Source organism: Rhinolophus sinicus, chromosome 17 (genome assembly GCF_057876585.1).
Source record: "Rhinolophus sinicus isolate RSI-liver-muscle chromosome 17, RSI-T2T, whole genome shotgun sequence".
NCBI classification, from domain to species: Eukaryota; Metazoa; Chordata; class Mammalia; order Chiroptera; family Rhinolophidae; genus Rhinolophus; species Rhinolophus sinicus.
Window position 1 is genome coordinate 3,011,035 of NC_142517.1, and position 117,686 is coordinate 3,128,720.

Sequence of the window (117,686 nt, forward strand, 5' to 3'; positions counted from 1 at the left end):
TAGTGCTGACATGGTGGGGAGGGCCAGCGACCTCCCACGTGGTCACCTCTACCTGCAAGTTGAGAAAAGACATTTCAAATGTAAGTTTCAAAAAACAAATTATTGAAGTCTTTCTTGGTGAAGAGAAAGCCAATGAAACCATCTTAGAAGCTGGCACCTTTTTGCTATTTATTTGCAAGTCAAGTTTGTCGTGGCTTGGAATTAATAACCCCTGGTCATTCACAAAAGGTGAAAGCATTCACAGACTCTACAAAGTGGTAGAGTGAGAAAACGTTTTATTAAAGTTAGGAAGAGAGAAAATGCCCATGGCAGTGTGCAGAGAGGATGGCTGCCCCGGCTTGTAAGGAGAGAAACGCTGGGGTGGGCGTCACTGGGGCACAGTCCAGAGTCTAAGAGTGGACATCTGCACCTCGCGTCAGGTTAGCGTTTATAGGAAAGGGGGAGTCAGGCAGGTTTGAGGGCTGACATCCTTCCTGGGGTCTGGTCTGTCTGGAGATGATGTTATCGCCGGACTCTGGACTCAGACTCGGCCATCGAGGCCTGGGGCTTTTTGTCACCCACAAAAACTACAAGGGAGCAGTAAATTGGAGTCCAGTGTCTGCGCACCTGAGGACTAAGCCGTTGTCCTTTTCCAGGTTAGGATGTTGTTAATTAGCCTTGAGAAAGGGAACAAACAGAGTTCCTCGGTTAATCAATGAGTGGACAAACAAAAAGAAGACGTGAATATCAGGGTGGATCAAACTGCAAACAAACTAAGTCTAATTACAGGTAGCTAGATAGCGAGCTATGCGTGAGTAGCACTGCAAACCAGCTAAGTCTAACTGTGTTATTGATTCCCCGATTTTCACCCTTACAAAGTTTAACCTCTGTTTCACCTTGGGTGGATTTCTCTTGCTTTCTTCTGAAAATGGATGCAGCTATGTGAACAAATGGAGTACTTTCGCTGCGAAGATTCCCTCTCAAGTCCTCAGGAAGTCTTATGAACCCCTCGAGAAGCACTGTCCCCACCCCCTATTCTGGGACACCAGGAGGGTTTCTAAGGCGGGAAGCCCACCCTGCACCCACTGGTTTTAACATTCGCTCAGGCTGAGTGTCCTGTGCTGTTTCTGCTGATGGGACTCTAAGGACACAGAGACAATCCTACCACAAGCTCGTTCATGCCGCACAGCCATCAGAAAGCAGTGCTTCCCTCAGAGGGGGTTCTTGGTCGGAGAAGCCCCATCCGTTCCGCTGGCAGAGCCCCAGCTCCCTTCAAACCACAGCCTTTGTTTGGGACTTGCACTTGGGGCCAGGTCCCTGGAGGTATTTCTATCCTTGTCTTGCAGATAAGGAACCTGTCCCATGGCCCCTGCTGAGAGGGACCGAGTTAGGATGTCCAGGTCTGAATCCTGAGCCCTGTGTTTCCCTTCTAATGCCCAGCAGCTACACCTTCCAGGCCTGGGGGCCTTTCCAGGGACATCTCAGACCGAGGAGCACCGACAGGGCATAGCATCCGCACTCAGAACCCTGCTGGGACCCGAGCAGTTCTCAGCTGGATCCTTTTCTCCCCACAGACCACACCCAGACTTTGAGGCCAAACCTGAGCTTTGCAGGAGGGGTTTAGGGGTCACCCCAGGCCCAGGGCATCAGCCTCAGGTCAGGCCCCACAGCTGCTGCTTTGGCACTGCCCATGTGCCCAGCTGATAAAGAGTTCTGCTCTTTCCCTCGCTATCCACCTGTGGCCTCCCCTCTAGGGCGGCACTCTCTGCATCCTGGCTGTGTGGTTTATCTGTGGTGACCCCCACACACACTTCAAAAGAGTCCCTTGCTGATCTCTGCTGATCTCTGCCATCCCTGAACCCTGCCTTTTCAGCTCTGGACACCACCCACCACCACGTCCCCACCCACCCCTGGACTGCCTGGCATCTGTCACGATGCCCGGGGGGACGGGTCCCACTCCAGGACCTGCAGCTGGGGGCTACCACCCTCACCACTGACTGCAGAGCTGGCCCCATCTCCACGGCCGCACCTGTCCCTTCCTTAGCTATGACAATGCTTCTGGCATGTTTTTGATGGTTCACCACTTACTCTTGCTGCCCTGTGTGTGGTGGTTTGGATTTGTCACCATCCAGTGGAAAAGTATGACACTGGGAGATTTGTCACGTGAGGTCTGGTTGGAAGAGCAAGACTCCCTCTGACGTGGCACGTCAGTCCCCATGTGCAAGCCCCCACGCCTGGGCTGGGCCCAGCGTCCGCCCTCATCCATCCTGTCCTTCCTCTCTGACTGTCTTGAGTCATATCTGTTCATATCTGTCATATCATGGTGGCTCCCCTAACCCACCCCAAAGATGTGCAAACTGCCTGGGAATGGCGGTGCCACCTCAGCCCCAGAGGGCCTCAGCTCGTGCTCCCTTGCCCCTGGGTACGGACTTCCGGAAAACTGCTGAGGTTCCCATCCTGTGGCTCAGGAGTCCCTGCCCCGTGGCCAGGCATCCCAAGGGTTAAACAGTGGCTGGGGTTTCATGCTGTGGCTGTGGGGCGCTCAGGGGAGGCTCCCCAGGAAGGACTGGGACACTTGCTTCCCACACTGGTTGCACAGCCCTGAGGCTGGGGAAAGAGCCAAGACCTGGGCCAGTGACAAGGACAACCCCCCACCTTAGTGGCAGAAGGACCCTGACACTGTGCACCCCACCCTTCTCAGATGGAGCCCAATGCCCCCGTGAGCTGCTGTCACCGTCAACCCGTCACTCAGTGGCCACTGCTTTTACGACAGGACCACCGACATGTATAGAGCACATAAAATGTATTCTATATGTTGGATCGAGATTTGCAAAACTAGTTGTTTACTAGTAGGGACAGGATTATGGCCGCACATGTGTGAGACTGAGAAGAATAAAGTGATGGTAAATGTTTATGTTTTTATGTGAAACCGAGCATAACAAAACTGAGTGGTAAACATGTTCACCTAAGAGACAACTTCTGTTATCATCTAAGAAGTAAACAAGTCCAAGGAAAAGAGGAAAAAGGCAGACCTCCAGGGGCTGACGGGTGGCTCAGTTTGGTTAGAGCGCGAGCTCTGGGCAACGGGGCTGCTGGTTCGGTTCCCACGTGGGCCAGCGAGCTGCACCCTCCACAACTAGAATGAAGTCAATGAGCTGCTGCTCAGCTCCCGGGTGGCCAGATGGCTCAGTTGGTTGGACCACGGGCTCTCAACCACAAGGTTGCTGGTTCAACTCCTCAACTCCCACAAGGGATGGTGGGCTGTGCCCCCCACAACTAAGATTGAACACGGCACCTTGAGCTGAGCTGCCGCTGAGCTCCCAGATGGCTCAGTTTCTAGAGCACATCCTCTCAACCACAAGGTTGCTGGTTTGATTCCTGCAAGGGATGGTGGGCTGTGCCCCCTGCAACTAACAACAGCAACTGGACCTGGAGCTGAGCTGCGCCCTCCACAACTAAGACTGAAAGGACAACAACTTGACTTGGAAAAAGTCCCGGAAGTACACACTGTTCCTCAATAAAGTCCTGTTCCCTTCCAAAATCTTAAAAAAAAAAAAAAAAAAAGAAAGAAAAAGAAAAAAGAAAAGAAAGAAAGGAAAGGCAGAACTCTGAAGCAATGGCCTGAGTGGCCCGACTGGGGGCTCCAGCTAAGACCCTCTGCGAGGCTCTGAGCGAGACACTCTGGAACGTTCCTCCGGGATGTTCACGTCTGGGTGATCTGACAGAGTCCTGTGCGAGGGGCAAGCCGTGACACTCAGGGACTCTCTGAAACTCTTCCCTGCAAGACCAGCTGCCTCAGACCCGTCGTGGGCCCAGTCATCTCTCCTGGACCAGGGACCTTCTCCACCTCGAGTGACTCTGGGACTTGTTTCGTTATTAAATTCTATTCTGTTCTGTATAACCTTCTGTGCTGACCAGAGCATTGGCCTCTGGAGGGACATTGGCTCCCAAATAAAGCTGTGTTACTCACTGTGTCTGAACCTGTGCGTCAGGACTTTGTGCCCCACTCGCGTCACGCAGGGACACAGGGCCCTGCTGAGGGGTTAATGTCCCCTTGGCTTTCAGGAAGCGACTGAAATGTGGCGACTGCCTTACAGGCGCTCATGACACGACACCACCCCGGGGGTGGTCCTCCCCCCTCCCAGGTGGTGCTTCTATTCCATGGTCCGCCGTTCAGGACCCCAGTCTTGACAGTGTGCTTCCCTAGGACCCAGGGAGACCACAGGCCAAGTTCAGAGGAGGAAACCACCACCCTCTCAGCACAGGAGGCCCTTCCAGTGATCACCCTGCCCAGGAGAATTGTCCACAGGTGGGGGACTGGAAGGTGGGGGCTTAATTTTCTTGTCCCGGGACTCAAACTTCCCTCTGTTGTTCCTGCAGGGAGGATGGGGGCAGTCAGGCTCGGCTGTCTGCCCCATGTGTCCTCGGGAGCCTGGTCAAGGTGAATGCTAGCCCCTCCCCCAAAGCCAGTGCTTCAGGAAGGTTCAAGCAGTGGACGTGGACATTAGAATCACCTGGGAAGTTATAAAAAGTCTCAGGGGCTCTGTGGGGGGCCCGGCCCCAGTAACGCCCAGACAGGCAGAGAAGCCTGGCCCACCCGCCTGTGAGGACAGGCACCCGGATGTGACGTCAGAGCACAAGCGCTTCAAACTAGAGACGCAAATGCAGACCCAGGGTTCAAGGTTGTTCCTCTCCAGGCGGCATTCAAAACTAAACTAACAAGCAAAACCTGTGGCTCACTTGTGCCCACAGGGTCTCTGGGCCAGACGACCACAGACATCTGGGGACCCCACCAGGCCACTTTTTAAATTACATTAAAATATCATTTACCTTGATTACTGAGTTTGGGGCACCCCCTTCAATTTCGTGCCTCATCCTAGCCCCACGGGAGTCTGTAATAGTCTCATAGTGAGTTCACAGCCCACCGACCATGATGGAGTGACACACGCAAGCCCACGGAGCGGTGCCATGTGACGTGGTCCAAACCACGTGGTGAGCAGCAGCCCCCTCTGCTGGCTGACAGGAGTAACTGCGGCTTCCTGAAATCCCAGCTGTAGCCTGGCTTCGTGCCTCCCCTTCTAAATCCATTTATTAAGATACCCAGCACCCAACTACCTTTACCTCCAAAAGCATCAAATCCTGATAAGCCCTATTTCCCTGAACCTCCCCAAACTCACGTAACACAAGCGCAATCCTATAATAAGTCCTTTCTAACATCTTACTGAGAGCCCCGTGACGTGTGGTGCTCCTGGCTGCCATAGGTCCAACCCAGGCTGACTGCATGTCTGCTCCTGGCGTTTTTGGTGGGAGGGTGTCTGCACGATCCAGGCCAAAGCCTTGGTGAGGCTGGTGGGGGCACAGGGACACGTGGTCTCACCCAGTGGTTCTCAGTGGGCCACAGGGGACAGCTGGAAATCTGCAGGCACATTTCCGAGTGTCCTGTGAATAGGGGAGGGGCATTACTGGCATTGAGTGGGCACAAGGCCAGACATGGCCAGTGTCCTAAGGTCTTTCCAACACCTTTCTGGACGCTCAGGGCAGCCATAACCTGTGTAGGCGTAGGACGATCTCGGGTTAAGACTTAAGCATTTTCACCCTGAAACTTATGATTAACACCTTAGGTTATTGATCACAATCTCAATGGTCTACCAGGCTCCTGCCATCATTGTCCCTGGGTTGCTGACTCCACCAGAGAATCACGTGGCCAGAGGGAAGTCTCCATGCAAACCCCCGGAACCATCACGTAACCTTTGGAGAAATGCCCAGATTTTTCCCTTAAATACCCCCAGCTGGTCTGAGAATGGAACGCAGTTTTTGGAGGCGTTAACCCGCTGCCTTCTCAGACCACCGGTGCTCTGATAATAAACACTTATTCTACGACACAATTCTTGTGTCAGTCTGTTGGCTGAGCGGTGCAGGCTGCATGAGTCCCAGGCTCAGTTGACCTCTGGTTTCATAAGTAGCAATGGCTGCTGTGTATCCCTCCAGGGGGAGCTGTAAGCAGTCCCGCTGAACCCCCAGGTTCCAGAAGGGTCTGGGAGGGCACCCTAAATGTCCTGGAACCCCGCTTAGGTGTGCTAGCCCAGGGGAGCTGGAAGGAATGGATGTGTGGAGCGGATGTCTGGGGGAGGCCCACCCCAACCTCCTGGGGCTCACTGAGAAGTGCCCCAGAGTAGGTCAGGAAGAACCCTGCCCTGCCTGTGGGAGTCAGGATCCCAGGAAGCCCCAGCTCCCTCGGCAGGGGAGCCAGGACAGAATTCACTCCTAAGTGCCTAAGTGGGGGCTTTAAGTTCAGCAGCAGGGAAAAGTCAAGTCAGTGTTTTGCACGATCAATGTTTTCAGTGAGGGTTGTGAACCAAAAAAAGGGCTACATACGAAACCTGACAAGTTCAGGGGAGGCCGGCATGGCGGGCCCTACAAACTGAGACTGAAATCAACCACATAGGATAGCCTGAACATGAAAATTCCCAACTAAAAGCAAGTCACGGATAGTCGTGGAGGCCTGTATCTTCCTTGACAAAGGTCAGTCTTGACCTTAAATGAGCCTGTCTATCATCTTTTTGCATCTAAGATGACAGATCTTTGAAATGGCAGAGTAATGTCTTTTTCCAGACCCCTCAGGACACCCCCCCCCCCAGAGCACAGACCACAGAACCCCTCATTGTTATCTTGTCCAAATACCACCTCTATGTGCTGTAAAGGTGAACTATTAACTGTCCCGCACCCACCATGTAAAGATATGTCTCCCCACTACTTTCTATCCAACCCCAGAGACGCCGCTGCTTTGCTTTCTCTCACTCCCTTAATCTACCACCCATGGATTTCACGTAACCCTCTTTAGGATTCCGCCTTTGATTCTAATGTATAAAATAAGCTGCAAACTGCCATTCTCTGGAGCATTTTCTCAGTCCGTTGAGATTTTGCTTTCCAACAACTGTCATCATTTTGGCTCAAATAAACTCATCAAAATTCTCTACAGGTTTGGACGCTTCTTATGTTGACAGGGTGGATGTGTGTCCACTACATGTCTTGTGTGTCTGCCCAGGTGTGCAGCTGCCTCCCGTTTCTGAGTGAAGCCCATGGGTCACAGTGATACCTGGGAGCAAGGGGGGAGGCAGATGGAGAGGGGTAGGACTCCTGAGTCATTTCTGCCTGGGGCAGGGTGGTTTCTGCCAGCAGGACTGTTGTCCAGTGCCTTTAATCCTGCCCCCTAGTGTAACACTGGCTGAGACCCAGGTGACTGGTAAAAATGAGCAAAGCTAATATTGACCAAGCACTTGGCACGCGTCAAACACCAATCACACCTGAGATCTGTGAACTCATCCAATGCCCTAAGCAATCCCAGGGGGTGGGGGCTTCCCCCCTCCCCCCATGTCCCTATTTTCGGAGGAAGAAGCACACAGGGAGCCACGTAGTAATGTGCTCAGGATTTGCAGCCAGGAAGGAAGCCTGGGTGGATGCACCTACAGCAGGAGGGCTCAGAGGCTTTTGAGAGAACTGTGGCTGAATTACCGTGTTTCCCCGAAAATAAGACCTGGCTGGGCCATCAGCTCTAACGCATCTTTTGGAGCAAAAATTAATATAAAACCCAATATTTCATATTATATTTATTATATTATATTATATTATATTATATTATATTATATTATATTATATTATATTATATTATATTATATTATATTATATTATACTATATTATGTTATATTATATTATACCCAGTGTTATAGTAAAATAAGATCGGGCCTTATATTAATCTTTGCTCCAAAAGACGCGTTAGAGCTGATGGTCCAGCTCAGTCTTATTTTCGGGGAAGCAGGGGACAACACCTCCTACAGGTGACTTGCTGTGAAGTCATTTTATAAGCAGCAGCAAAGATCGGGTAAAGAAATTAGATAGTTAACTAGTTTTCCACCTTGTTTGATGGTCCGTGACAATTTTCTAGGTTTAAAACTGAAACGCTGAAATGCTGACAAACTAAACGTGAATAATTACTCCTAAGTACTCGCTTTCCAGGAGCCAGCACAGAACACTGCTGAGCCCAATTCAGCGCTGGAGTTCTGTGCAGCCCCCTGGGAGTTGCCAAGGGGTGTGTGGTCTTCTTTGGGGATTTTAAACAACACCCGTGGCTCTGAGCAGTCGAAGTTAATTGAGTGCCCAGAGAGTGCTAATCGGTTTTAAAATTTGGGGTTGGGGAGTGCTACCGTGTGGACCAGAAGCTTTTTCTTCCTTTTTATCCAAAGTGCAGTGAGTAATCTTACATGTATGCTTACTTTACAAATGAGGAAACTGAGAAATTTGCTTCAGGACACACAGCCTCCCCAAGGCTCAAGCCTGGGACATGCTGGCCACCTTTGTATAGTCGTCACCGGTGGACGATTTCACTTGCCCATGAAATCTCCCCACTTCATGGTTACTGCACCTCTAGAATTTCTGTTCACTAGTGGCTCAGGGTGAATTCAAATCATGAATTGTGCTCCATAAGATCCAGGGATCATTTTGATACCAAATACCTTCCTCACTGACTGGGAAGTGGTACACATTTCTAGAACGTTCCAGACCCATGGAATGAGAACGTCGAGTTGCCCAGGATAAGCCAGACCCCCTTGCTTCTGGTGGGAAGGGAAACATTAGGTCCCTCCCGCTCCCCACCCACTCCTATCCCCACATACGTGCAGCGGGGGCCACTGAACCTATAATTATTTCCTGTGCTGTTTATATGCCTTTCCCCTCCTCTTGAATTTAAGTGCAGTTGGTCATGAAAAGCACTACTTCAACAGTTCTTACTTGGCAATGGTTCCTTCTGTGTTGGTTGGATAGCTCTGTATTGTTCCAGAATATGTTGGAATTCACTGAAACTCATCGCTCTATTCCAAGAATTCTTAAACTGTCACTGGCACAGAGAGGGGTGGTTTGCTCGGTTCTTAGACACCAATACAATGTCAGAGGAGTAGGGGGGTGGGGGAGGCCTACGAGGGTCAGGCATAACAGGAAGTCCAGACCTCCCTGGGGGCGGGTCTGACACCTATGGACTGAGGGGGCAAGGAAGCACTGCGTGGGCAGTGCCCCAGACTGCAGCCAAGTTCAGACAAGGTCTCCAACAGGCTGCCTGACAGTCCCCAAACTGAAATGCCCCCAGAGGAATTTTGTTTCAGGGAGGAGTGCCCTGGGGAGCAGCAGGGGTTGAGTGGCCTGGTGTGGGGGCTGTGGTTCCCAGGGGCCAATGCCTGTCACTCAGCTGTGTTCCTGCATTAGGTTCTCTGAGAGGGACATCTGGGTGGCAGGTGCCACATCTCCAGGGTTTTCACAGAATCTCCTCCCTTGTACTGTGTTTGCTCTCAGGCCCTCAGGGTGCTGGGCTGCAAAGGCTGGAAAATCTCTCCTTGGACCTCCCGTCTTCCGGGTCCAAGAGGCACTGTTGTGTATTGGAAAGTTAAGAGACTCTGTGCCTCAATGTCCCCATTGGCAAAATGGGGACAATTGCAATAGCTGTATCAGAGGGTGTTCAACGGCTGTGAAAGCAACACGCAGGCTCAGAAAGACCCTGGGAGGTCGGAGCCAGCAGACCTTGGTCCAGCTGCTTTGGGGTGGGGGTTCTCAAACTTTCTTCCTTAGCTTGTATGCTGCTTTTGAAATCTAAACGTGCTTTATGCTGAGTGAAAGAAGCCAGACACCAAGGCCATATGTTCTTTGATTGCACTATATGACGTGTCCAGAACAGGAACAGGAAGTGGATTAATGGTGTCACGCAGGGCAGCCTGCGGGGTCTCAGCTCCCGCTCCCCACATAAGAACACAGGATATGGTGAGGTCAAAAAGGAACACCCACGGAGCCATAGATGGAGGAGTCATACCACTATATTCTCGCCGGCAGCATCTGCCTCTCACAATCCGCAATCCGCGCTTGTTAACTCAGCCACCATCTGCTTACTAGCCCCCATTTTCTGCTAGCGTAGCCACAGCAGTTATACTAGTGGCCAGTGGCTCACTGGTTACAGCTGATGGCCAACTAGCCACAGTTGACGGCCATTTACTTCCTGAGCCAGGACCTTTCCACGTGAGGCCGACAGCCTGGAAACTGCACTCCTGTCTCTGTCCCTACAAATGGTTTCAGGGCTGAGGGAGGGGGTATGGAGAGTGACTGCTGATGGGGACTGAAATGTTCTGGAACTAGAGAGTGGTAAGAGCTGCACAGTTCTGTGAAACACTAAAAAGCAGGAATTGTACTTTAAGAGGGTAAATTTTATGGTATGTGAAATGTGCTTATGTCTTTCTTTGTTGATATACTGACTTTAGACAAAGTCCGACTTTCTGCTGAGAATTGAGTTTGGTTCTGTGGGGACAGAGTCCCAGAGAGCAGTTTCCAGGCTCTCGGCCTCACGTGGAAAGGTGCTGGCTCGGGTAGTAGATGACCATCAGCTGTTACCGTTTAGCCATTAGCCACTGATATAACTGCCGTGGCTAAACTAGCAAGCGCAGAGTACAGATTGCGGATGGCGGAGTGCGGATTGCGGATTGCAGTTAGCAAGTGAGGTTGGTTGGCAGAGAAGCAGACGGTGGCTTGCAGATCGTGTGGCTCCTGCTTCCTGTGTCTCCAACCCAGCCGCCAGCGAGAATATAGTGGTGTGACTCCCCTATCTATGGCTCCGTGGGTGTTCCTTTTTGCCCTCACCATGTCCTGCGTTCTTTTGTGGGAAGTGATACCAGAGACCCCGCATGCCACCCCGCATGACAAGTTCCAAGGGCTTACCAAGGGCCAATGTGTGGACTGGCTCATTTTGTCCTCAATGGCACTAGTCCTGCAGGTGTCCCCCTGTCCTCGGGGCCCTAGGCCGAGGGCTCTCTCCATTTTATCCAGGCCATGCTTGGGGAGCAGGCACTATTGGGCAGCTGCCTTGCACCTATTGGCCTGGACGCTGGGGCCTTTCCCTCTTGGGTTTTGTGGGTCACAGACACCCCGGTTCTTCCCCTATCCCACAAACCTTCCCTCCTCCAGGACAGTGCTCCTCTCCAGCGCCCGCTAGAGGGACCCCTGGGACACCTACCTCTCTCTATTCTTTCTTTGCTGCCACAGGCCCCACCCCCAGCCCTCACCAACCCCTGGCAGGGGAATCGTTTGTTTCTGGATTTGCAGAGGTCCCTTTTCCTTCTGACACCTGCACTCACATATGACAACCCGCTGGGAAATTAGGAGAAATGAATCTTCTTTCAAGGTCACGAGCCAATAGGCGACCAGGCTGCCGTCACTCGTGGCTGTGGCTGCATTACTGTCTTCTGTGTAGCACTGAGTACAGACCCACACAGAGCAAAGAGGGCAAGAGCAAAGAAAGGAAGGAAATACTTGGGGGGAAAGCAGTGGATTCTTCCAGAAGCGAACGTGCCATAGGATTTTACCTCTGTCTCTTATTTCATCACCTTCCTGCAGAATGAGGTTGCTAACCAGAGGCCCTCACTTTGATTGCCAAGACCATGGCAGTGGTGTCAGTGAAGATTAGTACCTGAGGGGGAGCTGGGACCCGCTCGGGCATCTGTTTCCTGGCACCATCACAGGGGGTTCCCGGGCCCCAGGCACCTGCAGTCCCCAAGCATCACCGCCCTCAGGTGTAACCGGAGGACAGAGGGCTGGCGACAGAATGTCCCTGCAAGGGGGGGGGGGGTCCTCCTTAACAGCCCCCATGAGCCCCGTGAGAGTGAGGGGCACACGTGAGGTCTGCAGGTCCCCACCTTCAGTCAGAACACTTCTCTAGGCACCTGTTTTGTGTTTTGGATTTCCTCCCACCTGTGTTTCCAGAAGTTTCTGTGGTTTAAATTGTACGTTGTAAGGATAGCAGTATAAGGATATTTTCCAAAATTTCTGATTTACTGAAGCATGGTTACTATCGTGGAAACAACCGCAGGGCCTAGCAGAAGGGAAATGACATCATGGATTCTGGAACATTCCATGATGTGTGCCACGCAGAGGTGACAGAGCGACAAGGGAGTGCTGTGCCTTCTGGTCTGGATTCCATACAAGGCAGGAAAGCAGGTGTGGAGGGTGTGGTGCGGTGTCCCTCTCTTCCTGGTTGTGATGACAGGATGGGTGAATACACTGTTATCTGGCTGTCAACTCTGGTCACCTCAAGGGGGTGTGCGTGGATGGATTGGGGTGAGATTATTAACTTTTGTATTATTTGTTAACACAAGTGTGTAAAATATTTGTGATTTAAAAATCCAAATAAAGATCACTTTGGAAGAAGTGGGGAAGGAATGGGATTTTGATGGGAAGGTGACAGATGGTTTGAATAGACAGGGACACAGAGACCTGGGTAAGAAGAAGGGACCAGGGTGACTGGTCAGCGGGCTGTGGCCTTTTTCTCTGTTCCATCCCTGTGGGCACGCCTACTAGCCTAGTCTTCCCCATCATGGCCACACACAGGTGATGGTCCCAGCGTGACTCCTGGACCCAGTCCGAACCCCACTGCTGCCCCATACGGGGCCCTCAGAGCATAAAGACCCCCAAAGCTGACTCCTGGGGATGTTTGTCCATCATCTTACGCCTTAGGCACGTGTCTGGGAGAAGCTTCCTCTGGTCACAGGGAACAGATTCCCCCAGGCCACTTCCTGTGACATGATGGACTCTTCTCCCAGCTCTCAGTGTCTTCTTCCCAAGGTGGGGAGTCTGACTAAGGGGTCAGGAGCCCCGGCTCCGCAGCGCCACTGTCACCATCTGAACACTACCTCCATCACTTGCCTCGGGCAGGTTGTCTAGTCTCTCTGAGCCTCAGTTTCCTCTTCAACGCAATGAGGTTTGCAGGTGAAATGAGATAATGTGTGAAAAAGCACTGGACCCTGTGCTGCCACGTAACAACTGGGGTCTGGTGTATCATGAGCATCGCTCTGATTTTTCTTCCCAGCTTCATCCGAATCCATTGTAACACCTACCATGGAAATTGCTCCATTCAGAGCAAAAGGGTGAACATTCTCCTCCACACGTGCTCTCCCACACCCAGGCCCAACTCTCCCAGCAGGTCCGAGAGCTGGAGTTGTTGAAAGCAAGAAGTGAGAGGAACGGAATCTGAAAATAACGGCGTTTTATTTGATTTGTGTCACATTTTCATAAATGGCATCTAATTTCAGAAAACAAAGTTCAAGTCTGCAAAAAATGCACATACAAATCTAAGGCGATAACTGTACAGATATACAAAGCAGGACCATGGTCTGTAAGGAGGCTGGCATCCCAAGGTCTGCTCGGGTCTGTGTTCCCATGGAGAGAAACAGAGAGCAAGTGTCCAGGGGAGCCCATGTTATTTTTAAATATGTATATATGTGCGTATGTATATAAGTCTCATGTATCTACAACAGTGCAAACCTCTGACAGCGTGCAAGCGATTGCATTTTCTAGGTCACATGGCTAAATCAAGGTAAAGTTATCCACCCAGCATTATAAAAACAGGGCTCACATAATTATTAATACATATTAGATATACAGACATACGCACATGTTTGCCCACTGGTTAAAAAATATTACTTGCATTGACTCGTGCTTTGGAAGGAATACAAAGGAAAACCATTAAAATAATGGTCATCAAATAAAAGACAACAATTCACAACGGGTGCGGCTAGAATCGGGCATTGCATGAATATGGCTACAAAGGAAGAACCGACGAGGGGGCAGGGAGCCAGCTACCCAGACTGACCTAAATATATGTGTTCTATGGAGAAAGCCATCTCCGTCCTCTCCCCACCCCAGGCATTATGACTATGAAAATGGAAACCCCTTGCGTGGGGTTGGTGGTGAATTTTAGTAGCCATTTGGATGACAGGATTTTTGCTACCATTTTTAATTGGCCGAGGACTTAAAAATGAGATATTTATGATTCAGCTTGGGCGGGCTGTGTTCCAAAGATCCTGGAAAAGAGACCCCCAGAGGGACATGATGACAGAATTATAAAAAAATGGAAAGGTAGAAAAACAAAGTCACTACCATGGCCACTGAAATACCCTCAGAAGAACCACGTCCCCGTGGTACCGTTCAGGCGGGGTGGCACTGGGACCTCCAGGAACCCCTGGAGGTAGGGCGCTCAGCCTGAAACCCGTGAAGCCCCTGACTTCCTGCTTCCCCTTGAGGCCTGATCCATTTCAACCAGCAGGAGAGGGCACATCAGGGCCCCCAAGGGAGGCAGTTTTGGTAGCTCCCCCCGGAAGTGGATGTGCCCGGTGCTCCAGCAAAGCCCCAGCTGGCAAATGTCATTTTCTTGAAAGTTCGCTCTGGTGGTCCAGGGCTGTGCTAGAAGGAAGGGCTGGGGCAGACCAGGCCTCAGGGCAGGGGAAGCAAAACAACAGTCCATCTCGGGTACATCTGGGGACTTGAGAATAGCCGCCACACAGGCCAGGAAGGGAGGGCCACCCCTCACGGCATGAACGCTTGCCCGACGGGCTTCAGTATCATGTCCCAGCTCACCTGGGACCCTGCTGCATGTGAGGAATGACACCCATCATGAGAGGTAACAGCAGGTGGCTTACAAGGTGCACCAAATCAGATCTCCTAATAACATTAGTGAACTCAGGCGATACCATTTAACTGCACAATATCGGGGCCACACTTAAACTCAGGTGCAAGGTAACAGGCGAAAGCACCCACAGGTGCTCAGCCTGATTCCTTCATGTTCGCTCGGCAAACAGGATGGTACCTGCTCTCTCTGCCGAGAGAACCCTCCCACTGAATGTAATCATTTTGAGTTTTGCTGTTTTTTATTTGTGTGGCTTGGACTCACGTGGTTCCCAAGATCTGGCTAAAACCATGAAACCCAGTGAGAAACTCACACATGTCTGTGGCCTGCGAGGCGGTGGCTGTGGGGTGGGTCTCCCTGGGACGGGGGGAGCAAGCTGCGCCCCCCCAGCTGTGGGAACACACAGAGCTGGCTATGGTCCCAAATGCCCTCCAAAGGCAGAGCCCAGACCCAACGCAGGCCCCATCCGGGCTGGTGACACAACAGCGCACTTTTGTAATCCTGTTCCTTTCTCTTCAGCCTCACATTGGTCACTGCATGGTAGAAAAGCCCCGAAGCTGTGTCCCACCCATGACAATCCCTCGCCCTGGCTGGAACGGGTGTGTGGCTTGTTTTCTCCTGTTTACCACAGGGGTCTCTAAGCCCAGCCTGCACCCAGAGCAACCACCTGTGTGACACAGGGGCGTACAGCAGGCTTCCCGGCAGGCCTCGGGCACACTCAAGGAGGCCGCAGACAGTCTGCTGAAGGAAGATTCCACGTTGGCATGTTCAGAGAGAACGTTAAAAACTGAGCAAAGGCTAAACCCTTCTGTTTTCTCAAAGATGGGAGAAAGAAATGGGCAAGGATATGCAGTACTTCTCAGAAAGTCTAGCTACACCCAGCCCGAGGGTGGGCCCAGTGCACCCTCTTCAGCTGTCTTCCCGCCCAGGAGGTGTGGGTTTAAGGACAGGGTGAAATGAGCTTGCAAGCTGAGAATGAGCATGCGATGGGGGAAGGGGAGCCCCCACTTTTTCCAGCCTCTGGTCCCAGGGAGGCCCTGATGATTGTCCCCAAGGTGTCTCCCTGATGTGAGAGGCCAAGTGTAGTGACCTTAAGTACCACGACGGAGGGAGGGCCTGCAGAGGTAGGGAGGCTCGGTGCATGCCACCCCTCTCTGCCTGTCACTTCGGAGGACTGCAGGGGCCTTCAGTGCTGTGCCTTTGCAGAGACATCTCACTGCTCTGTCCAGGTTGGGAGGGAAGCCCAGTGTGACAGCCCCGCCCTAGGCACCACTGCCCAGGCTGGGCTCAAGCTCAGGGACCTGGGAGCTGATGCAGCTCACGGGTTCAACCCCTTCTGGGTTCTGCTCACCTCAAGTGGGAGCCAAACCTCCCAGAGGTGAAGCGCCCCCCATAGCAGCTGCCTACAGAGGCCTCGGCCAAGAAAGGGGTTTCCCCGGACCTAGTGCAATGAATGAGGGGTGTTCCTGGGCTCTGCGTCACAGAGACCACTGCAGGGCGAGGGGGCTGGACAGGAAGCTCAGCGAGCCGCATGCACTCGGGGCCCCAGCATTTTTCAAGGTCATGGCCAACATTATTAACAAGGCAGCAGGAAGTGGGTGAGGCGTCTGGGAGAATGAAGGAAAACCACAAAACTCGAAGGCAGTTCAACATAAAACACGAACGTTACCGAGAGAGAAAGGTGACTGTTCACAGTTGGTGTTAAGCCAGAACACTAATAACCTGAACTCTTCCTAGATGTACAGCAAATGTGTTCAAAACACAACCTCAGAATCCATTTCACCTCGCAAAAGTCAAGCACATCATTTGGAGTTTGAAGCATTTAACAGTGAACACAAGAAAAAGCTTTATATAAAATATTTTATTAGTGGTCTTCATTTCTTAAAAGTAACTTTATATTCATATGCTCTGTACCTCCCCCCACCCCACTGGGCTGTTTTTCTTTTTTTGGTTTTACTTTTTGTCACATTCAAATTTAGCTGGCGTTGGATGGAAGCCTTAGCAAGTTTTGACTATGCTTTTGCCATCTGCACGGCAGGCCTGAAGTCAGGGCATTTTTCCTTTCCTTCTTGGAGTAAAGCATGAAAAAGGCACCACTCCACCGAGACAGGAGTGAGCTGAGCCCCCAGGCCAGCAGCCCCAGGGCCAGCTCTGGTGCCCTATGCAAGGCGGTTGAGGGGGAGAGGCAAGGGCCACCCTCCCACCTCAGCTGTGTGGTGACAGCAAGTCCAGAATGAATAGCAGCCATTAAGCTAGTATTGCATTTTATATCTAAAAAGTATTTTCATGTCCATTTGTACACTATGAACGGAGGCAATGTGGCAAAGCAAAAAAGTGGACACTTTGGGGTCAGCCTGGGGCTCGAATTCCAACTCTGCTCTTTCCTGGCCCTGGGATGGAGGACCTTCCTGCCCCTCTCCCGGCCTCTGCATCCTGCATCTCCAGAGCGAGCAGCGTGATGCAGTCATGGGTCCCCTCCTGCCTGCTGCACTGGAGGGCTGGCCTGCGGCTGAGTCCCCTCCCCTGAGACCCCAGTGCCTAGGACAGCACCAAGCACGTGGGGTGGTCAATCCACGTTTACTGAGTAAACAGACAGAGGGATTCGTAAGGCAAACAGTCAGTGCCCAGACTCTCAGGAGGAAAGATACGCGACACCTTGAAGCTCAACTTTTCCTCTTCTCAGCACAACAACCAAAGATGACTCTACCTCACGACAGGGCCTGTGCCTAACCTCCTGGCAGTACCTTTCCCAGGTGGGAAAAGGCTCTTTCCGTGGTTCTCCAGGGTGAGGCTTTACCTAAAAGCTTATGTCCCTTTTCCTGGTCCCCTTTTACCTAAAAGCTTAAGTCTCCGCCAGGTGACTTATCAGATTCCAGCATCTTCCATGTAAATCTTTACACCAGTTTTCTTCCCTTCCCGGGGGGAGAGTGTCTCACTTCACCCACAAAGGAACTTGGGGAGAATTGAATTCTCCAGCTGATATTCAGGGAGCGTAAGAGAAAGGGGGGCATGAAATGCCCTGATAGGGACAGAGGTGAGAGTCTCCCAAGCTGGGGCTGATGCTGTCATGGGAGGGGGCAGGGGTTGGAATCCCAGGGTGCCCCCTTCTCTCCGACAAGTTTCATTTGAAAGTGGAATTCTGGGCCATTTTCACCTCTGCCAACAGCTGGAGAGACCAGGCATCTTTTTAGCCAAGCTTTCATCCTTCTAAATCAAGATGCTCCATCCGAGAAGAAAGGACTATTAGAATGATTACATTCTGAAATCACTTACAAGAATTAGAATTGGGAAGCTGGCCTGTTTAAACGCTAATGTATGAGAGACAGCTGTCTACCTCTCAGACACAACTGGCTAGAAAAATAAGTCAACCAGTTGCCTGGATGTGATCTTGGGCCCTGGGAAGAAGGTGTTTTATCAAATTACCCTAAAACAAAAAGCAGAGGGCAAATATCTGGAGATCCAAACAGAGTAGCAGCATTTGAGTAAATGCTGGTAAGGGTCTCGAATGAAAACACACAAGCGGGTGGTGGCGGGGGTGTGTGGACATTTGCTGCGGATGACAGACACACTCATTCCGCATGGCTTTAGGTCCTTGCAGGAGAGTCACCCTGAGGGGCTGACAGTATACTCACTACACTCCAGGTAGCAGCCTGAAAAATAACCCGTGTTACTTTGCTCATGGGTTTTCCTTCTGAAGTCTGGCAGCCCTCACGTCCCCCAAGATCTGCCCTTTGGGGGACCTCAGTCAGCTCCTCATCTATTCAGGGATGAATATAACCTGCTAACAGTGGAAACCCAAAATGCAGGAAACACGAACCCCTACAGAAATGACTCCTTCTGAGGGCTGAGGTGTGCTTGGGAACTATGTTTTCAATCTAGAGGAATCTCACTGTTTCCTTCCGAAACTTCTGAGACCTGACACCGTGGCTCAGTGAATGAGATGAAACTGCCAGTGGAGTGGAGGGCGTGGGCCCTACTCACTGTGGCTCCTGGCGTGCTGTCCTTACTAGGGTCACAGAGCCACAGCCGACAGGAAGGGCTTACTAGGAGGGGCAGAGGTCTTTAAATACTGGCCTCGCCTCATGTAACTCTGAGGCATGATCAAGACGTCCTCGTCTTCCCAACTCTGTATTTCCCCGGGCTGTTCCCATGTGTGACGTCTTACGGGCAAATGTGTCTGGAAATTAAATGAAGACTTTTTATAAAAGCTAAGTTTGACCCTGGTTAAATAACTGAGTCTGGAAGGCAAAGCTATATTTGTGTAGGACAAGCAAACTGAAAAGTGCATTTCAATATATCTTGACTATGTTTCCTAAAAAGGATCTAAGGGTGAAAAGAGGATCGCTCAGCATTTGCACATCAAATCCATGTGTAAGTAAAAATTTAACTCTTTTTGTTCTCTGGAGAGGAAATAAGAGGTTTGGGAGCAGAACCAAGGATCTTGGAGCTGAAAATGGCCTTGAAAAATATCTAGTGCTACCATTTACAGAAGACACTGAGGGTCAGAGAGGTTCATGAATTTGCCTACAAAAATACCATCTTTCATAGGAGACCCTGATTCCAGGACAGTGACGTTCTGGAAGGGGAGAGCAATTCCATTTTCCTTCAGATGACCGTCTTTGGCCAGAACCGCTTCCCACCCTGCAGTCACACTGCCTCTGACAGCTGGCAAACACATGGATGCCCTGTTGGGATGTCAAGGCTGTTTACCCTGCAGATGCACCCCCTGTTCCTGTGCACGTGAGAGTCACTGATGTGATTACATCACTGGCAAGAAGGGGTGTCCAGTCTGCGGAGGCTATACCAACCCAGCACTGAAAAAGGGGTGCAGCTGAGGGCCGCAAGAGCTACACTGAGGGGATGGACTCCCGCGGCTCCAAGGGCACTGTTTGATGGAGCCGTGGATGCCTTGGACACACTAAGTGTCCGCAGTTTCTTGCAAAGGCCTTGGATTCTAATGAGGCCTCAGCGTCTTCCCCTGTCCTGTAGTTAGTCTTCTCCCAGCCATACCTGCAGACCCCTCAGCGTTCATACCTGGAAGGCCCTAAGCCCAGCTTTCTCAGGTTCAGCGGAGGTAGCTGATGTGAGATATGAGGAAAGGGAAATGTTTGTAAAAACTCAACGGGGTTGATCTTCTGGAATTTTCTGAGGCAAAATTAAGGTGCTCAGAGAGTTAGGGAGAAAGAAGCAATATGTATTTGGCTTAAAATAAAAAGCATGGGGAGAAATCAAAGACTTTGAAAGAATTGGCCAATTTCACCTTACAACCTTTTGTACAACTTTCTGAAATGTCTGCACGGCTTAGCACATCACACACAGTTCCAGCGTCTTCTGTCCGCCTGGAACCTGCCTTGGCAGCTTCTCCTAAGTTCTGTCTATAAATGAGGCCAGCTCAGCGATTCCGCAAAACCCCTTATACCTCTAAACAAAGTATGTTATTTACCCTGAATAATTCTCTTTAACAAGTACTAAAAAGATACAGCTTCTTAAAATGAACGAAATTCATCGACTTTTGGCTTGGAAAATGACTGCTCGTTGGAAAAAGAGACAAACCGTAGAAAGACGAAAACTATGAAAAACAACAGTCATAAGATGGAACCACTCCACCCGCTGCCTTTCTCCCCCAGGACGTCTCCTGCACAGCGGCCAGCTGAGGGGCTGCTCGTTTCCCCGTCCGGGACCAGTGCCACCTGGGTCATAAGGAAGAATTTTACCAAGGAGGCCTCTTCTCACCAGCTTTGTTGCAGTTTTAAATTCTGCCCCAGTTGTGGTATTTTTAAATTCTGCATATAAAAAAATTCCTTTCTACATCTTCTTCCTAGTTAAAGCTAGAAAGGATAATGGAGAGAAGACCCGACCCAGCTGGGCAGGGCAGTTGAACACTTGGCACCTGCAAACCAGGCGTGGTGGCTCGGGGTTGGGTCACAGTTGTCCCTTTGTCTGCAGGCACAGGCTTGCCGCCATGATTCTACAAGTTGCCCTTGGCCGCAATGTCTATTTCTCTTCTTTCCTGGGATGCAGGGGCTTTACCTCTCTGCCCGGATTTTGTACCTCAGGACAAAATAGGCGATGAGGCGCAGGGAGATGAAGAAAACACCCAGGACGACGAAGTCCAGGTAGAGCTTGGCGTTCTCCACGTCCAGCTCTCGCAGAATGGCCTCTGACTTCTGGAAGTGGCAGGTCTCGTCAATGTCACAGTGCAGGTCCTCTCGGTCGAGGCCGTAGATGGAGAGGATGACCCCTTCGAACCCATACCTGGGGAGGGAAGCGCCCCATGTGAGGAAGGCTGTGTCCCGGGTGACCAGATGCCTCCCCACGGCCCTTACCCCGCCGCTGTCTGCCGAGGGCAGAATAGCAGTCACCTTCTCCGGCTTCCCAGTTGCCTCCCTTCCTGAACGGGATGAAACACTCCCTAACCTGCCAGCATCTTCCCAACATTAACACATGCAACAGCTTCACTACGTTTTTTCCAGTTGCATTTTCTCCAGAATCTCCACCAGAAAACCATACTGACTGAATTGTAGGCATTTGTTCAGCGATGAAATGAATGGAAAGCCACTTTGGTTACGTGCGATACTACAAACTGTTTTAAAGTTGGAAATAATAAAGGGTCGGACAGGCTTCCACGCCCTGTGCAGCACTTTAATAACGGATTTCTGTGCCGTCTACCATTCAGCTCCAGCCCTACACGGTCAGAACAGAAACGCGAATTCTGAGAAGAAAAATGTGGGTTTCAGATTTCTTGGTATTGGCGCGCACACAGGTTGCTGAAACTCTGTACAGGCGCTTTGTTCCCATTCTGTTTTCCCAAACAATACCCCTGGGTCTGAACTGACATTCTAGAAAAGAAAAGCTTGTTCCCGACTTCAGATCTGTGTGTCACGTGGACCTGCTACAGCTGGGCAGAAAAGCTCTACAGATAAGCATGCCCGAGGACCAAGGGCCAAACAACCTGGGCACAGAGCACACCATCTGATGGCAAGCGCCTGTTGCAGGATACTCTTGTCCAAAGATATTCGGATGCTTACATCATGACTGGTTTTCCCCTGATTTCCTTTTATGACACGCAGAAACACGTATGAGCACTGCTTGTTTCAGAGAGGGTTGATGTGCCTAAAAGGTGGGAACGCTCCCCGCCCCCCAAGCAGTTCTCCAAAGCCCCAGAATACAGGGCCCACCGGGCTTCTTTGGGCCTGAATCACTGGTACTTATCTTCTCCTCGTGTGTGTGGTGGGGAGTGTGGGGCACACAACACCAGGGAAAGATAAAAGGCACCAGGAGTGATGACAGCATTGAGCCGACAGCCAAGACGTGGCTTTGTGAGCATCTGTACAACAGTCCCCTTCCGTCCCTCATCGTGAGGCGCCCCCCACCCCCCGACACCCGTGCTACCTGACATAGGAGATGTAGGACATCCACTGCAGGTAGGTTGGGATGGTGTCAAAACTGACGAAAAATCCTGAGAAGAGGAGGACAGGGATGGCCGTCACAGGACCCACGAAGGTTGCCACCTGGGGGGGGGGGAGCATAAAGAGAGCTTATAGTCCCACCCAGCTTCCTCCTCAGGTGGCCCCCGGACGCCATCTTCCTGGACTGCCATGTGGGCAGCTGGGAAAGGACCAGCTTTCAGGATTGATCTTACAAGGGCCAGGGTGGCACAGAGACGTGTCTGGTTTGAGTAGCAAGCAGCCTGTTTGAGGTTACCTGATTCACCACAGATCTGGCTGTTTTTAAGGAACAGCCTGGCCTGAGTCTCCCCGAAGCCACAGAGGTGCAGAAGCTGCGAAGGCATGTGAGTTTGGCCGCTTGGGGGGCGGGTGGTACCAGGCGTAGAAGGGGCACGTGCAGAGACTTGGAGTGGGGCGGCAGTGAGGGGCTCCAAGGGATGGCCAACTGGATCCCCCCTGGGTCTCCAGAACTCGGCCTCCAAGCCAGCTGCGTGACCCTGATCAAATCATGTTGCCTCTTTGGGCCTCAGTGTCCCCACCGGTAAGATGGGCTTATGCTTGGGACTCAACAAGCTATGAGGTGGAAAGCATGGAGAACAGCACCTGGCATACAGTGGGAGCCAGGTAGGGGCACCGGTGCTGTTGATGTGCCAATCCTGACCAGCCAGGACAACGCAAGTCCTGCCCTGGGGTTTGACCTGGTGAGCTGGTCTAGGAAGTTACGGCAGAAGCAGGAGGGGGCGCTGAGTGTCAGCCTTGGCAGAGAAGGCAGGCCTGCCCCGCAGTGTTTCCTGGGCTGGTACCTGCAGGGACGTAGAGGCAGCTCCGATCAGCAGGCCCAGGGACTGCGCCACCAGTGAGGTCATAGTGCCCAGCGCGGCAAACAGGACGAACCGCACGGCGTCAGACGGCTGCGACGTCATCCAGTACACGATGCTGCAGTAGGCCACCGGGAACATGATCTGGAAACACAGGGGCCGTCACCTCAGCCTGTCCCACCCGGGTCTGCAGGGTACCACGGACAATTCTTGCCCCTCTTCAACTACGCGCCCTTCACTTACGTACCTGGAAGGGGACGTCGGCCATGGTCTTGGCCAGGTAGTAGGCCTTCAGGCTGTACCAGTAATTCAGGTGTTCCCGAAGAAACACGCCCATCTCCAGGGGAACTAGGAGACAGGGAATGGAAGACGGTCAAGCAGACGTGCCCGTGTGCCCGGGCCCTGCGCAGGCTGGTACTGGGCTCTCTGTGCCCCGGCTGGCCTGTGCTGAGGCGTGCGCCTTTCCACACTTATAGTACTCGGGGTGTGGATGGAAAGGGGTGGAATGATTGACCAGCTGGGGCAATGGCCAACCATTTTAATAACATGAAGAGTCATCGAGTGGAGAACATCTATGCAGGGACTGAGCGTTATTTTAGTGACTCACGTGAGCAATTTACTGCCTAACTTATTCTCCTGGAATAACTGAAACAGTGTCATTCCTTCCCGTGGGCAAGACCTTGACAGCTGGTCTTGGAAATTCTGGGCCATTTAAAATGAGAGGCGGCACGGTGTGGACGAAGTGCTTATGCTGGAGTTCTGCTAAAGCCAAAGCTTCTCCACTCTGAGCCCAGAGGGTCCCAGAGTGTTCTACTCCGCAAACAGTCAGGACGGGCATGGAAATCCACCCAGAGTGGCATTATCCACTCACTGCTTGGCTGCACTGGGGCTGTCTCAATCATTGGACGAGGGACGCAGTAGAATTTGAGGTGACCCTGATTAGAAAACCTTTTAGAAATCTGTGTTATCTGCCTTCCACCATGCTTAAAACCCCCATTCCCCCCATCAGTGATTCATTCCTTTGGCTTGAACATGGTATGTATTTTCTTGTCTAACAGAAATTACAATAATGCCTACCTCTGTCAACAAATTGTATTTATAAAAAATAAAAACACGACACTGTGTGTTCAGAAAACCCATCTCTTGGCCAAGCCGTGACATCAGTCACAGGTTGGAGTGACAGACAATGGAGGAGGGTGGGTCTGTGGCTAGTGAGACACTCACACGTGAGCACGGTGGGCATGAGGGCCGCGAACATGAGGAACAGCATGGAGAAGAAGAGGAACCCGGAATTACTCAGGACTTTCTTGGCTTCGTTCCCAATCCCCAGGTAGAGCAGGCCGATGAGCAGGCCGATGCCGATGTGAGACGTGATCCGCAGGTGCGTCAGGACCTGGGGGGACACAGCTCTTACTCACACGCCGGGGAGTGCAGGCTCGGGCAGCGACAGAACCGGGGCCAAGGCCTCCGGAGGCAGAACTGTGCTTCACATGCCCATTCTCCTCCAGAAGGACAAAGCAACACACACACACACACACACACACACACAGCATTTTGTTGCTGTTAAAACAGAACTATTCCAAAATGGCAACCTTCAGAGGAAAGGACAAGAGACAATGGTGGGGAGGGAGACAGAGGAAGGAGAGATCAAAGGCCTACTCTTGAAGAGCTCCAGCCGGGGTTACTACAAGCCCCTCCATCTTTCAAACGCGGTCCCAGAGGCCCACAGAACACCACCCCTCCTAAGCAGGTTGTCAGGTTGTCCACACTAAACGGTGGATATTATCATGGTTCCTAACCATTCGCTACCTCCTCCCTGAAAAGCCTCAGTGCAACTTGCTGTGCCTCTCTGAGGGAGGAACACAACCTCTGGTGTCACGCTTGGCCCCATGACTGACTTTGGCCAGTGGGACGTGAGCACGAGTGACACGTTGCCACCATGAACCAGAAGTTTTAAGGGCTGCCATTTCATTCCTTTCTTGCACTTCCCCTTTGTCACGTTCTAGAAAGGCTCTGTTCCTCCATGCTGGGTCCCAGGGTGAGAAGCTGTGGGGCAGAGCCATAACACTCAGCCACCAACGCATAACAGGAGCGAGACAGGAATCTTTACTGTCATAGCCACCTGGCATTTGGGGAGTGTTTGTTACAGTAGCATCACAGAGTGAAAGCTGACAAGTGCAATGGAGGAACAACTATCTGGAAGTTCAGTCAGGACAAATAAACCAGAAAACGGCTGACAGCTTCCTTTACTACGAGAGACGATTGAGAGTAAGCTTACCGAATCCCTCATGATACTGAGAAAAGTCCGTTTGAAGAGAATGCAGAACTGGGTGAGGCAGCTGGCTGAGAAGCTGTGACAGCCTTCCATGGACGTGGAGTCCTGAGGACATACCCGAGAAGGGAGAGGAGGTCAGACTCCTAGCCTGTGACATGTTTCCGTGCAGCCAGCTGCAATGCAGCACACGGCTGTCCCGGGAGCCGGGGGTGGGCATTACCTTTCTGAGCCCCTTTAATCGTTTTGCCTGCTTTACCTCTTCAGAGGGCCGGTGCCATAGGAAGGGGTTCACCTCAGCATCCCCCCCAGGCTCTCTCCTGTAGTCGGAGTCACACATGCCCTCCCGGACGGCTCTCACCAGGCGGCCATTCTGATCCCCATACTCGCCGGACGCCACCTCCATGACTGCGTGAGACACAGATGTATGTGGTCAGCCAGGCCCCAGGACAGGCGCCCGAGATTACTAATGTGAATTGGGGGTCCCTTTCATTTCTCAACAACACAGTCATGAGTCCAGCAGGAATATTTTTGAGTGATTACAGAGGAGCTGCTGGATGATGATCATACGATCAAATCACTTAGCAGCCAATGTTCCTTCGGTTCTAAAGTGCCCAGCAAGGCCATTGCTCGCGAGCATCCCTACTGCCTTAGGCGCCCCTCCCACCCGGGTTGGATACACGCAATAGGCACTCAAGCCTCTGCATTGGAGCTGGGAGATGAGTGAATGGAGCAGCATAACTGATTGGAGAGCTAGCATTTTGCACATGGGGTCTGGCATGAGTGATGAGAGTGGTGGCAGTGCAGCGGGACCATGGAGAAAGGGGTACCCGGGGCCCCGAGGTGTGCTTGGCACCCTGGGAACATTGAGGTCGGGGACCATCAGCCCCAACTCTGAGATCCCCAGGGAGCGTCTCCTCCACTGGCCCTGGCTTGCTCCCACCGTCGCTCCTCGGCCCTGGGCGTCAGGCCTCCTCAGCACTCCAGACCCATTCCAGTCCCGCTCTGCCCACTTCTCTCCTGGTTCCACACCCCCAGGGTGACCGCGGCTCTTTCCTATCCGCCCACCTGCTCTCTCACAGTCCATCTTCCCTCTCGCTCCCCACATCCTTCCTGGCAAACCCACCGGCCCCTCACCTCAATAGTATCCTAGCTGATGCCCAGAGTCCCAGGCTTTGCTTTCAGGCAGCATGTCCCTCTGGCAAAGGTGGCTCTCTGGTCTCCCCAGGCCTGAACCGAGGGTCCAAGTCTCCCCGATCCGGTCAGAAACCAGGATACGGTGACCCCACCAGGACCTCATCACCACCAATGCCATATGAGCCCAGTCCCACCTGCTCCACTGGTCACTCACACTCGCCCCTCCAAAGGGCCACTCTGTCCTCACCTCACCTTCAGGTGACATTAAGGAAACAGAAGCCACACTCGAACCTTTCTGGGACCTGCCCGAAGTCCGATGCACCCTATTTCTCCTCCTGTCTGCCCTTCCCTCAAAGTCCTCCCCTCTTTACGGGCTTTGGACCTCACCGCCCTCCCCCGCTTGGCAGCACCCGTCCACACTTCTCTCCCCTGAATGAACATGCAACGGGAAACCCGCCACACTCACTGCCTCTCCAAGGTGCTCGAGACTGCCCTTTAAACAGAGCCCTCACCTCCCTCCAGGTCAAAGCCCACTTCTCGTAAGAGAAGCATTTCCCAGGACAGTGGCTCATGGCACACAGTTTGGGAGCTGATGTTGCAGCAAATAAGGAACCCTAGGAGATGTCTGAATGGAAAAAAACTGACCAAGAAGAGCTAATGACCAAGGAGGAGGGTGGGAGTGGGTCCAATGCTGCTTCCTGAAAATTCATGTGCACCTGGAGCCTCAGAATGGGACCCTATTTGGAAAAGGTTCTTTGCGGGTATAATTGGATGAAATTATCCTGGACTTAGGATGGGCCCCTTGAATCCAATGAATGGTGTCCTTATAAGAATACAGAGGTCACAGAGTTTAAAACCATGGGAACACAGAGGCAGAAATGGGAGTGATGGGACCACAACCCAAGGAATACTGCAGCCACCAGAAGCGGGAAGAGGCAGGCAGGACCCGCCCCTGGAGCCCTGGGAGGAAACCTGGCCCTGTCCACACTTGACTTCCTGCCTCCAGAACTGCAAGGGAATGAATTTCTGTTGTTTAGGCCGCTCAGTCTGTGGTGCTTTGTAGCAGCCACCCCAGGAAGGCAGGATGGAACAGCCAGGACGGGACCCCAAGTACAGTGGCCGAAGGGGAGAATGGGACTGGTTGGGGATGAACAACCCGGTGGTCTAGTAAACATGAAGCTTGAGAGAAAGAGAAGGCAAGAGGAACAGAGCAGGATTAGGGCGGAGCAGATCTTTCTTTTAAAAGGTTATTTCTTTTTAGAAATAACTTCCTTTAAACTGGGGCCTGACACAGCAAAATGTTAGGAAATGTTATTCCTAGCAACAGCTCCCCTGTAATAGTTCCCATTTTTATCTGAAGGAAAGACAATCTTTTTTTCTGCTCTTGAAAGTTTCACCACAGGATGTCACTTGAACCATTTGTAGATAATCAAGTAATTCCTGACTTGGGGGTTCAGGTAAAAGTGGAAAAAGCAAGAATGGAAAAAAAACAGCAACAAAAAAGCCCCTTGTTTTTCCTTCTGGCTGGTAAACGCTCTACTTACCAAAATCGGCTGGGTTGTGGTAGGTTGGGCAGTTCAGACCTAAATCCCTCAAATATGGTACAAGATTGGAGACTTTTCCCCGGTACACGCATTGTCCTTGACTAAGGACATAAAGCTGGAAAAAGCAAGGAGAGGGAAAACATCAAGCCTACCTACCTCCCTAAAGCAACAGGTGCTCTCAATCCACCCATCCTTCCACCCATCTTTCATCCATCGATCCACCCTTCCACCCATCCATCCACCCACCTACCCATCTAACCACCATCCATGCATCCATCCCTCCTTCTATCCATCTATCTAACCACCATCCATCCATCCACCCATCCCTCCATCCATCTATCCATCCATCCACTCACCTACCCGTTAATCCACCAACCACCCAATCTCTCTCTCTCTCTCTCTCTCTCTCTCTCTCTCTCTCTCTCTCTCTCTCTCTCTCTCTCTCTCTCTCTTCCCCCATTACCTCCTAAGGACTTTTAAAGTTCAAAGAGAAATCCATGATAAGTCAGGAAAACTAAAGATATCATGTGGCCAGGATTAATTTTGTTATATTGCTTTTTTCCACACTAACCGCCTACTAAGGAAAGATTTTGGAGCCATACATATTTTAACTCTTTGGGCTTTTTTTGTTTTTGCTTATAATATTAAAACCTAAAATTTATAAAACATATTACACAAATAAAATAACCTGTCATTTAATTCAATAAAACAGGTGACCCCCCCCCATTGTAACAGGGGAGGTAATGAAGCCTCAGTGTTGCCAGGGGCTCACAGGAGACCCTGTGGCCAGATGTCAGCCCAGAGAGAGGACCCTGACCAGCTCATCCTACCCCTTCCTGCCCCCACAGACCCAGCCACCTGAGTTGAAATGAAGGCAGCCCCACGAGCCAACGGGAGTCGGTTTCACCCTGGTGGACCCCGCGGGGCCTGTGTACCTGGTCGAACAGCTCAAAGAGCTTGGCGCTGGGCTGGTGGATGGTGCAGATGATGGACCGTCCTCCCTGGGCCAGTCCTTTCATCAGGGAGACCACCTGGAAACAGGAGGCGCTGTCCAGGCCACTGCAAGTCAAGGAGCACCATGAGACACTTGTGGGACCCCCAAACCACGCCCACATTCAAAGCTCACTGGGTAGGTCTATGTGCAGGCCTGAGCCCATGGCTGTCTCCCAGACTCAGACAGGGAGAGGGGCGCAAGTGAGGCTTCTGCTCTGTGACCCCGGCATAGAAGGAGAAAGAGATGGGGGAGGCAGGGCACACAGCTCCCCCTCCTGAGGCTACAGTAGGGGCCCCAGAAAAACTGCTGGCGGAGGGGGCAGGGTTTGTCCCGGCTGCGCCCGAATACCTCGTGGGCTCGTCAAAGAACATGACCGGAGGGTTGTTCACCAGCTCCAGCGCGATGGCCAGGCGCTTCCGCTGGCCGCCCGAGAGGCTTCCGGTCCGCGTGTTGGCACAAGACAGCAAGCCCAGAGCCGTCAGGATCTCCTTGACCTGGGGGGAGAGCAGAGTGGCCGTCAGGGACCTCCCCCCACACCTTGCCACCACCAGGGCCCACGTGGAAACCTGTCACCTCCCCAGCCCGGCTCCCAGACACACAGACGGACGTGCCCGTTCACCCGGAGATGAACGGATAATCAGGTTTCTGACCAGCACAAAGGGATGGCCACTGTGACGGTTAAATGAGAGAATGAATCAAAGTGCATGGCATATGTAAACATTTAATCGACGGAAGCTGCTAATGAGACAATTACTAGTGACACAGCTCCTGTAGACACATAACCACACAGGCCGGGCCTCTCGAAAGAAGGAACGGGGCCCCTTTGGCACTTGTCAATAGGAAAACAAGGTCTTTGAAGGGGCAGCAAAGCGATAAAAGTGCTTGAAGCAGCCGGTCACTCCCGCAGCGGCCCGCCGATGCCTGCCCGGGCTGCAGGCTGGCCACTGAGGTATGAACAGCCCACTGTGCACTGAGCCCTCCCTGTCTGCTTATCGATCCAGTATTGACGCAGGGGACCCAAGGTCAGCAGACTTCAGGGTAGGCTGTGGCGCCAGCTTCAGCTGCAGCGTTAAGGGTCCAGCCCAACGTCTTCTCAGTCTTCAGCCTCCCTGCCTCCAGGCCAGCCTCACCTCCCAACGGTCCTGCCAGAATTCGCCTGGCCATCATCCTGGCCCCAGGTGGCCCCTGGGCCTGTATGGGTGGACCCAGTCCAGCGGCTTCTCTGGGGAGATGAGGTCACCCAAAAGGAGAAAGAACTCACAAGAAAGAAAATTTCCATTTTGGCTCTTGAATTACTAAAGCATGGTCAGGACAAAATGTGGCTTTGGTGACAGGAAGAGCCAGGGACTGCTGCTTCATGGGCCAGGAAGCAGTAGGTCAGACAGGCCTGGGTTTGAATCCCATTCAGCCTCTCCCTTGTTGATCCCGAAACCCCACTGTACTACCTCTTCTAGAATGCGGTGCCGCTGAAGGACACCAAGCCAGGAATAAGGTCAGTGAGGTCACCCAGCAAAGGCCATCAAGGTGGGGCAGGTGGAGAGGGCTCTTCCTGGCACACTTCCTCTCCCATGCTGGTGGTTTATCTGCTGTCTTTCTCAGAATGACGAGGCTGGCAAGGTCTTCTGGAACCACAGGCCAAAGTGACAGGATGAAGAGTCACGCTGGTCATTCCAGGCCTGCTTCGGGGCCATCCACAAACATGGCACATGCCCTTTGCCTGTCTGCCTCTTGTGGCCGAGCGTCCCCTCACCCCACCTGCCCTCAACCCCCACAGACAGGATGCTGGAAGCAGACAGAGGCCAAAGGGCGGTGCCTTCCCTTTTCCTGCCCCGACTAGCTGGAGCGTTTTCTCCCGCATTCTCTCAAGAGTGACGCTCTGCAGGCTGGTTTTGCTTAAAAACTCGTCAGAGAGAACAATGTGTGGTCTGAAGATGTTGCTCCCAAGGAGGCCCCCTCCCTTGGGGTTCTCAGAGCAGAGGCTGCTTTTCTGGGAAACAAGGAAGCACATTCCTCTCTGGCCAGAATAGTCCTTCCTATTGTGTTGCCACGCATGGAGTTGCAGGGAAATGAGTCAGGGCAAGCGATGGGCTGTCTTGCCATTGAAACAATCACACAATCCTGCTGCTGGATTATTGGAGGAGGTGGGACCCTCACAAGGCTGAGGAGCAGGAGGATGGGTAGGCCGGCCCAGGCTGGGCGCTTCCGGTGAGAGATGTGTGCAGGAACCAAGCACACCTGTCAGCCCTGCAGGGGGGCTCACTGCCTTGTTCAATTTGGCAGCAGTTGGATCTGAAGAGCAGTTCAAGGCTCTCATTCCCTTGGACAATTCAGCCACATAGTCCGGGAAGATCCTGACCGAGTGGAGGTAAACCCAGCGGACAATATCACGAGGCTGTCTTCTGGTCTGTGTCTTACAGGCCAGATGTGTGGAGGATCCGCCCTTGCAGGAGACACCTCCGTTCCCTACCAAGAAGGCCATCTCGCAGCTGTCACTTCTGCTCAAGCAGGCAGGGCGGGTTACCGTGGCTCCCATCAAGAACCGACCCAACGGGAAATCACCAAGCAGCTATCCCGCTGGGGCTGGAAGCTGCCTCTGAAGGTCACAATGTGACAGACATAGCGCAGGAGGCAAAAGGGGTTGCTGGCTGCGCTCCAGCTGAGAAGCGCTCACTTGTCCTCCCAGCCCTTCAGCAAAGTTACTGTCCCCAGGCCCCTCTTCCCACATGGAAAGGCTGGTCCGTGTGGGTCATGCTGCCGGGAAGTCCCAAGCAGCCCACTTACTCATGGATCACGCCTGTTCTGTGCAGCTCAGAGATAGTAAAGACATCATCTCACTCAGTGTCATGCTGCTCTGGAGGCCGGTGGGGCCTGGCCTTCCATCCCTTGTTACAGACAGAGGAAGCCCAGAGCGCTGGAGGCAGTGGCCCGTGGTTACCCAGTGTGTCTTGGGAGGCCAGGGCTGAAGGGGGTCCCCTTGTGGGCTTGGTCCCCCTTCACGACAGGCCGTCTCCGTGTGAGCAAGCTCCTCTGACCTAACTCATGTGCTCACCCCACCCCCACTCCTGTGCGGTGTGATTCCTGAATATAAACAGAAACGGGTCCTCTCTCTTCCCGCTCCCGCTGTCCCTGCTTCCCCACTGTGAGTCTGAGGTGCCCGTTCTGAAACGAGCAGTGGTCCTACAGGACTCTCTGCTGTCAGCCTATGATGTAAAGTCACAGCCCAGCCCTCCACCTTCATAAAGGGATAGAAATGTGTGTGCTTCCCACGTTTTCTACTTCTCTGCTTTCGGGCTATTTTATTCCTTTCAGTCTCAGGATAGAAGAGCTCCACGTGAACCGGCAGCAACATGGTTCACTCGTCACAGAAATCGGGCTCTCCCGCCTACACTGTGTCGTTAACCCTCCCTTCCCCCGGTTCACGGGCTGAACCCTAAGAGTTGTGGGGTGTGTGCTGGGGCAAGGGGAGGAGGACCCTGAAGATACCAGCATTTCTTTCCATACCCAGGTGGTTTACATTTACGTCACAGTAACTGATGTGGGACAGGAGAGGGGACAAGCATACGTCAGATTGCTATTCGTATTTCCTTAGCACGTTTAACTGTATCCTGTCAATCATTCCATTTTTCACCAATCCATGAAGGGCCGCGTTGCCCCATTGGTGCTAACCCTGCAGACCCTGCCTTCCCGCGGCTGGACGGTGGCTCTCCAACAGTCTTAGGAAACAAGATAGTATTATGTGAGGGAACATCACCAAATTCTGTGCTCACATGAACATCCCACGAGCACTCGTGGTGGAGAGCAGGGAAGCTGGGTTTCCATCAGACAGTGTGTAACAGGAGCCAGCCCTCCCTGCACTGAGCGGGGTTTTCTGGTGCTCCCCGCTCCCTGGGATCGTAGGGAAATGAAAAAAGTGACGAAAAGGACTAGAAGGAGGTCTCAATCACCCGAGAAACGTGTTTATTTTATCTTTTCAAAGGCTGCTTAATAACACGTGAGAACCAAATTTCTCCTTGCAAGTGTGTGAGGGTGGAGGCTGGTTATTTTAAATGAATGACTAACCCTCTTCACTGTCAGAGTTTTACAGAAAACAATGGCGTGTGAAGCGTATTAAACACTACAAGGGCAGCACTGGGGCTGAACCGAAGCTTCCAGGCCGGTGACGGCAGCGTCCATCTGGACATGAGAGTCGGGCCCAGGCTCTTGCTGCAGAGTGGTCACTCCTGAGCTCTGGATGCCAGGCTGGAGTGCACACTGAGCTGTCACTGTCCCACACACAGAAGGCTAAGGACAAACCAACAAATCCAGCACCCAAAAGTCCATCCCACATGTTTGCCTAATGGTTTCACGGACCTTCTGGACCCCTTGTGGCCCCAAAGCACACACTTACCATCTCTCTTCTGCCTTCGTCCTTCTCCTGGAGCTTCAGGTGTGCAGATACCTGCAGGAGAAGAGGACAACAGTGTGTAGTCAGGACAGATGGCCATCGGCAGGGCAAACCTCACATGCCGTATGGTCAGCCAGGAGCCCCAGTGGCCGGGGCAACACCCTTGGAAGTCTTGGCCTCCCACCTCCCTTGGCCCAATGAAGGTGGGGTCTAGGGGTGCAGTGCGTGTCCGGGACACTTCCTGTTCTCTCAGTCGAATTTGCTGCTGTGCCGTGAGAGCAGTAAGATGTGGGCAACTGAGAGAGAAGGAAACCCAGGCACCAGGGGCTTGAAGACCAGCGGTGTGTATTCAGGAACTTCACAAGCCAACTGTTTAACCGGTGCTGGCTTAAAACTACCCATTGCTCATCACGGTGTGTTTGAGTGTTTACACCACAGGAATTGGCCAGTGCTGCCTCGCAGGACTCTGGTTTTGTTGGAGATGCCGTTTGCCAGCACACCCTCGGGCCCTGACCCTGCGTGGTAAAACCCTGAGCAGCCATCATCATGCCCAGCGTCCGCCTTGGCTCTGCCCTGCCGACTTCTGTGGCTTTGGGAGACGGAGTCTCAGTTTCCTCATGGGCACAGTGGTGAGGTCAGAACCTCCCACCAGGGAGCTGGGGAAGTTGCCGTGAGAATCAATGAGCAACTGAGATGAAGGGAAGAGTGGGGAAGAGGCCACGGTCCAGGCATGGGTTGGCTTAGGCCAGGCCAGCTGCTTGCCCTGTGACACCAAGTGTCACTTCTCGGTTGGCCTGCTGGTTGTAAGGGTCAGAAGCAGCCTGTGAAAATGCACAACCTGCAGCTAGTAGCCTATATCAACACTATGTGTGTGACAAGACCTCGAAGGGCGAAAGGTCTCACCGCCTCAAGGTCAAAGGATTCTTCAAAGGCATTGTGAAATTCTTAAAATCAAAGTCTCATTTAATATACTCTGAAAACAAATGGATTTCACAGGAGAGCCTGGTGACAGGTTAGGGGGAGGGGGCAGGTGACAACAGAAGTCACCAATATTGTCTGCAAAAGAAAGCAGAGATTGAGTCGGAAATCAAAGGGACTTTTCTGAGAGAAGTAACCAAGTGCTTAATTTAGTAACTCACGGAGGAGCTAAGCTCTGCTCACCCTAGATGAGATGAACTAGCATTCAAGGAGTCTGCGAGGGTGTTTACTAAACTGACTGATCTGCTTGTGAGATCTTCCGAAGTCCCCTGTGCCCCCGACAGAAGACCTGTTTGGAGGCTGGGGAAACAATCAGGCCACCAGTGCACGTGCCTCCTCGGGAGGCCAGCCTGGGGGAGAGGTCTCCCCTTACTTACGGGACACTCAGTACCAGGGACGGCGACAGAAACAGCTCCACAGGAGCCTTTCTTTCTGCTTCGCCACAAAGCAGGTTAGGGAGCAGATCACATATCTGACACCTTACCCCACTTCCCTTTGCTCAGATTCCCTGGGAATTGCCCTTGGGACAAAAAGCTGGGCAGTTGCCACTCTCGGACGCCACAGGGAGGAAGCTTTGCCCAGTCCCAGGCAGAAGCACCAGGCAAGACCTCTCCAGGCTGCAAAACCAGGGCAAACACCCGCCCACTGACCAGCACGCACGGCAGACAGGCTGAGAAGGTCCCGTAATGTGCCAGGAGCGTCCCGGAGGCCCTGTGTTTGGCAGTGGATGAGGAGAAAGCACCAAGCAGCCCCACCACAAAGCACACTGCTGAGCAAAAGGGCCGTCAGGGGCCCTCCCTCCTCCTCTCAGTGGGAGGCATTCTCGCAGCTCCCACTGCCAGGACTGGTGGGTGTGGTCCCTGTCAGTGGGCTGGGCCTTTTCAGACACTGGCCCTGGAAGCCCATGTCACAACACTTGGCTGGGTCGCAGTCTGTTCAAAGAGCAGGGTGACCAGGTCACTCTGCTCCCAACTGTACAGGACGCCCTGGGCTCGGCACTTGACTCTGGAGGCTGCCTTTCTTATGTGCTTTCAAGGGTTACATGTTTGATGCCTGTGTTGGGCTATGTGCGTGCAGGGCCTGGGACCCAGTAGGTGGGCAGCAAACACTGCTTTCACTCCCCCTCCTGGCAGGAAGGCCAGTCAGAGGGGCCATGACCTTGTCACCAGGTTGACTGGAACTTGGGCCCAAACAACTGGAGGGCTCACAGCCTCAAGGTCAAAGGATTCTTCAAGCGCATTGTGAAATTCTTAAAATCAAGAATTGGTGGGAAGGACAGAGCCTGGGGTGGTGGCACGAGGATTGTGGTCACCCTGGGAATGGTCACCGATATCAGTCGGGTCAGTAACCTTCTCGGACACTTGACCTTGACTTTGCCATCCCGGGTCGGTGAGAATCCAGGGTCTTGGGGTTTGTTTTCCATGAAGTTGTCCAAACGGCATGACTGGTGTCAGAACGCCCCTGGAATAGGGGTGCTGACTACTGCAGGCAGCTGGGCAGAGCCCCCCACCCCACACTGGGTGCTAGGCACTGGGTGCTGCTCCCTGTGTTGGAGGCGAGGTGGCCGGGGCAGGAGCACAGGTGGGACGGCCGCTCACCATCATGGCCTCCTGCACGGTGAGGTGGGGCAGCAGCATGTCATCCTGCATGATGTAGCAGGACACCTTCCGGAAGCAGCGCAGGTCACGGGGCATGCCGTTGATGAGGACAGAGCCCTTCATGCCAGTCTCCCTGCAAGGCCAGCAGAGGACATGTCAGCCCAGCCCCCGCTCTCCTCCTCTGGGGCCTGGGGAGGGGTGAGAGAGAGACAGCCCCTCCCAGAATCCTCCCTGCAGGACCGTTTGCCATAGAGACAGCGAGGGGCAGGAAGAGGGGACCAGGGGCAGCCCCAGCCCTCGCAGGAAGGAAGTGTGCGGAGAAAATGCCCAGTATGGACGGAGAGGGGTAGGTGAGTGGGGGGGCCTCTCTGGGATGGCACATCTGTAACAAGTGCCCACTAAACACACCAACAAAGACACGCATGGATGGTCCTCCTCGCAGCCAGGATGTCAGATGTACCCCTGGCTTTTGGAGGGGGGCGGGGCTCTAAGATTAGCTTCTGAAGGATCCTGTGTGTAACCGAGGCTACACTGACTCCCCTAAAGGCCAAGATTCTGCAGTCTGAGGTGTGGCCGCTTCATCAGAACCAGTTCCCAAGCGCCTGGCTCGGAGGCTGAAGGGGAGGGAGCACAGCAAGGGCCCTGGGCTCACGTGGCTCAGAGAGGGCGGCCTGGGCCTTGCATCCATTCGGCCAAGCACATGGCCCTTCTCTGTGACCACAGGGAACAGGTGGGGGCATGCCGTGTGCACTGTGGAAACGGAAGGGGCACAGCCCGGCCCGCCACACTCACGCACTGCCTCAGCCCCAGACCCACGAGCCTCCCTACTGCCCTCTGCTCTTCTGGGGGCCTCAGCTCAGCCCCAGGAGGTGGTGGGAGCCATCGCCATTCCACCCCAAGACCTCCCTCCCCTGAGCAGGAGCGACGTTTCCAGTCATGTGGCAGCGAGCAGGGGCTGCCTTTTGACCCTCCAATGTCATTCTCATCAGATTCCAGGGCCTCTTGGTCCTTCACTGGAGCCTTCACAGAACCTTAAGAAGTGATGGGACGGACTGAAGTGGCTACGCTGTTGGTACTGTGGCCACATGCCGCCTATGGCTGATGGCGGGTGAGGACCTCGCTCCTCGCTGGGCGTGCTCACCTGTATCCAGCCAGAATGTTCATGAACGTGGACTTCCCGGCCCCGGAGGGACCCATGATGGCCACCAGCTCCCCACTGTTGAACTTTCCAGAAATCCCTTTCAGAAGGGTCTTGTACCCTGCAAGAAGCAGAGCACAGTCACTCTCCAACCATCACGGGCCTCATGGGTTTTATCCGGGTGCTGCCAGGCACACAGTACATTTGCCCATGGAGCCCAAGGCAAGACTTTTCACACCTTATACAATGCCGATTTCTGGGCAAGAAAATAGACCTCATACCTTTTTTACACCTGTGTGAACATCTTTAGCTGCACGCCATGGGTTATGTGTATGACATTTACCAGTTGGTGTATAACGCTTTATTTAGAGTGTACGCAGCACTTTCACGTGCACATCGAGGGAACCAGGAGCCCACCATTCTCCTTCTGGGATGAGCAGGCTGGTGTCCAGTGGGCCCGGGTGACTTGTCCAGGCCCCCACAAGTGGTGGGGACAGAGCCTACCCTGGGCCACACCACTGGCCACACTGCTTCTGTTCCCACAATGGTGAGCCCATACGTTGTTAATTAAATGTTTAACTTAATATTGCATCTATGAATTTGTATTTATAATTTATAAGAATATAAATTATTCATATAGAATTTATTCATAAATCATTCCTCTATAATCAGCGAGTTGATATACTAACTAATTGATAATTAAACTTTATCACTTTGCAGCCACATCAAATGGCTTTGGAATTTCTGCCAAGTCTCCATCTGAGAGCTTTGTAAAAGGACAAAAAAACTACACATTCCAAACACAGCCATATTAATTTTTTTCAAGTAAACTGTTCAAATGTGCTATAAAGAATAAAATAGAAGCAGCTGGGTTCGCGGATAAAGACTGCTAATTTAGAAACATTTCTCAGGTCCTGAGAAGCGCTCCCAGACGTACCCTTAAACGATCAGAGCCATGCAAATGCAACCTTTCAGCTCCCACACGATGTTCAGGGGCCTGATGAGAAAGGGGCACGTGAGCCCGACCAGATCCATCTCTCTTCCCAGTCACTGGCAGCATGCTCCCTGCACCCCAAACTCCTGTTTGTTGGAGCCCTGGCCAAGTCTGGGGAGTTCCCGTCTCACAAATGAGACACCTGAACACTCACCCTGTCACCAGTGCCACCTTGATTTAGATGGAGAATCCCTGAGGCCTTGTTTAATCAGGCACAGAGGAGCGGAAGCAAAGGCAGGAAACTTGTGTTCTGGCTTATTAGAGAGAGAGAGATGTCGCCTGGGGAGGGCTGAGATAGTCTTCCTGGTGGGACAGGGACAGAGGGACAAAGGAAGGGCAGGGAGACAAAGGGGGGGGCGTCTAGAAGAACGGCTCAGAACTGCAAATGAGCCAGATTCCTACCACTTGGTGACAGGTCAGCAAACATGGCCCATGAGAGTTAAAGGAGACCCGTGTGGGGGAGGTAACCCCAAAGGACTGCGTCTTCCCCTGGGTGGACAGACAGATAGAATAGCTGGGGCCCAGCAGAGACCCCTCCTCTAATAAGTCAAGCTCTCAGCACAGCAGCTCTGAATCAGGATGGCACTTTGGGACCTGGCCCCAGGGAACCTGTGTGACATCACCGAGGGAGATGCCAGACGTCTTCTAATTACCGGCCTCTTGTGGGTTCAGGTCCATAGCACGGTTATTCCCCAGCAAACCCTCCTTCTCAAAGTTCGGGCTGATCCCCAGCTGGTCCCCCGTAAACCAGGAGCTGCCTGAGGGTGCAAACACATTGCCAGGATGACCACTGGCCATTTGGAGGCCAAGTGCAGTCTGCACAGGGGTCATGACAGCCTGAGGGCAGCCTTGCTCCTGGGGTTGTGAGAGGTCCTTCCCTCCACGCAGACCCCATGGGCACTGCTCTCTCTCTGATGTCACTAAGGCTGGCCCCTGGAGTGGGGTCCACAGTGGGGTGCAGATAACAATACTGGCTGCAGTGAAGCCCCTGACCAGGACGCCAGGAACAGGCATTAGTGTGGGAGCTACGGGAGCATCCAGCCCTTTCATGGGGAAACGTGGATGGGGGTACACACCATGGTCTCCTCCTTTACAGCCACCAGACTGTCACTGTGGGTCTGACCGTGAGCCCTGGTGCTAAACCCACACACCATAGAGTCAAGTGAGTTGTGCTGCCTCGCAAGGCTGACAACTCACGCCTCGGGGAGGGGCGCTGGCTCCCAGGGTAACATGTTAGGACAGGGAGTGCGTGTGACATGCTGCAGGGCCGGTTGGGAAGGGTCCTCCCATGTGGGACCCACGTGGGGTTCGGCAGCAGAGATGGTACAAGATCCAACTTGGGGCTCCTCTAACATTAGAAACCTGTTTGTCTTTAAAAATGACAAACATGCATTTGGGATTGAAAACTCTTAAAAGTGACACTGGCAACAGAAGTCAAGGAGGCACTGATCTTTCCTCTTGTGGGCCCAGAGGCTGGGGTGGGGGAGACACAGAGCTGGGCTCCCCGCAGCAGGCGAAGGGACTGTTGTCCAGCACGTGCACGGCCCTGCAGTCATGTAACGAAACCACCCTTTGCTGCACAGCCTGTGCTTGTCCCCGTATAGAAATGTGAACTGCGGATGGACCCCTCCCAGCACCAACCCCACCCGTCCCTGCCCTACGTTCCCGCCTGTGAGCCCTGCTCAGCCCTGTTTTTGGCATAATGGGAAAACCACCCAACAGGCAGGGCCATGGACGCCCATCAGCCCCCACAGGTCCAGGAGTTCCATCCTTAAAACAGCCAGACCAGAAGCCATAGCAGGGCCCAGACCAAAACCAGAGAGGAGAGATGGAGAGACAGAGAGAAACGGAGACAGAGAGGCAGAGAGATGAAGTGCCCCGGGCCCCTCCATCACAGTGAAGGGAGGTCTGCTCAGACACTGGGTCCCAGTGGAGAGCTCGGCCAGGCTCTTCTGACATGGAACGGGCATGTCCTGCAGTGAGAAGACAGCAGGACCACTGGGGCAGAGGGGCTGATGGGCAGGAGAAAGGCCTAGTGGGCGGAGCAGGTGGGGACGCGGGTTCTCAGCCACGGAGCCAGTGCCCGCCCGCGGTCCGTTTGTCTTCCAGACCCTCATGCTTCACATTTTGGGACTCGGAGCAGGGGGTCTTCATGGAAAGAGGACAATTGTGAAACAAATGTGATGCGTAGTTCTGGCTGAAAGACTATTCAAGGCAGGGCAGCTGACGAAGGGATGCTGTCACCACAGGACCCTCACCTTCCATCTCCGAACCTCTGGCCATGACTGCTGCCCAGCCCAGTTTCCACTCAGGAAAGGTTGGTGAACACAGACATACATGAATGGACGTTTACAAACCCCACAGACAAAGGTTTTCATGAGCACTTAGCGTTAAGTGTAGGCTGCGGCTTGGCATGTAGCGGCCACTTACAAAACTGTTTATGGATTTAGTGAGCAGAAGGTGAGCTCTTTGCACAAGTGAATTCAGAGTGACAGCCACCGTCTTGAGCACAACCATTTGGCCTGTGCCTCTTTTCAAGCCACTGCCCCAACAGGACCCGTCTGGGTCAGAGGAAATTCCCAGAAGCCCCTGGAGGTCCAGCTGCCCAGACAGTCCCTGAGGTCAACCCACAGGGTCCACTATTGCTGTGCGATGTGTTTCAGACGGGCCGCTGGTGTCCCTCTGTGGGTGGCACGAAGCTCACCTATAAACCTTTACGTAGTCACAATCAAAATGTGAGATGATATTTATTTCAGAGTAATGACTTTTCATGCAAATTTCACTGAAGTTGAGCCTACACAGAGGAAGTGCACAAACCATCAGTGTGTGCACAGCTTGACACCCCCCACACACTGGACCATGGGGGAACCAGCCCCCAGGCCAGACAGAGACGGGATGTAATGAGCCCTGGGAGGCCCCTGTCATCACTTCAGTGGGTAATTGCTTTTGAGCTTAAGTAGATCCCCAGGGGTGTTGCTTTTTTGACAGAGGAATACATTTTTTTCCGGAAGGGAAAATATTTTCCTCCCTTGGAAATGAAGCCAATTCCCCTTTATGCGTAGAACGCTCCTTCGATGGGAAATTATGCCTCAATAATCTCGTGAGCGCCTGCTGCCACCCTGTGACCCCTGCCCTGGGATGAGCTGATTTGGGCCCAGAATGTACATCAGGAAACTGGAGACATGGAATGACCTACTGTTTACACGTCCTACACGAGTTAGGAAACCTTTAAAGAGAAACGGTGTCTGTCAGCACCTTTAGCACGTTGTGTTCTAGGGACACACAACGTAGGTTCCGTTGGGTAGGGGCACAGATTTTCTCCTTTATAGAAATGTGCCCGTGAAGGACAGCCCTCCAGCAAGCACCAGGTCTGGGGGCACTCACTCGCGACAGGCAAGCAGGGTGCCAGCTTCACTCACATCTGTGCCTTTAAGCCTCACAGAAAACTGAGTACCGGGTTCTTCTCCATATTTTGCAGACGACAAACAAGAGCTCAGAGAGGGTGAATGACGTGCCCAAGGCCACACAGCAGCTCAGCAGAGGAGCCAACATGCCAACGACTTCTGCCCATTTTCAGAAGTGGCCCTTACACACGGCCAGAGCCGCTGCCAGTCCCGGCAGCACAGTTCAGGGATCCAGGCTGTGGCTCCCTCACCTCTGTCCTCTCACTGAATTGAGCGTGCATTTAGTCTGCAGCTGCGTGACCTAGTTAACAGAAGATGGGAAGAAATGACATGCCTTTCCTTCCCCCCATATGAAATCCCCTCAGTCTCCGAAGGCCAAGGCCACCACCAGGGTGCAGGTGGGGCAGTTCCCAGCGTGGGTGTGGCCAGGTGTTCTGAAAGCTGAGGCCCAAATGCCCTGGTGCATCCAAAGAACTCTTAATCCACACGATGGTCCCTCATCTTTCAGTTTCCTTTTCTTCCCATGAAATGGCCTCAAGTCAAAAAAAAAAAAAATCTTGCCAGGATGTGGCCAGGTCCTCTGTCACTTAAGGAGAGCTGAAGCCCCATGCACCTGTGAAGGACCCCTCAGTGCACGTACAAGGAAATGTATGTCCTCTGACCAGAGTGGCCGCTCCCCACAACTCCTTGTCATAAAACACCCCTGGCCCCTGCCGTGGGCAGCCCAACCACAGGGGTTGGAACAGACGTGTTTCAGAGCAGCTTAATGACACACCGGGGCCTTTGGGGACCATTAGGCCCGACCCTGGTGATCTGCACAAAATAATAAGCAGCTTGTCTCTCAAACTCCAGTGAGTTTCATCTAAGGAGCTTCTGTTTGGAAGGGGCAGCGGTTTCTAGCGGGACTGGGTTTTGTTTCTGAGGGGCCCCCAACAGTAGGCTGTGGTCTCACTGTGCAGAGCGGGCCGGGGCAGGTGGAATGGGTGCCCATTGAGAAGCAGGCTCATTCTGTGCTTGTCCAAATGTCAAATGCAGGCTGATAGCTCAGCGCTCTGACCCTTCCTGAGGGAGGTGTGCTGTAAAAATCACTGCCGGTAAATAAATCACCGTGTGGAGCTCTGCAGGCAGAAGCCACAGAGGGGTCACGATCCTGGCTTGTTCTCACCTGACAGCTCGCCCAGGTGGCTGGGGCACACCCTATACCTCTAGGCCTCCTGGCAAAGAAGTGAGTCTCGTCACAGATGACGCACTCCCACTGCGCAGAGAAAGGCCATTTCTGCAATAGGGAGATGGTCAGGGAGCTACCCAGATTCTCTGCCCCCCACCACGTTACCCTCTCATCCTCCCTGAGGGTCCTGGATCCGTCAGCCGGGGGCTGGAGACAGGGTGTCCTCATCAGGACCCCTCCTCTCACACAGGGACACCAAAGCAATGATCATATGACCCCCATCAGTCCCACTCCCATCAACCTGCATCCAGGACACCAGTTTTCCAGCTACTAAGCAGATCACAGTCATCACGCCTACCCACCAGGGACATCCAGAACTCCCCTACGAATGGTGACGCTGAGGCAGCTGCAGCTACAAGAGGCCCATACGCTACTGTGTGGGGCGTCGGGGCCCTACTCCCGCTGAAGGCAGCCGTTAGGCATTCGGTGCTGGAAGGGGAGGGGCAAGAGGACACACAGTGGCCAGGAGCTGGCAGCCCACAGCCAACAGGGAAGGGAGACTTTCTGAGCGTTTTTCCTGTTTCTGGAAGTCTGTTTAATTTTGTTTCTGTAGATGGATATTTTCCTTCATCAGCACCTTGGCTGCCTGGCAGACGCTGGGGTGGGGGTGAGCACAGGAACAAGGAAAGCCACCCTGCTTCCTGCAGCCACCTCTAATGTCACCAGTTGGGGTGGGGTGCTGGTGAGTTCACACCCTCTGGCCACCCTCGGTTTCCAGTTGCCCCAGAATGCCACTCATGCATATCCACGCTCTCCAGTCCTCCTAGCAAATAGCGTGGTTTTAGATCATTGGTGAGCTCTTTTTCAGTCCTTTCAACTGCAAAAGAACCAAAACGAAATCATTCGGAGGGAACAGTGGGAAGGAAGCATACGCGGGTCTCAGCCACCTCCTGGCTTGGCACAGCTCGTGGTTCACAGTGTACAGCCACCATCGAGCTGCGGGACTCGGGCCAGGTCCCAGAAGTGCTCGGTGCCCAGTCTCCCCATCCCACCTGCAGGTGGGATAAACATCTAAACATGTGTGGCCCATGTCGCCGGTTTACCTGCGAGGTGACATAGATTCTCCCACCTTCTTCAGGGACTCGTCTGGGAAAACCCCAGCCCTTTGTCCCTCCCGCCCTGTGAGCCAGTGATGTGACTGTGCTGTTGACAGAACAACATGTCCACGAGACGGTGACACTGTCCTGGGATCAACCACGGGTGGCAGGCAGCACCTGGAGGGCCGACAGACACTCAGGTGTGACCTGCAGCCGAGCTTCCTGCAGCCTCTGTCTCCCGCTCTGTGTCCTTCCCTCCTGCCCTCCTCCGGTCCTCCCCCAAAGGGAGGAGGCACAGATGTAATGAGAAAACACCCCAGCTCCGCTTCTTCTCCAGTCTGTGACCTGTGGCAAGTGACAAATCTGTGAGTCACCTGTTCTCTGTAAACACCCCTCATTGCACCACTATGAGCATTAAATTCACGTGCAGGTGCCTGATGGTTTGCAAATACGTGGTTCTAGCAATCCTGCCAGTTTCATAAAATGAGTGACAGTTAGGAAAGCAAGACAATGGCTAGCCCTCAAGAGCCACACCGCTAGGTTAACCTCGAAAGCCCCAGGGCCAGACGGTGTCCCCAACCAGGGGGGGCCCCAGGAAGTGCCCTTCGAACAGACAGTTCGAGACAAGGCTCGAGTCCTTTTCACTAACCGTTTCAGGCTTTGTGGGGCACACAGTCTAGTGCTCAACCCTGCAATTTGCTGCAAAAGCAGCCTACAGAAGTAACAAGTGGGCAATATGCTAATGCAACTTCATTTGCAAAACAAGAAGCAGACTTTAGCCCAGGGCCAGTGACACCTGGACTCCCAGCAATCCCAGGAACACTTGCAAGGTTGAAAGGACAGGTAAGGCTGAGGTGCATCTGTTCTTGGGGGGACAGGAGAACTGAGGCAGGTCTGACAGGAAGACACCCAGGAATGAGGAGCTCTGACTGGATGGTTCTCCAGCTCCCGGAATTCACTACTCCAATTTACCTAGCACGAGAAATGACAGGATGGCCTTCAGGCTGTGCTGGGGACTCAGGGTGAGGAGGACTGTGGCTGCAGGGTGGTATGGAGAAAAGCAGGGATGGGGGCATGGGGGGGCGGATGGAGGGGCGGATGGAGGGGCGGATGGAGGGGCGGATGGATGAGGGGAGCGAGGAGGCAGGGAGGGAGGATTTATGTTCTACCTCATGGTGTTGAGCGGAATAATAGCCCCCAAAGATGTGCACACCCTAAGGCTTGGACCCTGTGAACATGTTAGCTTATATGGCAAAAGGGATTTGCAGATGGGATTAAATTAAAAACCTTGCAATGGGAGATCACCTGGGATGATTCAGGTGGACCCCTCAAAAGCTCACGGGTCTTATAAGGGAAAGAAGAAGCCATGCGGCTCAGAGGCAGTAGCAGGAGACGTGACGTGGACTCAGGGGTCAGAGAAGGGGACGGTGGGTAGAGACAGATCCAAAGACGCTGAGCTGCTGGCTTTGACGGTGGAGGAAGGAAGGGGCCCCCGGCACAAGGAATGTGCAGCTTCTAGAAGCTGGAAAAGGCAAGGCAAGGATTCTTCCCCAAAGCCTCCAGAAGGAACACTTTGATTTTTGACTTCTGCCCTCCAGAACTGCAAGATGATAAATCTGTGCCTTGTTAAGCCACCAAGTTTGTGATTTGTTACAGCAGCCCCCGGACAAGAACACTGTCACCTTCGCCGGCACACAGCAGCTCAGCCCTGCGAGGTCCTCCTCGGGGGCCCACTTCCCTCTGAAGGCGACTCCCTTCCTCCTGCATGAACATTATGCGGAAGTTGGCCTCCTTAGCCAGCAAACCCTCACAAGCGGCCTGACCGGCAGCCGTGTGCTGAGAAGCAAGCTCCACGCTGCTGTAGGAGCGGTGACAGCTGCCTTTCAGCGGCTTCCTTGTGTGGTCCACATGGGCACAAAGCCTGGTTAGAACAAGTCCCCAGTGCAGAGCTTTCATGAGGTAAAGGAGCAGATTAAGAAGTATGCCATTAAACGCAAAAAGAAAAATGATGGGCCTTGGAGTTTCCCGTGGGGACCTCTGGAGAGGGAAGAACGAGGTGGTAGAAGGCAGCTGGGCCTCACTCCAGGCATGCACATGGCTACCTCCCTGTCCTGGCCTCAGTTTCCCCATGGTAAAAGAAGAGGTCTTCTCCCAAAGCCCCTTACAGCACTAGAATTCTGTAGCCGCATGTGGTTTTCTTTCCCTGGACCACCAAATGGTAGCTGAGGTTCAAGGGCAGGTTCCGATCTAAACGGCCAGGGGGCCCCAACATAAGGGCCACTGATAGGGAACCCCAGCTGCATCCGCCATGCTCACGGCAAGCATTGCTACTGAGGCTGGAGCCACCTTTACCGTAGCACAGAGCCTGACCCAGAATCTTCCGCCCAATTACAGCCATCAAGTCTGTCTGATGCGGTTAGCACGGAGACGTCCCGATCACTGTCACCATTCAGAAACCAGGAGGGAATGTCAGGTGCATGATGGGAGAGGGGAGGGGGCACAGAGAAGGTGTCGGTGTGCTGGAGGGGCTGCTCCTGTGGTTCAAGGGGGGCAGACCCTGCTCTGATTGTTCACGTTGTCCCCTGAAGTGCCATGACGCTGGGCACGCTGGTAGTGCGCGTGTTTACTCGCTGGCCTGGTGCCTGGCTGAGGTCACACACGTGTCCCACCATCACGGAGTGTCGTTCTCAAGAACACCTTTGCTGGAGTGGGGCTGGGGCCTCGCTCCCACGTGCAGGAAGGCATCTCTGGACCGCAAACATTTCAGTGGCCAGTTTAATCACACCCTAAAGTAGGTGAGATTCTTCTTTGCCACTAACTGAAACACATTCCGATTTCTAGAGTGTTGCAGCCACTGTGGGAAGAGGTGAGCATAAGGGACATGTGGCCGGAGTAAGAGGCTTGTGCTTCCCACGGCCACCGGCCATCCACACTGGCCCACCGACATGCTTTGGGACAGACGTGCTTAGGGGAGGGTGGGTGGTGGGTCCCAGCCCCCCTGTGCCTACCACCAACGAACTCCAGCACGTCCTGCTAACGCCATATCTGTGTTCACTCGTCCTGGGCCTCCTTCCCCATGATACCTAAACAAGAACTAGCTCAAAGCAGCGCTGTATATGAAGGAATGCTGTGTGGCCTCCACCCCGAGGTTTCTCAGGGCTGCCTGCGCCCTGGAATGTCCAGGAAGCTTTGAACAACACTTCTGATGGAAGCAGTCTGGGCTTGGCCAGGTGAGTCTGAGGGCCCCTGAGGCTTGGAATCTGCTCTGATTAGCTGTGTGGCCTAGAGCAAGTTCCTTCAAAAACCCTCAGTTTTTCTCACTTAATTTCCTCCTCTGCTAATGGGTGAGAAACCAGTTCTTAACCTTCCAGGTATTTGCAACGAGTTCTTAACTTTCCAGGTATTTGCAAAGCGGAAGGAAGGAGATTGTGTTGGAAGTACTTCATCTGGAGCCCACTGGTCAGTGAGTGGTGGCTGCTGGGCCTGCAACCCAGAGAAACATTCCAACACATTGCACAATGGGAACGGCAAGCCATGTGACCACAATGTGTCATCTCAGGGAGTTACAGCTGCAAGGACATCCTCCTTCACGTGGCTTGAGGACCCTGAGGGGTTCCTGGCGCATGGGGTGGGGGGCAGTGCTGAGGTTGAATATTCTGCATCTTAAGCTTGTCAGTGTTTTCCAAGAGCCAGAGCCTGTCCTGGAATGTTCCAGAACCCCTCCAGATGCTGCTGTGTGCGAAGAGCCTGGTCAGCCTTTGTGAGGAGGGACAGTGTGCCAAGGACGCTGCCTCCAGCATCTGGGGCGGGCCTGCATCTGTTTTCCCCTGAGGGTCAGCAGCTCTGAGAACACTGATGGGATAAAGCCGTGACATCATTTCCTGTCACCACGTGATGCCGATCACCTGCAGCCACAGTCACCTGGAGTGAGCACGCCCAGGGCCGGCACCCCAAGCTGTGCGATGCTGACCACAAGACAAAACCCTGCTGTGTGCCCCCAAACGTACACACATGTCATGTGTACACACACACACCCCCCACAGCCAGGCAGTGGGGCCCCAACACAGGCCCTAAAAAATAGATAGAAGTCATGACACCTGCCTGCCAGGCGTGACTGCCATCTTTTTATACTTCTGAAAGCAGAACTGGTCTTCACAGGCTTCTAAACCTGGCTAGATCAATGAAGGGAAAAATTCCTTCTGTTTAGATTGTGGCCAAAGCGCTGATAAAGGTGCCGATTAACCTCCAAGCAGCACATCAGCCTCCGTGAGAAAACAGCCCAGCACGGCCCAGTGTCTGCGCCCAGCCAGGACTTCTCTCCAGATGCCAACATGGAAGAGCCCAGCAGTCACCTGCCCACCCGCCCGCCCCCTCCCCTCAGTCTCAGCCCCACAGCTGCAAGGGGCTCTTGCTGAGAACAGACGAGGGCCTGTTAAGCTGTGCCTCAGTTTCCTCATTAAGGGGTGATGCCACACCCACCGAACACATCTCTATCTTCTGAAATAGTCCGGGGGCTTTTGCGCCAACAATAAAAGGAAGTGGGTCTGGGAAGCTGGGCTTCACAACAGCAAAATGACCTGAACGTGCTGTGTGTGGGCTTCTAAGTCACACAGAGCAAGAACCACTTGTAAAATGCGGGTGTTACTGTTTGTCCCCAAACCATACAAATAGCACAGCACCCCTCTGTACCATCCCCCCAGTGGGTGTTGGGGCCGGAAGTGCCTTCTGGCTTCAGGAGAACAGCTAGTTAATTTGTCAGACGGTGACAATCCACTCCTGGACTTTTTAACAGGCGCTGCACTCGGGGAAACTCAATTGGGAAACTCAATTGGATAAACGGCCAAAGCAGCAAGCTTTCTAGATGCTTCTTCCTCCAAGCACAACTTTAATGGTCTGCAAATGGTCACCTGGCCATCGCTCAAGGATGCTTTTTCATCCCTTTTCCCCTAGAACCCCTCCCCACTTTGCCACCCAGCTCCAGTGGTCTCCCTCACGTTTGGTACTCCCTGTCTGTCCCACAGTCCATCTGCCCCCCACCACCACCAAGCACCCCAGTGCCCACCTCGGTTCCAGCTCTGCCCCTCATCTAAGCAGAAGCAGCGTGTCACTCTGTATGCCTGCTTGGATCGAAGTGTTTTGAGCAGTAATGGGAATGACCTAGGCAATAAATACCACGCAAAATGATGCCACGTCCGCAAGTACCCCAGCAGGTGCATACAACTTCCTCTTGCCTCCTATCCCAGTGATAATGGTTGGCAAATCCACCGCCTGAAAATGTACCCCCAGAACACAGCGTTCCTCATCTCTCCTTCGAAGGCCCAGGTACTCTGTAGACACTTGGACAGCGGCATGACAGAGGGGTCAACCGAATGTGATTTCCCTTTCACGTTCCCAGGAAACCAGCTGTAGCACCAATAGTGGCAGGCCCAGCAGCTCCTCTCTGTGCCAGCTCCTGGCTGGGGGACAGGTGGCCATTGACTGCCTGGCGGAGCCGGTCCCATGGAGTCTCTCTCCCCAACATGATGGGAAGGGACCCTTTAACAGAGGGCTCTGGGTGAGAAAATGATGAAATGGGCATTATCTTGTGCCTTGATGAACTGAGCCTGGCATGGTTCCGGCTTACTTCCCATCCGCGGTGGCAGGGGCGCTCACTGTCCCCACAGGGCCACCGGCTGGTCTCTGCTCTAGTACTGTGACCTGCTCTGGGCACCTGCTCTGTAGGTGGTTGACCGGGTCTTTATGTCTCTGCCCCCCCCCCCCCCGCCCCCCGTGAGCTCTGCTGACATGCACTCTCTGGGACCAGCTGCCCCGAGGCTGGATCTGACCTTTAGATGCTTCGTCTGCTGTGTCCCAAAGTTCCAACTACATCTATCCCTATGTACTGATGTCCCATGTAGGCATGCAGGGACGTGGAAAGGCCAGAGCACACAAGTAGCAGCCCCTGGCACAAAAGGTCTTCCCATTGCCACCTAAAGTAGTGGCTTCCCAGTACCGAACTTTGCTCACTGCCGCGGCCACCTGGCCTGGGACGACACTGGGAAGAGGGCTCCCCTCCAGTGACGTCCCTAACCAGTGCCCAGAGCAGGTGAAAATCCAAATGGCGAGCCTCTAAATCCAGAAGAAAGGCCATCTCCGGGCCCAGGACAAGGCAGCTGCCGGAAGAGAGAGGATGGAGGAAAAGTCTAGAAAAGGAAAGTCACCTCTAGCCTGCGTTCACCGGGCCAGGAAGCTGCCTAGTCATCCAAGCACTTTTTCTGCGAATACAGGTTTATCTTGGGACAAATTTCAACACTGAATGACGTCGGAGCCACCTTCCATTAAAGAAAGATCACAGCCACAAACTCTCAAAAAAGGCATAGGTGAGACCCTCTGACTTGGCAGCCTAGGCGTTTACCCCAGTGGCCGTATCGGCCAGGCTAGACCCACCAGACCCGCCGGACGGTCCTCCAAGCTTTGTGCTTCTCCTGTGCTCTCAGGCCTCCCAGCCCCACCGGGCCGGTTTGTACTTAGTGGGGTCTACTTCATGAAAGCCATGACCATTGTTCTAATATATTATGGTCTTCCTGATCCCAAACTCAAGCCCTGAAAGAGAGGCAAACACAGAGCCACAGCCAGCACACGCACAGGTGTAGGTGCAGAGAGCTTGGATGGCTTCCAGAAGCAGAACTTGGCCCACGACCACTGGCCTTTACTGCGCCTCGGAACGTTTACGTTAATGGCATTTCTCAAACAGAATGGCAGGCAGCACCTCATTCTCCTCCAAGTAGTCACTCAGCTCAGCCACTTGCCACCGTGTGTAGCCACACCCAAAGAGTGCTTGGGGGACAGCGTCAGGAGAAGCAGCGAGAGCACGGCCGTATCTCCACATTTGGGATTTCCAAGAACCCAGTGGTGCGGTGAGGTGGCCACCAGGCTGAAGGATGCTACTGACCGTCACCTGCTTCCTGAACATTCCCTGTTGTTCTAGGTTGGACAGCCACAGAGAGGAAAGGGTGACGTAACTCCGCCTATGGCTATGATCGGGCTCGGCAAGGCAGCGAGAGTAAGGCGGTGGTCATCGTTAGCTACTGTCATTGCTGCTGTGTTGCCACAGCTTCTGCTGTTGGCAGGAATGTTTCCCTCCGGGGGGCCTGATCCTCCTGGGTACCCGGGACAGGCCTTACACACACAGCATGTGTCTTCCTTGTCTGACTCCCAATCGAATCCCCAAGCCAGCAGGAAGGAATGATAAAGAGAAAAGTCACGACTGCAAGAGAAACAAAACAGCTTAAGTGCCATCTTCAGTCTGGTGAACACGAGACCCAGCAGCCACACAGGACCATGCGAGACCCTAACGCAGACCAGCGTTCTGACCACGTGTGCTAACGCACATGTGACCCCAAAGACTGAACACTGAAGGCCCAGGGACAGCCACAGGCAGAACTTGCGAGCTTGCCAGGCAGGAAGCACTGCTCCCAAACACCCTTCTCTGGGCACCCAGGGCTGGTCTTCAGGGCCATTTCCAAACACACATCACCATCTTGCTCAGAACAAAACAAACTTACGCATAAAAGACCCTAATGTAGATGGGGCAGCAATAGAATTTGATCACAAAAGCTGGTTTGCCTTAAACCAGAAGTCTCTCACCTGCCTTGGGTTTCTAATCTGTGAAATAAGAGTGGACTACATGCATCTTTAAGGTCTTTTCCTGGCTTGGAAAAAATACTCACACATAAATGTGTGTGTTTAAATAGACAAGCACAAATAGACACATATGCCACCGATTCCTGAAATGACATCTCTTACTTTTTGCAAAGCAAAAGACTGAAGAGAAGTAGAAAGCTCTTGGGATTACATCTCACTCCTTTCCGTCAGTGCGGAAAAGCTGCGGCAGGCGGTCGTGTCCTTTCAGCCTAAGCAGCCCTGTTTACTCTTTTTGCACCGGACTGAGATTATTTTATGAACATATTCATTAACAGGAAAATTATTAGAACAGCTTTTTGTTTTGCCTGTATCTTAGGTGAAAAATGTCTCTATAGCTAGCGATCTCTCCTTTTCAAAGCAATTATATCCATCGATGATGTTTTCCCCCATAAGAAACTGCCTTATATATCCAGCCTCTGTAAACCCCCCCACACACACACACTTATTCCCTTGAAGTGCGTGGGTGGCACACTCAATGACTGCCATCTCACTAACCTCGGAGCCAACATCTGCAACCCTGGTGTGGGAGCCAATCCGACCTCACCATCAGCTCAGTCTCCACCTGCCCTGACCCGCTGCTTCCTCCACTGGAAAGTGCTCCCCACCGCCCTGGCCAATCTGGGATGTCCTGCCAAAGGCCACTGTTGTTGATTTAATTCCAGAACGTTCCATGGGAGAAGAGACGCAGGCAAGGCTGGCTGCTGTTTACACATCAGCACTTCTGACTTGCGCCCTGTCTGCTCCATTGTCAGAGCTCCACTGAGATACTCAGATGTGCAGGTGCGTTCGAGAAAGGGTGGCGCTCAGGAACAGATGGGAAAATGCGAGACTTGCCTGGTCCTCCCCCACAGGTTTGGGAGAACTTCCCACTGTGGTGAATTTATCACTCACCCCACTGGCCTGGGCCCATCTCAGCCCTGAGCTGCTCTCTCTTCTCTGCCTGTAATGGGACTCCCGCCTGTGCGTCCAGCCTCCTGGGACTCTTTCTGCCCGCTTTACACAAGGGAACCTGGCTTCAATCTGCGTGTCTGCTTTGCCATCTGCCCTGTCCTCTTGCTGGCCCCCTGGTTCACCCTCTCACTAGGCCGACTGCAGGACCCACAGTGAGTCCCAGCTTGCAGATGAAAGGACCCCACTCTCCAGGAGAGTGTTTCATCCAGGCAGTTTCGTGAAGCAAATTGGGGTTGACATATTCCATTTCCCTCGTTTGGTAAAGCCTTTGTTTGGACTGGATGCCTGATGTCAACAGAAGAATGCGATATCCCAGTTCCTTTATCATTTTTATGACCACAAAACCCCCAGCCCAACAGCTTCCTTACAAGTGAGGCTTATACACAAGCCAACAGAAAGGTCCCATTTTTACACAATCCCCATTTTCTCTGATTCTGCCATCTGTGGACTTTCAAAAGTCCTCTGGTCCAGAAGTCTGCTTCCTCTTCCATATGCTGGCACACAGCACGGGCGTCCAGAACTCACTGGAGAGAGGCCAGCAGCAGCCCAGGGACACAGGAGGGACCTGAATTGCAGGAAGCCTCTGGGGGGCAGGGCTGGGCCAAAGAAGGGGGATCTGGGACCCTGCCTGTACAGGGTCTTCTTACATGGAGGGCGCCCTCAGCACGTGTGCTGGGAAATGGTGGTGTCCACACTGCTGGTTTCTGCCCACTTTCTCTGAACCCCAAGTTCCCCAGCTAGCCTTTCTCAGCCCCTGGTCGTTCTGCGTGAAAAAGTGCTTCCCCAGTGGGCAGAGTGGAAGGGCACTGTCAGCTCTCAGCGGGTGTTTTCCAAGCTTTTTGTCAAGTCAATTATTTTGTGGCAGGAAATCAGATGTCATGTAGACAGCCCTGCCTGTCAGCTCAGAGACAAGAAGCTGTTGCATCACCAGCTATGGGATGTTTTTAAAATTCACGAATTATGATCCCTGAGATTCAGGATATGTCACCTGTGAGAGGAGGAAGAGGCTCATGTTCTTTCCCCAAAACAGAGTGGGGCTACAAAGTACGACAACACCTTAAATTCCACGCGGGAAAGAGGGGCAAAGAGAACAAACTCTGGAGGTCTTTGAGATACACAGATTTCTTGGCAGAGCAATGACTGTGTCAGCTGCCCATGTTTCTGTCTGGTCCCTAGAGCTGGTGCTGAGAATACTGTGGCCATGGTGACCTTATTCTGTTAGTAGAGTTTAACAAATACCGAGCAAACGGCTCAGGTAGGCTCCTGCTGGAACCTGGCACCAGAGGGGACAGGAGAAGCTCAGGGTCTGGGGTTGCCCGTGCTGATCGCCGACGAGCCCCCGTGTTGGCTCCGGCCATGCTGTCCCCACCCCAGGCCAACCCCAGGCTCCAGCCTTTGCAAATGACCTTGCCACTTCTAGCGATGTTTTAGCCAGAAAAGAGTCATGTTTCTTTTAGTCAGAGATCAGGAGGGTTTTACAGACAAGAAACAAAATGACTGGGTTAGATCTGTGCCCCTCTTGCCTCTCTCCCACCCCCTCTGCCTGGACAGAGCCTGGGATCTGATGACCCACATATGTCCCTTCGCACGAGCCCTCTTTCCAGATTTCACAGAGGAACTGGCCAATGGGCAAATTAGTGATAGAGATCAAAACAGATTTATTTGGGAGCTTGAATAGGTTTTACAGAAAAGCAAAGAGAAACATTATCTTCTTTAACCCCCACAGGTGACAATGTAAACCGGCGAGTGTGAACATACACACATACACACACATCTAAATAAAACATGGTTCTCTGGTTCAGATGAAGATAAAAATACAACCTGCTCTGTTTTAAACAAGAATAATATAAGTTGCTGAATCCAAGCATTCCTGCCCTGTTATCCAACACCTGGAAGCCTGCTGTCCCCATAGAGATGTCCCAGGGGACGGTCACTGTGGAGGGGATGGTCACTGTGGAGGGGATGGGGCAACAGGCTCCCCAAGGGCTAGGGTGGCTCCGAATACTGTGCCCGGCCCTGCACCCCATATAAATCAGTGCCTGCACCTTTGTCCCCACCGTCCTAGCCCCAGGGAAGCTGAGATTCTGAGACCCCGGCCTGGTCCCCTTCTTCTTCCTGCCATCTTTTCCAGCCTCCAGCAGAAGTTCAGGCAGGGCTGTTTCCTGCTCCAGCTTTCAAGGGGCTCAGTGTGGTTCTCAAGCAGCCATCAGCTCTTCTTTGCTCTAACTCAGCAGTTCTCAGAGGGGGATCCCAGGGCCAGCAGGGCTGGCATCACCTAGTACTTACTGCCATGACCATTCGTCCGCCCCAGACATGCTGAATCAGACCCTGGGTGGGCCCGGCCACCTGTGTTTCATAAGCCTTCCAGGCCAGTCTGGGGTGCACTCAGGTGTGAGACCACTGCCTCGTGTCACTTCAGCTTCTGGCGACACGAACAAACAAAACACCAACACACGGGCCACTGCCCCCTCCATCAGCTCCGAGGAGAGGCCCGGGGGACAGGGGCGTGTGAAACGATACAAGAGCTGGGGAAAGGCCAGGGATCTCCCGTGGCTGGGTCACCTCCTTTGCGCCTTAGCAGTTATCCCTCCTTACGTTCACCATTTGGTTCCAGACATCAGACATCTATGTCCTTAACTGCTACAGCACCCTCCTCCCCTCTCATAGTACAGTGTTTTTAAAAAAGCCAATATTCCCTAATGGAAACTCAGAAAGTCAAAATATACCAGTAAGAACAGCACATGCTTTGATCATTTGGCTTAAGGTGCACTAGAGTCTACCTTAACACCGGCCCCACGTTTCTTAGAAACGTACTATTAGCTCAATTTTCTGTACTTTCCATAACAGGCATGTTTGTAAAACAAGGAACCAAGCACCATGAGGCATTCTTAATATAATGGAACTTCTTAAGAAGCACTACAAAATTACTAACACTCTCTGGATTTTCACCCCCCCACCTCCCACCCCCCGGAACACAGCCCTTGCAGTGCATGGCCCGTCACTGACATCATGGTGAAGAAAGCATGTCCACTTGGCACTGGTGGCCCAGCCTGGGACGTAGCACTCAGCGTGCTCAGAGGCAGTCACTTTTGAAGGTGGGCAATGCTCTCACAAGTCTGTGAACATCGGAAAGATAACACTCCCAGAGACCGACGTGCTCTTCCCTGGGCTGCAGACGGCCAGAATGTCCATTCCGGGGCCATTCCAGACCTCCCGGGCCCCCGTTTTCCTCACCCACCCTGTGCTGACAATGTGACAAAGCAGCTGAACTCACTTCTAACTGCCCACCTCTGCGCGAAGTCACTTGAGTGGTGCCAATGGGCTACATGTGAGCAAGTGTGGCGTCCACTTGTCACGGCTGCTTACTCTCCTGAAAGATGGGCTGTGGGATTTACTCTGGGCCAGCTCATGAGACCTGGCTGCAGGCCTCCACCACTGCTCAGCGCCCAAGTTCACAGGACTTCTCTCCCATGACACTGCCTGGTTCTCACTGAAAACAACACTTTAAGGCACAAGCCTGGAGGAAGTAAATATTTTCATGTTTTGACGTCACTAAAAATGGCCATGGACCTGGGTGGTCACTGGATCTGTTTCACACACAGGACACAGGACAAAGAGGAGGAGTGTGCGGGGCAGGGGCTAGACTTGATCCCGGGGTCCTAGTGGGCCTCGCGGGAACTCTGGGCTTGCTTACACTCCTCCAGCCACACTTTTCTCATTGATGACATAGAAACGATGCCCCACATGGTCACTGGGGACTTGGCGAGGCAGGTCCACACTGGGGTACCTTGTAACCCAAGATGAACACACAGGGCTGGACCCTCCCTCTAAGACAAGCTCTGTGACCTCGGGCAAGCCCCATCCATCTCTCCTCTCTTCTCTCACGGCCTCATAGGGATGAGGCATTTAGAACCATGCCCAGCATCTAAGAGACGCTCAGCTAAGCTGACATTTACCATAATCGCATATTAGTTCTTCTACTTCTATTTTACAAGCCCAAGATTTCACCCCAAACTTACTTGTAGGATGATAATGCAAAAGCTTGGATCCATCCTATCGACTCTAGGCAATTACTATTTTATTATATCACATGTAACGCTGTTCTTAAGGATTGTAACTCCTGTTTATTAAACAGTACATATCAGGTGCATTCCTTCATATGCATCAAGATATCTCATCCAATACGATGGGTATTATCATTATTAATATGCCCTTTTTACAGGAAGGTTAAGTAAGCCAGCTACTAAGTGGAAGAGCTGGGTTTTGAACCCAGGCTCTTGTTCTGGAGCCCAGCTTCCCCACCACAACCACACACCTCCTCCACTGAGCCTGTGCTGCTATGAGGTGCTAGACCTGGAATCGTTTTATGAAAAGAAATAGAGAAAGAGAGAAAGAAAATTTTAACTAAGCCCCACATACAGTTCGACTCGTGTTACCCTCCTCCTTGGTACAGGTTAACTTAGAATCACTGCAAAGAAAGGAAAGTGCATTTTCTATAGAACCACAACCTGATGAGATTTTACATCAAACAGCTGCAAATCCAAACAGCATTCACGCACTGGAGATGCTTCTGCACTTTGAGACCACAGCCCCCACCAATGCTGGCGAGGCCCCCAGGCCAACCATGGCTGCCAGGCCCACCATGGCCGCCGGTGGGAGCGGCGCACACGACACCCTTAACTTTCAGTCACGAAAATCCAGCCACAAGACTAATATGCATAGCACCTGATAGCATCTCCCATCCTCGTAAGATAACCTCCTGAACCTTGCTCCAGAGCCAAATTCTGAAGTGTAGTGCTGCTCGGAGCTTTGTTCCAACTGGTGGAAATTTCCATCCAGTAACTACAAACGTAGATGCTTCGATGTAAATAGTCTCAACTGTGCAACTCTCATCAGCCAGCGAACTGCACTTCTTGAAAGACCTCCCAGAAGTAATAAAGTCTCCACCTACCTGGTCCATGGCTGCCACAGCCTAAGGAAGCGGTATTTATTCCCAGCTCTGAGCTGTTGGGGGTAAGCCATGAGCAGGAAGCCTGGGGAGCCTTTAGACAAGGACCGGTGTGGAAATTCTCACAGAGAACAACTCACCATGCTGATATTATTATTATTATTATTATTATTATTATTCATAAGTAGAATCCTTAATGAAGCCAAAACCCAACCCTTCAGCAAACTTTGACCCACACACTAGCATGCACACAGCCCACTGTAGTACAGCTACCCTGGTTCCCCGAAAATAAGACCTAGCCAGACAATCAGCTCTAATGTGTCTTTTGGAGCAAAAATTAACATAAGACCCAGTCTATATTATATTACATTACATTATATTAGACTGGGTCTTATATTATAGTAAAATAAGACTGGGTCTTATATTAATTGTTGCTCCAAAAGACGCATTACAGCCGATTGTCCAGCTAGGTCTTATTTTCGGGGAAACACGGTAAGTGGATCTCAGCCATTCCCAACTCTGACCCTCTGAGATAAGCACGCTTATCAGCTCTATTCTGCAGATGCAGAAACCGAGGCAGAAGTCACATGGTTAATAAGGGGTGGAGCCAGGATTCAGAAGCAGGCTGCCTGACCTAGAATCCAAGCTCTTACCACCACCCAAACCCTGTCTGCCTGTCTAGGATGCTGTAGGTGAAGCCAGCGGTTGGGCTGACCCAAGGAAATGGCACCTAGAAACCGCCAACTAGATGGTTGGTCAGAGATGGCTCATGGGCTCGACACAGCAAGGGAAGAGCAACACATTCCATCTCCTCCAGCCCCTTGCTTTCCTCCCCACTTATGTTCTTCTACTGGGATTGAGGTTTCTATCATTTCATTCACTTGGCAGGTGTCCAGTGAGTGCCAGGCCCTGGGCAAGGTGGGTTCCTGGCAGAAGACGTGGCCCAGGCAAAGAACGCACGGCACTGAGTGAACAGACCTGTTTCTCAACAGGCAGTCTGCCTGGCTAGCCCCTGGGGAATGGTTGTGGAGAAAAGAAGCTGGGGGCAGTCAGGAAGGGCTCTCCTTAAACCGTTTCAGACAGGCTAAGCACTTTGAAATTTGTATTCTAGAGACATATCCAATTCCGAAATCAAGAAGCATAGAACACCCCTGGGAAGAGAGAAAGTACCGAGATGATAATCACCATCCTTCTCTTTAATCAGATAAAAATCGGAGATGCAAGTCCACATGGTTTGGCCCAGGGCACATGGCACATTTGGGACAACTGAAGGAGAGTACGCGGTTAGATGGCTCCCTGCTCACCACTTAGGACCTAAGCATTTTCTGGACAAGCTGATATGCAGGTCTTAGAAACAGGAAACCCGCAAGCTTCCTCTGCAAGTCTTAACGGGGACTCTGATAAAATGAAACTAAATGTAAGGCTTCCCCTTTTCAGCCAGACTTCTGTGTATCGGATGCTCTCATGTTGGCAATATGCTCTATTACTGTTTATAGTAATGGAAAATCTGGTATCAAAAACGTGCCCTGCCTTTCTTTTGCAAAGGTTTCCACCCGCATCACCAGCGAAACCTCAGGAAGACAGAGGGAACTCATTGTGCAAACCCACCACCATGTCTGACTTCCTGTATCCCACCTTCAGCTCAGTGAGTCTTAAAGACTTGAGAACTATGATCTCCACATAGGTTTACAAAAATGCCAGCTCTGCAATCACAAAATCAAATTAGCAAATGAAACCCTAGACTATGAGAAAAATCATTAGCCCTTGGTCTCCTTGCGTTTGGTCAAGAACCCAAAAGTTTGAGCAAAGCATACGAATAGTGATGTTTAACATTTTAAAACACACCGAAATTAAGCCCAAAGGAACCAGACAGTCCAGGTGTCTAGAGAAGGCACACACACTGTGCATTTGTGACAACTGGGAACTATTGTGACCTGCCCTAATGGGCCCCAGGAAGAGGCAACACATGGCACTTCTGATTCCAGCAGGTGGCCCAGGTCTTGCAGGTGTTAGGATGGAGCCCAACTGGCAGAAATCATGTTTATTATCACATTTGTGGGTTCACCAAAAATTGTGTACCAGGTGCTAAGAAAACACACCTCAAATTCAGCTATTACTTCTCCTTGCCTCATTGGCACCCCCAGGATGGAAGTGGCTTGGCAGGAAACTAGGGAGCAGCTGCTTTGCAGTGTGACGGATGGATTCCAGCTAGCTGACTGGACCGCAATTCAGATTCCTGAGGGGAATTCCAGGATTCCAAAGACCGCCCTGGTCATTTTAAAACGCTGACCTCGGAGAAGGTTGGTTGCTTCCTGTCTAACCTGCTTGGCCCAACCCAAGGGGCCATGCCTCTTATCACTTCACCCACAGCGTGAATCCAAAACAAAACAAGAGCGTTTATAAGGATTCAGATGTCAGTTGTCTCCTAGAAAACGTTTGCAACCTGCCATTCGTGGCACCACCTTGCACTTTACATAGACGTCTGGGAAATTCGTGAAGCCTCCCCACTCTGGTGCAAGGACAGACAGACACCACATAGGATGCCAGCCGTTTCCCGACGATGGCCGTCCTAAATATTGTGTGCTATTTCCATCCCAGTGAAGTCTCCCAATTATGCTTAAAAAGACTACAACATAATAATTATCGGTTAAAAAATATCTCCTTTCAGCAGATCTGTTTTAGAGACTTCTTCTCGAGGAAAATTAGGCTACTGGAAAGGTTCTAGCACTTTCAGGGCCCAGGGTTCAAGAGACCTGGGTTAGAGCATGGGGTTCGCACCCCCAGGGATCAGACTTGCACAAGGTGGCCCCAGTCCGGGGGAGGCGGAGACCCCGCCGGCCCGGGAGGCAGCAGCACCGGGACCCCAAGAGCTCTGCATCCTCTGCTCCCGCTTAGCAACAGCGCCTCAAGCGCAGCCAATTGCGCAGCACACCGTCGAGGTTACCCGCGAGCGTTGACCGGTAGTAACCCCGGCGCAGGCAGCGGCGGTGGCGGAGGTGGCCACTGCGCACGCGCAGCGGCGCGCACCTTCCCGGCCGGCACTTGCCGGGTCGGTACCTGCCCCGCCTGCGCTCGGCCGGGCCGCACCTGCGCGCGGTAAGGGCACCGGCGGTGGTCTTGTCCAACCATTCAGCATTTGGCGTTCCCGATGAACACGAAAGCCCTCCAGACAGCCTCCACGAGACCCGCTGCCAGATATACATCTGAGAGCGGGTGTGTCCGGCCACCTGGCGGGGGACAGCACAAACAGCACCCTGGGCCCACGGCCTGCAGAGTCAGCAAGGCACCACACTGGGAAAGGGATGGGTTCTTACTCCATATTAAAAGCCAGCGAAGAGGCGCCTCTCCATCAGCGGCCTGAACCTCCCCTTCCCCAGAGCCTGTAGGTGAAAAGCAGCCAGAACCAATTAGCTCCCTGGAGACAAGCCCTTGGAAGGAGCGGGTGGGTGCAGGACAAGTGGCCCTTAACCCCATCCTGGTGGGCAAGCAAAGGTGCCCAGCCAGGTGGAGGGAAGACAGACAAACCTGCTTCCAGGCCAGCCCATGAAGGACATCTGGGAACCGCCACCCCAGGGGAGGTGGAGAGGCCTTTTGTGGCACCTGCACTGCCACCAGGGTCTGGGGTTGTGTATGTCATGGGCAAAGTAAACATAGCACAGCTCATTTTACAGCAGCCTGAGAAACGACAAAGGGACAATTCTCAGTGGAGCTTGTTGAGAGGCAGGTAGTCAAGAGTGCAGGTTTCAGGGGGAATCCGACATCTGCCTCCCTCCCTCCTGCAGAAGGTATCCATACTGATATGCCCCCATGGCTTTCCCATGAGGACCTAATGATGCAATCAGGGTGCTACAGCAAACAGCGTTGGCTTAGTCAACAGTTATTTTTCATTGAAAAATAAACACTCTCCCAAAAGTGGGAGAGGGGAAACCACAACTGAGAAATCCCATAAAACACCAGCTAAAATGTTCACTTTCAAGACCTGCCGTTGAGAGAATCAAGGCAAGGGACTTTCTGTCTGAGCGCAGCAGCTTGCCTTATGACAGTAAAAGAAACAGAAAGAGTGACTCACATCTGCTCTTCTATGGCGCTCCGCCCTTATCAGTTTATAAACAGAGGCCGCACATTCCATCAGGGCTCCTGCTTGTCGCCCTGCCCCCACAATGCCACCTGATGCCCCCTCCCAAAGCGGGACCCTGGCCTCATTTCCTCCAAGGCCCACATGCTTCTGACTTTTTCCTTTCCGGGTAGTCTTGGGTCTTGACGCACTTGGTTACTGTTTTGTACTTGGTTAGGCTTTTTTCCTTCTAATTTGTGAGCTCGTTTCAAGACCCAGACCAAGATGTATACTGCAGAGTTCCAACGAGCAGAACTCGGATCAGCCAATGAACATTACTGGGATTCGGATTTCAGCTCAACAGACAGAAGCCTTTTCTAAGAATTAGATTGTGCAAACATGGACCTGGCCACCGGGAAAGTGTCAGTCCTTGGTCACTGGAAGTGCTCAGACAGGCGGACACCCTGTTGTCGGGAATGGGGCAAGAGGATTGCTCCATAGGTGAGAGGTCAGACCAAGGGAGTTCTGAGGCCCCCTTGGGCTCCAAGATTTGCACGCGCAATACAGATCTCCGTTGGACATAATCACAGTCTTGAAGTCACTCTGGCATGTCTTAACTTTGACACCAATGCCATTTACCCCAGAGGGCACGAAGGTGACAAACAATAGCACAGCTGACAAAGTGAGAAGTACAATCAATGGCTGGACTGAAGCCTGCAGAGGTACCAGCCTCCATCCCTGACTCTGCAAACTCCTCGCTGCTCATAGTATGAGCAAAAGCACTTGGTATTAGATATATTTTATTTGAACATAAGCTTTCCTCTGAAGGTTCTGGGGCTTCATCAGCATGGGTTTGACAGAGAATCACCCCCATTCTATAAACCCCTACTTTGTACGGTTCCTTCTTTCTTAACATATTTAATCTGACCCATGTGGTTACCTTTGTTCCTTAAATACAGGAATCTGTTGATTCTAGAACTGTACTCAAAAAGAGCAGGTGTGTGGTTACTAAACATTTTTTTCCTGCCAATTTATAAACAAAAGACATGGTTTCATGTTCAGCAGAATGTCACTTTGGGTTATTTCTTGGCTTTGGCATATTAGGTTCTGGTTTGTAAGAGAGGACTTTAGTTTGAGAATGTGAAATTTTCAAGATGCAAGCATATTTGAGGTGTTAAAGGAAGGCAGGGGGCACCCACCACACAGCAGGTGAAAATGAGTGTGGCAAGAATGTCCTCAGAAAGTGAAACAGTGACACCAAGTCCCCGCTGAGCAGAGCACAGTCCTACAAAGTCTCATCGAAGGGACCAGATGGCTCAAGAACAGGTGCACTCCCTGGGAAAGTGATGAAGTGTGAGCATGCCCAAATAAAGAACCTGCTGACCGGAAGGGGACAGTGGTGGCCAGACATTGAAGCGAAGGAGGAAAGGAGACCTCAAGGCCAATGTTAGCAGGGCTACCTCAGCCTTGCCGACGGGGTGTTGAGCCTGACAGTGGCACACTTTTGAATCATGCACCCCTGGTCCCAGGTCTCAGCAGGTGATGGTTTGGCTTCCATGCAGCATGCTCAGAGGGAGAAGGTGTGCTGGCTGGAGAAGGGAAGCATTTAGACTCCTCGGATGTAACGTTCTCCTGGTAAACTAGCAAACCCTTTGGTTTTGTACCTCGTCACTATACATTCTTCGCCATGAGTCTGCCATGAGAGTTGGCCCATTCTCAGCATTTTTTCAAAGCCTGTGAGGCCATGATCAGAAGTGTTCCAGAAGACCCATTATCAATGACGCCTGAGTGAGTGTCCTGCCTGCCTGCCCCAGGGAGCTACCACATGCTGAGAACCTAAGAACTGGCCCCACAGGGGAAGAGGGGAGCTCCTCAGCTAGGTGTGTAAAAGCCCCAGCCTCAAGCAAGGTTTAGGTTCACCATAAAAGACTAGTTACCGCCTCAAAGAAAGACAAAGGCAGAGTATTTAAAAGCAATTTCCTTTTGCACCCAAAGGAAAGCCCACGTTAGCATGACGGCTCCCAAGAAACAGGAGAGCAATCCATTCATGGTAGGGGAGCAGAAGTCCCCTTCGAACCGGAGCAGCCCACCCCTGAAAACCCATCACCGCCTGGGGATTTCTGTAGTCCCCCTTTGCCTGGCCGCCCTTCTCATCTCTGCTCCACTTGGTTGGATCAAGTCGCCCAGTACTTGGTTAGACTCTGGTCTTCCCTTAATGGAATTCCAGAAAGGCATTGATTAATGGCACATTCCACTCATTTCAACCTGTTCGTCATTACAGGCCTTGGGATATAGCTTTTGAAATGAAGGAAAAGCAAACTTGAATTGACAAAGGGTATTCAAAGGCATTTTTATAGCCTAGGAACGAACCAATACAGATAAATTGAGGTGGGGCTGCCCAGATTGTTTAATTCCTTGCTGGCACTTGACAAGGAGGGAGCTGGAGGGTCGGGGTTCCAAGTAGCAGGTGGTATTTCGTCCCATCAGAGTGTCACCGTGTTGAGACAGCAGCCTGGCTGAAGGATCGTAAGGAAAACTCACTAAAGCCCCAGATGTGATTACTTTTGTTCTCGACCTGAACTTCATCACAAGGTAATCCTGGGAGGTGAATTTAATTTCTAAGAATCATGTCACCTGTTTGTGTGAAAGTGTGTCACACACCTCTGCCTCACCCCTCTGGTGAGGGGACAGGACAGCTACAGACTGCCCAAAGGACCAAGGGATTCCTGTATGCGTCCTAAGGAATGGCAGAGGGGACTGACATCCAAGCAGGCCAATGCAAAGGAAAACCAGTCAGTACTAATCGTCAAGGAGACCCCTTGTGGTTTTGTAAAATGGGGTGAGGCCCATCCACACCCTGGTGGCCCAGTGCTGTGCTCACCTCAGGGCCAGGTGCCTACTAGGTTCCCTGTTGGGTCTTAGCCTCAAATCCTGCAGACCCGCTTCCATTCTCACCTTCTGTGCGCCTGTGACCCGGGACATGTCTCTGAACCTCATGTATTCCATGGGTACAAAGGGCAGAATTGGCCCCTGAGCCAAGTGGACCGAAGACCTGCTTTAATTTCACAAGTGGAAAGTGCTCCAGTTTCCTTGGGGGTAAGGAGGGCATCGTTATCCAGAGGACCCAAAGCATTCCACTTGTTAATTGTGACCATAATAATTTTTTATTAGGATGTGTGAATGAGCCCTGAGAGCGAGGAAGTGCTACCTAAGTGTCATATCTTCTCATCACCACCCACATCTTCACCAAGAAACTCAGGATGTGGACTGCCTTCTTAGCGAGGGGTCCTAAATGTTACCGACCAAGTGTCTGCCATACCGGAAACAGAAGCTGCAGACAAGTAAGTCACACCGAGGCTGAGTGATAACAACTAAGCCGCACTGTCCGGGTACATACGTTGCTCCGACACAATAATTGGTATGTTGGCACCAAAATCCATATTGTTCCAAATCATTTGTCCCATCAACTTATACTACGTGAGTGAATTCCTTGAGGGAAAGTAATTACTGTGTCAGAAGCCAGTGAAATTATCCTTGGGGTGTACTTTTTTTCTCTTGGGAATAATTCCTTTCACAATTATGTTCTCTACTAGGAATCTATTATATGATCTAGTTTTTCCTCCAAAGACATCATTAATCATATGGTGAAAATGTAACTACAATTGAAAATACAAGATGTTTTGTTAAACACCATATATAATGCTTGGCAATCATCAACCTCAAGAATTTTTAAAGAGTCGGTGCCTGACATCTCCCTCTTAGAAATATTGCTATTGCTCACTCATCACCTTTCGTCTATGAATTATGACATTCTCTCTCTCTGTCTTCTTTCTTTAAAATAATTACGGAGGAGTTTATGATATTCTTCTAATCACAATGCAAGCTTTGCTACAGCATTCTATGTTGAGTTTGAGTCAAGTGCGATGTTCTGGGAGAAATCATGTGAGGAAAAGTCTCCCTTGGGATTTTCTGGCGTGGTCGTGTCTTTGTGATGCAAAGAAACCTAGACTAGGAGTCAGACAGCCGAGACCCAGCCCCGGCTCTGACCTCGATCGAATCACTTCTGCTCTCAGGCTCTGTTCCCTTCACTACACAACCAGGCGCTTCAGCTCTCACATTCAGAGATGCCCGACCCACATGATGCCGGGTTATCCCACCCCCAGTGTGTGCTTACAATGAGCTCAACGTGTCAAGTTGAACTTCAGGAAGTGAAAACAACCAGCTTGGTACGGAGAGCAGCACTAACACGGTAAGAACAGTAAGGGAAAGAGCTCCTGGTCCAGGCTTGGTCGTACTTGGTGTCACACTGAGGTGAAGCCGAATATGTCACTGCCACCGAGAGCAACGGGAAACGAGAGCGTGGCTTCCGTCTGACTCCTCTGCTTCGCCTTATCATGGCTGCGTTCGGAGACAACCGCCAGCAATCGGAAGGACAAAGCAGGAAAGATGAGGCCCCACATTGAGGGAGGGGAACCAGACCTCAGGAGCGGCTTGGAGGCTGACAAGCAGAGCAGTGAACTGGAGAGAACAGTGTGAGTGGCAGTCATGCGTACCAGCCCGCAGGACCTCCCCCCGTAGCCTGCTGCCTGGGTCCAGATTTAATGCCGACTTGTATTGTTCATCCTGAGGGTGGCACTTAGTTGGGGAAATGTGGTCCCCAAGTTCTGAGTCGATATAGCACTCGAGAGCCTGCTGGTGATGAGGGCACAGTGAGCATTGAGAAGAACCGTGGCAGGTAACTCACTTCATTCGAGAAAACTCTTGATTTTCCTGGATGTAGCCTCCAGCCTGATGGGACAACTGACTCAGCGAGCCAAGCAGAGCCCACCCTGCAGGCACCAAACCTGGAGAAGAAGCACTGCTTCCCTGTGGCTACAGGCACCCCTGAGGCCCTAGGCCAGGCGAGGTGTGGGCACCAAGTCAGACTGCAGTTAGAACTCACCACCCAGTCCTAGGCCGGCCTGGCAGCTCTGGCACATGGGCAAGCCTTAACCACTCCATTTCCTTTCTGTTCAGTGAGAAGATAGACAAGTATTTCCCACCCTAAACTTGTGCTAGAGTGAGAAAGCTCCTGAACTGCAGGGCACCGAGAACAAAGGAAACAATGGGGCATGCAAGGGAAGAAGGGCAGGCAGAGTGGACACAGGTGCTGCTGTGGAGAAGGGGGCTGGGGAGGAAGCCAGTCTGAGAAATCAGGCCTCAAGAGCTCGAGAAACCAGCAACCAGGACACAGCAGACCAGTCGGGCACAGCTTCCCCTCCAGCCCTAACCATCTCTGACTCATGGGTAGGTCCCTGGGGCCCACTTCCTCCTCCTCCCCCTCCAGAGCCCACAGAGGTTACTATAGGGCATATGCCTATCTGGCAGCCACCTGGACAGAGTTTCCAAGGAGGCCACTAGGAATGGACAGTGGTGGTCCTTCCCTCATTGATTTAGACACCATCACCGTTAGCTAAGTTTGACAATCGGTGTGACCAGTTCTGAGATTTAGAGAATACAGTGTTGACAAGCCACATACCTGACTAGGAAATGATATCCTTCACTTGCCTGCTGTGTGAATTTCAAACCAAGATTCTGCCAGTTTTCAAATGTTTACATTTCTGCATTGCAAACTATTTTCAATTTGAGGGAGACCCATCCAAGCATTTTCAACCAACAGGACAGTATTTCAAAGGCCACATGTATCGGATGGATAGAATATGATGTACGTCGCTCAGATTAGCCACAATTTGTCTGTATAGACAAATCAAGCCAAAACACAATGAGGCCCTCCTGGTCACTTGGTGCACGTTTTTTTCAGTAAAATCTTTTTTCAAGTTGAGAAGAAAAAGGCTAGAACCGTGTGTTGGCATTTCAGTAGGCTCAAACGAATGAGCCCAACCCTCTGCCTGCCACAGAATTTCTTAACACAACAGGCTGGCAAACTGAAAATGTTAAGTATCAGATAACAGTCTATACAACCAGCCACTGAGAAGGTTTAGGATCGTTCATGGTTGGTTGTGCAAGCATAAAGTCACGCAACAACCAACTTGGCTGGCAGGTCCCAACGAGTGCCCATGCCCACAGTCTCTATGGCTTAACCTCACGAGAAGAGGAAAACAAAGTGAAGGTAAGAGAAGAAAAAGAAAGAAAGAAAAATGGAGAATAAAAAAGTGAGCCTTGGTGGATCTTCTTCAATAAGAAAGAAGGGTTGAATCTAGATTTAAGTTGAGAGTCCTAAAAAATTACAATATTCCAGTGGTACCCGAGTCACTTCTATTGTTCCAAATTCCTCATAGATTTTCAAGATGTTTTAAATGAGTCATTAGAAACTAAGGACCATCGTTTCTTGGTGATGTGTAACACTGTCCTCTCTCAATTGGTCCCCCACCCACCTGAAGATGGGTGGGTGATGGGTGAACACAGCAGAGGGAGGTGAGAAGTACCATGGGAAGAAATAGATCAGACTGTAAAGGAAATACCAACCCAGGTGGCATTAACTCTGCACACTTTGAAAATCTAGGGCTGGCGAAGGAACATCCAGGTTACTAAGAAAATTCAAAATACCATGAGTCGTCAATTGTGGTTAACATGCAACAAGCTGGTGGCCAACTCCTGGACTGTGTGGCTTTCCAGAGCCCTCCTGAGTGCCGTCCTCTCTGTCTCTTCTATTTTTATTTCTACGGCTCATTTGACAACAGTGTAGTTTTCTTTATAGCCCACCACCCATGAGAGAGTCCTTCCAAGATCCATTAAAGTAATATTTTCAAGAGAGGTCACTTTAGGTCACCGACATTGAAGTTTAACACTTCAAACTGGGGAGGGAGCACCTGTCTCCCATTTTGCTCTGAAATATTAAAAACTAGTCCCATCTTGAAGGATGAACATAAACAGTCTCCAGTGAAGGAGGACCCTTCGCGTGCACACCAGAAACCAGCACACATGGACCCTGGCCTAACTTTGTGACGTTCTTTGTAATCATATCAGAAATTAAAAGCCACCATGAAGGCTGAATCATCTAATCCAACCTGTTTATATTATAGGTGAGGAAAAAACTCAGGCACAAAGCAATGAAATAAGTTGACCATGGCAGAGTCAGAATGGGAGACTCAGCCTCTCCAGAACCAGATTTTCCCAACCTGTTGCTTCCTTCACAGCTTCCTCCCGCCTCCTGACGCACAGCAGCCACCTCCCTACCTTTCTTCCTCCACCAGGGTCCTTCTGGGACCGAATAGGAAAGGTCCTTGAATTCAATGTTGACAGCCGCCCTCCGAGGCAAGGAGGAGAAGCGCTGGGCCTCAGTGAGATTGTTGTCCACTTTCTTCAGATGTCCATTCAGCAGGTCCTTCTCGGTGGTCTCCATGTTGCTGGAGACCACCTCATCCACCGAGACGCATACCGACTTGGGCTCCGTCATCGCTGTAGAGTAACTGCTGGCATTCTAGATAAAAAGAGAGAAGCACCGAGAGAGGTTAGAAGCTACATCAAGGAAAAGAGCTCCGGGGCCTCACCATTTGGCTCGTAGACAACAGAGTGCCCTCCGAGCGAGAAGAAAGGTGCTTGCCTAGAGGAATTTGTCAGCTCTAGCCATCACTTGTTCTTCTATTGAGAATGCTTAAGATAGATAAGCTATTACTATTTCTTTGAGAATCATAAAATCTAATCACAAAACCATAATAAATGAATCACTTGTTTCAAAGAATGAAACACTGGCCACCATAAAAAAATTATCTATTTACCATCCACTCATTAAAAAATCCCAATAAAGACACATGAGGCTCCTATGAAATATGTAATTGACAGTTTTCTCTAAAATGAGCTCTTTTCGTGCATTCCTCGTGGAACCCCATCAACATTTCCCAAGAGCAATGATACCCCTTGAATTTCTGGGTTTTGTGGGAGTCGGCCTTTGTATTTTCCTTGTAAATCTTCTAAATCGCTTATACCTCTCCTCTCTCATCGTATCTTAATAATAGCGCTGAAAAAAAAGTTGGAAAGGTTGATTTTTTTTTCTCTATTACACAGACAAGGAAACCGAGGCACAAACAATTTAAGGAACTTGCTCTGAACCCTACAATCAAGTGAGGGGCAGAAGTGAGCCCAGAATCTGAGTCATCAAAAAAACCAAAAATCAGTTAGTTAGGTGCTCTCTCCATTGCATCAGCTACCCTTTTGTGGCTACACTGGCTTTTAAAGCTTCCATGGGAGTCAACTGACCAGTTACTGATGTGCCAAGAACCGAAAGTATTTATGCAAAGAAAGGAATATCCTTTTCTAATGGCTTGGCAAGCCTGAGCAAATCAATGTGCTTCAGGCAACTCTAGAACTCAGAAGAACCGTGGGGTGGGCAAATATGCTATGCTTTCTCTAGCTGTTTGTTGAATCAAGAGAGAACATTCCACAGTACCCAAAGCGCGAGCCTCTGGAGACGCTGCTTCGTAGCGTTGACTGCAGTCGGCCTGATTGGCAGGGCCCATCTGTAACCCTCTCGCCTAAGTCAGGCCCTTCTGACTGCGGTACGATGGCGGGAGACACTGCAGTGTTATTGTTTGCTCAAAAGGGAAACACTTTACTGTGATTTTTCCATAGGTTTGTTAGGCATTTCTTCAGAGTTGATAGCTTTTTGATCGTTATTGTTTCTAATCAAAAATCCGAAATAAACCCAGAGAGTGGATCATTCCGTAAATAATCTCCACAAGCCCCAACAACTCGTGTGGCCGGAACACACAGATTAGCCCACGGCCTAATCCCTCATTTGAATGCCCTCCTGAGGGTATGTGACTATATGGCTGAAGAGCTGGCATCTTTCCCATGTGGTAGTTAAGGGCTCAAAAGTCTTGGAGGCCTTGGAGCTTTCGAGTATTTAAAGCACAAAGAGAGGCATGGGGAGACCTGCGCACAGGGGTTTCTGGTTCTGGTGATATTTGAAAATGTTGCTTTGCCGTTTAAGAAAAAGGCACATGTGCGTGAACACACACACACACCCCAGGCATCTCCTACCTCTGAAAAGCTTAACCAAATCAAAACTCATCTCACTGACTAGAACACTGTGGATAAAAATTCAAGTACAGAATAAAACTGACGGAATTAGGCTTGGTTCGCTTCTGGCACCGAGCATGGGACATGCTTCAAAGGCAGACGTAAATAGGGTCATACGTTCCCAGCACAAAGTCAGGGAAGGTGTGTGTTAGCCTGACAAGGGGACTCCGCAGAGTCTGTTCATGAATGTGTGCCTCTGCAGCTCCCAAGGGGCAGCGACAGGACTGGGGGGACCTTATGTCCAGGCCTCATGAAAGAGTAATGAGAACCCTGCCGTAGCTCAGCTCTTGGCTTTGGACGACGGGGAAAGGAAGTGCAAGTTCAGCTCTGGCGCCCAGTGCAGGCACCCAATGCCATCCCTTGGTTCACTGGATAAATCCCCTTTCGGGGCACATGCTGCTGTGCCAGGTTTATAACCCTTTTTGACCCCATGATTGCCCTCCCCTGCCACCCAACTCAGCAAAGGGCAGATGCCACTTGCGTGGTGCCTGGGAATGCAACCTCACCATCACCAATACCCCGCTTTAAATCACCCCAAATACCACCATCACATTGGGAATCCGTGCCCACTCCTCCACCCAGCTCACGGACTATAGCACCCCCTCCAAGAAACTTGGGGGGGTAGCAGAGGGAGCAGTGGGCAAGACAATTTGCTGCAGGCCTGGTCCCCAAGGTCCGTTCTCACCTCCACCCTGCCACCTAAGTGCAAAGGCTTACCATCTGGCTCTAAACCCACATCCTGCTGGTGGATTTGGCTCTAACCAGGAGCCCCCAATCATTGTGTGTTCACAGCTGGGGGCGGGGAGCATCTAGCATATCCTCTCCAGTGGTGGCCCTCCCAGCATTCCAGCTGCCATGGGCCATCCATACCCTCCCCTGGCACCCACCACAGGTGTCCACCCCCTAAGGAGGTCCACCTTGTGACTTTCTTTTTTGATGAAACCTACACAAGACAGGGATGAACAGCCATTACTCCACCCACCGACTGTAGCAGAAGCCAGACCTGTTTTATGATGAGGACCCGAGTTTCCCCTCTAGACTCGAAGCCTATCTAGTGTCTCATTCATTCAACAACTTGAGCACCAAATAAAGCCCTGGGGGTCAGCGGTCGTGGCCTAAGGTTTCAGCAAGCGCAAGCTCAAGACTGGGCCCCAGGCAAGAATACAGGTATCACAATACTGTGAGGCGAGTGCCTAACGAGACCACGAGACCATGCAGACACCCAGAAGAAACATGCGATGCAGCGCAGGACAGAGTTTGGTGACTAAACTGATTTGGGAGTGAGAGAGAGAAGCCAGAGTCAAGTTCTCACTATTTAAAGCATTGAATAATAACGCCTCCTGTGCAGTAGGTAAATGACTACAAACAATGACTGTTGATTCAGCAAGTACAGTGCACCCATTAAACTTCAGGCTGCAGAGACTATGCCTCTTACCATCTCCCCAGGTCTTACTATCTCCCCAGAGGGCATTACCATCACCCCTTCCTCCATTTCAAAGGCAGGATCTAAGGCACAAAGAGGCTGCCCGAGACCCCCTGGTTAATGGGGAGCCAAGCTGGGGTCCAATGCTGTGCAGCGTCCATGTCTGCACCCGTCCCCCCAGCCAGCATAGGACGCTGCACTCGAATGCTGCTTAGCTTTCTACACACAAGTTGTAGGTGACCCTGGGTCATTCCAGTCCCTGTCCATTATAGGGAAATGCACAAGAAACAAATCCATACAACCCCCCTCCCAAATAACCTGACGCCAAAGCTGTGCGCACCTTTCCTCCACGGGTGTCCAACGGCTTTGCCCAATTAATAAAATCATGAAATCCTGTGTGATGGGAGGCAGTGGCTGTCATTTTGAAATAGACCAGCTCTCTGGAAACAATCCTCAGATGAGAGCGGCCGGCAATGTAGGTTACAGCTCACTGCCCTTCGCCTTCTGAGCTCATTAAAAATGAAACAAATACATCTTCCCTCCCCACTGCTTCCCTTTCAGTGTGTGTTCCCCTATCTTACCAAAGCATCGTCTTTTCCTCCCCACTGTACACACAATTTGTGCTGTGTAATAAATGATAAATAATACTAAGTCCACTCGCAGATGTTGGATGTGAGGAGACCCTGTTTGGAGTGAGCCTGCCTTGATAGGTGAGAATATTTCCTTGGGTGCTGACTTCAATTTGAATGCTAACGTACAGCGATATCTGTTTAGTGAGGGTCTCCAACAGGCAGCAGCACCCCCCCCCCACACACACACACACAAGGCCATTGTAAGCCTGGCTCACGCTATTTACCCAGGGAAGCACAGTTAGAGATAGAAACTCAACACACACACCCCCACACCCCCACCCACAGCAACATGAGGGGAGGAAATGGAAGAGGAACTCACAGGCGCCAGGTGTTCGCACGTACTCTCACTCCTCTCTTTGGTTCATTGCCACCAGCCTTGTGCCCACCTAGACCAGCAGACCCTGAACACACTAGAGGAAAATGTACTGACGAGAATTCTCAAGACCACTGCCTACAGGAAAATAACCCAAACAGCACGCCCTTAACTCAGCAAAGGGCAGATGCCACTTGCGTAGTGCCTTGGAATGCAACCTCACCATCACCAATACCCCGCTTTAAATCACCCCAAATACCACCATCCCATTGGGAATCCGTGCCCACCCCTCCACCCAGCTCAGGGACTCCAGCACCCCTCCAAGGAACTTTCTCTGAACAAACTCACACCTGGCATAGGCAGCGGGGCTGGACCCCAGAGCCGGGGTGACTGTACAGAAAACTTCAGGGGCCTGGAGTGTGTGTGTGGGGGGGCATCTCTCAAGGGCTCCTTGTTGATGATTTGTGTCAAATTTTTAAAGTAATAGTAATTTTAAAAGCACAAGGTTTTCAGGGAGGAAAATTATTTTCACAAAGAACAGCGTTCCCTGCAAAAATAAATAAATAAATAAAAAGCAGCCCAGCCGTCAGCATCTCCATGTGAGAACAAAGCACTTGAGTCCTGGGACTGTATCAAACCACAACATAACATTAAAAATCGTGACACAAAAACCTCTACGCCTTAAAACATTCTGGTTCATTACTTTCCCACATGTACAAGCCACTTTGGTAGCTTTGAAAGGACCACAAGAGTTACCCAGCATCTAAAAGTTGTGAAACTTTATTTGCTTACAACTAACCATAAGCTCCTCATTTTCCATTATCAGCATAATTGAGGGATCCCAAAGAGATGGGCACATGTAAAAGGAAGAATTGCCAAGTGTGACCAAACACTCAACCCAAGCAAACGGCTTCTCTGTTTTCCCATCCCCTCCTTATCTGTAAGAAACTAAGGAATAAAGGCAGAGCAAGCCCAGAGATGGCCCCTGGCGGTGAGTCCCCCTACCACTGGCTCTCCCTGTTCCACCAACCTCCTTAACGCTCCCGCGGCCCCATTCTATCGGTTTACACAAAATCATTATATAATGAGCTGGCGAGGCGCGGTATGTTCTACAGTAACCTGTTCGGAATCATAGGATGCCATTGGCAGAGCAGAGCATGCGCAGAAACCCGGCTACGTGTTTTTTTTTTTTTTTTTTTCCTTTAGCTCAAGGCAAGAGGTAACTGTCGGTCAAATCCTGTTGAGCCCAGCTGACTTCAATACAGGATGCTAAAAATGAAATAAAGCGGAGGGTGGGGGTGACAAACCGGTGCTGCTGTGCGCTGTGGGCTTACAGCCTCTGGGATGGAACTAGCAGGATAGTAAATACATAGACGATAGAAAGACGGATGGATGGGTGGGGAGAGTGATAGGGGTTGGAATGCGTAATACTTTCTATTTGTACTTTAGATGATCTGAAATCTAGTCCGTGAGTACCTAACTGCAATGCCCGCCTGCTGGGCAATAGAAATGTTTGTTTTGTCCTAATGCGAGTTTACGGCGCTATTGTAAACGAGCAAGAGGAGATTACTGACCACCCCCAGGAATAGCACATGCTGTGTCTAGCAATGAGTTCGCTGGCGGCCGGTGGTCACCCTGCGGAGCTGGTACCCTCGAGAGACGCTGGATGAGCGCCTCTGTCCCCACCCGTGTCTCTCCAGGGTACAGAAGGGGGCCTGCAGGTATCCAGGCTCGCCCTTCGTCTGCCTCCCCGGGACTCCGCCATCCCCTCCGAAGCAGGTCCGGGAGAGGCTGTCGCCGAGGAGCTCTCTCTTTCGGGGAGCTGCTTCCTCTTTTGTTCCCCCAGACCGTGCCCGGTGCTCCGGAGGGTGGCACGAGAAATGCCCGCTCCCGAGCCCTGGCCGCGCACACGGGCAGAAAGATGGGACGCCCTCTGGCCCAGGCTGCAGCCATCCCAGTGCGCTCTAGATCCCCAGGCCCCAGGCCCCTCAGTCAGAGGCGGACGAGGTCAAAACCATCTGTACACTTGTGGGGTGCTGGCTGCCTCACGCCCACTCCTGGCCCCTCCGCCTTCCAGGGGTGCTCGGCCGGTGCAAGGAGCATCCCATGACGCTAGGTGCCCAGGACGTGGGCGATGGCGCCTCCCGGGGTACCCAGGGGCAGGTGTCAAGGTGAGGGTGCGGGTCTTTGTGTGTTTCTTGCTCTCCTGGAAAACAGAACCAAGCCCCGGGGGCGAAGGATGCGCTCACTCACCATGGCGGTGCCGACCGAGAAAGCGGCCATCAGACAGGCCATGCCCCGGGGGCGGCGGCGGCGGCAGCGGGGACAAGGCGGCGGCGGGGACGGGCGGCGGGCACGAGGCTGCGCTCGCTCCTGGCTCGGACGCTGCGCCCGGCGCGAGCTCGGTCTCGGGCTGCAGCTGGGCTCCTGCCCCGCCCCACCCAGGCCCCGCCCACGTCCCGCCCACTCCCCACGATTGGCCGGTGAGGGAAGCGGGGCGGGGCCACCAGGTGCGCGTGCTCTTGTTTTGCTCCTGCTGGCGGTGGCTGGCGGAGCTCCCTGGCATCCCCGCTCCTGGAGCCGCCCGCCCCCCCGGCCCTGCCCAGCCACGGAGCCTCCGGGACCAGAAACTCGCAGCCGCTGGGTCAGCGGCCCAGGGCTCCGACAGACAGCGGGATCCCCCTCCAGGACCACCACCTCCAAGCCTGTGCGAGGCGGAAGGGCAAGGGGCAGGGGCTCTTCTTTTTTCTTTGTTGGGCCAGGTAGGAACGTGAGAACTAAGGAAGGGATGGCCGTTCCGACGCCCTCCACCACTACAGCTGCGTATCTGGGGTGACGCCCCTACACTGAGGCAATACATGCCACATTGCTTTGTGCCAGTCGCAGAGTTAAGTGTTGGTAATGCAGGGGCGCTTAGGCGAAGACGCCCAAGACTCTGCTCTTCCCGCCCACCCCCACCCCAACAAGTGAAGACAAAGCTTGTCTTTGCAGAGTGCGTTTCCAGAGCCCACCCCAATACCTGGTCCGCAGCTGTGTCCCTGTTACTGCAGAAGGAATGACACTCCCGACGCCCTCTCATTTGGCCCCAGACTGGAATGTCAGATGGCCTGGTGTATGCTAGAACCCTTATTACACAGGTGGGACCATTTCTCAGTAACCGTGGTGACGAGGCATTCTTTACTCCCAATCTCAGAGGCCAATGCTTTTGTTTAGTGGTTTTCATGTTGGGACCACACACAGCATTTCTTCTCACCTCCAGCACTCCTGGGCCACCCCTCAGATGAGAGAACCCCTGACTTTCTCCTCATCTAGAAAGGGGGCAAAAAGCTTTTCATGCCAGGCAGGTGGACTTCATACCCACGGGTCTGATGACCACAGCCCAATTCTCCCCTCACATCAAAGGAGGAAAAGGGGATGTAATGTATGAGTTCAGGGGCACAGGGTCCTGCTTTATCCCGAATAGTTTCACTTGAAGAGTCAATGCATTAGCTCTTTCCTATCCTTGGCCACGAGTAAGGGAACCTGCCTGCTGTAGTTCCAGGTGCCACTCTCCATGTGCCAGGCCCAGGAGGCCGTGTGGTGCCTTCAATGTACTGAACAGGGACGCCAACAATCTCCAAATGTTCTGGAAAGAGGATTCAAATTCACAGACCTCCTGGGGAGAGTCTAGGCCAAAAGATGCCTCATTTCTAGTGGCCCTGCAGCCACCACTTGCTCCTGGGGCAGACAGGACACAAGGCAGGAGAGGATGACAGGACTCACATCCCAGAGGGTTCTCCGTGGGCATCTGGCTGGACACTCCCCGCTATGTGGCCATGGCGAGTGACAGGACACTGTGGTCCTGTTACGCTGCCATCTATTCTCCTCACTCCCAAGAATATATCCAGAGGTTTCTTCTGGAAATCCCCTCCCTGCACTGCTCCCCCCACCTCCCCGAGTTCTAGGCCATGTGATCTATAGCAGTGGCTGGTCAGGAACCAGGAGTGTAAGGTGATGGATGCCTGCTGGGCCCCTGGGAGTGGCCATGAGGGGAGTGTGCAGAGCCTGCAGATGAAGCCAGAGAGGGAAGACAGTGACAGACTGGGTCCTTGTTGGCATGGCTTGAGCTGCTGACCTTTCTGTTACAGGCCCCTGAAAGTGTTCTCACTTATACATCTATACATTGTGGGAAGAATAATCTCAGCCTCATGGGAAATCGTGCATGGCGAGCCCTTCCCACCATGTGGCATGGAGCAAGCGCTCTAATTCTAATCCTCACTAACACTGTCCATCTTGTGCAAATCAGGGAACGAGCAAATGGTAAAGAAGGTCAGATCTGTGACATTTGCGTCTGGACTCTGGCTCATTACTGACAGAAATTCAACTGCAAGTGGCTTAAGCTAAAGGTAATGCACTGTCTTAGGTACCACAAGGGTTCTGGGTGCATAGGTTTCAGGCCTGCCCCGGCCAAGCACCCATTTTATGTCCTCAGCCTCTGGTCTGCAGCTCTCTGCATGGCTCTGCTCCCATCTGCTGGCTTGCCCCTCAGCTGGGCCGTCTCAGGAAGGCCCTCCCAGCAGGTCCAGGCAGCCTGGTATCCTATCAGCTGGCAGCCAGTCACTGTGCCCAGCGGGATGCCAAACATCGATGGGCCTGGTTTGAGTCACATGTGCCAAACAGGCCAAAGGGAAGGTCAGCCCCAACAGACCCATGCAGAAAGCTTGGGACATGGATGCTTCACCAAGGCCATTTTAGGGAGTTTGAGAAGAAATGTGGGTGCCACGCAGACAAATACAAGGGAGCTCACCACAGGACTGTCCAGTCCAGACCCCAATCCCAGGGATGCTAAGGTATGGCTGACAGGTAGACCAGGCTGGCCTGAGAAATTCCTGTGCAGAGCCACTTCCATTCCAACAGTAAGTAGTTGGGACTCCCTGCCTAATGGGACTCCCTGTCACCCTGAGGGCTCTGCGTTTCTCAGTCACAGATCAGGGAGCCGCCCCTCCACACAACGGGCCTTAAGCGCTTGACACACAATCACGGCACCACATTTCTCTGTGGGCCTTCACTTCTGTGGACCAAACGTCCCTGTCCCTCCAATGTTGCTTCATAGAGAGGCCTATTCCTGCTCACCTTCCTCTGCATGAGTTACGTTTCCTCGGTGTCCCTTGTAAAAGTTGGGGTCCACCACGGAACGCCTATTCAGGGTACTCCCTCCCCTCGCTAATGATCATGCCGTCCCATGTTCCCCTCACACTGCCGGTCAGGACAAGCCTTCTTGCCACTCAACCAACAACCTGATGTCCCGGGGGCAAGCAGGTCCACGCGCTCAACCACCATTTGGGGACATTAACTTTCCTTATAATTATGTAGTGTCGCCTGCCTGGTTAGCACTTTATCCCCAGATTCTGTTTTGAAGGAGTGGACACTTTATCTCTGTCCAGCCGCTGAGGCTGGGGGATGAGGGGAGATGAGGCACCCGAGGACACGGTCTCTCGGTCAAGGGTCCTGCTCTTGGTCTGACTCCCACAAGGTTCTGTCTCCAATGTCCAGCTGTCCCCCCACCGTGGTCTCCGCTAGGGGTCCCTCCCTCCTGTGTCTGCCAGGAGGTGGGGGCAGAGGAGGGGCCTGGATATGAGAATGCCCCGCAGGGTGGAGGCAGGAAGAGGGGAAGTGCCCAGAGGCTGAGATGAAAAGACGAGGTTAATGAGGGATGTCTTCAAGGAAAGAAAAATGCACGTAAATATTGCGTAAGCTAAGTTAGGACGAGGCAAAGTAAACATTGCAAACAGATTGTTTCTGTTTTCTTCCATTAGCACAGAACAGAGTGGCAGGACAGACCTAGGAAACACTGTCTGCAGATGAAGAAAGGGGAAGTAACATCTGGCGACAAGATGACCTTCAAAGCTGGAGATTAGGACCGACGTCCCAGAGACAGGCCCAGGGAAAGTGCTGGACGCCTCCTGCTGATACATAGATGAAGGGCTCCTGTCACCCTATGGAAGGTTCCAGCAGGGAAATGACTGGTGGCCCGTGGGCCCCGCTTTTCCGCTGAGGAGCCCCCCTCCCCTAACTCCATGGAATCCATCCTAGAACGCAACCCCCACCTCGGTCAGTCAGAACGGATCCCTCGGGCCACTGCAGCTGTTCTGGAAATGATGTATGAACCCAGTGGGGCCACCAGAGTTTTCCTGGGGTCTTGCATGGACCCCAGGAAAGGGAGGGTTTCTTTTCCTTTTAGGGTTGGCAGCTATTTGCAGTGGCAGACTTTCTTGCTGTAAGGAGAGTGTCTAGGTGAGAATGATGTGACCACTCGGAGGAAGGCAGAGCTGGGAGACGGAGGAAGTCACAGAGCCCGTTCCCAGAGGCTGGGCTCTAGAGCCAGGAGTCGGCTCCATGAACAGGACCTTGTGTCTCGGTGCCTCCATAACATCCGCTATGGAGTGGGGGATGATCCGTCTCAGAGAATTGTCGTGAGGATTAAATGAGTTCATTTTTGAAAGTCACGTCTGGCCCATAGTGTGCGTCTTATAAATAAATGTTGGTCGTCCTCATTGTTTAGTCACTGTGTGAGACCCAGGACTCTCCCTCTGACCTTGAACTAACATGAATTCAGTTTCAGTCACTTGCAGTCTAAAAAGTACTAAGACAGTTAGACAAGGTTGTTAAAAGTCAGGAGCTAGAAGCCAGTTTATGGAAAAATCCCTACAAATACTTCATAGGTCAACCCTGTAACCCCTTATTGCCTGAGACTCTGTTCGCCCTGCCACAGGCTTTTTCTCCCCAAAAACATCATAAATACTGACGTCCCTCGGATATTTCTTTGCCTTCCACGTCGTTCTTAGCGTGGCACCTCACCGAGTAGGTGCTTCATGAAAGTGATGTTATATTTGAACAACCTATAATGGTTTGGAGAGTGCTGTTCCCTGCATCACCTCATGTGACACTCATGTGCCCCTGCGAGGTCAGGGGGCAGCACCCATCCCTGGGACATGTGTGAATGACACTCCCAGGTACAGGGAAGGCCACGTTTTATTTTTCTTATCAGTCAGATAATCTGCCTCTGGTCCCTGGAGGTGCCTTCCTGTCATGCCAGCTCGGACACAGATGGACTCTCCTGGCTCCAAAGAACACAGGTCAAGTGCAGGGTGCTCAGAACCCTGCTCACCCCAGCAGAAGTCCTCTTGGCTCCCTGAGTCACGTGACTCTCCTGGGATCTTCCAACCCCCCACCTTTCCCCTCCCCAGGCCTGGGAAACGATGCCTGAACCTCCTGCCTCTTTCCTCCAGAGCCCCAGCTCTCCATCCTTTCCCCGCAAGAAGACCTGTCTGGTCCCCTTGTGAAGTCCCAGCGTTCGAAAGCAAAAGTTGGGTTAGGGAGATTATCTCAGCATTTCTGGAAACTTCTGGGCAGGGCCCTGCAACTCAAAACTCCCCAAGGAAAGAGAGAAACAATTCTATTAAAACAAAACAAAACAAAACAAAAAACACTACTTTTTAAGGGAGGGGAGGGACAATAGTTAGAGCAGGGAAATTAGTGTCAGAAATTATCTCAGTAAGCCCTTCTGCCCCATGGAAATAAGGAGACAGGAGCTCTGTGCAGTTTGAGACCTGCCCAGGGTCTCGGTGCCCAAGCAAAGACCCAGGACTCCTGACTCCTCCCAGCACCGTTGTTTCCAGCTGTTAATATTTGTTGGCGAACAGGCCAATCCTATTCCAAACAGGGAGAGAGAGCTACAAGAAGGCCAAACTCAGGGTGTTACAGGTCACAGGGCAGGCTAATGGGGAAATGCAACAGACATGCTTTTCTCTATTCCCCTTGAGCACAACTCCAGACATTACACAAAAGAAACCTGAGGAGACTCCGGAAGGTGGAGAAGACAAGCCAGGCTGGCCAGCGACCTTGGGGTTCAAGGAACCACACTGTGTGAGGTCCCTTTCTTTTTGCCTCATGTATCCCAGACTTTCAGTTGAAGAAGCCGACAACCTGGAAATGCTAATGTACACACACACACACACACACACACACACACACACGCAAAGGCCCAACAAAAGATTGCTTTCTCTAGCCACAGGAATAGAAAAGGAGCAACCTAGCAATGGAGAAAATGTTTAGACAAGTACTGCTCTGCTGCAGCCAAACACCACCCCATAAACTGTGGGCCCACCCCACCCACCCCGGCAAGGATGAGTGGGGAGCTTAGATTTTCACCTTCCTCAGGTTGTACGGAGGCCCCCAAACCTGCTCTCACCTCCAGTCAAATGGTGTCAAGAAGGCCAAACAGGGAGGCTGGACTCCATCGCCCCAGGCGGTAATGAGGAGCCCCTCCCACCGTCACTGGGGTGGTGACAGAGGAGACCCAGTAGGATCAGGACTCTCACCACCACCCAGTGCCAACAAGGACCTGCTCTCCTCACACACCATGTGCAGTGGAGATAATGTGGGAGCAGCAACGAGGTGCCCTATCTCTCTCAGCCACGGAGGGGTGGGTGGTGGCCAAGTGGAGAGCTGAACCACCTACCCAGGAGCGCCTCCCGTGGGTGTCAGCGCAGGCTGAGTGGGAAGCCGGACTTCCACACTCACCTGACAGCACTGAGGAAGTGCCCCCCTCCTGTGCCTGAGTGATGTCAGAGGAAGCCAGCGCAAACAAAAGGCTTGAATAAGATCTGGAGTCTCATAACATAATACTGAAAATATCTAGGTGTCCACCCAAAATTATTCATCCTCCCCAAAGAAAGTCACAATCCAAAAAAAAAGAAAAAAGCAATCAGTAGATGCCAACACGCGATGTCACAATAACCTGACAAAGGGTTAAAAGCAGCCATCAGAAAAAGGCTTCAGTGAGCAAGTATGAACACACTTGAAACAAAAAATTAGAAAGTCTCAGCAAAGAAATAGAAGCTATAAATAAAGAAGAATAAAATGGTACCAATGGCATCTGCAGGCAGACAGCGGGGGGTGGGGGATGCCAGCCCCCCACCCGCTGCCTGGATGCTCAGCCAGTCGGGAACCTCTCAAAGCCTCAGTCCTCATCAGTACAATGGGAACCAAAGGAGCACCAGTGTGACAGCCCAATGGCCTGGGGTAGGTAGGGTGCATGGGAGCCGCGAAGAGAGAAGGAGGGAGGCTGGTATGCACCCAACGTTTTCTTCCATGACCCTCCTCTTACCTGCTCTGCCCCATGGCTTTCACGGCTCACCACACCCGCAGTGGCGGGCGTCACTCCTCTTTGCTTCTTGTAAAGAACTGCTGTGTGGGACATTCTGCAAGGGACAATGGGTAGATATAGGTACAAAGGAACTCCTGGGTCGCCAACCTCAGAGAGACAATACTTCAGTATTGACTATTAAGGCAACCGATACGGTCGAAGGTAAAAACTCAATTACTTAGAAGGTAATTGAGTCCTGGGGCGATAACTTACAGCCTGAGGACTGTAGCTTCCCACACTGTACTGTCTGTTTGAAAGTTACTAAGAGAGTAGAGTTTTAAGTGCTTATCACAGGAAAAAACATTGTAACTATGTGAGGTGATGGATGGTAACTAAACTTACGTATTGTGATTATTTCGCAATATAGACATACTTCAAATCAGTATGTTGTACTAATCTTGTTATATGTACATATAACCTTGTTATAGGTATATAATACAATGGTATATGTAAATTATATCTCAATAAAACTGGAAAAAATATGAAGGTATCTTGCGTTTCACTGACACCCAGCCCATCCAAATTTACAGATTCATGCGTTTCCCTCACTGGTCTCTCGGCCTGGAGGATGGAGAGGGTCACTGACCCCAGCATGTGGCCTGGTCCCAGGTGACTCTCCAACATTTGTTGACTGACTGGTGTCAGTCACAGACACTTTACATCACAGTTTAAATCCAAATGACCGTTTGCTGCCTATACTAAAAGACATGACATATTTTCTTTGACCTACAGCTAGGTAGTTACATTTACCCCATACATTTACATTACAAAATATTTTTTGGCTAAGAAAGCATTTTGTCAGTGACTTACCTACAAGCTCAGGTGTAAAGCTGCCTCAAGGAGCCCTCCTGATACAAATGGACCAGTCTGCTGTGAAGCGTTATTTATTTTGCAACTAAAGGAAGAAGCCCCTGCCTTATGTAGGACAGAATTTCAATTTTCACCACTGCAGATATGTGAAAACCCCCAAACCACAAACAGTGATTCAGTTTCTGTTTTATGCTACAGTTGTTTTAAAATAGGCATGATGCAATCCTATGTGTAATAATATTGCCCCGTGCAATTGTTACTCCCAGAACAGGAAGTGACAGAGGTTACTAAAGGGCAGTCTGCTCCCTTCCAGGTTACTGGCACAAAATAGTGCCCTCCACCTGTCTGTCCACCAATGGGCCAAGTGTGAAATCCACTTTGGGACAGATGCTAGAGCCTGCACTTGTGAATATGGTGGAATTTATTTTTCATAACACACATTGACAACAAAAACGAGCATCCTCAGGATCTATAGGGTAATAGTTACGGGGAAATAGAGTATTTCCTAGTGGAAGGTACAGAATAACTTAAATAACATCATATCATGATAGCTTTAGCCAAGGACTCTTGCTGCAGAGTGGAGGCAAAGTGAGCTGGTGAAGCGCCTGGGACCTCAGAGCTTCAGGGCAGTGGCCACCCCCTGGTGACAAGGACTGACAGCCATGGAGGCCAGGGCAGGTGCCCCGCACTGTGCTTTGAACTCTATAGTCACTAACTCACTTAATTCTCATCACAACTCTGTAGGTCAGACACTGTTATTATCCACAATGAGGAAGTAAGGCACAGAGAGGTTATGTGACTTTCTGAGGTCACACAGCAAGAGAGTAGCCAATCTCAGATCCCAAACAATCAGGTCTGGCTCCAGAGGTTACATTTTCTTTTCTTCCTGTAAGAAACAAGTTTTCCTTTCTTTTTTAGTAAAGCACACAGATCTTACTGTTAGCTTGGTGAATCGTATGTATCTAGACGCCTGTATATTCACCACCGAGATCACTTGCCCCACAGGACACTTCCTTGGTATGAAATGTTCCTTGTACCCTGTCCGTCGAGTCCTGTCTCTGGAGGTGACAGTACTCTGGCTCCAATCCCTGTAGATTCATTTGGTTTATTTTGACCTCATGTATTTGGAACATAGCATGTACCACTCGGCCCGGTTTCTTTCACAAAACATCATGTTTTCACAAGTCTCCCGTGTTGTACACATGCCCACTATGCCACCGTTCCTTTTTGCCACGGCTGATTTTCCCCTTCTCCTCTTGATGGACTCTCGAGTTGTTTTCAGTTCTCAGCTATTATAAATAAGGGTGGAGTCAACATCCTTGTACATGTGTCTTGGTGGACATAAACGCTCAGTTCTCCTGAGAATATGCCTAGCAGTGGAATTGCTGTTTTGTGGGATAAGAATATGTTTTACTTCAGTCAAGGCTACCAACCAGTTTTCCCAATTTAACCCAATCTACACGCCCACCAGCAACGAAAGGCCTCCAGCAGGGCCAGATCCTCGCCACCTTCCATTTTCAGGTGTGTTTTTTTTTTGTGTGTTTTTTTTAATGTGCCCATTCTATTAGGTGTGTGGTGATTTGATCGGCAAGGTTTTCATTTGCCTTTCTGACTAAGGTTGTGCCTGTTCAATTTCTCCCCCATCCAAAAATTGAATTTCTTTTTTCAATATTGATTTGTAGGATTTCTTGATAGAGTCTGGATGTCCTGTCTGTCACACAGATGCATCGAGAATATGTTCCCCGGTCTGCAGCTTGTCACTCAGTTTGTTAATGTTTATTTTTAATGATGGAAGTTCTCGGTTTTAATAAAATTCAATTTATCAATATTTTCCTTCATAGTTATGGGAGTGGTTTTTGCCTGTACGTCTTCTTTAAGAAATCTCTGCCTACCATGAGAATATGAAAGTATTTCCTGTTTTCTTCTGAAAGTGCCATTGTTCCCATCTTCACTTTAAAGTTGATCAATTTTGAATTCATAAAGTTTATCAACTTTGAATTAATTTCTGTGTATGCTGAAAGGCAGAGGTCAAGGTGCATTATGGCATATGCTTATTCAAGCAATTGTTCCAGCACCAGTTTCCTGAAAACACCAGCCTTTCTTCATTGAATTGCACCAGCGCCATGATATGAGGTGTGATCAAAATACACAGTGAATGTTCAAATTAAAAAAAATTATTACAGTAAAAGACACATTGCCATTAATCCCCCTCAAAATACTCCCTCTCGCTTCGAGCACACTTACCCCATCATTCTTGCCACTTCCTAAAGAAGTTCTGGAAGTCCTCTTCCGTGAGTGTCTTTAGTGGCGTTGTCAAGGCCGCCTGTGGGTTGCTATTTTTCATAAGCTTTAGGAAACATTTGACTATTATTTCTTCAAATAGTTTCTCCCCCTCCCTCTCTCCCTTCCCCCCAGGATTCCAGCGACACCTGTGTTGAGCTTAAGCCTGCACTATGTGTCTTACATTTGTTCTGTTTTTGCCATTGTTTTTCCTCCCTGTGATTCAGTTTGGATATTTTCTATTGATCTACCTTCAAATGTATTAATCTTGTATTCTGCTGTAATCCGTCAGGTGTTAAAACCATCTGCAATACCCACATTTTAAATATTTATTGGCATTTCTAGAACGCCCAGTTAATGATTTTTGTAGGTTCCAATTCTCCACGAAAATGCCTCCTCCTTCCACCCTTTTTGTCTATTTTGTACTCCATTTTTAACATATTTATCACAATTATTTTGAAGTTGTTGGCTGCTAACTTTATTCTCTGGGTCATTCTCTGAAGTTTGACCTCTAAACATGCAAGCCATTTCCACAGAAGCGAGGAGACAGACAAATGAAAACTGTCTGCTGACTTCTGCCACGCCTGCTGTTGAATCACCTTTCACCTATAACTTGTGGCTGTTTGGGCTGGTTTATCCTCCAGTTCTGTGACTGCAACCCCAGGAATCAGTCAGGAGGTGAACACTGCAATCCACCCTTAGCAACAGCACCAAAACAATAACCCAAGTCGTGTTGTCACAGGAAGTCAGGAGGTGGCTTTCTCTCCCTACAATTTGGGAAGCTGTCTTGGGCAACATCAGGGCCGTAGAGAAAAATCATTTTCACCATTTTCCTCGAATTGGCCCATCCTCATCACAAATGGCTAACTCAACCAATTCCAACCCACAACTTCTGTAAAATGTCCTTTATTAAAAAAAAAAAACAACTAAAATTGACCTTAATGGCAATTTAATTAAAATAACATGTTGCATTTGTTATAAACTCTAGTCTCTTAAAAACATAGGTAACTCATGGATGCGATAACTAGCTCACTAAAATGGGTTTTTATCTGCTGTTGATGCAGGATTTCGAAGGAGTCTGTAAAGGTTTGCGATTAGTTATGGACAAGACCCCAGGCGGGCACCTGAGATTCAGCATACCTACCCATGGAAAACTTGAGAGTGTTTTTATGTTTCAATTGCTGCACAATTTAGAGTTTGACACAATGTAGATACTTCACTCTTTCAACTGTATCAAGTTTTCAATTTAAGTCTACGGGAGATTAGAAGAACCACGTGGGCTGTCCGCTGGCATTGCCGGGGCAGGAAATAAATAGGAGAAGTCAACGCCAGCCAAGGATTTAGAGCTGGAACTGAGGCTGTGGGAGCTGTGCTGAGGGCACCGTGGACCCGGGACGGCCTGGGTGTGCTTGGGGACACTCATGGGCCTGGAGCCTTTCTGGCCCCACCTCACCCAGCCAACCTCCTCCCATCCCACCCTGACCCTCTCCTGGCTGCACACTAGCAACCTACAGTCCTCAGACTGCCCTTCAGGTCTCCAACTAGAACATTCTTAGCTCCTTCATCTGACCCTCACAGGATATGGCCACCTTCCTCTGAGGTGCTAGGGTTCCACAGGCTCCCAAAGGAAGCAGTGTCCACACTGTGCTCCCCAATTGGCCTGAGCTCCCCAGAGGACAGCAGGACACACTTCTAAGGTGGATGCCCTTGCTGTCACCTGAGCACAATGAGGGTCCCTTAGCTCCGTGTTTTGCCCAGGCATCTCAGTCAAGCCCCTCATCTGATTGTCCACCCATTTCCTACAGATCATGACCTTTGCCCCCTGAGCTGGAGCAGCCATGGTGTGCAGTGCTCTAGCAGCACCTTAAACAGGAGAGGACCAAGTATGCAACTGCTTGGGGGTGACCGACACCCACAGCCGTGTTAACTTGCTTTGGGCATTCATGGGCTCACCACCGAGAGAGGCCAAGAGCCAGAACTCAGGGCCCCTGTCCATCCCAGCTACAGCACCTCCTGCGTGGCAGTGGATGTGGGCACCAGTCACAGAATCACAGAAACGTGGGGGCGTCACAGGGCTGGGGGAGCACACAGAGAACTGACGTGTGAGACTTCGCCTTCCTGCCCCTTTGCCTCACTTCTCAGGAATCCGTGATGATAGACAGGTGCCCTTCCACGTGTGCTAGGGCCATTTTTCCAAACAAGGCACCGCCCTTCCCGTCCCCACAGGAATGCCCCGGCCGCAGGACGGCTGCCAGCTCCCAACACTCTCTCCTGCCCTTTCCTGATGCCCAGCTCTATGCCCTCCTTAGGCTCCATATCGACGCCTGAAACCTGAATCCCACCCAACCAGGGTGCCCCCAGATAACCACAGGCTAAGGCATCAGGAGTTTGTCCAGCTCCCAGGGGACTCAAATATGCACCCAAATGTGAGCACATATGCCCTAGGCCTAAGCTTGACTGTGCATACGTGTAGCCTTGTCAGACGCTGTACCCCACATCTGATCGGTGGGTGCAGGTCTGTGCATTTTTCACCAGCGTCTCACAGTGCCTGCAGCACCTCTGTGTTCCTGGGAATATGGTGTAATCGCGAGCTTGCCGACTCCTTTTCCTGTTGTGTCATTCATACCTAGCCCTCCAGCCCCCGACCCCCAACACACTCCCAGCGTGACCAGGCCTCCTGCCCCTTGCGTTGGTGATCAAATACATGCCGTAAGTGGTTCCAAAGCCAGGCTGCCCTGCGGAATCCTCCAGGGAACAGACTGGTAAAAAATAGTGATGCCTCCATGTCACTCCGGCCCCAGGACTGGGGTCCAGGCAGGAGAACGCTAATGGCCACGTCTCAGAGACAACCCTGAGCCATTGGAGGCCCCCACCCACCCCACCTCTGTCACAGCCCTGCGTCAGTCCTGCCACTCACACCCCTAGTCGCTTGGCACCCCTGCTGAAGTGGCCGTCCTCCTCTAACTTGACCCGCTGGTCTGACTCTGCCCGCTGCCCCCCCCCAGCGGCAGTGTGTGCTGAGGCCACTGCAGGGCAGGCCTGTGGTGTACAGGCTCGGGCCCACAAGGACACGAGCGTGAGCGCGTTTCGTTTGTTTTTTCCTGATGAAGCACAGGATACGAAATGAGAAGTGATGCATGAACCCAAGTCAACTACCTTATTTGTTCTTCCAAGAAAAGTCCCGGATTAGTTTCTTGATGTGCCAAAGGTTAAGTGGGCTTGAGAACAACTACAGGACACCAAAACAAACAAGCGAAAACCATGGGAAGTCAGGGCCAAGCGTTGTGTTCCCCAGCACAGGAAGAAGGGTTCTAGGAGGTTCCAGTTGACAGTGGCTGATTCTTACAGCCACCATTAACTAGTGAATAATTTCAGACTGTGAAAACTGAAAAAGCACATAAGAAGAGCTCAATAGTTGGGATTAAAAAACATGTGTGTGTGAGTATGTGTGTGTGAGTGCGAGTGTGCATGAGTGTGTGCTTGAGTGTGAGTGTGTGAGTGTGAGTGTCTGTGTATGTGTCTGAATATGAGTGTGTGTGTTGAGTGTGTGAGTTTGAGAGTGTCTTAGTGTGTGTGTCTGAATGTGTGTGTGAGTGAGTGAGTGTGTGTGTGAGTGTGAGTGTGTGTGAGGGTGAGTGTGTGTGAGTGTGACAGTGAGTGTGTCTGAGTGTGTGTGCTGTGTATAATATAAGTCACAAAGATGCTGGCCAAACCTCAAGTCTGCTCACTAAGGCAGCCTCAGTCCTGCTCACATGGCTGGAACAGATCCAATAATCTGTGGGAAGCCATCTGTACCACCCTGGAGCTAAGAGGGGAGACAGGCAAGCCCAGCAAGCAACTGTCCCCGGGGAGAGGACGGAAGGCAGGAGTGTCAGGTGGTCGGGGGGCCAATGTGTGCTGCTTACCTGCAAATTCCCACAGGGCCACCATAGACGTGGTCTCCGGGCAATGACAGTGGGGTGTGTGGTGGAGAGCTGGGCCGAGTGGAGTGGGGTACAAGGTGGAGCTGAGCATGGAGCCACTGTGCCCAGGGTCACAGAAACGCCATCTAACGTCCAGAACCCGTGAGAATCGGCCTGGACCGCTGAGCATCTAAGAAAATTCAGGGCATTCCCTCCTCTTCCAAGAAAGCGGAGCTGGAGGGCAGCCGAGGGGATCAGCAGTGCGATCCAACATCCCCCGGGGGTTGGGGGTGGCTCTTTAAGTCACACTGGACCCAGAATGAAAATGTGCCCTTGTTATCAGGACGTTGTCTTCCAAAGGCTTTGACTTTCAGAGCCATCGAAATCCAAACTGAGAGACCTAAATATTAGAAACTCTTTACCAAATCCTGCTCTCAGCCCCACACCACTGGGAATGAAGGGCTCAGGGTTCAGGGCTCACGGCGGGCGGCACCGCCAGCTCCACCTCGGTCGGCGGGGCACACGCCACGTCCGGAGTGCTGGCAGTCCCCACGCAGGGCGGGCCAGCACTTTCTCCAGCGTATTGTCTAAAAATTAGGCTGCATTTTCCCATAGACTCAGGGGTTAGGTTCCCAGGCCAGTCCATAAAAGCCCGTTTTTGTTTTATTTGTAGATAAATTGCATTGTTGCGATTCTTCACGGTACTACATTGTGGAATTCAGTATGGAGAGCTCTACAACGCTGCATTTGTCGGAAATATCCCAAATTCAGCCCCCAACCTCCAGGAGGTGGGGCACGGGCTTGGTCTTCCCCCTTCCACAGCCCTGGGGCACCCACCTGAGTCCACGCGGGGTCGGTGTGAGGGCCGCTGTGGCCCAGCGTTTCCCAGCGGGTGGTCTGGGGCTCCAGTCTAACCCCAGGGCCGGGAAAAAGAAGAAGGGAGGAAGAGGTGGAAGGGCTGGGTCCCGCATGGGAGAGACTTTTGGATGTGAAGGAGATCTGCTGGTACCGTAATTGCTGAGGGTGGGGCTGCGCTCCAGTTTCTGACCATTCACACCAGCAAAGGCAGACGCAGTGAAGCGAGCCAGAGCTCCCTGTCAGGAATAAGGATCCAACCATAGGAGGGCAGTTAGGGTTCATCCCGCAGGCTGAGTTGAACCAATCCGTGGGGCTGTCATTACCTTAACCCCTGGCAATGTGCTTGGCGCTCTGATGGGCTGGTGATGTCCGCCAAGGGAAGGGGCAGGGACTGTCGCCGGGGCTTACCACGCCTGGAAACACCTGCGCTGGGAAAGTCAGTGCCTGCCATGTTTTCAGAATTCCCCCGGGAAAGATGCGTCCTTATACACACGAAACACTTGGATCTTTTTCCGAAGTCCATAATAAGCATTACCTGCTAAAGATGACACAATTGGGCACATAAATCTAAAAACGCTCCATGCCACCTGATGTCTGTGCAGTGTGGGGGAAAAGAAAGTGGTCCTGTCCGGCAGAAAGGTGCTGCATTTCTGCACGGACTGTGACATGCAGTGCAGCCTGGAGAACTGCTGAAAGCTGCGTGTTTCTCACTTCATTGTCCAGAAAAACGTAGCCTCCGCGTGTAGCACCTGAATGTGTGCTGTCATTTCATCTCACCTAACTTTACCTCCCTCCAAAGTTGTATTAGTATATTTGGGAAAGTAAAATAATAGTTTATTGATTGGTTTGCAACATAATTTAAAAGACGCCTTATCTCCAAAGTGCTAAAATTCTATTCCTGTCAGTTTAGAATGTTTTTCATCTGCAACTACTCCCTGCAGACTGTAGGTTGCCGTGTGTCAGGGAACTCCTCCTGAGGTATCAATAGTTCCTGAGGGGCAAGCAGGCGCTTACAGGTCCCCACTGAGCGCAGGCACCCTGACCCCGTGACACCGGGGGAGGGGGACTCCTTGGGTAGCGGAGAGTTCTATGTTCCTGAAGCCCCGGTGAGAGCTGGCACGTCAGATCTGAGACACACTGCTGACCTGAGAGCATTCCCATGGCCGGAGACCCAGCTGGCCAGCAGAACTTCTGGGGAAGAGCCAGCTGGCTCCCCAAGCCCTGCAGAACTCAGGTCTCCACTGAAACCCACCGCACAGCTTTTAGGTTTTTAAATAGAAAAGATACCTTTTTATTAACATAGCTGAGCACAACCCACATGAAGCAACCACATTTAGGACCATCTATCTGAATAAACAGGTGAAAGATAGATGATAGGTAGGTGGGTAGATAGAGGAGATAGACGGATAGATGAGATATAGATGATGATAGATAGATGATAGATAGCTAGACAGACAGACAGACAGACAGATAGCTAGACAGACAGACAGACAGACAGACAGATGATAGATAGATAGATAGATAGATAGATAGATAGATAGATAGATAGATAGACAGATAGATGATAGACAGACCGATGATGGATGATTTCACAATGAGTAATGCCCAGCCCAGGCCCCTTCTTCCTGTCTTTGTCTGACTTCCCGTCTTCGGTCAGCCTTCGAGACTGTGGCTGAAGCTCTTCTTGGTCACAGGTCACTCAGCCCTCGAGAGCAAACTCCTTCACCAGTTGCTGCCCAGCTCCTTCACAGCTGCCTGGTTGTCACTGCCTGGGCAGGGACATTTGATCACGGAAAAATACCCCGGTTTCTCCATTTGCCTTGCTGTTTTGACATTCCCTGCAGCCCCTCTCTACCTGGAAAGACGCAGGAGACAAATGGTGGGGCCTCTGCACCCTCTAAAATCCCAGAGGTCTCAGACTGCAGAGAGCTGGGCAGGTGGCCCCTGGAGTGTGGTCACTGTTGCATTCCCCCCTGTTGCTTTCCCGACGGGCAGGTGCAACCTGTGAAACAGACCTAGAGACACTGCCCTGAAGGGGGGTGAGGGGTGCGCCCGGGCAGCTAGCGCCCAGCCATCCGTTCAGCTCGTCACAGGCCTGCAGAGTTAAGCAAAACATCAACATGGCCTTCTGATCAGCCACTGGCTTGTTTATAATCCCTACTCTATTTTGCACACTAGGTTTTAGCATTTCACGCCTTCTCCCAAGCAGACTATGTCTGTAAACAGTCTCCATTATTATGAAAACCTTAAAAACCTTTTATCAAGGGCAGACCACACGCCTGGCGCCTGGCCTGCCGTGTGTGTACATCCCACAATTTACCCCTTAGGACAACCTAGAGGTGGGGGTAGTTTAGGGAGACCAACTGTCCCGCTTTTCCCAGGCCTGGGAGAGAAGGCGGGGGCAGGGGGGTTCCTGGGGTGTGGGACTTTCAGTGCTAACACCAGGATGAGGGGGACACCCTATAGCATCCCATTTTCCAGATGAGGCAGCTGAGGCCCGAGGAGCCCATAGTGTGTCCAGGGCCACAGCAAGTGAGGCTGCTCCTGGACCCACGCACTCGGAGCCCAGGGCCTGCGTCCCTGGCCTCCCCACCACGACTTCCTCTGCACGCTCTTACTTGCACACAACTAGCAAAATGTCTCTCTTAACGGGGAGAATACGAAGCAAGAGTGTGCTGAGAACGTGTCTTTCTCAGCCTTCAGTGAATCCTGGGGACATGAGGAACAGAAAGTGGGGTAGGCATGCGGGGACATAGCGGCACTGCCCAGCCCCCTGTGGGGCACCCACAGCTGGGGTCAGCCCCCACCATGGACACGTCACCCCTCACTCTGGTTCCAACACCCCATGCTGCATCTCCCCTCTGTGTGGACAACCCTCCCCTGCCCACGCCCTGGCAGTGCCCCCCACCCCCAGGGCAGATTCCTGCTCTGCCCTGCGCACGTAACACCCTTAGAAACAAAGTTGTCAGAAAGTGGAAGGAAGAGGAAGAGTTCTTTTTCAAACTAAGACAAATTATACATGCTTATCATAACAAAATAAAGGTACATGAAAAATGCTTGTAGCCTTCTTCACCGCTGCAAGAGTGATAAATGGAGCCACTTTCATTAAAATGGCACTGGCGCTGCATCCCAGAGGAACCGCCTTGCCGGGCTCACTCCTCAAACCTCCAGGATGTTAAAACAGAGCAAAACAACCTTTGCACTGGGCCTGAGCAACCTGTGTCCCCGGGGACTGTTTGCAAAGATAACAAGAAAGCGGGTCTGATGACCGCTGGACTGATGACCAGGGGACTGGAAGTTACAAACAGTGTTTAGAATGAGCATCACTGTGTGATGTCGTCTGCGCTATGGAACCGCCTTCCGTCTGAGGACGGAACTGTTCCCCTTCCCTCTCTCGCCGACAGACACCCCTCGCCTTTGTCTGCTCATCGGCACAGTATTGGGGTTTCTGCCTGAATCAGTGCACCCTGACCAGCTCTTCTTTTTTATCACAAATAAATGCTTGTTGCCGCTCACTTTGGCCTTTTATTTCTAGGTGAATATCTCCAACATACACACAAGACACCACTGTTAAAAGTTTTGTGTATATCTGCTATGGACTGAATTGTGTTCCCCCAAATTCATATGTTGAAGCCCTAACCCCCAGTGTGATGTGTTTGGAGGTGAGACCTTTGGGAGGTGATTAGGTAATGAGGGAGGGAGTCCCTGGCGATGGGGTTATGTCCTTATAAACGGACTCCAGACAGAGCTTCACCTCCCTCCCTCCCTCCCTCCCTCCCTCCCTCCCTCCCTCCGTCCCTCCCTCCCTCCCTCCCTCCCTCCGTCCCTCCCTCCCTCCGTCCCTCCCTCCCTCCCTCCCTCCCTCCCTCCCTCCCTCCGTCCCTCCCTCCCTCCGTCCCTCCCTCCGTCCCTCCCTCCCTCCCTCCCTCCGTCTGTCCCTCCCTCCCTCCCTCCCTCCCTCCCTCCCTCCCTCCCTCCCTCCCTCCCTCCCTCCCTCTCTCTGCCAAATGAGAACACAGAAGTTTCTCACCAGAACCCAGCCATACTGCCACCCTGATCTCAGGCTCCCAGCCTCCAGAACTGTGAGCAATTAATGTCCGTTGTTCATAAGCCCCCCAGCTATGGTGTCCTGTTATAGTCGCCTGAACTAAGAGAGAAACTAGTACTGAGAAGTGAGGGTGCTGGGGTTACAAAGACCTAAAAATGTGGAAGTGGCCTTAGAACCGGGTGATGGGGAGAGGCTGGAAGGGTTTAGAGGCGCAGGCTCAGAAAAGCTGAGGTTGCCACAAAGGGACTGTTGGCAGAAACAGGGACATCAAAGGTGATTCTGGAGAGGTCTCAGATGGAAACGAGGACCATGCCGCTGGAGACCGGAGGAAAGGGGACGGGGTTATAAAGTGGCAGAGAGCTCGGCTGCATGGTGTCCCAGTGTTTTGTGGACGGTAGGGCTTGTGAGCTATGACACCGGATACTTGGCTGAGGAGACTGCAAAGCAGAGTGTTGAAGGCGCAGCTTGGTTCCTCCTAACTGCTTATAGTAAAATGTGAAAAAAAAAAGAAATGAACCATAGGAAAAAAAAAAAACTGCTAAGCAAAAACGAAACCAAAACTTAAAGATCTGGAAAATTTCAGGCTATCCATAGTTCAAAAAACGAGAAAGTGTGTTTATATGGGAAGACTAAGAGTGTGGCCTCCAGGCCGTGAGAGAGAAATTTTTGGTGCTTAAGGCACTCAGCCTGTGGCATTTTGTTTTTAGCAGCCTGAGCTGACCAGGACAATATTCTCCCATAACTTGCTCTTTAGTCATAAAACCAGCAAATGTGTGTGTGTGTGTGTGTGTGTGTGTGTGTGTGTGTGTGTGCACGTGCGTGCGTGACTCATGTAAAGTTGTTTCTGTTAAATAAATAGAGAGTTATTTTGGACCATTTCTTTTCTCCCCCTAACATGAAAGCATTCCATGGCAATACGTAGAGATCTTCCGCATTGTTTTGTTAGTCACATAATCTTCCATTACGTTATTTACTCAGCCATTCCCTGATGGATGACATGACATTTCTTGCTATTTTTTCTCTAATAAAGGTAAACCTAGCTCTTTACCTTTGTGTTTCCTGTTTCCTCAGTCCGTCTAAACGTCACTTACCTCAGAGCTGCATTCTGGGACTTGTCAAACCTAATGTATTCATTCTCTATAAGCCATGGTTTATCCTTATCTGAAGAGTTTGCTCCTAACAAATTGACAACCAACTTTTCTCTTACATTGATTTTTCTAATTTTTCCTCTTCTAGTTGAAACAGGTTTTTTTTAAAAGACTGTTTTGTCCATTTGTTTACCTAGGATCCCGAGACACTCCCCTTCCAATAAGACACTCACCTGCCCAATAAAAGAGCACCTGCATTGCTAAGCTCCTATTCCAACTGAAATGACACGTGTGTGGGATGAGTGGCACCTCACCCACCTGGAAAACGCAGACGCTGTAGCGCTGGGCAGTGGTGCGCTGATCAATACATGACAAGTGGCCATCGGGGGAGGGGAGAATCTCTCGCTTACAGAGTCCACCGATTTCCAAGGTATAAATACTCCCACTGTGGGGACAGAGCCCCAAAAAGCAGTTTCCAGGCTCTCGGCCTCACATAGAAAGGTGCTGGCTCAGGTAGTAAATGACCATCAACTGTGATTAGATGGCCATCAGCTGTGGCTAGTTGGCCGTCAGCTGTAACCAGTGAGCCATTGGCCACTAATATAACTGCCATGACTACGCTAGCAGAAAATGGGGGCTAGCAAGAAGATGGTGGCTGAGCTAGCAAGAGCAGACTGCAGAGAGGCGGATGCCGCCAGCGAGAATATAGTGATATGACTCCCCTACTTATGGCTCCGTGGGTGTTCCTTTTTGGCCTCACCATATCCTGCGTTCTCTTGTGGGGAGCGGGAGCAGAGACCCCGCATGACTCCCCGCACGACAAATGGCTCAGCGAGCAGGGTCTCCCGCACGACACCCACCTTTGACCGATTTCAAGCTCCCAACGTGGTTTCACAGAACACGGCATAAGGAGACATGTGCATGGCAGACCGGCAGGAGTGCCCCCCTTACAGGCACAGAGCCACAACAAGCACAAATACCAGTAAAATGTTAAAATGATTAAGAAGTGATGGTGTCTGAGTGTCTATTACCTTTGGTTTGCAAGTTCTGTACTTGTGAAGAATGAGTGGGTGTAGCAATTGACTCTTGTTGGCTGGTAGAGCCCATCTCCGTCCCACATGGACGGGGGGCCAGCAGCCTGACAACGTGCCTGCATTTTCTTGTCTTCCTGCCACCAGCTGAAGGCCAGCGCTGACACCTGGGAGGTTTGCAGAACCACGAAACGGCCGCCCAAGGAACTCTTCACTTCTGGGCACAGGAGTTGTTTATGGTTTTAAAAAACCATTTCCCCAACTTCCAACCATTAAGGTTTTAAAGAAATCACCTTAGGCCCAATTTTCCAGTAGACCCCTGATGCAGTAACTCAGGGAGCCCCTCATTACTTTTCTGCACAAACACTGAGGCACATGCGCGCGCGCACACGCGCACACACACACACACACACACACACTTCTACTTTTCTACTAAAATGAAACCATTGGCTTTGAATAATTTATTTGCTAAGCAGTTTCATAATAGTTTATGTGAGTATATGGTTTTGCAGTTGTTCACTTAGTTCATGACAATTTTAAAGCCTGGTCTTAGTGCTGTGGTGTCACCTGGCAGAGCGACAAGAGCTCGGACAGTTAGAAGATGGGAAGTCCTACCTTTAGTTCCTCCGCTAAGGGGCATGTGACCTCAGGCAAGTGCCTCATTTCTCTGAGCTGCTGCCACTGCAACGGAGATGGGGATTTCCAGGCAAGAAGGTGCAGGAAGCTTGGGCTGCCCCAAATATGAAGTGTGAAAAGAGAGGCTGGAGCCAAAGCCAGGTTTGAAATTCTCATGGCCTGGGAAGGACCCAGAAACACAGGGCCACAGCCCCACTGGGATCTGGGGCTCGAAGCAGGACCCCTGGCCTTCATTTATCGGACACACAAGTGTGAGAGAATTCTACACCCTCCTCAGTCAGCCCAGCTGGGTCAAGCTGAAGCGCCCACAGCAGTGGATGGCATTCAGCATCTAAGAAATAGAACATGTGCGTTCTTTCAAGTACTCACGGAACTCGGTTAATTAACCATAAGCACAGTTTGTTTTTTTCTCTTAAGTTTCAACAGATTTTAAAAAATTGTCCACAGCACATTCTCAGATCTCAATGCAATTAAATTCCAAATCAATAATACAAACACTCAAAGGCATGTTTAGAAAATGTAAATACTCTCTTAAATGACTCTTGGGTGAAGAAATTCCAATAGAAATTATGAGATGCTGGGTCCACCTGAATGGGTAGACAGCAAGAACACGTGATTTCATAAATATCATCTGTTGAAGGAACAGCAAAAAATCAGCAAACGTAAAAGTGAGTTCTCTGTAAAAACTAATAGACACACCTCTAGCCAGAATGGTATAGAAGAAAGAGGAGGTGTGGGAGGGAACAGAGGGAGGGAGGGGGAGGAAAAGGGATAAGAACAAATTGTGACTAATAAGAATGAAAAGTGGGATTTAATTGCAGTGAAAATTAAAAGCACGTTTAAGAGGTACTCTCCGTAACTTATCTGATGAATCTGAAAACAGCAATGAAATGGATAGTCTTTAGAAAAGTGAAAATCACCAAAATTAAATTAAGGAGAAAACAAAAGCTTGAATAAACCTATAAATCCTTACATAAACTGAATTAGTAGTCAATTGTCCCACCTGCTTAGACATCCCAGACAGATTTTCAGGTGAATTTTTCAGAAGAATTTTATCAAATCTTCAAGAAATACATCCTCTTTATCTTATACGAATTGTTTGAAAGAATAGGAAAAGCAGGTGAGCTTTGCAATTCATTTTAAGATGCTAATATAAGTTTGATAATAAAATTGGGTGAGAAAAATATGTATGTGTAACTCACCCACAAACATGTAATAACTAGGCTATGTAAAGAAATCCTACAAATTGATCATAAAACAACGAACACTGTAACATCTAAAATGGGAAAAGTGGACAAACAGGAAATTCACAGAAACTCTGGCATCCAATAAACGCATGAAAAGATGCTCAAATGTGTCAGTCAATGTGGAAGTGGAAATTGAGACAATGATAAACCATTTCACGCTGGTCGGACTGGCAGGCAGGTTATGTCCGCCTATAACAAGGGTCCCCACACACGTGGAGAAACACGCCTTCCTGCTCTCGGTGGGGTGCAAAGCAGGATGACCATTTTGAAGGCAGCTTGGTAGCGTTTGGTGAATTTGAAGGTTCCGATCCCTACAACCTGATCCTTTTAAAGCTACAGGTTGGGAGGTTCACAGTCCAGGCATTAGGTTATGTGGTCAGCACACAGCGGTGCCCGGTTCTGGTCCTCAGGCCACCGCCTCTCAAATAAGGAGAGTCATTGTGTGCAGTGACCACCCTCCGATGGCACTTGGATATTTAATAAGGCAAGATTTTTTTTTTCACTCTAATCATTGTCTCATGGAAAAACAACTTCCGAAGTATTTAATCCAAATAGAAGATGTAGCCATCAAATGTCAGCTCCTTGAGTGTGTCGATATAAGGATGTCAAGATTTCAAGTAGAGAAAAAAACACCAGTGGGTGTAGTTTTAGTTTTCATGCTAACACGAAATGTCAGTGTAATCAGGTGAAAATGTTTTCAAGAACGTTTTCACCGCATAAAAATGGCCTGTTTTCTAAAAGGAAAGCAAGGGTATTTGGCTGGAGGAAATGTTTCTCCATGTTTTTAAGAAGTTGAACTGGATTTGGGGTGAACAGCATCATGTGAGGGACCAATTCTAGGAGCTATTCTTCCCTTATTCTGTGCATGGACAATGCGCCCTGGGAGTCAGGCTTTTCAGCTGGAAGGAAGGTGGGGGTCCTCATGCTCGTTATTTCCAGATGAAGAGCATCGCCTGGCATTTCTCCTGTTTTGCTGTGAGTTCTTAGGGAGACTTGGGTGTCTCCGCAGCTGCCTGATGCTCTCTGTCAACTTTCGGGGAGATAGTGTCCCTGCGAGGGAAGGTGCCCAGAACTGAGCTCAGCATTGGGTTTTGTACACTCAGATGTTGAACCTTGAAGCAGGTTCAGAAAGCAACGTGAAAGCAGTGCCATTGTCCCCTGCCCCTGTGACTGTGTGGCAGTTGACAAACCCCCAAAGTGCTCTGGGGGCTGCGCGGGTGTCAGACCAGCCTGATGGGTGGGTGCTCTGAGCTTTGATCTGGGAGGGCGTTATGTAGAGCCGGGGAATAGAAGCCAGGAAGGAGAAAACACATTTGCAAATGTGGAGATAGGTCTTGAGTTCATTTCAAAGTCTTTACTGAGCACCTGCTCTGATGGCCGTCATCGTGCAATGGGACACTGTGAGGTGTCCAGAGCCAAGGATTATTGCTCCACAGCCTCGAGTTTTACAAGCTCGTTGACAGTTAAGTTCTATGAACACGGGCAACACACATGTGAACACACAGACACACGCGCATGCCCACGTGCATTCAAAACATAACAAACCTTCAACCAGCATTTGCTCAAGTGTCAGTGTTTTGCAGAACCCCAAAGGAGAAAGACCTTTCTGTGAGAAGAAGCAGCAGGATGGTCTCTGGAAAGAAGTGGGTGTGTCAGGTGCGTGCTGGTGTTAAAGTCACAAGTATTCCGCACCCATCATGTGCAGGGAAGAAGCCACTGGCTTGTGTCACCAGATGACCAACAGTAGGGTCCCCAGCTTTGGAGATGTACAGCCGTTCGTGTAATTTGAGGTCATTTCGTATAGAAATCCATCAGATTAAAATATCTAAATGGCAGCTAAGAGAAAGCCTGAGGAGCCAAGAAGCTTGAGAATCGGGGTGATCACAGGGTTCCCACATCACGCAGATGGCTGTGGCTGAAGGTGTGCAAACCAGTGCTAGAGGGCCATTGGGGAAAAGAACATTGCCAGGAAGAGTGGGAATGTTCTTCCTGGCAGACTGAAGGTCAGTGTGGTGGAAAATGTGAGGAGCCAAGGACAACAGGTAAGAAAGCACAATTGCATCGATGCTTCAGTGCTCAGAGCTCCCTGCTTCGAGATGCCGCTAAATCTCTGAATTCTGAAAGTCAAGGGCACAGTGCATTGTCAGAACAAGTGCATTTCTATATGAAGAAATACAGCCAAACAGCAAGTTAAATACAATGAAAGCGCTAGCAACAAAGCCAGCAGGCAACAAGGTTTTCAAAGGAAACACAACGTATATGCAATGCATCTGTATTGACACCCAGCCTTGTTCCAGACAGGACTGCGTGGTAGAATCTGTGTTACTTGTGGGCTTGTGTTACATTGAAAGGTCTGAAAAGCAGGGACTAACTCTGGGGGAGGGATTGTGGGTCCTGCCTTTCTGCAGTTAACCAACCCCCTTGCCCTGGCAGGAGTCCTTTCCTGGCCCAGGTAGGGCTAACTTTTTACCAACCATGTGGTCCCGCTCTGACCAATCAGAGCCCCCTACCTCCTGGCCACAGTGATTAGTTTGGGCATGCTCATGTGACTTGGGCTGGGCCAATCAGAGTCTCTCCTGGGCCTCTGGCACTAGAGCCGGTGGGAAAGCAGTGTGTGTCCACTGGTGATGAGCCAAGGCTCTGTCAGCCTGGCCTTGACAGTGCCTTTGAAAGATGACATCATTATAGCCTTGCCAGGGCCTCCTGTGGGCAGCTGGACTTCCCATCTATGTGAGCCAGCAAATGCCCTGTTTTGCTTAGGCTAGTTTGAGGCGGCTGTTGCCTTAGAGAGTGTCCTGACTAATGCAGCCTTTTATGATAATGGTTTTTTTAAATGGCATTTTAAGGAAATTATAACTAATAACTGCTCTGAATAGAACTAGAACTGGCTGTTAATTCAGGCCTTTGAGAGAAGAATGATCTACATTTTAGAGGTACAGATAAACCTTTGCGTTCATACATTAATTCCCCAAACACTTTCTTCTCTCTCTCTCTCTCTCTCTCTCTCTCTCTCACACACACACACACACACACACACACACACACACACACACACACACCACACTTTGGAGAGTGTTATGAGATGAAATGAATCTTCCCAGGTGTCACTAAGTACGAGAAAGCAGTAATTTACTAAATGGTACCTTACGATTTTGGAAGAGTTAGTGGAACTTCTAGAACAACACCAGGCTCACGTTCTTGGAGCAGTCTTTGAATCGGTTGAGTCAGGCTGAGTAGTTTCAGAAAACTAAGCTCCAGCAAAGGACAAATGCAAAGGACATACTGGCACTGTCGTATATGGTAAAGTCGCTGGAGGTCTTGGATGACAATCTGGAAGGTTCTGGAGCAGATGTACTGCCTCTCCTTCCCAATGAGCCATACGAGATGTTTGCTGAGGAGAAAGCCCTGCCCAAATCCCCCTTGGAGGGTCCCCCCTGACCTCTCTGTGCAGTCACTAGGTTAGCAGTCCCCGTGACTGTCAGCCACAGCCGGCAGCTCTCCACACTGGCTGGGGCCTACACAGACCCAGATCCTTTTCACAGGATCCTGTCCTAGCCTTCAGCTTAATGAGGTCCCCACTTCCAAGGCCCCCGGACCCGGGGAGTCCCAGCCACCAACTCAGCCAGTCACCACCACTGCGGCTCACCAGGTCATTGTCTGGGTACCCAGAGATGCCGGTCGCTTCCCAAGGCAGCCCCTCTTCTCCTCACCTACATTCCTGCTCGCCCCAGAGGGAGGAAGCTCCAAGAACGAGGCAACACTGGCCCAAGAGTCACAAGACCCCGTATCCAGGCCAGCTCTGCCCCTGGGGGCTGTGGGGCCTTGGACCAGTTACAGCCTCTCTGGGCTACGTGTGTTACACATTCTTCCTTATGTGTAACTGAAGGAATTGAACTAGGTCAATGGTTCTCAAAATGTCTGCTGCCCAAGGCCGGGACCAGCCATGGGCTGGCGGGAAGGGGACAGAGCTACAAATCTCCTGCCTCCAATCAGGCAGTTCCTCTTCCAGCTGAAACAATGGACAGTGGGTCCCTTGGCTAGAAAAAAAACCAAAACTTATTTTGAAAACTACTGCAGTAAATTATCCTCAAAGGTCTTTCTAGTTCTGTGATGTAGTGAATGGGACACTAATGGCTAACCCATACGTGCATCAAAAAAAGACAAAAATAAACCTAGAGAATTGGTGGTCATTTGGGGGGAACTGCCCCACACCTGTCTTTGGGCATAAAGCTCCAACTGCCTTATCCCATGTAATGGGTATATGTTCCCTTCTTTACCCCATTGATAAGTGCTTAATACGTATGTGCTAATCAGTAAAATGTGGAACAGGAAGGTTGTTGAACATGTTTAATTTTACATTTAAAAGAAAATTCTACAGCTTAAAAAAAAATTTTCTGTTTGCATTAAAGATCCCTCTCTGAAATAAATTCTCTCCTAGAAGGTTAAAACAAGCTGGAAGGGAGAAATATATTTTTTGTCGTTTTATTTATTTATGTAGAAATGTTTAAAGCACATTGTGAGCATTTTTATAGCTCTCTCAACATTTCAAGGATTAGAAAATTAGAGAAAGGGCAGCAAAGCAGGGTAAAATCCATAATGCCCTGATTGTTCTGAACTCAAAATGCTAGAAGAGAAATATTCCCACATCCTCATTTTCAGAAGAACTCACTGCTGCCCGCTGTGAGCTGGCTTTAACTATTCCCGAGCCTCCGGACCGCTTTAGAAAGCATTCGATGTAAAACTTCAAAGGTTTAAACATGGAATTTCCACATCCCAGGGAATTAATTCTCTCTACACCTAATCAGTCAGTGTTCCAGTTCAGATGCAGAAAATTCTTTGCATTTGATGAAGCTCCTTAGCTGCCTCAGTTTCCCCAATGAGATCAGGAGCCGTCAGGTCCACAAAGACTCACACAGGGCCCTGGGCCACTTTCCAGGCCAGCAAGGGCACGATCCAGAAGTGACCCACTCTCCATTCCCAGACCTCACCCACGGTCATATTTGTTTACAACACAAACACATCTGAGGTCTCAAGACAAATGACGTATCCAATGCGGCCAAGCCCAGCAGCTCCTGGAAAGCTGCCCAAGTCGGATTCCACCCTGAGCCCTGATCTGTGACCTTTTAAGGTCAGATGTCTTTGAAGCTTTGGAAGTCCCTGTGCTCGCCTTCCCGACTGTCAGGCTTTGAATGGGAGGTAGATGGTGAAAGTGAGGATGGGGAGAAGCGAGTAGGAGGTAACCTGTACATCTCTCTGCCCACTAGAGCGTGATGCAACTGTGTTTATGGCATGTGTTTCAGCCATCATCATTCCTCCATTCAGTAAATCAGTCGGTTGGGTAGTCAGGAAATTAGTGAGTGGTGCAACATTTATTGGACTCCTTCGAGCTCCTCACACTGTGCTAAGGTTATCAGACGAATGGATATTGTTTGAGCTCTCAAGGACTTTATTGTCTAATGCAGGAGAAAGACAAATAAATAATGACAGCATAAAAAAGTGCTGCCATCACAGTACAAACAGCACATTCTTGAAGAAAGAGGAAGAAGCAATGCATTTGCTGTGACATTTTGACATTTTATGTGAATGATATATTTTTTAAAATTATTTTTCCTTTAAGTTGTGATTTTAAAAGACCTGCTTTAAAAAATGATGACCGAATATTCTGGGATTCCCAACATGTGTAAAAATGAAATGTATGAAACAGTATCATAAAGGAAGGGATGGGGGAGATGAAAGTACATAGGTACAGTTCTAAGGTTCTCACACTCTGTAGGTGAAGTGGTGCGATATTATCTGAAGGTAGACTGTGACAAGTTAAAGGTACAATTGAGCCACCACTAAGTAACAAAACAATGAAGTACAGCTAACGAGCCAAAGTGGAGATAAGATGAAATACTAAAAAGAACTCAATTTAAAATGCATGTTGTTTATTTTACCACACACACGCACACAATGCTCAATTGATCAAAATAAGGGAATGAAATAAAGGAAAAATAAACAAGATGATAGGTTTATACCCAAACATACCCTAAATTATCTCAAAAATTAAATTGGCTGAACAGGCTAAGAAAAAGCAGAGATTGTCAAAGTAGACCAAAGAATAGAACCTAGGTATATGTTGTCTACAGGAAACCTGCCTTAAATATAATGACACAAATAGATTAACGATAAAGGAATGGAAAAGATATATCGTGCATGTACTAGACATAAGATTAGCTAAACTAGCCATATTAATATTAGCTGACGTAGACTTCAGAACAAGGACTATCACCAGGGATAAAAAGGAAGATTTTAGAATGATAAAGGAGTAAGTCCATCATGAGGATGTAACAATACTAAATGTGCATGCACCTAATTACAGAGATTCAAAAATACATGAAGGAAAAGCTAACAGACCTAAAAGGAGGAAGAGACAAGTCAACAATGTGAGTACTTAATTATTGTTCTCTCAGTGACTACTAGAGCAAATAGAAAATTAGTAACAATATTGCCTCAGGAACACAGTGTCAACCAATCTGCCTAATTTATAGACACTCCACCCAACAACTGCAAAATACATTCTTTTCAAGTACACATGGAACATACACCAAGAGAGACCATATGTCAGGCCATAAAAGAGGCCATAATAAATGTAAAGTGTCTCAAATTATGTAATGTCTGTTCTTTGACCATAAAATAACTAAACTAGAAATCAATAACAAAAAGCATGTGAAAAACCTCCTAAATGTTTGGAAATTAAACAACACACTTCTAAATAACCCATGAGCCAAAGAAGAAATCACAAAAGAGATTAGACTATTTCGAACTGAATGAAAATGTAATCACAACACATCAGAATTTGTGGGATGTAGCAAAAGTAGTGACTAAAAGGAAACTTACAGCTTTTAATGCTTTTGTAAAAAAAGAACAAAGACCTGGAATCAATGCTCTAAATTTGCAAGCCAAGAAACTACAAAGACAACAGTGAATTAAACCCAAATTAAGAAGAAAGGAAATAATAAGTAGAAATCAATGGGAAAGAAAAGAAAAGAAAATTCAATGAAAGCAAAACTAAGTTCTTCGAAGAGATTAATATAATTGATAAATCTCTAGCCCCCAAAATCAGAAATTAAAAAAAGAGAAAAGCCATAAATCACCAGTATTAGGAATTATAAAGAGAACCTCACTATAGATAAGATAAACATTAAAAGAACAGTAAAGGAATATTATGAACAGCTTATGGCAATACATTTGATAAATTACTTGAACAAATGTTTTGAAAAATGCAAACAACCAAATCTCACTCAAGAAAAATAAGTAACCTGAATATCCCTATATCTGTTAAAGAAATTGAATTTGTTGTTTAAAACTTTCCTCAAAGAAAACTCTAATCCCAGGTAGCTTCATTGGTGAATTCTACTGAACATGTTAGGCAGAAATAATAGTAATTCTGTATAAATTCTTCCAAAAATATCCTAGTAGTCTTTTTTTGTCGAAATCAACAAGCTGATTATAAAATTCCATAAAGAAATGCAAAGAACCTAAAAGAGCCAGCTTTTTTTGAAAATGAATAAAATTGGAGGTCTTATACTACATAATTTTAAGACTTACTAGAAAGCTACTATAATCAAGACATTGTAGCACTGATATAAATACAAACAGAGAGATTCGTGGAAAAGAATGGAGAACCCAGCAACATACCTTCACATAGATGATGGTCAATTAATTTTCAACAAAGATGCCTGGGTAATTCAATGAGGGAAGCGTAGTCTTTCCAGCAAATGGTGCTAGAATGACAGGAGGTCTATAGGAGAAGAAAAAAAAAAAGAAAAAAAATGAACCTCAAACCTTACCTCACATCATATTTATTGGGTGTACGCTTAAAATGGGTGTATTATTGTTATGTAAATTATACCTCAATAAAGTTAAAAATTTTAAGAGCTGTTATTTTTAACTGATTATGTCAGGATCATACACTATCCATAATATTGAATCTTCAGCCTTATAATGTTCATCTGTGAGAAATAAATGTTGACCCCCAAATATTTTCCTGGCAAAAATCCATCTAATTTTTCACTTGACAAAGGAAGATATATGAATGTCTAAAAAACACATGAAAAAGGTTCAACATTATTAGTAATCAGGAAAAATCCAACTAAATCACATATTATTGCACACCCATCAGAATGGCTGCAATGGGAAAGAAAGGCACCACCGATTGTTGGTAAAGACGTGGTGTAACTGGAATTCTCACTGTTGGGAGGGGAAATGCTACAACCAGTTTGGACAAAGTCTGAGAGTGTCCCATTAAACCAAACACCCACCCACTCCATGAGCCAAGTTTCCGCTCTGAGGGATTTACCCACGAGAAGTAAAATCATCAGAGGGATAGTACAAGAAACAGTAGCTTTATCTAAACTAGTCAAATACTGGACTCTGCTTGGAAGCCCGTCATCAGGAGAATAAGTAAACAAACATACAACAGAATAATACTCTTCAGTAGAAAGGTCTACACTCCCTTTCCATGTAAGTGTGATTCTCAGAATATTATGCAGAGTGGAAGAACCCTTGCACATAAGAGCACGGAGCGTGCGATTCCATGTGAATGAAGGTCGAGAACCGGCAAAACTAACCGAGAGTGAAAATAAAAAAGGGGATGGTGGTTGCCTCATGGGGGGATGGGGCCTGGGAAAGGCCATGAGGGAACTTCATCTTGATAGAGGTTTGGATTAGGCTTTTATTTTATACAATTTGCGGTTTGTAAATTTGATCTTAAAAACACCCACAAACTAGTAATGAACTCTGTTTAATGATATGCGAGCTGAAGCCTTTAAAGAGTGACGTATACAGATGTCTACAACTTTAAAATGCATCCCAAACAGTGTGGATTAATGGATGAATAGAGGGATGGACAGATGTGTGATAAAGCGATTATAGAAAAATGTTCATTTTTAGAATCTAGGGCCAGGGTCGGTCAATCTGTAAAAGGCCAGATAGTAAATATCATAGACTTTATGGGCCAGACAGGCTCTGTTACATCCAGTCAGCTCATCCATTGCGGAGAGAAACCAGCCATGCACGTGTGTATGTGAATGTGTGAGCCTGCTTCCCATGCAACTCCATTTATAAACACTGAAATTTGAATTTCACATCATTTTTTATGTGACACAAAACAGTTTTTCAACCATTTAAAAATATAAAGCCATTTTTAGCTTCCAGGTCATGCATAAAAGTCAGTGGGTGAGGCTGACCCCTGGTCTAGGGAGGGGGAGGATACGTGTTCATTGTACAATTCTTCCAACTTTGTGGTGTCTTTGAAACTTGCCAAAGCAAAATAGTGTGTGTGCGGGGGGGGGGGGGGGACGTTAACAAACCACAACACTTGTTTGCTTAAAGTCTCCTATTGTTTCCATGACCTTGTATATTCTTCCTCGTGTGTCCTGGTTTTTACTCTGTACAGATTAAAACATATGTGGTACATAGGTTTTCGTAAGTGGGGCACGTTTGTTGTGAATTGCGTTCTTTATTATTCTACAGAGCCTTCCTTGATCTTGCCTAATGCTTCTCATCTGACATTAACCACCATCCTTGGATGACCCACCTTTCAACAGGTGGAGAATGCCTCCTGGATGGGGCGTGGGGTTGGGTTTCTAATGCTTAAGTTTAGCCCATTTACATTAAATGACCTGACATGCACCTAATCTGAGTTCTACGTTTGTGTAGGTTACACTCTCTCTTTTTGTATGAAGATGTGACTTCCATACACAGCTTCCTGGTAGGTATATGGAAGCCGGCTAATTCCCCATTCAGCCATAGGCTCTGCTTCTCAGAACCAAACAGGTTGGGGACGCTCCCTGTGCCTGCCCTGGACCTCCCCTCCCCAGCCCCCCCCAACCCCCCCATCTTCCTTTACTCATGTGTCCTGTCATGGCCTTTTCTGAAATTTGCAGCTGCAGGATCCTCTCTCCAGCTCCCCTAGCCATTGTTTCAATATCCCTTCCACCTCTCTCATGGCCGGAGGCCTCATTTCATTAGAGAGAGTCTATCCTTCTGTCCTCATTCCTCTTCTCTGTGGGTCCTCTCGAGGTTGGGCCACCATTGGTAAACCAGAAGTCTCACTGTTCATTCTAAAAGTGTATCCTCTCTGATCACCATTTCACTTTCTCCCCCATTCCTCCTTCCCCGCTCCCTTAGGCCAGTAAGTTTTCCTCTGCTTCTCAAGTCTGGGAAGGGAGGCCAGGTGTGAGGCCTGCTTTCTGCCGGTCACTTGCCTCAGCCATTTCGTGGGCCATTTCACGGGCGTGTCCTGGTGTTAGGTCAGCTGGGAAGGTCCTGCTTCCCACCCCACCCTCCCCACGGTGCCAGGGCAGTCTCCAAACTCCAAGTAAAGTAAGAGGAGGTGCCAGGATGGGTGCCTCCACCTGGGGGTCGGGCAGAAGAGGCGCCCCAAGAGGGCAAGGACAGAGGGTGTTACAGGTGCTCGTGGGAACTCTCCAGGCTCAAGCCAGGTGCGTAACTTGCAAGTGGCACAAAATGTTTTTAAGATCCTGGTCAAGAAGTATGTTGTGATCTCAGGGTCTATGGGGCTGTCCTCATGCTGCCACTTCCAGGGGCAAACCTCAGTCCCCCAACTGTAAGATGGGTAATCCTGAGAGCCGTCCCCGCGGGCTTGTGTACGGAAAGGGCCTAGCTTAGCGCCCGGCATGGCAAGGTGCCAGCCAGCGCTGCTGCCGTCACTGCTGCCTGGCCTGGCCTCTCTGCAGGGATCCCCATCGTCCCACCCCTCGGGGCTGCACAGCACCATGAGGCCAGCGGGGCCTGCACTGCCATCATCAGTGCCTCCTGTCGTTTGCTGGGGTGGAGACCAGGGGTCCCGTGAGGATGGCCTCTATGTCTGGGCTGACTGTGCCGGGGGCCCCCGAGCAGCTGTCTCCTGTTAAGGCTTCACCCTCACCCCTGTTTATCCTCTGAACACACCTGGCACAGGATCCCCTGGGGAGGACCTGATCTGTCCCAGTCCTACACTCCCCCTCCTCCGTGGATCTGCATAAAGAAACTCTTTGTCAGGGCGCTGCTGTGTGGCATTGCCCCACGGCCCCCTCAGGGCGCCCAGAAGACTCCACCTGCTGGGAGCCGGCTCTCTTGGGAACTGTGTCTACCTCTGTGCTTTCCTTTCCCTCTTCTTTCCTTCCGTGTCCTGGGAGAGACTTGAAGACCTTACCCAGCCAAGAAAGTGCAGCTCCTCACATGAATGCGCTGAGTGAGTGTTCACTGAGCACCTGCTATGTGGGAATTGCGCTGCACCGGACACAGCCAGCGCCTGTGGTAACGACAGAGAAGGAAGCCTGATTCCATGGGCGGTGACATGAGCTGAGACAGGAAGAAGCCGGGGACAGTGAGAGCATGGGAGGGGCACTCCACCCGACCGGGGCCAGGATGGCCTCCTGGAGGAGACAGACAGGATCACAAGGCAAGGGGACAAAGTGGAGTGGGGTGGGGCCCTGCCACTGAGCAGCAGCACGGGAACAAGCAGGGAGGATTCTGGGAAAGCCGAGTGGGTCAGAGGGCAGAACGCAGAGCACGAGGTGCTGGGCGGTGAGGCTGGGCAGGGGTGCCCTGGAAGCCTGAGCACACAGCTCTCTGCAGCAGGAAGCAGGCGCCTACGTGAGGCGGTCGGTTTATTCTCTGCTTCATCGCAGTAAAGTGGGCACAGCATGCGGTTCACAGATAATAAAATAGTACTTTGCTATGAACTCCATAGAGCTAATTAATTCACACATGATGTTTTCATTGATTTTTGCCAAATTCAAAAATGTGTAGCCATCAATAGTTCTAGTTCAATTACGAGCTGACCATTTTTCTGTGCTATTCACAATTGGGACAGTGACCAACAAGACATGCTTTTCAGTTAATCTGCATTATTGCTATTTCCTCCATGACTTTCTTGAGTCTAAAGAACAAAAAAATAAACCAAGCCCTCATTTGTAGCGTTTGCTCATTTCCATGGTGTAAACCATCCACGGTGTAAGTCGTGGCCGACTTTGTCACTAAATGCAGATTTGGGGAGAGATGTCAGGTTGGAATTTCTGCCATTCAGATATAACAGAGGCAAATAACCACAGGCATGTAGATGACAGTAACACACAGTGGTGACATAATTAGAAAGTGACGAATCTGAGCACTTGTTACCTTTGTTTTAATATAATTTATTTGATTGTGTGTTTACATAATTTTATATTTAACACCGGCCCCAGCACATTCTCCAGGTAGAGACGGCACGTGGGGGTGCCCAGCCCAAGTAACAGTGACAGACGGGGTGGGGGGGGGGCACAGATATGAGGGTCTTCCCAGCTGAAAGTGTTTCCAGGTCCTAATCCTGGAACCTGTGACCATATTACCTTACAAGGCGAGAGGGATCCAGGCAGCAGATGGACTCGAAGTTGTTTATCAGCTGGTGTTAAAACAGGGAGATTAGTCTGGGTTATCTGGCCGGGCCGGAGGCATCCCCAGGATCCTTAAATGTGGCAGAGGGACCTCTGAGTGATGTGACGTGAGGTGAGAGAAGCTCGACCGGCGTTCTGCCTTTGGAGAAGGGGCCACGAGCCAAGAAACGAGGGCACCTCTGGGAGCCGGCCCAGGCAGCCCGGGAGCCTCCAGGAGGAAAACAGCCCTCCCGACTCCCTGAGTTTAGCCCCGTGAGACGCCTGTTGGATTTCTGAGCTCCAGAAGGATAAGAGAACACATTTGTGCCGCTTTAAGTGTGAGGTGACTTGCTACAGCAGCCATGGGGACTGGAACGGGTACATACACAGCCCTCGTCTTCCTATCTCCTGGCCTGGGGCCACTGGGACTGGCCTGGGGGCAACAGCTGGGGGCCTGGGCAGACCCTCCGCCTTGGGCAGTCGCTCAGCTTCATGGAAGAGGAGAAAGGACAGCAGGATGGACCTCACGGAGTCCTCACGAGGATTTGATGGGATTGTGACAACAGGGTCAAGCTCTGCTGGCTGTAAGCCACGACCGTCTTTCCCGCTGCGGACCGAGGGGCAGGAAGGGCTGAGTCCTTACTGAGCCAGCTTCTCGGGGAAGGCTGGCTTCTCTTTTTACAGAAACGACAGTGGTTGGAAGCCAGCCCACGTCCTCAGGACAAGGGCTGCTGTGCATTGTTCCCCGACAGATGTGGCTGCAGAATCTGACTCCTGACCTTGGTGTGGCCCCCGGCCAGCAAAGCCATGGTGTGTCGGCTTGCCTTTGTTCTTTAATGACTTGGGCGTTATGTCCTTCAAACACATCAGCAAAGCAGAAAATGCCCCTTTCCCTGGCCACAGCTGGACTGGGGGTATCTGGCTCCCACCCCCAGCCTTCAGAGCCCACATCTGGGGTTTCCAGTTGAACACTGATGGAGCGGTGGGGTGGGGGCGGGGGGGTGCTGCTTCCAGCCTAGCAAGTGGTCTCACCTGAGAGAAAGTGGAGTGGAGGAGACAGGTGTAAGTGCTGTCAGACGCGGGGGCATGGATGAGCAGATGGTGTTTTCACAGCGAGATCTCTGCTGGGAGAAAGGTCAGAGAGGAAGACCCCATCTCATGTTTCTGAGCCTCCTTCCTCACCTTGCCTTGACAGACTTTATCCTCATGGTCCAGTCCCTCCCAAGTCAGAGATCCAGGTGCTTCCAGGTTCAAAGGCATGGGCTTCAGAGTCTGGAAAGATCCACAGAAAGCGTTTGCTGCCACAGTACGAGCTGAGAGCAAAGTTGGGAGCTGGGGTCCAGGCTCCCCTTTCTGCCTGGGCCTCCTGCCCCCTCTCCCTGCCTGGTCTGGTATCTCCATCTGCTGCCTCTCCCTCTGCAGTCTGCTCAGCGTCCAGGCAGATTGGGCCAGGAGGGGTCAGTACCAAATGTGGGGAGCTGGGGCTGCTGGCCCCACACCCCTGCCCAGGGAAGAGGTTCTATTTGCAGAAGCTGCCTACAGGGGCCTGTGTGGACGTCAGACCCTGGCGGCTGAGGGCTGCGCAGCTCTGCCCGAGTTGCTGGACTGTCTGAAGCTTGGGCGGGGTTTGAGGTGTGTTCGTGGGACCCACGCCCAATGTTCATGCCATCCAGAAGCCCCTGAGGCCTCTCATTTCTTCAGCCCTGTGGGGGGTGCAGAGGCTCCGCCCAAGAAAAGAAGAGCAAGGCCTCCTTGTCACTCTGCCCAGAGAAGGTTGTCAGAGTGCCAGGCCCCACAGGGCCCTGGTGCCTGCAGGTGGCAAGGGAGAAAGCTCAGGGCTCGAAGGACCTGGGTCAGCAGTGGGTGGGGACTATCTGGCCTAGCAGAGGGCCCCGCAGGTGCCAGGCCAGGTGCCGGGACTCACGCCTGCTTGAGCACACGGGATGGACCCAGGGCTCGGTCGGAGGCCGCCCCCACCCCTGTGGGCCGCATCACGCCCTCTGCACCTCCAACCCCATCCCTGGAGCTCCTTGGCAGTTTTCTGAGTCTGGCTTCTGCCTCGCCCATCCTCGCTTCTCAGCAATAAGTCCTCAGGGGCAGGGCCGTGGGGTTTTTCCTTTTTCTCTCCACAGAATGTATCTTTGCTGTGCACATAGTAGGTGCTCAACAAGTCTTTACTTCACCAGCAGCTGTGTGATTTATTCCACTGCACCCACAAAGCCTGGTCTAAGGAGCAGGGCAGTAAGTGGGACCTCGATTCCAGTTACAGTGCAAGCCAACCTGAGCAACCAGACCAATGAGATCCCCCTGCAAAGAAGATCCCAGCAATGCTGGGTCCACTGTGGGGGGACGGTCATCCAAAGCTTGTAAGAAACATGGATAAAAAGTGAGGCTGCCTCTGGTTTACTGAATCAGAACCCCACTGAGTGGGGCCTGGGAGTCTGCAATACAACCTGCGTACCCTCTGCCGAGGTAGTGCTAGTGCCTGTGAAAGTTCGTGAAGACCCTTTTAGGGTCAGAGTGCTCCTGTGTCATCGCACCCACCCTCTGTCTCACAGGTGAGGGAGCCTGGCGGGTTCTTGCCCAAGGAGCCCAACTCAGGTGCAGCCGGCGTGCCCCCACCCCCAGACCCAGAGCCAGGAACACCCCCTCGCACCCTCCCACCTGCAGGCCACCAGCAAAGGCAAGCTCCCTGCGCTGAGGTTCAAGGTCACAGCCCTCTCCTTCACTCCTCCTATGAAACTCAACTCAAAACTCACAAGGACGAGGCTGGGCTCTATTCATAACGTCATAACCGGCGGTGAGCGCAGCTCTAAAGCGTGTGGACGGAAGTTCTGCATGTTGAATTTTTGTCACTCTTAGTTCCTTGGGGTTTTGTTGTTTCTCTCTGTCTCTCTGTCTCTGTCTCTCTCCCACTCCATTTAATCACAAAATGTACAGAGAGAAGACTGGAGTTAGCTGGTGAGCTTTGTAATACTTGGGTACCAACTCTGTGAAAAAGAAACCCAAACATGCTGGGTCCGGGCCATGGGGCCGGAATGGGCTGGACTGTGTCCTAGTGAGTCAAAGCCCGAGACCAGGGAGCTGGACGTGGCCTCGGGAGACCAGCCAGGGCACCAGCGACAATGCCTCCTTGTTGTAAACGGGACAGACACCTGCAGAAAGCTGAGAACTACAGCTCACCAGGGACTGTGAAGATTTTCAATCTGACCAGTTCTGCCTTGAGTCAAACTCTGGATAAACGCATTAAACCCTGTGTCCGCCTGCCACTGTTCCTGCCCAGTGCTGAAATGCTTGACACGTTACCATGGTTACCACTATGTTTATTTTGCTAAGCTGATAGCAATTTTGGCTGCTCTGAAAAATATTTATAAACACTTGGAGCGACGTGTAAAGTATGATGCACACACATGCCTCAGCGTAAAGGCTGAGGCAACCTCTTCTGACCGTACACTGGGAAGGCACTGGCTGTTTCACATGTCCAGGGTCAGGGAGCCCCCAGCTGAGCCCTCTGCTCCTCAGCCCAGCTCTACCTGGGTCTCAGGACAGATTCTCCAATCGCTCTGTCAGGAAACTGGAGCTGGAGGCAGGAAGGCGCCGGCTTCCTGGCAGCCAGGTCATCCCTTTACGAGAATCCAGCTCTCAGAGGGCCACGGGCACCCTCAGGCACTCGCTCCCCTCCCCAAGTCCCTGCGCGCTAAAGGGTTAACTCAGCGGGGTGGGGCTGTCCAAACCCTGCACCCTCCCAGAAAGCACTGGGTGCTCTTGGGTCCTGGGAATGTCCGATCTGAGAAGCGTGTGCACACCTGTGCCCTGACTGACGTCATGCTGACAGGGTGTCTGTCAGACAGCTCCGTGCGTGTCCAGGAGGCTCCTGAGCAAAGAAAACACCTTCATGGTGACCGAAACTTTAATCCTAACTTATGGAGGCTCCCCTTTTAAAGACCACTTACTTCCCTTAAGTAAATTCAGCTTATGAAGCTTATTCACATATTTACATTTCGCATACATCTGGGCATGGTCAACAATCTTTCTAGGGGACCTTTTGAGTTTGATGGAATCCGGTGATAAAAATCCTCATAACCAATCAATCCCGTTATTCAATTTCTCTGGGCATTTTAAACTGTTCACAACTTTATCTGATTTTCTTTGTAAGGGGCCTCAGTGACACAGGCCACGCAGTTTAAAGAACTGTAGAGAAGTTAATGACGACTGAACCAGGCAACCTGGTGGGCCTCAGGATCTAGTGAGCAACCTGTTTCCACACTTATTTTGTTTCTCTTACACCTTTCAACACAAACTAGGCAGTCCGTCAGGAGCTAAACTAGAGTCAACTCTCCTAAGGGATAAACTCAGAAACGCTATGCGGTGGGAGCCTCTGATGTGCCTTCATCCCTCAACACTGAACACTTTCCAACATGCACACAGACTGTTCCTGAACGTAACCTTAAGGATTAATTTGATGGGTTTAATTTCATTGTATCATCTGTGCCTGATTCTAACATTCCTGGAGTTCAGAGAGAGTTCTCACTATAGAAACCATCTCCCCACCCCAAACAAGAAGGGGTCACCCTCTCAAAAGTGTGAAAGATTTTGGCCTGCATTTGAGACCTGGGATGGCAGACATTCTGGATGGTTCTATCAGGGCACTGCTGAGACCTTTGGTAAGAGTCACCGTGACACAGGACTCCACACCCTACAGTGGGAGCTGGTCTCCCAGGCCTTGTCCCGAGTTCAGGGGCAGAGCCAGGAAGCCCCAAGACCTGAAGGCCCAGAAGGTCAGGGCCAGAGTGACAGATGGTGGACGAGCCTCAGGCAGTGACCTTGAGCCTGAGGCTGCCTCCTCCCCCGGCCTCCATCTTGTTCCCCTCCCACTGCAGGTGTGGGCCTGGCTGCAGGCGGGCAGGTGAACGAGGCAGCTGGCAGAGAGCACCCTGCAGGCTGAGAGGCGTTGCCATCACTTCTACTCCCCGCACCGCCCTCCTTCGGGCGTGGGGGGCAGTGGGTGAGAGCCCTATGCAAACTTGACAAGCTGGTCATCTAGGCACCTGGGCTGCCCACAGAGAATCCCCGGTCCTGCCACTGGGAGGAGGAAACAGAAGAAAAAGCTTCCATGTCAACAAGCTGCTGAGGCTGCTGGAAGATGCGGGTCCCGTCTGTCCCGGGGAGCACATGGGAGCCCTCATGAAACTGAAGAATCACAAGGACCTTTCTGGGAAAGAGAAGGGAAAGGGGGTGTCGGGTGGGTGTGACTTCTTGTCGTGAGTGGGTCAGGCCCCTGAAGAGGACGGCTTCTGTTGAGACTGAATTCAGACACAGGTGGGCTCCTGGGGTGAGACCAACTGCAGGACGACAGACCATTGTGGCCACTCAAGTGAAAGGGGAAAGAAGTGTGAAGAGGCCTGCCTCAGGCAAGGAGCTGACCCACCCCAAATAAGGCCCATCTGCTCATGGGTGCTGGGTGAGCCGATTCTTTCTCAGCCAGGCCGGTCCAGGGGTTGGAGGCAGCTCCAGAGCACGGCAGGGGCCAGCGGGGGCCAGAGGCCACACCAGCCATCATGCTGAGGCAGCTTTGAGGAAGGTGTGAGCAGCAAAGTGCCCCTCCATCTTTAGCTAAGGCTCCACGGCCTCCTTCGTCACTGAGCGGCCCACCGCCTGACCAGGAATCCCCACTGCGGCTGGGTAACTGGGGGGTCCCAGGAGACGAAGTCCCAGCAGGGATGGCTTCTGACGGCCACTGAGAGAGAGTGGGAACAGCTGTTGGGAGGGTTCCATCCGAGCCCCTGTGGGGTCATGCCAGGAGGTGACCCCTACCCTCCTTGGGGACGAGGGTCCTGGGGCAAGGGTGGGGATGGGCTAAGGAGGGGGGGCAGGCATCGCACTCACCCCTGCTCCATGTGTTCACTGTTCTCCGTCACCCTGAGTCATCAAAACTTCTCTTTCCAGAGACAGAGTAAAGGTCAAAGCTGGGCCTGGGGTGGAGGCTGGTCCACCACACAGTTAAGTGGCCGAGAGGTGCTGTGACAGCATACCCGTGTGTCCTTATTTAGCCAGACTTTCTCACATGTGCTCTAACATAAACCCTCTTCCCCAGTAACACCCGTGGGACTGGCGTTTTGCAGTCCACGTTTTGGGAAATGGTGCAGAGGCCATGGCCGCAGACAACCCCGGGTTCAGGTTCAGCTCCTGTACTTGCTGGTTCCTCAGGGGGAGTTGCTAGTGTCTCAGGCCTCCGTTCTCTTCCTTGGTCTGGAGATGTGGACACTGGCCTCCCAAGACGGTGGCACTGAGACTTGGGGGGGGGCGGTGTGTGTGCAGCCCCAGTCCTCCCGGCCTCACAGTCAGTGTTGGACAAGCTTGGTCCTCTCCTGACTCAGAGGATGGGTATCGGAGCCCCAACCATAGAGGGCAAGTGATTCCTCTGTGTCTCTCTGAGTTCCAAAGGCAATGATCAAAACAGAACTCGAGTGGCTGACCCAGGCGCCCCAGTGTTCCCCCCACACACCTCGCAACCACTGCCGGGCCCACATTCAACCAGGAGACGGCTTCTAAGGGGGCTTCAGAGCCCTTCCTGCAGGAGCAATCCACCAAAGGCATCGCTCGCCCACTAAGAGCGTTCTCGAAGGCTAGTTTGAGAAGCCTGTGTTATTCTTCCTGGTTCCCAGAAAACATCCCAGGAGACGGAGCCCACAGAGCCTGGAGCCAGGCCAGCCCTGGAATGAGGCAGAGAGACGAACATCGATACAAACTCAGTCAAAATCATCTCAGGTCCTCTCCTCTCTGCCCAGGCGCCAGGCCTGGGCGGTGTGAATCAGAAACATGGAGCCCATCTCTCTCCTGGGTGTATTGGTTTCCTGTGGCCTCCACACAATGCCGCCCCCCTGGATGGAAGCAACTCTGGGCTGGGCCTGTGGCCCAGATCCCAGCAGTGAGCACAGGATATCCTCCTGGCCACAGTGATTGGCTCGGGCCTGGGGACACAACCCAGGATGTCTGAATCAGGAGATAATTACAGCCCCTTTGATTAATAGCTGGGGAAACACGCTCTTTCTTCTGCTAGACATGAATGAAGGACATTTAGTCGCGATTACTGCTCATGGTTATTTGGGAACTAAGACAGAACTTTGGCTAAAGCTGAAACCAAAGAAGGAGAGCAGAAAGATGGACGAAACCAGGGTCCTTGGGAGCTGCAGGATCAAACCTCTCCTGAAGCCCACGCTGCCTTGGACTTCTCATTTGCAAGAGGCCAAAAATTGTCTTTATCATTACAGCCCGTTGGAGTCAATGTTTCCATTACTTGTAGCCCAAAGCACCCTCACCAATACTAGTCCCATCCCTGTTTCATAGGCGGGGAAACTGAGGCTCAGGGAGATTAGGTGACATGCCCTATGTGGGAAAGCTGGTACCTTTAACCTGACTCCCAAAATCACATGCTACCTCGTGGGGAGCAAATCCTAAATATTCTCTGGGTTAAGGAAACCCCAAGTGAAGTCCTTACTGTCACTTTCTTTTCATCAGAATCACTTTGGTGTCCAGGGTCTCCAGAGTGAGACTCTGCAGTCTGATGAGAACGACCCTTTCTGCCCAACCCAGGCTCAAGGTTGGAGGTCGAGGAGGCACCTGGCGGAGCTGTGGTTCCTTCCCCTGTGCCCTGCACGTTCCCCTCCCTGCCTGACCATAGCTGCCCAGCACTGAGACCCGCAAAGCTGCCACAGCTGTGCCCAGGCTAGGGGCACT

At 51.1% G+C, this 117,686-nt stretch overlaps 1 protein-coding gene across 4 annotated transcripts; it reads right to left on the reverse strand.

Moving 5' to 3' along the window:
- Positions 1-16,306: 16,306 nt before the first annotated feature.
- Positions 16,307-82,598, reverse strand: ABCG1 (ATP binding cassette subfamily G member 1). Of its 4 annotated transcripts, none has more exons than XM_019745710.3 (16): positions 82,459-82,598; positions 81,610-81,703; positions 68,252-68,495; positions 36,780-36,897; positions 35,639-35,771; positions 33,066-33,116; positions 29,027-29,172; positions 28,620-28,743; positions 27,685-27,799; positions 25,263-25,411; positions 25,010-25,111; positions 23,956-24,124; positions 22,979-23,079; positions 22,717-22,875; positions 21,858-21,976; positions 16,307-20,720 (listed from the first exon to the last, which is right to left on the reverse strand). In XM_019745710.3, the coding sequence occupies exons 2-16, from the start codon at positions 81,700-81,702 to the stop codon at positions 20,492-20,494; spliced, it is 2,052 nt and encodes a 683-aa protein (XP_019601269.3). In that variant the 5' UTR covers position 81,703; positions 82,459-82,598; the 3' UTR covers positions 16,307-20,491. The 4 variants fall into 4 exon arrangements, with proteins under 4 accessions (XP_019601269.3, XP_019601268.3, XP_019601270.3 ...); XM_019745709.3 differs by having other exon boundaries at positions 25,227-25,411; XM_019745711.3 differs by lacking the exons at positions 81,610-81,703; positions 82,459-82,598 and adding an exon at positions 74,715-74,888 and having other exon boundaries at positions 25,227-25,411.
- Positions 82,599-117,686: the final 35,088 nt, after the last annotated feature.

Coding starts and splice junctions, on each gene's coding strand:
- ABCG1 (XM_019745709.3), bottom strand. CDS start 81,702: ATGTCCCACACAGCAGTTCTTTACAAGAAGCAAAGAGGAGTGACGCCC. Junction 28,744..29,026: donor TTCTTTGACGAGCCCACGAG/GTATTCGGGCGC, acceptor CTTGACTTGCAG/TGGCCTGGACAGCGCCTCCT. Junction 23,080..23,955: donor CATGCCCACCGTGCTCACGT/GTGAGTGTCTCA, acceptor CCTGTCTCCTAG/TTCCCCTGGAGATGGGCGTG.